The following is a 119952-nucleotide window of genomic DNA, read 5'->3' as shown; positions in this document are numbered from 1 at the left end:
TCTGGTCACTTAGGGTATTGCTTCAGGCTCCAAAAGACCCAGTCTCCCACATCACTCAGCCTTTTGCAGTAACTGGTAGTGGCTGCCAATGCTTCCCCGGCACAGTCTCCTGACTGCTGTGGGCTTGTACTGGAGTAAAGGAAAATGGGGAGACTGCAGGTTCCCTAGGACTATGGAGTCACATGCCCAGACTACAGATGGGTAACTGGGAGAAGAATGGGGCACAAAGAAAGGACAAGAGAGGTGTTGGGTTTTAGATCCATCAGGTTAGAAAGGAGAGAGGGATGGGTTGCTGGACAGGCATGGCCCCAAATAGTCCCTATTCTTTTTCCAACTTTTATCTCCCTCTGACTGAAAATAAACACTGCTCCCCAGGTGAATCATTCCTACAATATTAATCCCTTCAGTGTCTACAGCTTCTATCAAAGTAGTTTCATCCATCGTATCACGTGATGTAAATCTCAATGCTGGGGGGTGGGTGGAGCAGGTACTAACATGCCCCCCATATTGTGCACAGGACAAATTGGGGTGCAGACCTCATCCTCCATTTCCCAGGATTTCTGTAGTGTTGGTTCTTTCTTTGTAATAATACCTAAAACTCTGGGATGTTCCTGGTGGGCCAGTGGCTAAGACTCGGCACTCCCCAGTGCAAGTCGAGTGGAAGTGCAGAGGACCGAGGTTCAACCCCTGGTCAGGGAACTAGATCCCACATGCCACAACTAAAGATCTCACATACCAGCTAAAGATTTTGCATGTAGCAACAAAGGCTTAAGATCCTGCATGCTGCAGCTACGACCCAGCACAGCCAAATAAATGTTTTTTAAAAACCCAAATAAGTCTGCCCCCTTTCCTTCTCCTAATGCCAATATCTTAATTCTGGTTCTCACCAGGACACGGCTCGTGTATCTACCTTAGCCTCACCCCAGACCAAGCTACCCAACATGCTGCCCCTCAATGACGCTTCCTGAAGCTCTATGTCAGCACAGCCAGACATCACAGCAGCCTACAGTGTTTCTTATTATCAACCTTCCAAAGCCGCTCTAACTTGATGTCACCCACTTATGTCATGCCTGCTAAGTCGCTTGATGTTACCTACTTTATCTTATTACCTCTACCTCACCAAACACAGTCTGCTCCAGCCAGACCAGTGTCCTCTCTAACAATGATGTCCATTCCCTGCCTCAGTGCCTTTGCTCATGCTCTGCTCCCACTTGGCCTGCCTTCCCTCCACTCACGGAGGACTCTCCAGTGGCTAGTTATTCTTCAGGATACAGAGCAAATCAACCTCATTCATCAAATCAATCCTAATGATTCCAGAGATTGTTCCCTTTTCTGAATTCACACTTATATGCAGGGACCACGTGGTAGCTGGCCTCTACAATGGCCCCCAGTGATCCTCACTTCCTGTGTAGTCTTCTCCCTCCATGAGTAGAGCTGAACTCTGTAGCCTATAGGATGTGGCAGAAACATCAGTGTGAAGTCCAAGGCTAGGTCATAAAAGACAGTGTGACTTCTGGTTTGTACTTTCCTGTCTGTACATGCCTGCTAAGTTGCTTCAGTTGTGTCCTACTCTTTGAGACCCTCTGGACTGTAGTCCACCAGGCTCCTCTGTTCATGGGGTTCTCCAGGCAAGAATACTGGAGTGGGTTGCCATGCCCTCGTCCAGGGGATCTTCCAGACCCAGGGATCAAACCCGTGTCTCACATTTCCTGCGAAAGGTAGATTCTTTACCACTGGTGCCCCCTGGGAAATCCCTTAGATGGCCTATTCTGGAGGAATTCAGCTGCCATGTCAAGGTCAGGACGTTGCTCAAGCAGCCCTATTAAAAGGCTCGTGTGATGATGAGCTGAGGTTACCAGGCAACAACAAATACTAATGGCAGGCTTGTGAGTGAGCCATCTTAGAAGTGGATCTTCCTGTCCCAGTCAAGCCTTCAGATAACCAAGGCCTTGATAACCAAGGCCTCGGCCAATGTGTTGACTAAAACTTCATGAGAGCCAGAACCACCCGATTACACTGTTGCAAAATACCTGACCCCCTGCAACAGTGTGAGATTATACATGTTTATTATTTTAAGCTGCTAAGTTTTGGAGTAATCCATTATTCATTAGTCAATAACAAATATAAATGTCTTGTTCGTGAAGTATCTTCTCAAATCTATCAAAGCGCAGGGACTATGATTTCTTCCTTTTCCTTGCATTTGCCATGACTCCTGCCACAAGGATGGACACTTTGGAAGAAGCACAGCATGAGGATGTGCTCGCTCATTCATTCATTCAACAAATGTTTATTGAGTACCAATGTGCTAGGTACTGTGTGTGCCAAAAGTGGCAAAACAGGTCAGCTTTCTGCCTGAAGGAGCTTATGATTAGTTATTAAATAATCACAAGAAAATGAAATTTATAATTATTATGTACATACTATGAATACAAAGTAAAGGTGAAATGGACAGGGGACCACATTTGTATTGAGGGTAGGGAGTAGCCAAGGAAGGCATCTCTGTGGAAGGAATATTTAAGTAGAAGCATAAAGGATGACTAGCAATCATTCGGGCAACAGGACAGGAAGCGGGGAAAGGCATTCCAGGTGTGTGAGTGTCCTCAGGCCAACAAACTTTGGGGCAGGGGTGTCTGCAGGAAGCAAGGTTGGTGAGGAAGCCTGGGGCCAGTCATCAGGAGTTCTGTAAATCATGTTAGGATTTTATTTTAAATAAGCCCCTTAGGAAGTCACTGGATTGTACTTGGTTGTTCAGCCGTGTCCGACTCTTTGCGATCCCATGGACTGTCACCCACCAGGCTCCTCTGTCCATGGGAATTCTCCAGGCAAGAATACTGGAGCGGATTGTCTTGCTCTCCTCCAGGGGATCTTCCCAACCGAGGGATTGAACCCAGATCTCCTGCATTGGAGGCAGATTCTTTACTGTTTAAGCCACCAGGGAAGCCCTGGGAAGTCACTTGAGAGGCTATAAGCAGGGGATCCCTGTTCCTGGTGGGAGTTAGGATAATGTTTTAGAGATGGTTTAGAATGGTGCTGTCACGACAATGATCAGTGGCTCCTGCCATCACCCTGGAGGAAGATGATCATGGCTTTGGGCTAGGCTAGTGGCAGAGGGAATAAGAGAAGTGGGCAGTGCAAGAGATATTTTGAAAGTAGAATGGACAAGATTGCAGCAACATGGATGGGCCTAGAGAGTATCATACTGAGTGAAATAAGGCAGACAGAGAAGGAGAAATATCATATGACATCCCTAATATGTGGAATCTAAAAAGAAATAACACAAATGAACTTACTTACAAAACAGAGAGAGACCACAGACTTAGAAAACGAACTCACAGCTGCTGGGTGGAAAGAATAGTTAAGGACTTTGGGAAGGTCATGTACACATTGCTGTATTTAAAATGGATAACCAGTAAAAACCTATTGTATAGCACATGGAACTCTGCTCAATGTTATGTGCCAGCCTGGATGGGAGGGGGCTTTGGGGGAGAATGGATCATATATATGTACGGCTGAGTCCCTTCCCTGGTCGCCTGAAACTATCAAAACATTTTTAATTGGCTATCAGTTCAGTTCAGTTGCTCAGTCGTGTCCGAATCTTTGCGACCCCATGAATTGCAGCACGCAAGGCCTCCGTGTCCATCACCAGCTCTCGGAGTTCACTCAGACTCATGTCCATCGAGTCGGTGATGCCATCCAGCCATCTCATCCTCTGTCATCCCCTTCTCCTCCTATACCCCAGTACAAAATGTTTTTGGCGTTTAAAATTTTTTTAAAACAGAATGGATAGGAACTGGAGGTGGATGGGGTAAGGGGAAAGAAGCAGGTGTTAAGACTTACTGGTTGATTGGCTAATGATGCAGAACCCCTCAACTGACATTCCTCAGAGTTGCAGTGGCCTGAGCTCCCTCCTACCTGGAATAAAATGGGATCCCCTTCCCTGAGCCATGATCCCACCTTCACTTCCCAGCAGCTGTTTCCAGGCCCAAGTAGCCCTGTTAGATGTGCCCAGAGGCTATGCCAGATCTGTGTGCCTCACAAGGCAGGTAACAACATCCATTTTTGTTCATTGCTGTATGGCCAGGCCCTAGCCCAGCACCTGGGGCGGAGTGGGTGCTTCGTTAACATTAGATGGACGAATGTACATTGAATAAATGAGTGCATGTCGACCCCCACCCCCCGCCTTCCTTTTGACCCAGCCCTGAAGAGCTTCGGCCAGTGCCTAAGCCCTGAGCCCTGCAGGCTGGCTTGGGGCAGGTGGGAGAGTTCAGGAGCCAGAAAGGGCACAAGCCCCAGTCTGTTGGGCTTACCTGCTGCCCTTCCTGTCCTAGACATCTTCCCTGGGTCCTGGCTCTGGCCCAGTTCTCTGCCATGAACCTCACAGCGTCCTGCTTCCTATCCCGAGACCTGCTTCTCACTAGTTCAGCTCAGCTCTTCGCCAAACAGGAAGCATGCGCTCTCAAGCGCTGGTATATAGCTTACTGTGTATCAGAATCACCTGGAAGCTGATTCTAAGTACAGCTTCCTGGGCCCTGCCTAAATAACCTGATCCAGTAGGTCCTGAGGCCCAGGAAGCCGCATTTTAAACAAGAGCTCCAAATGCTGCAGGTGGTTCCTAGATGCCCTCGTGAGGAACTTGGTATAGAGTGTTGGGGCCTGGGTGATGCCTGGATCAAACTGGGACAGCTAGGCAACCTCAGAAACATGGCAGCAGGTGGGCTGGGACTCAGGCTTTGCCCAAATGTCAAGTCCTCACAGTCATTAGAGGACACACCTGGGCCAGGCCCTGGGCTAGCTGGCCTTAGGGGATCTCCCCCATCATAGCGAGCATCACAAGGCCCCCAAACTCCATGCTAAATATCTCTTTGCTCTAGAAAATTTGAAAGGACTTTTATACTTTTTAAAATAAATTATCCTTATTGTTCTTACTTTTTTGTTTGTTTTGCCATGCTGGATCTTAGTGCCCTGACTAGGGGTTGAACCCATGTCCCCTGCACTGGAAGCAGAGTCCCAACCACTGGGAACTTCCCACTACTGTTCTCTCTCGTGGCTCAATGGTAAAGAACCCGCCTGCCAAGCAGGGGACACGGGTTCTATCCCTGGGTTGGGAATATACCCTGGAGAAGAAAATGGTAACCCACTCCAGTGATCTTATCTGGAATATTCCATGGGGAGAGGAGCCTGGCAGGCTACAGTCCACGGGGTCTTACAGAGTCAGACATGACTTAGTGACTAACAACAAAGAGTTAAACTGTAGGTGACCACTGACATTTTCTGGGCATTTAATTAACATTTACTGATTTCAAATTAGAAACTTTTGTCTCTTGGAACCAATATATTTTAAACTCAGGTTTCAGATATTTTCTACAAGCCCTTAAAAAGCCAGTAGGCCCCAGGCACGGTGCCCATAAAGAGGCACTGCGCCACCTAAGGCAGGTTTTTCCAAAGCCATTTGGGGCTGGGCAGGAGGCCTGGGTTGGCACAGGCGTAGGGAGCCTCCGTGTTGCCACACAAGCCCCCGGGAGCCATCCTGGCACAGCTGGGGTGGTGAGCACAGTAGTGCTGCGCTCAGCATGGCCCATGTCCATCTGCCACCTGGGCACTAAATATAGCCCATACACAGAGCCCTCTCTGCCTGGAACCTGCAGAGTAGGCTTAATTGGCTAGAACTGTCACAGAGAGAAGCTCTGTTAAAAGGAATTGAAAACAGACTTCGCCCCACAATTCTGGGATGCGGCGGTTCATAATTAGACAAAGGATTTTTCCTGCCAACACAACACAAGATTGCTGGATCTAGTCCCTGATAAATCCTTCAGCTTGATCATTTCAGGTGTTGAGGTCAGGCCTGTGCAGGTGTCCAGGGAATAGTTGCTTTTCCTAGGGAACCGACAAAGTAGGACTTTTCCCCTGTGTTCTTATGCTTAGTGCTATGGCCCGAGTGAGTGTGTCCCCCTAAAATTTGTATGTTGAAAATCCAATTCACAGGCTTTCTTTGGAGGTAGGACCTCTAAGGAAGTGATTAAGCTTAAATGAGGACAAGGACTTCCCTGGTGGTCCAGTTGTTAAGACTATGTGCTCCCACTGCAAGGGGGCGTTTGGGTTTGAACCCTGGGTGGGAGACTAAAGAACTCAGGTGTCCTTCTGATGAGGACAGCAATCCTATTGAATCAGGACCCCACCCTGTGTCCTCACTTAACCTTTTTTTCTTTATTTTGGCCTCACCCTTGAGGTATGAGAGATCTTAGTTCCCCAGTTCAGTTCATTCAGTCGCTCAGTTGCTCAGTCGTGTCCAACTCTTTGCCACCCTACGGACTGGCTGCAGGGCTGCAGGTTCATAACTTAGCTTTGAACTCAGCTAAACTGGTGGTGTGATGGGGAAGTCTTTAAATAGCCTTTAACTGATACAGGGTTTCAATTTTTCCCAAAGGAGGGGTGGAGGTGTTTAGTCATTGACTAAAGTAAGCCTTTGACTGTGTGGGTCCAACAAACTGGAAAATTCTTAAAGAGATGGGAATACCAGACCACCTTACCTGTCTCCTGAGAAACTTGCATGCAGGTTAGAACTAGACATGAAACAATGGACTGGTTCAAAACTGGGAAAGAAGTATGTCAACGCTGTATGTTGTCACATAGTTCTTATATGACAACATAGTTCTGTATGTTGTCTTATAGTTCCTTGGTGGCTCAGCGGTAAAGAATCTTCCTGCCAATGCAGCAGGTTCAATCCCTGGGTCGGGAAGACCCCTTGGAGAAGGAAATGGTAACCCACTCCAGTATTTCTGCCTGGAGAATCCCAGGGACAGAGGAAACTGGCCAGCTTCAGTCCGTGGGGTTGCAAAGGAGTCAGACAAGACATAGAGATTAAACAGCAACAACATGCAGAATACAACACCCAGTGAAATGACAGGCTGGATGGCTCACTAACTGAAGTCAGGATAGCTGGAAGAAATATCAACAACCTCAGATATACAGACGATACCTCTCTAAAGGCAGAAATCGAAGAACAAAAGAGATTCTTGATGAGGGTGAAAGAGGAGAGTGAAAAAGTTGGCTTAAAACTAAACATTCAAAAAACTAAGATCACGGCATCTTGTTTCATCATTTATTGGTAAATAATGGGGAAACAGTGGAAATAGTGACATTTTATTTTGGAGGCTCCAAAATCACTGTGAACAGTGACTGCAGCCATGAAATGAAAAGACATTTGATGTTTGGAAGGAAAGCTATGACAAACCTAGACATATTAAAAAGCAGAGACATCACTTTGCCAACAAATGCCAAAGCTATGGGTTTTCCAGTAGTCATGTATGGATGTGAGAGCTGGACCATAAAGAAGACTGAGTGCCGAAGGACTGATACTTTTGAACTGTGGTGCTGGAGAAGACTCTTGAGAGTCCCTTGGACTGCAAGGAGATCCAACCAGTCCATCCTAAAGGAAATCAAACCTGAATATTCACTGGAAGGACTCATGCTGAAGCTGAAGCTCCAATACTTTGGTCACCTGATGAAAAGAGCTGACTCATTAGAAAAGACTCCCAATGCTGGGAAAGATTGAGGGCAGGAGAAGTGGACGACAGAGGATGAGATGGCTGAATGGCATCATCGATTCAGTGGACATGAGTTTGAACAAACTCTGGAAGATAGTGAAGGACAAGGAAGCCTGGCATGCTGAAGTTCGTGGGGTCGCAAAGAGTCAGCCATGACTTAGCAACTAAAGAACAACAACAAGAGGTGTTTAGAGTGCATATCTTGTCTTGTTGAAGAACTGATAACAGATTTAGATTTTTTGCCCTTTCACTTCCACATGTTCTGAGTGACTGTTGGCTTGGCGCATTTAATCTATGTGCAGACTCTAATTAGCTGCTAATGGCTACCTGGAATACTGTGTTGAAAAGGATTTTAAGGCCTTCTTCTGGGAACCATGAAAAATAGATTCCTGATGGATTGACAGTGTCTGCTAGGAGCATGGGATGGGAGTGACTACCTGGTATTTGTTGATATGACCCTAATGCAAAAAGCAGTTACAACTGTTACATAAAATAATCAACCAAGTGATTATATGTTTCTGCTTCTACTATTGTCATTTATTTATTTGTCATATATCATCATCATATATTTATATAAACAATATTTCCTAACTTTACTCGTAGTGAAAAAATGACCAAGAATAATTAGGGAAAAAAATGGAAAAGAAGAATAACTGGGGGAATCAGTCCTACTAGATAAGTACCATAATTCATCGGTTCTGCTTCCTGTTGACTGTTGTTTTTACAATTTAACATCTGCCACTGAGGTGGCAGTCAGGAGGTAATTGTCATCACCTGTCCATATACAAAAACACTGGCCAAGATTATCAGCAACTTGGAAGAAACTCTTGGACACAATAGTGGGGTATTCTTTTAAGAAATGCTGCATCTTCAAAGTGGGACTCTTGCAGGCACAGAGGACAAAATTGGTTGGAAAAACAAGGACATCAATGGTCAGAATCAAAATATGAATGTAAAGACACTTTAGAACTACTTTAGTCAATTCATTTTGCTCATTCAAATTTTCTTTCTTATATACCTCCAAGTGTGATATATGATGGGCTTCCCTAGTGTCCAGACAGTAAAGAATCTGCCTGCAATGCAAGAGACCCGGATTTGATCCCTGGTTCTGGAAGACCCCCTGGAGTAGGGAATAATAGCTACCCACTCCAGTATTCTTGCCTGGGTGATTCCATGGACAGAGGAATGGGGCAGGGTTGCAAAGAATTGGACACGACTGACTTAACACGTGACATATGATAAACTTCTGTGTCCACATGAGGCTATGGAGGACTTAGTATATGCCTCTTCTAGATGCAAAAGAGTGTCAGTAAAAGAAAATAATACACCTCTGCCCTCGTGGGGATTTTCATGCTAGCAAGATAGACAATAAACAGGCATAAATAAATATGCAATATTTCAGGGTTGTAAGTACACCACCCTTATGGCAGAAAGCAAAGAAGAACTAAAGAACCTCTTGATGAAAGTGAAAGAGGAGACTGAGAAAGTTGGCTTAAAACTCAACATTCAGAAAACTAAGATCATGACATCCAGTCTCATCACTTCATGGCAAATAGATGCGGAAACAATGGAACCAGTGAGAGACTTTATTTTCTTGGGCTCCAAAATCACTGCAGATGGTGACTGTAGCCATGAAATCAAAAGACGCTTGCTCCTTGGAAGAAAAGCTATGATCAACCTAGACAGCATATTAAAAAGCAGAGACATTACTTTGCTGACAAAGGTCTGTCTAGTAAAAGCTATGGCTTTTCTAGTAGTCATGTATGGATTTGAGTTGGACTATAAAGAAAGCTGAGTGCTGAAGAATTGATGCTTTTAAACTGTGGCGTTGGAGAAGACTCTTGATAGTCCCTTGGACTGCAAGAAGATCAAGCCAGTCCATCCTAAAGGAAATCAGTCCTGAATATTCACAGGAAGGACTGATACTGAAGCTGAAACTCCATACTTTGGCCCCCTAATGTGAAGAACTGACTCACTGGAAAAGACCCTGATGATGGGAAAGATTGAAGGCAGGAGAAGAAGGGGATGATAGAGGATGAGATGGTTGGATGGCATCACTGACTTGATGGACATGAGTTTGAGGAAGCTCCGGGTGTTGGTGATAGACAGGGAAGCCTGGCGTGCTGCAGTCCATAGAGTCACAAAGAGTTGGACATGACCAAGTAACTGAACTGACTGACTGAAGTACAGGGTAAGAAGACAGAAAGTTGGGGTACAAGGTAGGGTTTCTATTTTATACAAAGAAGTCTGGGAAGACCTTCCCAGGAGGTGGCATTTTAATAAATACACAGAGGTGAGAGAGAGAGTCTCAGGTATACCTGGAGGAAGAGCATTGTAAGTAGAGGAAACAGCATGTGCTAAGGTCCTGAGGCAGGAGTCCTCTTGGTATAATCAAGGAACAGAGGGGGGACTAATGCTGCTGGAGCTCAGCAAAAGAGTGGGTGCACGGAAGAAAATGAAGTTCTGAGAGTTGGCTGGGGGCGAGGTTAGGTGGGTCTTGGGAACTTCTGTGGGGCTTTGGAAGTCATTGGAAAGTTATGAGCAGAGGAGGAGAGGATCTGACTACTTTTTAAAAGGATTGATTTGGCCACTGTGGGGAGAATCAGAGATGTCACAGAAAGACTGGTTAGGAAGCTACTGCTATAACCCAGGTGAGGGGTGATAGGGCAGTGGTGGAGGTGGTGAGAGCTGATTAGATTCTGCATGTTTGCAGGCAGAACTGACAGGACTTGACAGAGAGAGGGGATGTACAGAAGGAGAGAGAAGTCAAGACTTGAAGATTTGGGGAACTTCCCTGGTGGTCCAGTGGCTAAGACTCCACACTCCCAATGCAAAGGGCCCATGTTCGACCCCTGGTAGGGGAACTAGATTCTACATGCCACAACCAAGAGTTTGCATGTCACCACTGAAGATACTGGGTGCTGCAACGAAGATCAAAGACTCCGCATGCTGCAACTAGGACCTGGCACAGTCAAACAAATATTTTCTAAAATACTTGAAGATTTTCGACTTGAGTTACGGAAAAAATGGGGCTGTTGTTTCTTGACTGGGAAACTTCGTGGGAGAATCAGGTTCTGGGAAAGATAAGGAGTTCAGATTTAGAAATGTTAAATTTGAAATGCAGATTAATCCTCCAAAGGGGAGACGGAGAGGACAGGTGGCTACATGGGCTTGGAGTTCAGGGGAGAGGTCTGGGCCAGAGAAATAATGTCATATACCATCAATGCATGGCTCATACTTTAGGCCATGAAGCTGGATGAGATCCGTTTGGCAGAGAGAAGGGAAAATGTACTAGCACAGCACAGGATGGGTGCAATGAAACAGAGGAAGGGAGAGAAAGAAGAGCCAGAGACACAGATGAGAAACTGTGCCTCAGAGAGAACACAGAGATCCAAGGGCAGAACAGAAACCTCAGAAACAGATCCCAATACTTGGAGAAATTCTATGTACAGTAAAGGCAGCATCTCAAACCAGTGCAGGAAAGGAATTATTCAATAAATGGAGTTGGGAAAAACCACGAAGTTGGATGAGGATAAATATCAATTGTGTCCAATATCTAAATGTACAAATAAATAAAACTTAAAAACATACTACAAGAAACCATAGGGAAAAGATTTGTGAATAATCCTTTGTTGGTGTAAAACAAAACCAAAAAGCTCTAAAATAGAAGATCATAAATATGCCTACATAATAATGAAAACTATACAAAAGCATCTTTAAAATTTACATTTGGGGTAATTTCCATCATGTGTAGAGGTCCTAAATAAAATCAATAACATAACTACAGAAATAAAAGAACAATAGCCAATAAAAACATGGCGAAAGGTTGTGCCCCAATCACTCAAGGAAAGAAAAATACAACTGGCTTCTGAGTCTCTCTGAAAGATGCTCAGACTCATTCACAATAAGAGAAATGCAGATTAAAAGTACATTAGAGGGACTTCCCTGGTGGTCAAGTGGCTAGGAGTCCCAAGTTCCATCCCTGGTCAGTGAACTATTACTAGATCCCACGTGCCACAACAAGAATTTGCATACTGCAACTAGGACCCGGCACAGCCAAATAGATAAATAATTTTTTTTTTAAGTACTAAAGAGAACAGATTTCATCAACTGAATTATTAAAAAAAATTTAAATTTGATAAAACACTGATTTGGGGACACCATTCGCTGTTGTGCTGTGCTGTGCTTAGTCACTCAATCATGTCTGACCTTTTGCGACCCCATGGACTGTTAGCCCACCAGGCTCCTCTGTCCATGGGGAATCTTCAGGCAAGAATCCTGGAGTGGGTTGTCATGCCCTCCTCCAGGGGATCTTCCCAACCCGGAATCGAACTCAGGTTTCCTGCATTGCAGGTGGATTCTTTACTGTCTGACTAACAGGGAAGCCCATCCCCTGTGCTGGGAGTGTCTATAATTGATAAGGCCACCATGGAGGGGGATAGGCGTGATAGTCATTACAATTAGGAATGCATAGGTCCTTTGACATAGCATTTCCCTTTCCCTATGTAAGAAATGACACATGCAGGGCTATTCATTGTATGAGAGCTTTAAAAAAAATATTTTTTTTTTGGCCATGCTGTGTGGCTTGCAGGGTCTTGGTTCCCCAATCAGGGACCGAACCTGCATTCTTGGCCCTGAAAGCACCAAGTCCTAACCACTGGGCACTCAGAGAATTCCCTATGAACACTTAAAAAATAAATCTATTTTGCAAAACCTCGAAGAAAAGTTGCAAGTATGGTTTGGAGAATTTTTTTTCCAGAATCATTTGAGAGTAAATTGCTGACTTCATGCCCCATCACTGGATATTCAGTGTGTATTTCTTTCAAATAAGGACATTCTCCTTCACAACCACAGGTTGGTTATCAACATCAGTAGATTAACACATATAGACAGAGAGAAAACGAACATTAACCCTGTAGTATTGGTTTGCAATTGCAGGCATCCATGTGAACTCTCGATTTTTCACGTTCAGAGAGACAGAAATAAATGTAGACATATGTGGGTGTGTGCTGTGGCCAGCACAACAGGTAGGGATCGAAAGTGGTCAACGCATGGTTTGGGAAAAAGAAACTAGAGACAGGATTAAAGTTTTAAAGATGGGACCGGGAGACTCAAGACCTCTTGGGTCCAGAGCCCTGTTCCTCAGAGCCACATCACTCTAATTTAGTCTTGGTAAGCAGAAAGTATCTGTTGTGCTACGATGAAGTCAGCCTCCTGTGTTCCCAGTCACATCTCCCGTTTTATTGATTAATTTAAACTGTTATTTTCTTGTACAAGGGCTATCCCTAGCTGGAGGTCATAGACCCGCATATGCCTTGGGAAAACATCTCAGTGTGTGCACAAGCAGCATTCTGAACTTGCGCCGACGTGGCATTCCAAGGTCCACACTATGTTTTTCCTTAGCTTAGCAGGGCATGACAACCCCAGCTGATCAACCCAATGTACTTTTATTTGGGTTATGCTATATTGCTGTATTTTGCTTTTATTCTTTTCCCACGATGATTTTCTCACGGCTTAGCCAGAGCAACAGGCGGCTGACTATTAACCCCTGCAGGTGTGACTCTGTGTGTATGTGTGAATGTTCTCTGCCTCTGTCTGATCCCTGAAGACCCCTGGAAGCAGCAATATCCTAATAGCAGTGAGGATATCTAGAGACCAGATCTTGGCTTCTGAGTATCTTATTCCACAAAAGGAATGAGGGCTCTTCAGAGAAATGAAGCAAGGCAAGTGGAAGATGAGCTGCTTTCCTCTTCTGGCCCTGTACCCCATTTTCAGGGAGTCCCAGCAGCCTTTTCTGCACCTGTCCTCTGGCCTTAGCTGATGTATTGACCAAGAATGTGATACTGAAACCAAGCTGGATCAAGCAGACTCTTAAGAGATGTGAGACTTGAAATTAAAGAATGAGAGACACATAGATAAGGAATCACGGAGGTTGAGACAGGTTAGTAGCTGTACTCTGGAGAAAGGCCACTGACATCTACTGTTGAATTGTTGTTATCAACCCTGCCTTATGATCCTTCCGGCAAATTCCCCTTTTGCCCTTAGGCAAGCCAGAATCCATTCCCATTGCTAGCAACCAGAAGAGTCCTTTTGTAAAAAATAATTTGTTTTATTTTTGATTGTGCTGGATTGTGGTGAGCAGGCTTTCTCTAGTTGCAGAGAGTGAGGGCTACTCTTTTTTGAGTGCACAGGCTCAGTAGCTGCAGCACACAGGCTCAGCAGTTGTGGCACACGGGTTTAGCTGCTCCGTGGCATGCAGGATCTTCCTGGAACAGGGATCGAACCCGTGTCCCCTGCATTGGCAGACAGATTCTTATCCACTGCACCACCAGGGAGTCCCCCAAAAGAGTCTTAATTAAAGTGCAAGAATCAGAAGTGGATTTGAATCTTAGTCTCCAAATTCCTGTTCTTTTCTACTATATGACACCAAGACTCCTGGAGGCCAGTTATCCACACTAAGAAATATACATATCTGTGGCTCTCTATTCTAATAAGTGTTTTAATGGGATCAACCCAGGCCCAGAGCAGTCTGACCATCCTGTTGGAAAGACTATGTTGGAGAGGGTGAGCCCATGGGATGACATAGAAAAACCCAGTCATCCCAGTGCTCCAGCTGGAATGTTCCTGCCAAGTAACCATCTTGGTTACTGTGAGTGAAACCATTTGAATGTCTCAGCCCCAGTTGCTGTCCGATTGTGGCCACTTAAGAGAGCCCCAGGGCTTTCTTGGTGGTCCAGTGGCGGTCCAGTGGTTAAGAAGTCAACCTCTCAATGCACGGATCCGGGTTCGATCCCTGGTCAGGGAACTTGATCCCAGACACTGCAACTAAGAGTTCGCATGTCACAACTAAAAATCCCGCATGCCACAGCTACGATCCTGCACAGCCACATACATAATTTAAAAGAGAGAGAGAGAGAAAGCCCCAAGCAAGAGCAGCACAGAGACTACCAGCTAAACCCAGGTAGCTTACCTAGGGTAAGGTTGTCTATGAGAAGAAGATGGTTGTTTTAAGCTACTAGGTTTGGGGATGATTTGTTACAAAGCGGTGGATAACTAAAACAGATGGTTTCTTTGGAAAGGTGGTGTGTAAGATGAGAACTAAAAGATGGAAGGGAGTCGGGGCACCCTGGAAGGCAAGCCCAGGCAGCGGGATCAGGAAATAGCCTGGTGCATCTGAGGAGCTGTAACAGGCCAGCGTGGCTCAAGTGCTCACTGATGGTGACAGAGAGAGTGGTACCAAATGAAGTGAGAGGGGGAAATGGAGCCTGATCATGCAGGGCCTTGCAGGTCTTGGAAAGAGCCTGGACTTTATTCTAACTGTCTCAGATGCCACCGAGGGGTTTTAAGCTGGGGGATGACATGATCTGATGTGGAGTTTTCAGATGTCTCTCTCGCTGTTGCATGGAGGCAGATGATGGGAAAGCAGGAAAACCAGTTGGAATACCAGTAGCAGACCCCATGAGAGGCAGTGGGAAGGCCTAACTGAGGGTGGAGGAAACAAAGGTGGGAGAAGGAGAGGTGCTCAGGGCACATTTTCTGCTAAGTCATTTCAGTAGTGTCCAACTCTGTGCGACCCCACAGATGGCAGCCCACCAGGCTCCTCCGTCCCTGGGATTCTCCAGGCAAGAACACTGGAGTGGGTTGCCATTGCCTTCTTCAATGCATGAAAGTGAAAGTGAAGTCGCTCAGTCATGTCTGACTCTTAGCGACCCCATGGACTGCAGCCTACCAGGCTCCTCCATCCATGGGATTTTCCAGGCAAGTGTACTGGAGTCGGGTGCCATTAGGGAGAATAAACAGGGCTTGCTGATGGGCTGGATGTGGAGTATGAATGAGAAGGAAGTGCCAGAAATGATTCCCAGATCCCTGACTTGACAACTAGGTGGAGGCTGGTGCCATTCACTGAGATGGGAAAACTGTGGCAGGATGAGATTTGGGTTAGGGGCACAGATCAAGGGTTCGCTTTTGCACACATTATTTTGGAAATGTCAGGGAGATATCAAGTGGAAACATGTGTCTGCAGTTGAATACATACGTTTACATTTTCAAAAAGTGATCTGGGCCAGGGATATGCTTTTGGGAGTCATCAGCCTACAGACGACATTTAGAGCCAGAAGAAGAAGTGAAATTTCCTAGCTAGGGAGGGGGAGAGAGAGGAAAGCTCCACGGGACACCAAGGTTAGATGCCTGAAGAAGAAGCATGTGTGCATGCTCATTCAGTTATGTCCAACTCTTTATGACTCCATGGACTGTAGCCTGCTGAGGCTCCTCTGTCCATGGGATTTCCCAGGCAAGAACACTGGAATAGGTTGCCATGTCCTCCTTCAAGGGATCTTTATGACCCAGGGATCGAACCTGTGTCTCCTGCGTTTCCTACGTTGGCAGGCGGATTCTTTACCACTGAGCCACTGGGGAAGCCCACTTGGAGAAGAAAAAACCCCAGCAAATAGCCTGATTGACAAAATAGGATTTCCCTCTGGAGCACAGGAAGCAAGACCAAGAGGTTTCTACCTGGTAGCTGCTTGGATATCTGAAGGCAGAGTGGTGTCCCCCGGAGGACCCTTCTCTAGATAAGATCTTCCAAGTTCCCTGTGTCTTTCCTGGGAAGGCATGCATGTAAGTCCATCACCGTCTGGGCCATTCTCCTCTCAAAGTTCCTTTAACTGAGTGTAAACGTCCAGGTAAGACTGAGCAGCCCAGAGTAGAAAGAGCCTAGCTGATCGATGTGAGGGACACTAAACAAAGAGTGAGTTGGGGACAGCTGAGGACAGATGGGCCATTCAGGCTTGTTGCTGAGAGATTTTCCACTGATTTTTCTCATCTATGGGAAAGGCCTGGGGATTCAGAGAAAGCCCCATAAACAACGGAGTGAGCTCAGGCACTCTGTTACTGCCTGACAGCCTCAGTGGCAGAGAACTAGATTGCTTCCCAGGGCAAAAAATAAATAGTGTGAAACTTCTAACAAGAGTGTCAAAGGGCTGCTTGCCTGCTTGATGTGAGACCTCAAGATGGATCGTTTGGGAAATGTCAAAACCTATAAACACAGAGCAGAAAAGTTCTCCATCTTCTGCTCATTTACTCCACAAAACTTCTTCATTGCCAAGATGGCAAGGTCTGAATAAATACACAACCTGTATGATTGTTCCAAGTCCTGGCTGGAACAGGAGGCCTGTATTCTCCACCAGTGTCATTCAGAGTCCCTGTGTGAGTTTTCTGCTGTGGTTACTACCAATTACGGATAAGGACACAGCCTCCTGGATGTAGAGTTTGGAAACGTGTGTTCAGTATAGCTTTGTTAAGAAAGGGGTCTTTGCTACTCTTCTCATCTCCTGTCTTCACAGCTACCCCACGTGGATGGAGTCTTTGCAGGGACAGAAAAATGGTCTGATAACAATACGAAGATTCCCCAGGAAAGGCCATCAGCATTACTGACAACAGGGTTGGTCTTACAGACTCTATGGTCGGAAGAAGGAGGGAGAATAGAGAGAGACCAGACCATGTGATGATCTGGGTGTTTTAAACAAAGGCTTGAACTTCCTTTGGGCTCAAGGATGGAATGAGGACAGTCTTCCTAGAGCAGTGATTCTCAAAGTGTGGTTTCCCTGCCCAGTGATGGCAGCAGCAGCGGCACCTGGAAACTCGTCCGCGGTGCATATTCTTGGGCACCCGCCCAGACCTCCTGAATCTGAGTCTCGGGCGGGGCCGGTGTTCTCCTGCTAGAGAGACGCTGTTCCAGCAGTATGCCTTTCTTTCCAGTAATGAACTGCACCTTCATGCTCTGTTAGGTGGTATGTGTATATAATTTTACATTTGGGGAGTGATGGGGAACTCTTATTTTTATAACACAAACTGTAGAACATTTTGGAGGAACAAGAAGAGGGGACATAATGACACATTAGAATCCCTGAGGTAGTTTAATGTTCGTTAACGTGGAGCAGGACTAATAAAGGTCGTGAAACCCTGATTTAGAGAAAAGAAAGAAGCTCTCTCTGAGGCAGGTCCTGAGGGCTCAGTTCCTGAGGCTCCACACAGCAGGGCCTGTGAGAGAAGGCCCGGAACTCCTCCTGGCAGAGCTGGGAACAGGGTTTTCTTACGGTCTGTTAGTCACCCAGCAGACCTAATGGGGAGTAGTATGCATGTGCACATGTGTCCTCACCCCTGTGTGTGCACACGTGTGTGTGCATGGGGGATGAGCAGGTGGAGAAACAAAAGGGTGTGGCAAACATCTGTCATCTACCACCATCAGCAACTCCCAGTATCCAGCTTTCAGCCGCAGGGGTGGTATGATCTGCAATATACCGGAGACCCCAGAATGCAAAGGCAGTCAATTTCTAGTTTCCAGGGGCTCCAAGGATGGTTCCTGAGATACTCCCTCACTAGCAGTGGTTCCCAGATTCGGCCCCCACCCACCCCCCACCATTCCCGCAGAGATCCTCATTCTATTGGCTTGGTGCAGAGCCAAGAAATCTGCATTTTAAACAAGCCCCTCCCACCAAGTCATTCCAGTACAGCCTGCATCTAGGATATTAACAGACAATTTTATCTGGGGAGATGGTGACTCTTGGGGGAAGGGAGGAGTGACACTCAGGAGCTGGAAAGAATATCCTCGGACATCAGAGCATCGGATGGGTCTTGTCATCCAGTGTCTACCAGTTACTAAATAGCAGTTAGACAGGACAGCCGAGTGAGAGCTGTCACCGCCAGAGACAGAGTGGTGTTCATTTGGGTAAATGTCAGGTTGTTATTTCATCCTTGGGGTTGCCTAGTCAGCTGGATCAGAGGCATGCTACCTATTCTTTCTGGAAGGGAGGTTTCACAAGGCTGGGGCAACCAGGTCTCTGGGTTGAGAAAGAAGCTTGTGGGTGTCAGCAGAGAGAATGAAGCCTCTGAATGTCCACCAAAAGGTCAGAGAGGCATGAATGCAACATCGATTGTATGGACAGGTCAGGGTACAGGGGATTTGATCAATTCTGTCAAACTTCTCTCCCAGTCACCTGCAGGGCTGTCCAAGAGAGCCTTCTGTGATGACAGAAGTGTTCCGTATCCATGCCGTGTGATTAGGTAGCCACCAGCTACATGTGGAGAACTTGAAATGTGGCTAGTGCAATAGGAACTGGTTTTTTGGGAGTTTTTTGCCTGTCACGTGGCATGTGGGATCTTAGTTCCCAGACCAAGCATTGGACCTGCACCCTCTGCAGTGGAAAGGCAGAGTCTTAACCACTGGACTACCAGGCAAGTCCCTAGGAACTAATTTAGAAACTTTAATTTACATAAATGTAGGTTCACATACTCTGGCATGGCTATGACCACCACATTGCATAGCGAGAATCTCTGTTATCAACCACATCCCAATACTGAGGTGGAAGCATTTCACCAAGGGCCCCTCCTCAGAGGAATGGTGGCCTTCCCCCATCCTGGGGGAGGGCCAGGTGCTTTGTAAGCCGGAGGTCATGGATGTGAAGCATCTTGTGTCCTTCCAGCTCTTCCCTCTTTGCTCCAAGAATGAGCAGAGTCTCTGCTCTAGGATGACATCTCAGAGTTATTTCAGAGCAGCCACTCCGGGGGTGTCAGAGTGTGAACCAGCTGTGCCTGGTTCAAGGTCAAGAGGCGCATTGGCAGCTGGAATATGAGCTCAGCTCTGGAGCTGTGGAAGGAAGGTGCAGGGGCAAACTGGGGGAAGGGATCTTGTGTCCCTTGCTTAGAGCAAGCCTCTCAATTGCTCCCTCACTCTGGTCTTCTATTTCCCACTTAGAAGATAGAAAGGAAGACCGGACATAAAATAAAATAAAGCTCTTCTAGATGATGACATTTTAAAAAGGCAAGTACCCAGACATTATAAACATCCAGTAGAGGAACAAAAGATGAACTTTTCAGCTCGTCTAACAAGACTGCCCAGCGTCATCAAGCAGAATCCTGGGAACGAAAGTCCTTCACACAGGCAGACAATGGCCTTCAGCCTCTCTGCCGAGGTTGGCCAAGAACTCCCAACTTTAGCTCCCACCCAAGCTGCCCCAGCAAGGCTAAAGCCTGCGGCACTGGCCCTAAGCTGCACACCCATCTGAGACCAGGCATAGAGCAGGGGAGAGGCACAGACTGAGGTGAGGCAGAGGGGCTGGGCTGGGCAGGGGTGAGGGTGTGACCCAGGAGGCTACAGAACATAGACGAGATAAAAGGGGGTTCTGGGACTTTACTGGTGATCCACTGGTTAAGACTCCATGCTCCCAGTGTAGGGAGCCCAGATTCCATCCCTGGTCAGGGAACTAGATCACACCTGCTGCAACTAAAAAAATCCTGCATCCCACAACGGAGACCCGGTGTATGGCAACTAAGACCCTGTGCAGCCAAACACATTTAAAAGGGGGTGGGGGGCACTAACTCTCACTCTCAGTACTGGGAGGAGACCATGACTCTGGCCTCTGGCTCCTTGAAAGTGGGTCCCAGAGGCAAGCACCTGTCCTCAGCTGGAGTGGTCCTGACCCACCCAGCTGCCTGGCTATGTCACCTGGTGATGGCTAGCTTTACAGGTGCTACCTTTCCCGGGGTTAGGGCTGAGATGTTCTCAGAACATTAGAAAAGACCTCCTCTCTGGGCAGACGAACTCCTGCATGGGCTAAGGGTCACACAGAGGAAGGAACGAGAGAAAATTGAGGCCTTGGGGGAGAACAGGCTGCTGTGAAGATGACATGAGTCTTTCCTTCCTCCCACCTTCACAAACCAGCCCCCAAGCAGAGAACAGTCCCAAGGAGTAGAACCATGACTGGGTGGCTCCAGCTCTTCTGGTCAGAAGTAGAGCTTCTGATGGTTTAAGGGTAAAGAGTGGCAGGAGAACTATGAACAGAGGCCACTCAGTCACGTGGCTTTGCAAAGGTTGCTGATGAGGGATGACAAAGATCTCTAGCCTGAGGCTACGGTGAGAGGCAAAGCCTGGCATTTGGAACCTCCAGCGCCTGCCTGCTCCCTCCTTCTCCCAGAGAGGCCGGGTGCTGGCAGGTCAGCATCTCGGGGTGTGACTCATGTCTCCCTGCCTGGGACGCCGGCAGCCGCCCCCACTCCCAGCCCGCCCTTGCAGGCCTGCTGGAAACAAGACTGCTCACTCCTTTTATTTATTCCCTGTTCCTCAACCACCCCTCCTCACCCCAACCCATGACTAATGTGCTCCCACCACCCCAGGGCATGCTGGGAGGGCATCACCACCACTACAATTATCTGGATCATTCAGTCCCTAAAAGTCTCTCCGCTCCCCAGCATCAGTTATATTTTGAAATTATCCACATAACCCCAGTGATTCAGATGCTTGGCCTATGCAGTGAGAATGACTCTTCAATCACTGGTTTTCCTCTGGTTGTGAAGGTCAGCTCCAGTCTGGCCAGGAATTCCTACAGTTCCCCCATTTTACTGTGGGAGTAACTCAGAACCCCAAAATTGGTATAACGATTGTTTTCAGCTGTAGACATTTGAGATTCAACAGATGCAGAAAGAAAGCTTCTCGGAGCTTCCCCCTAACTGACCAAAAGCAGAATCTTCTGAGAAATCAGGACTATCATAAATTCCCTCTAGGGAGGGGTCCACTTCCAGGAAAGAGGCCAAGAGTAAGTTTACCATAATTTGCCAACCCACCAACTCTCTCTGGGGGAGTTTTATGGCCCCGAAGAAGAGGTAAAGGCCACTCATAGCTGTATAGACAAATGTTATCACAAATTCTCTTATCTCCCACTTATTCTCCTAAAAAGTCATTTTTCTTTCTTAAAGAAACCCATTTGTTCTTCCCATAGGAGACTTTTTTCTCTCTCTTCCATTTCCTCTGCTAAATTAGGTATCAGTTCAGTTCAGATCAGTCGCTCAGTCATGTCCGACTCTTTGCGACCCCATGAATCACAGCACGCCAGGCCTCCCTGTCCATCACCAACTCCCGGAGTTCACCCAGACTCACGTCCATCAAGTCAGTGATGCCATCCAGCCATCTCATCCTCTGTCGTCCCCTTCTCCTCCTGCCCCCAATCCCTCCCAGCATTAGAGTCTTTTCCAATGAGTCAACTCTTCGCATGAGGTGGCCAAAGTACTGGAGTTTCAGCTTTAGCATCATTCCTTCCAAAGAAATCCCAGGGCTGATCTCCTTCAGAATGGACTGGTTGGATCTCCTTGCAGTCCAAGGGACTCTCAAGAGTCTTCTCCAACACCACAGTTCAAAAGCATCAATTCTTCGGCGCTCAGCTTTCTTCACAGTCCAACTCTCACATCCATACATGACCACAGGAAAAACCATAGCCTTGACTAGACGGACGTTTGTTGGCAAAGTATTGTCTCTGCTTTTGAATATGCTATCTCGGTTGGTCATAACTTTCCTTCCAAGGAGTAAGCGTCTTTTAATTTCATGGCTGTAGCACCATCTGCAGTGATTTTGGAGCCCAGAAAAATAAAGTCTGACACTGATTCCACTGTTTCCCCATCTATTTGCCATGAAGTGATGAGACCAGATGCCATGATCTTCGTTTTCTGAATGTTGAGCTTTAAGCCAACTTTTTCACTCTCCTCTTTTACTTTCATCAAGAGGCTTTTGAGTTCCTCTTCACTTTCTGCCATAAAGGTGGTGTCATGTGCATATCTGAGGTTATTGATATTTCTTCCCACAATCTTGATTCCAGCTTGTGCTTCTTCCAGTCCAGCATTTCTCATGATGTATTATGCATAGAAGTTAAATAAGCAGGGTGACAATATACAGCCTTGACGTACTCCTTTTCCTACTTGGAACCAGTCTGTTGTTCCATGTCCAGTTCTAACTGTTGCTTCCTGACCTGCATACAGATTTCTCAAGAGGCAGGTCAGGTGTTCTGGTATTCCCATCTCTTTCAGAATTTTCCACAGTTTATTGTGGTCCACACAGTCAAAGGCTTTGGCATAGTCAATAAAGCAGAAATAGATGTTTTTCTGGAACTCTCTTGCTTTTTCGATGATCTAGTGGATGTTGGCAATTTGATCTCTAGTTCCTCTGCCTTTTCTAAAACCAACTTGAACATCTGGAAGTTCATGGTTCACGTATTGCTGAAGCCTGGCTTGGAGAATTTTGAGCATTAGTTTACTAGCGTGTGAAATGAGTGCAATTGTGCGGTAGTTTGAGCATTCTCTGGCATTGCCTTTCTTTGGGATTGGAATGAAAACTGATCTTTTCCAGTCAAATTAGGTATATACAACCCCAATTCTAACCATCCTTTTGAGTTACTCAATACTGAGCATATGCACATGTTTGCATGATGCACATAAATGAACATTTTCTTCCTGTTCATACCTGTTGTCATTTTAATTCACAGACCCCAAGAACTGAACCTACGAGGGTGGAGGAAAAGTTTTTCCTTCACTACATCACCGTTCTCTCCTATCTCAGAAATATGACCGTTTTACAATTAATGGGATTTTAGAAATGAATTTGTCCAGTGATACACATAAGAAGCATCAGCATCTTTTAAAACACAGACAGGTCCAGGCCATAGACATACCCACCAGGAGGACTAGTGCTAGGTGTAAGTGCCCGTCCACAGGCCTCACTTCCTCTCCTGCACACAGAAGAGCCTAACTCCCTGGACAGACATTCAAGGCTCTCTGAGTCTGTCCAACACCCTCCAGCCTGTCACCGATGTCCTTGAGCTTTCCTTTCAGATTTTTGGTCAGACCATTACTCCAGCCTGACATGTCCTCACCATTCCTCATGTCCTCTCCTGTTGGAGGCATGTCCACTTTCCACCCAGGTTTCCAGCCCTTCCTCCACCAAATCTTCCCTGCGTGCACCCGGGGCAAGACACTCCTGACCAAGAGCTCGCACAGCACTGTGACACGGACCTTGGGATTTCACCAGCTGCAGATTTGTCTTTTTCATTTGGGAATCTCCAGGAGGGCAGGGCCTCTTGCCTCGGGTGCTGAATAAATGTGAGGCTGTGAGTTGACGCTGCACCAGCTTCGCCCCATGGACCACCCTTAGGGGACGCACACTGCACCTTTGCATGTTTGCTTTGGGAACTTCCCCACCTGGGTTCCTTTATAGATTGAACTCTGACATTTTTCATTTGTGTAAACATTCACAACAAGACAAAGGCCAGCTTGCTCTGCAAACAGACCGTAGAGGAACAGGGAATAGGTAACACTAAGGGTTGGGGGAGGGGACCATCCTACAGCCTAGGATGACCAAGAGTATGCAGGCAGCATGTAAGAGGTGGTTAAAAAAAGAAAAAGGACTAATGGTGTCAGCAGACAGAATGGGAAACATCAAAGTCTTGATTTTAAAAAAACTCAGGGAGCAATTTGGAATCCAGGTCCTTCCTTTAGCCAGTTTCATCTGCAAGGACACAGTTGGCTGGAGACTGATGGAACTGCCAAGTTTGGACACCTGGGAGGGCGGATATTGGCCTTCAGGCTCCTGCCATCTCCTGCACGATCCAAAGGGCACCGCCGGCCCAGCGAGGCTGTCCAGCTGGGAGGACGGTCCTTGCCATCTGCCCACCCCCTAAGGGCACAGGTGGCAGAGGAGGGTTCAGTCCAGAGACCAGTTCTGCTGAGGTCTCTGTCCCCAGGAGAGTAGATGAGGAGGTGGCTGGGATCTTTAGCTGCTGCTGGCAACTTGGAGGTATGGGGCAGGCAGCTCCCCTTAGGGACCTACAATCCAAATGAAAGCAGCCATGACCAGGAGTTCGGGGCAGCCCCAGGAGAAGGATGGGGAGCAGCTGCGTGTTCACAACTACCTATCTTCCATACTCCTCACTCCTCACAGTCAGCACATCTTGTTGTTCTTTCGTTGCTAAGTTGTGTCCGACTCTTTGTGACCCCATGGACTGTAGCCTACCAGGCTGCACCTAGGATTTCCCAGGCAAGAATATTGGAATGGGTTGTCATTTCTTTCTCCAGGTGATCTTCCTAACCCAGGGATTGAACCCACATTTTGGTAGGTGGATTTTTTACCAGTGAGCCACCAAAACCCTACCTTTTGCCTCAATGTCAGGCCCCTTTCCTCCCCCTTGGTTTCATCTCCCTGCCTTGTCCCACATGCTTATTTCCCCCTCACCCCTGGCACAGGGTTTCTTTCAGTTCTCTACGCAATCCTTTTTAGGGTTCAGTGACTTTGCTCTTATTATTCCCTTTATCAGCAGTACCCTTCCCCTGATATCTGGCAAACTCCTGTGCGTGCCTCAATACCCAGTTTAAATGTTACTTCTTTGGTGAAGCTCTTCCCAACTCCACTATGCACTCAGTCTTGCAGTGAGGTCCCTGAAGTGACTCAAGTGACTATTTCTTTAAATCCACTATGTACCAGAGTGTGAAGTACGTAAAGGTTGTTGATAAATACCAGTTGAATGCAGGAGTACATGCAAATTCTGCTTTCATCCTGCTATTCCCTGCTTCCTATCCTTCAGTGGTGCTGTCTTATCTGGAGACTAAATTCCTGGCAATTGAACTCATCACGCATTTCCTGTACACATCATGAAGTGATTAGTCCCATGTTTGGCATTGTAGAGAAATACAAAAATGCAAAAGAAAGTGTCTCCACCCTGAGTTCCAAAGAGTAAGACAAGAGAGCCCAGATGAAACAATGAGGAAGGCAGTGAGAACTTCGGGGACCTTCCAGATGAAGTGAGCATCGCATCCAGCAGGGATGGATCCAAGACAGTCCCCTGGGGCACCATGACACATGTGAGTCAGCCTTGAAGGAAGGGCAGGTCGATTTTAACAGTTAGACATGGGATGAGGGCATGAGGGCCTGGGAAGCGGGCATTCCTGGTCCCAAAGGCAAAACTATCCAGGGAATGTTTGGGGCTGTTTGGCTGAAGCAAAGTCCAGGAGGGAACAGGGCTTGCCCAGGGGTGACTCTCATCAGCAGGGTGGGCTCCCAAAGGACTCATTCAGCACTGGGTGCCTCCGGGGCTTCTGGGGGACAGGGTCTCACCAGCACTCTAGCTGTCAGAACCCAAGCAGGCAGAGAAGGAATGGAGCAAGGTGGGAATGTTTTAGAGTTTCCTCACTTCTCTGACATTTCCTAAATCCCATACCTAGTAGGAGATTGTCAGGGACCATCCCAATCCATCAGCCTCTTGCATGATAACCCACAGAACCTCTCCACCCTCTCTCCTTCAGAAGATGGGGACCTGTGGATCTTCAACCTAGGACACACAGCTAACATCTTAGGCACCATCTACCTGAAAGGGGCTTCCCTGGTGACTCAGATGGTAAAGAATCTGCCTGCAATGCAGGAGACACAGGTCCAATCCCTCAGTCAGGATCATCCCTTGGAGAAGGGAAAGGCAACTCACTCCAGTATTCTTGCCTGGAGAATTCCATGGACAGAGGAGCCTGATGGGCTACCATCCATGGGGTTGCAGAGAATCAGACACGACTGAGTGACTAACACTTCCACCTGAGAGGCAGCATGTGAAACACGGTGGGGATACCAAAGGATAGAGGACATGGACTTCTAGTAATTAACCACGTCCACAACCACAGAGCCAGGCCAAGCCAGGGAGTGGTATCAAGTGAAGACAGGAAGCAATAAATCTCAGCTTTTCCAGGGTACCATATACACCACTGTATGAACCAGGCAAGTGAAAGAGTGAGCTATTAATAAATATGCTACAATATAGGCACGAATAGGCCAACTCCAGGATAACCAGATAGTGGTCATCTGACCCACAAGAGTCTTAGGATTCTAGTATCTCTATCTCCAGACCTGTCCTCGGTCCTGAGCTCAAGACCCATAATTAGTTGCCTGCTGGTCATTTCCACCTGGACATCCCATAGCTACTCAACCACAATATACCCAAACTGAAGTCAGCAGCTCCCCTCCTCCTCTTCCCCTCACCATTGACTTTCCCCCTTCTGTGTTCCCATCTAAAGAAACAGCCCTGGTTTCTATGCATCTGTTCCAAACCAGACCTGGGGAGCCATCCCGTGTTATTCGCTGCCTCAACAAACCCAGGCAGTCACCTCCAGAGCTACTGCTTATCCCTCCTCCTGTCCTCTCCCACCTGTCCTTGTCTTGGACCACTGTAGCAGCCCCCTAACTGGTCTTCTATTTCATCCTTCCATTTGTACTTCTCAAGTCCGGGTCTGTCACGGCAGTGGAGTGATCTATAACATACACAAAATTTCAGTGGCTCCCCTTACACCTTTTAAATACATCTATGTATGAATATTTATGTATTGATTTATTTGGTTGCGTCAGGTCTTTCTTGTGGTATGCCGGCTCCAGAGAACATGGGCTCAGTAGCTGTGGTGCATGGGTTTAATTGCTCTGAGGCATGTGGGATCTTAGTTCCCTGACCAGGGACTGAACCCGTGTCCCTTGCGTTGGCAGGCAAATTCTTATCCACTGGACCACCAGCGAAGTCCCTCCCGTTACACTTGGACCCTTTCGGGTGGTTGTTTGGTCACTAAGGCGTGACCAACTCTTTTGCGACCCTGTGGACTGTAGCCCTCCAGGCTCCACTGTCCATGGGATTTCCCAGGCAAGAATACTGGAATGGGTTACCATTTCCTCCTCCAGGGGATCTTCCTGACCCAAGGATTGAAGCCAAATCTGTTGCATTGGCAGGTGGATTCTTTACCACTAAGACACCAGGGAAGCCTTTTGAGTGGTAGCTGAGAACTTTTGGGTCCTCCACCCCCACCCCCACCCCAGGGCTTGTGTGTTCAGCCTCACCTCCACTTGCCATCCCACTCCCTGTTGTCTAGCTCAGTAAAAGCTCTGTGCTGCCATCCTCCAAATATTTTTTCAAGCTGCTCTCTACCTGGGGTGGGTGGCATTCCGCCTCTGGTTCTCCTGTGCCACAGCTGAACTTCAGGTAGCACCCACTGCACAAGCCACCTTGCCCTTTAAGGACTGACTTTCCTGCCACTGCAGCCATTTGTTCGTTCACAGAAAACAGTGTTAGATGTTAAGGGGTTAGAAATACATATAACATATAAGGGGTTAGAAATACATATAACATATAAGATTCCTTAAAAAATACATATAACATATAAGGGGTTAGAAATACATATAACATATAAGATTCCTTAAAAAACTGGAAATAGAACTGCCTTATGATCCAGCAATCCCACTGCTGGGCATACACACTGAGGAAACCAGAAGGGAAAGAGACACGTGTAACCCAGTGTTCATTGCAGCACTGTTTATAATAGCCAGGACATGGAAGCAACCTAGATGTCCATCAGCAGATGAATGGATAAGAAAGCTGTGGTACATATACACAATGGAGTATTACTCAGCCATTGGAAGGAATACATTTGAATCAGTTCTAATGAGGTGGATGAAACTGGAGCCTATTATACAGAGTGAAGTAGGCCAGAAGGAAAAACACCAATGCAGTATACTGACGCATGTGTATGGAATTTAGAAAGATGGTAACGATAACCCTGTATACGAGACAGCAAAAGAGACACTGATGTATAGAACAGTCTTATGGACTCTGTGGGAGAGGGAGAGGGTGGGAAGATTTGGGAGAATGGCATTGAAACATGTGAAACATCATGTGTGAAACGAGATGCCAGTCCAGGTTCAATGCACGATGCTGGATGCTTGGGGCTGGTGCACTGGGATGACCCAGAGGGATGGTGTGGAGAGGGAGGAGGGAGGAGGGTTCAGGATCGGGAACACATGTATACTAATTAAATAATTTTCTATTAAAGAAAAAAAAAAAGAAATACATATAACAACACAGAGATAAAGCAAATGTGGCAAAAATGCAATCAATCAAACCATCTAGGTGAAGGACTCGGGGTGTTGATTGTATCATTCTTACAACTTTTCTTTGGGCTTTAAATTTTTCAAAATAGAAAACTAGGCTAAAAAAAAAAAAAAGAATAGAATATGGGCCTGAATAGAATTTCATTCAAACATAAGTTTACTGTGACCCGATTTGAGGGAGACCAGTATCCACTGAAATTCAGGCATGAGGTTTGCTGTTAAAGTTCCACATTTATCAGTAAATTTGTTGTGTTTAAATTTGAACATATAATATTTAAATGGGGGTGGGGGGCAGATTAGAATAAAAAACAGAGAGGTGGACAAAAGAAAATAAAATTATCCACAATGTCAGTACCCAGAAATAACAATTTTAACTATTTCAGAATATGCCTTGGTGGTAATTTTTGTGTGTAGATGTACTTTTTAAAGTAATTTTTACTGGAGTATAGCTGCTTTACATTGTTATGCTAGATTCTGCTGTATAGCAAAGTGAATCAGTTATTCATATACATATTATGTGTAGATATATTTTTAGACACAAAGTGGGTTATGCTCCACAGTTTTGTAAGTTCTTATTTTTACTCTATAGCATATTACAAATGACTTTCATATTGATAAATACACTGGCATTTTAATAACTGTACTGTTTTCCATGGAATAGGTGCCCTATAATTTATGTAACCCCATAATCTTTTTCCTACACACATGAACAGAAGCCCCATCTTTCTGATTCCTACACCTCCCATGACTTTAACCCAAAGAGGGGGCCAAAGTCAATGCTGGCCCTTTGTTTAGGGAGGTGACACGTTGCTATTTGGGCTTCAAAAGGGAGAATGAATACTGACAGGTTAGAATTAACTGGGAAAAGCTCCTCATCGCAAATGCCATGAGCATTTTAATAAGCAGAGTTCAATCTTCCTGGCAGCTCTGCTCTGGGAGGCCAATCGAACTTCAGGCCACGCCTGGCAAGGTTGAGAGGAGCTAAAAATAGCCCTAGAACTAAGCCTCGAGACTTTTCTGAATTCACAGGCATACAGGCTGCCCCAGAAGGACTTGCCACGCCAACATTTTCCATCTGCTGTTGTATGTTATGGTGCCTGAAATTCCTAAGGGTTACGGTTTTCTAAAAAGCTCCTGTCGGAAAGTAGGCAGCTGTCCTGGGAAGAGGATGGAGCGAGTCCCCATCAGGACCCAGAGGAGACAGCCAGGGCTTTGAAGTTAAACAGAATGAGGCTCGTGTTCCAGTTCCACCCATCACCAGCTGTGTGAACTTTGGTCCAGTCTTCAACCTCTCTGAGTCTCTGAGTCCTCATCCAGTAACAAGGGGATAAAAGGAGATAAAATACATCTACTTGTTGTGAAGATAAAATGGGATGATGCCTGGAACAGGGTTTAGGAAGTGAACAAATGCAGCTTATTGTTATTACTGAGGACTTGAATTTGTTTCTCCGATTGGCCAGGTGTGGTTTTGGGAGAGCTGAGTTTTCTCAGGGGGAATAGTGAGCATGAGAGGAGCACAGCAGAGTCCCCACGCGTGATACACCATACAGGAGACATGGCTGCATGTCCAGGGTCACCTGAGACTTCAGGCAGGCCAGACATGTGCTAGAATGGCGCAGAGACCTTCACTCAATGCCATACCCTCATCATTCACAAATTTACCATTCAGAATATCGAGTATCCTCCAGTTGATCCTGAAGGTTTGTGACCTGCAATAATTTCTGTTTGGCTAAAAATCCAATCACATGGACTCAGTGAGCAAGCGTGTCTAGATTTCCCAGGAGCGGCCCCTCACAAGGCTCTGTAGCAGACATGACCCCAGCTCCTGACCCCAGGCCTGACCTCTGCCTGAGGTCCCCGTGGACTCATCACACAGGACCCCTGGCCCTGATTGTGATTGCATCCCATCCAGGGTTCCAGCAGTAGAGAAATGAAGGGACAGATGGCGGAGGATGACTGCTGGGTCAGATTGGCAACATTGACAGACAGGGCACAGATAGCGAAACTGATCTTTAAATGGGTGCTCTGGACGGCACTGGCCTTCACCTCTGTCTTAGTTCCTAGGGCTGCTGTATTATAGCAGCACACACTGGGTGGCAGAGAACAACCGAGATGCATTGTTTCCCAGTTGTGGAGGCCAGAAGTCAGAGAGAGCTGGAGACTGGGCCCCACTCTTTCTGAAACCTGTTGGGGAGAATCTTCCTTCCTCTTCTAGCTTCACCAGCAGCCCTTGACTTTCCTTGGCTTAGAGACACCTCATTCCACTCTCTGCCTCCCTTGTCGCATGACTGTCATCTGCCTGAGTAACTCTGTCCTCTTCTTACCAGGACACCAGTCACATTGGATCGGGGCCCCCCACCCCAGTTTGACCTCATCTGAACTGATTGCATCGGTAACAAACCCTATTGCCAAATAAGATTAATTTCTAAACCAAAAAAAGAAAGAAGGATCACTTTCTGAGGTACTGGCGGTTAGGCCTTTAACATATCATTTTAGTGGGGTATACAGCTGAACCTATAATACCCATAAACTCATCTTGAGATGAACATTCTCTCCTCAGTGCCCAAGCTCAGCTCAGAGCAACATCAAACATCCTCTCCACAGCCAGAAGAGCCCTTAGGACAGACCCTGGGGACCCCTGGCCCATGCCCTGCAGCCTGGCAGAGGCACATCAGAGAGGAGGGAGGCAGGCACCTCGCCCCCCTTTCTCAGTGACTGTCATCACTCAAGTCCTCCTCACGCCCTGTAGAGTACCCCGGGAGCTGGGAGCCCCAGAGTCCCGGGCTCTGACTCCTGGAAACTTCCAACCCCTGTAAAACAGGGAGTGAAGAGACAGAACAGAGAGAAGCACCCACCCGCCGCCTTCTCCTGTACTCAGATCATTACAGCCCAGCCAGGTTATGTGGCCAGAGGAATGGCATGAAGGGGACTGAGCCCCTGCTTCCTGCCCCTGAGACAGCTGGCCACCCCTGGTGGCCCGCCAGTGCAAGAGGCCAACAGGGACTTCCTGATCCAATCACTCAAGTACATTAGAAAGGGGAAAGTGATGACAAAGCTCTTTGCACTTTTCTTAATACATTTTAAAATCCTTAACAAAACAAACCTCAGGGCCTGAATAAATTGGCTCCCAGACGCTGGCCAAGGAACAAACTGCTTGGAAAGAATGGGGAGTTGGAGAGGGGATGGTTCAGGAAGCAGGGTGAACGAATAGCCTGTCCCCACACCCAGAGTCAGGGAGCTTCCTAATGAGATGCCTCTGCAACCTGTCTGGAACCCGGAGCCCCAGAGCCCCCAGGCAGGCAGGGAGGGGCTCCCTTGGTTCCCTTCCCCAGCAGTACCAGGACAGTGGCTATGGGCAAATCTCCCCCACCCTCAACAACCCCTAAGACAAAGCAGGACAAGCACCTAAGCCTGGACCTCCCCCAATCTCACCTGCCCAGAGAGAGGCTGGCCCTGAAATCCCTCCCTATGAGGTGGGTCAGCTCTGAGGCCAAAGGGCAGCCACAGACACAGCCTGTTAGAGCAGAGCTGGAGGAGGCCTTTGCCAATTCTCTCCCGTTGGCAGTCTGCTCTGCAGCAACTGACATCTGAGGGGTCAGGTGGGAAATTGCCCTCCTGGTGACAATGACCTCTCAAGGCTTTTCCCCCTCCTTCATCTCCCCAAATCATGGGGATGAGTTTCCATTCTCTGAGGGCACTGTCCTCCATGACTGACCCCAGCAGTGGTCAGGCTTTGTCTGGTTTTGGGCCTCCAGCCTCAGCCCCTGGTCCACCCACTGGACACCAAGTGGGGCTTGATGGGGCTTGATGTGGACTCCGCAGCTCAGGGAGGAGGCAGGGCTGGAGACTGAAATGCCGGTGTGGTGGGGGCGGGGGAGGGTTTGCAGACCAAGAGGTTTCTGTCTAAGGCTTGGCCTTAGACAGGAGCAGGGACGGGTCCTCCACTGTGACAGGAGTGAGAGGCAGGTGGGCACTGGGGACTGGGGAGAGGTCAGTGAAGGAGTTCCCGTTAAAGGTTTGTTTTCTCCAGGAAGGATGAGATGGACAAAGAACACGGCAAGGGTGCAGGCAGACAGGGCTCCCCTAGGAAGCCGAGTGACAAAGGCCTGCTGGTGTCTGGTGTTGTGTGAAGTTTGGGGTCATGAACAGAAAGAGGCCGCACAGTCAGCCCAGATGCAAGCTCTCCTGCAGCCGCAGAGTGGGAATGAGCTTGGGTTTAACAGAAGGGGAGGGAAGGCAAGGAAGTTAAGGGTATTTGGTAAGTTGGACGGTGGACTCTAAGCCAGATAAGAGAGGGTGGGGGAAATGGCAGGATGAGCATGATGCCACTCTGTGCCCTAGGCCGACTGACCTTAGACAAATGGCTTGCTGGGCCTCAGTTTCCTCATCTGTACAATGGGGATAAGACCCATCCTGCTTAATTATTGTGAGACCAACACGAGAGAGGGTTTCCCAGGTGGCACTAGTGGTAAAGAACCCGCATGCCAATGCAGGAGACATAAGAAATGCGGTTTCTATCCCTGGGTTGGGAAGACCGCTGGAATAGGAAATGGCAACCGACTCCAGTATTCTTGCCTGGAAAATCCCATGGACAGAGGAGCCTGGTGGGCTACAGTCCATGGGGTTGCAAAGAGTTGGACACGACTGACGCGACTTAGCACACATCCAACATGAGAGAACAAACTCAGTATCTAACATTGTCTGCTTTTCAGCACTCACTTCATAACTGCTAACTCTGGGCCTTTGATATCCTCCAGGGCCCACCTGCTTTGTTCTGGTAAAGATTCCAAGGATAGGTCTGGAGCTCATTCACAGGGGAGGGTAAATTACTAAGGCACTGTGACCCTCCCCTGGGCATCTGCAGTTGAGCTGCAGCACAAGGATCAGATTACAATCTTTTTTTTTTTTTTAAAAAAAGGAGGTGGTGGGGAGGGGAGGCATCCTTCCCAGCACCTGAAATCACACTTACTCAAGGCTCTCTCCAGTGTCTGGACCCCTCGGATCCCCTCCCCCAAAGGCCTTTGACCTTGAGGAGCCTCTAGTCTCATAAAAGTGCCTCTTTTTACATGCAGCTGAGCAAACCAGCTGAGCTTCAAGTGGCTGTGCTTGGAGCTTTCAAATGAGCCTCGAGCGCCCCATTTGGATCAGAGTGCAGCTCCTCCCCAGACTTGCTTCTTTTATCTGAAAGTTGAAGATCATCCCCGAGACATGTCATGGCCCAGATCTCAGGGTTCTCCAAGGTCAGCCTGACTCCAATACAGAGAAAGTGAGGAACTGCTGGGACGCCAGGGAGATCTCATGCCCCTAAAAACCCTCTCTGAGCTGCTAGTCAGGAACTGAGCATCCCTCACCCTGGGCCAACACCTTCCACTCTGCCTCGGGAGACCAGACACCTGAAGGAGGAGAGCCACACAGCTGCCACTTGCACCAGCAATGAAGTGACCGGCAGCAGGACTTTCCTGAGCGCTTGTGCTGGTAGGTGGAAGCTCTGGGCAGCTGCAATGGGAGCGTGGTCAGATCACACCAGCCACAGATTCTAGTTCACCAATCACACTCAACACAGCGTGAGGCTGGCATTTCATCCCAACTCTTGCTTTTCCCTGAGGTCTTCATTAATTCTGCAAGTTAACTTTCTGTGTTCTGTGTCAGTGGTCAGTTACAGGAGGAATCCATTCCTGTCACCAGATCCACAGTCCGTCCCCTCCCTCCACAGCACTGCTCTGAGAGGCTGTGTGTTTGAGAGGTTCAAAGTATGCATCGAGGGAGTCAGGCCTTGCAACGTCTGTCTCCAGGGCAACCCAGGAGTCAGTAGGAATCACTCAACTCTGTTGTATCTTCCAGATCCTGCAGAGATCTTGTGCCACGTCCTGAAACAGGGGACCTGGAACCTTGTGCTAAGTCAGCGCCAGTTATGACCGTTGATATTAGGACAGAATGTTCTGGAACTCCCTGAGCTCTTTCCCACACATCTCATCTGTCCTTCCCTCTCGCCTGTGAGGAAGGGCAGGCAGGCTTAGACAGGAAGCAGGCTCAGAGAGGCTACAGGATTTGTCCCAGATTCACAGTTATTGGGGGGTGAGCTGGGGTTAATTTCCAAGTCCTCCGTCTCCAGATCCAGGGCCGTTCCCATTGCTGAAGGAACAGTACTGGTAGCAAAACCTAAAGCAGGTCTGCTCCCTACCACGCCATCCACCAAAGAGGAAGAGGAAAGAGGGAGGTCAGGGCATAACGCCATCCTGGAACCCAAGAGAAGTACATGCAGGCTAAGTTGCTTCAGTCATGTCCAACTCTTTGGGACCTCATGGACTGTAGCCCACCAGATTCCTCTGTCCATGGGATTCTCCAGGCAAGAATACTGGAGTGGGCTGCCATGCCCTCTTCCAGGGGATTTTCCTGACCCAGGCATCGAACCTACCTCTCTTGTGTCTCCTTCATTGGCAGGCAGGTTCTTTACCATTAGTGCCTCCTGGGAAGCCCCACCCAGGGAAGAGCCTGCTGTATTTCCCCAGTGTGATCGTTCTTTTCCTTCCGTGTTGTCCAGACACGTGTTTGGGGATCTTCCAATGGCTTTCTCTTGTGGTTGGGGTTAGCACCTTACTTCTCCAAGGAGACAGAGACCTGAGATTTCATGAGTTATCTTCCCAGAGAAGGCACTTTGTGTACTGAAACTTTTTCTCCATTAAAGACTCTAACATGGATCAGAATGAGTGAGTTTTGATTTAGAAAAGTAGATGGAATCTAGATGCAGGCCTGGGACCTTAGAGAGCTGCGAGCTCCTGGTCTCCAGAGACACGACTGAATGTTTACCTAAGGTCATATGAGCGCTACTGCAGTGCCAAAGGTCCCCCTGGAAGGGGGTGCAGTGTGGTGCTTGCCTGGTGAACTGCCCAGCATGAGTGGTGCTGCTGACCCCTAAGTGTTCCTACCAACATTGGTATCTTTTCAGACCCGTCGAGTCAGTTACATTGAAGAAACTGAGGCAGCTTGGTAGGTTCTTCTCTCTGTGATGTCAGAACTTGAGCCAGGCTGACTCCTTCAAAGACTGCCTTGCAAAGCGAAGGATGTCTGCTCCATCCAGGAACGGCATCTCACACTCTCTTGGCTTCCCTGGGACCTCTCACTGAATCCTCCTATTTTATTCTGAGCCTTCTTAGAGCTACACTGTGGTGGTGAGAAGGGTCTAAGTGCCTATGAAGTTTGGGCAGTAAGAAAAAAACTTACAGGTTTGATGCAGCACAAAAAATGTCCTTAGCATGGAGAAGTCTACTCTATGACACCATCCTAACATTTCCTATTAATCTATTAAGCAGTCTTCCTGGCATCAGCAGGCGAGGAGTATGTTCTGCAGCTATTTCATGCCCACCTTCCATGAACATGTTTGCTCATCCTTAAAGCAAAGATCTTTCTCATTGTTTTCTCATAGAAGCCAGTTCACCATAATCAAAACACTGCAATCTTAGCGGCCCAATTAAGATCTTTAAATATATCTTGGTAATAAAAAGATGCTCAACATTGCTAATTATTAGAGAACTTCAAATCAAAACTATGGTAAGGTACCACGCCATTCCTGTCAGAATGGCCATCATTAAAAAGCCTACAAATAATAAATCCTGGGGAGCGGATGGAGGAAAGGAAGCCCTCCTACACTGCTGGTGGGAATGTAAACTGGTGCAGCCACTATGGAGAACAGTATGGAGGTTTCTTTAAAAACTGAAAGTAGAGTTGCCATATGATCCAGCAACCCCACTCCTGGGCTTATACCCAGACAAAACGATAATGCAAAAAGATTCATGCACCCCTGTGGCTTAGCAGCACTGTTTACCATAGCCAAGACATGGCAACAACCTAAATGTCCAATGACAGATGAATGGATAAAGATTTGATATACATACACAATGGAATATGACTCAGCCATAAAAAAGATTGAAATAATGCCATTTGCAGGAATATAGATGTACCTAGAGATTATCATACCAAGTGAAGTCAGAAAAAGAAAAATACCATATATCTCTTGCATACACAATCTAAAATATAACACAAATGAACTTATTTATGAAACAGAAGCAAAGTCATTATAGAAAACAAACTTATTATTATAAAAGGAAAGGGGAAGGGATTAGGAGCTTGAGATTGGCAAATACAAACCAGCATATATAAAATAGGTGAAACCAGTCATGCTGTGTAGTACAGGGAACTAACATATTGAGTATAAGATAGTCAATATCTTATACTAAACCATAATGAAAACAAATATGGAGAAGATACGTGTGTGTGTGTGTGTATATATATATATATATAACTGAATCACTCTGCTGTACATCAGAAACTAATAACATTGCAAATCAACTATACTTCAAAGAAAAAAAAAACAAATATAAATATATTTTGGTAGCTATTCTCAAAACCTTATTCAAAGAACATGTTCAGTGGATAAAGGCTTCTTCATTTTGCACACATACAGGACCATGTGTAAAAGCAAACTAGTTAATTTCCAGCCTCTGTTAGATCAAAACAAGTCATAGATGAATAACAGTATGATTTAAGGAAGGGCCATTGGTTCATCCCTTGAGTGGTCAGAGACCAAAAGGATTTGAGAGATGGACATGTCAGGTCAGGCCAACTGTTGGTTATAAATGAGCGTCTAGCTGATCTTGGGTTCACATTTTTTGGTCACTTAATGTTTCCTGAAAGACTGAGATGCCTGTGACTGCACGAGACAAGGAACAGGAATATGATTCACCCTGACTTCTGAGTTATCAGTATTTTGTCTTATTGTCCTGGAACAGACACTGTTGATGTTCTTCCCAGAACTCCTAGACATCCCCTTGAGCGTTGCTGTGCACCCCCTCCCCAACTTCCATGCGTCCACACCTACGTTAAGAAGACAGCCCTTAGGTTACTACTATTCTCGGCTGAAAGCGCCTGGGAGCTTGTATCCGCAGGGGTTAGCCCACAGCCAAGGACAGGCTCGTGCAGAAACAGGGCAGACTGGAGTTTCCCAGAATGGCCACATCAGTGTTCTACATGTTCTTCCAGAACACTGTTGCTGCCCCACCAAGAGCTGGCGAAATCGAGTGGGCCTTTGTGACTACCTCAGCACAGAATGTGGTGAAAGTGATACTGTATGATTCATGAGGCTAGGCTAGGAAAGGCAATACTGCTTCCATCTGCCTCTCCCGCTCTAGACACGTGGTCCTGGAACTCAGCCACCATGTTGCGCGCAAGCCCAGGCCATGTGGGGACGGTATGGATGGATCTGTTGGTCTCTGCCTGCTAACTGCAGCTGGGATGAATCCCCAGACATGTGGGTGAGTAAGCCTTCAGAGGAGGCCAGGCCACAGCCTTCCAGCTGCTTTAGCTCAACGGAAAGAAAAAGAGATGAGCTATTCCCATCAAGTCCTGCCCCAAACTGAAGACGTATGAGAGAAGTGAGTGTTGTCATTGTCTTAAGCTACCACTCTTGGGGATGGTTTCCTGTGCAGCAAGAAATACTTCATACAGACTGAGGGGCCTGGAGGCAAGATGCTACCATAATAAAGCTGCCAGGGACTTCTCTGGCAGTCCAGTGGTTAAGACTTCGTCTTATAATGCAGGGGGTGCAGGTTCTATTGCTGGTCGGAGAGCTTAGATCCCTCATACCTCCCAGCCAAAAACATAAACAACGGAAGCAATATTGTAACAAATTCAATAATGACTTTTAAAATGGTCCATATGTTTTAAAAAGACCTTAAAAAAAAAAATAAAGCCTCCAAATGCGTCTTTGGGACTGGGTGCTGGCGACTAAATGGACCTTGAAGAAATGACCACTAAAAACCTAAAGGGCTTCAGAGGAACTGTCTGGACAAGATGGGTGGCTGTGGATCCACAACAATATTCCACTTGCCCTTCTAGAATCATGCCACTCCCCAGGAAGAAAAGTGAAAGTGTTAGTAGCTCAGTCGTGTCCAACTCTTTGTGACCCCATAGACTGTAGCGAACCAGGTTCTTCTGTCTATGGAATTCTCCAGGCAAGAATACTGGAGTGGGTTACCATTTCCTTCTCCAGGATTCTTCCTCACCCAGGGATGGAACCTGGATTTCTTGCCGGATTTCTTGCATTGCAGGGGATTCTTTACCATCTGAGCCATCAGGGAATCCACACCCCCACCCCACCCCCCACCCAAGAAAAAGTGGAGCTTTATTTTCTCTTCCCTTTGAAGTTGGGCAGGCTGCAATTTTGCCTAAATGAAAAGAGCAAAATTATTACTGTCACTGTGTTAAGCCACCATGGGGGATGGACAGGGAAAGATGGAGTCATGGGGCTAATCTATCAATTACTCTAGACAAACACTTTAAAAACCAAATATACATTGGTTATTCCTAAATTTAATAAGAAAAAACCCAGCAATACCATGATTTTTATTACTTTTTCATGTTCCTACCTAATTCTAAGCCTTCTCTGGGTGAAAAAACCTCCAACTCACTAAAGGAGCAATAACTTTATCATTTGAAGGGGATCAGGGTCACCATTCCAGGCAACTAGGTGTGACTTTCTTGCCAGGCTAGAGTCACCCACAGACCACATTTTTGGTTGGGGTGAGATCTGCAGCAATAGACTCATGAGATTTTTCTCATGACAGTAGGGACAATTGTAGCCCCGCTATATTGTAGCTCGGCTTAAACTTTGCAGTTTAAGACCACCCTCCAAACAGGGTGGTCTCACAGCCTGTGCCCTGCGTGACACCTTCCCTAATTATCAAGTGTGGTTTCAGTTTGCGAACCTCACTCACCCGCCACTCTTACCCCCATTCCTTCCACACTCCATTAGAACTTGTCTATTGACTGCTTAATGCTGTTCTAAATTCTTTTTGTGCTCTTCCAATCTGGCAGGGCCACGCCTCTTGAATATATTTAAATCCAATTGGATTCTGAGCATCTCTCCTGTCTTTGTCTGGCTCCTTTTGAGGCCATTTCAGTGACAGACAGAATGAACAAAGATGACCCTTGCAGCATCATTTATAACAGCCTAACAATTGGAAACAAGTGGAATGCCCAATAAAGAAGCTGTTGAGTCTTCAGTTGGGTCACATTTGGGGTAAGACAGCAAGAGGGGAAACTGCCAGCAGCCCATCCAGGCCTAGGAAAGCCTCTAGAACAGGCTGGGGCATTGGAGACCTTGGCCACACACAGCACTTGGGATCTATAAACCACATACCTCCTTAAACCCAAAGCAGTGCTGACTGCACAAAGCAAAGTTGTACAGCTGCCAGAGGGTGGAGACAGCCTGTGTCTGCTCACTGCACACATGCTTCCAGGTACACACAGGCACAGAGCACATAGGCGAGGACCTACCTCACATCCGCACCCAGAGCCCGAGATGCAGAAACCTAACGACTACAATAGGTCTGCGACCTGTGTCTCCCTTGCAGGAAAAGGCCAAATGTACTCATTCAAACCAAAATTCGGAGGTGGCTCTGGAACATCTATGTAGGAAGGGCTTAGGGAGGACAATCTGGTTGAAGAGGAAGCTGGCGGATTTGGGTGGAAGCCAGGTCAGCATATCAAGTATGGTGTTTGTAACTGGAGATTACAGCTCACCACTCTCACAGTCAGCCCTTGGCACTGTCTCTATTAGAGACAAGCAGCAGTAAAAGAGTCTGTTGGAGACTGCCTCTATTAGCGATCCTATTCCCCTCTCCGCCCCCAAACCCAAGACCCTCCAGTGTGGGACTCAGGTGCCAGAGGTAGGGACAGGAAATTGGACTTGATGAGGGAGGTCCCTGGAGAGCAGAAAATCCCTTTTAACAATACGTTATCTGGCTTAGTGAGCAGGTAGGGTGGGAAGAATGGCTGGGACTTGCTTTCCGGGTAGGAAAGCTGAAAAGTGAAGATCACGCTTGCGCAGGCAGAGCTCTCCAGAAGGCCCCAGGGTTTACCGCTTGCTCCTCCAAGTGCTGAGTCAGCAGAGGACCTTGGCAGTCATTTAATTCTGTATCCAGCCGTGTCTGTACGAGTATCAGCCCCTGACTCAGAATTAACTGGCCTTCACATCTATCTCTGATGCTTGTCTTGTGCATGTTGAAGAATCACAAAGGAGGAGGAGAAAATTCAAGCTGTTGGGGAGTGCTGCATAGGCAGGAAACACACCAGTCCAGGGCAGACAGCCCTGGAGAGGGCACCAGCCCAACCCCGCTGGGCAGGACGTGGGGGGAGGTACTCAGGCTTAGTGCTGATGGCTTGACCTGCAGAAGGCTGAGAGGAGACCACAGCTGAGTGGTGGAGGCACCCCCCAGCCCTGTCTGCTGGGCCCTTTGTGTCAGAGGAGGTCAGACACTCTGCCAGCTGCAGGTAATTCAACCAGCACGAGTGTGCCCAGGCTGCCCAGCTCTGTTTCAGATGTTGTGTGTTTGGGGTGGGAGTAGGGTCTGGAAGAAAAGCAAGAAGGGGGGCTTCCTGAATTAGAGGAAATGCAAGACTGTGGGCCAGACTCCAAGCGTGAGGGCAGGCAGAGAGGTGCCTCTTTTTGGCCACAGCCCAGGGATCAGAAAACCTGGGCTCCAGACTATGTATCACCACTCAGGGCTCATACTATTTGATACAACCATTTGACACATGATTTTAAACTATAACATAGATGATATGTCTCAAATGGCAGTATTAAATGAAAGGGCCCAGGGACAAGAAGCTAGTTATAAAAGGCCAAAAATCGTATGATTCCACTTTTATATAGTGTTCAGAAAATAGGTGGTTCAGATGGTAATGAATCTGCCTGCAGTGTGGGTTCGATCCCTGGGTTGGGAAGATGCCCCAGAGAAGGAAATGGCAACCCACTCCAGTAGTCATGCCTGGAGAATTCCATTGACAAAGGAGCCTGGCAGGAGTCGGACACAACAGTGAAACTAATACTTTCATTTTTTCACTTTCAGAATAGGCAACAGAAAGCAGATTAGTGGCTACGAGGAGCTGAGGGCAGCAGGTAAGAGAGAGAGACTTCTCAGTGAGTACAGGGTTTCCTTTGGGGTGATGAAATAAGTTGGAACTAAAGAGTAATGTTGGCTGCACAACTTTGGGAGTATACTTAATGCCACTGAATTGCCCACTGTAAAATGGTTAAAATAGTACATTTTTTGGTTATGTGTACTTTATCACAATTTTTTTTTTAATGGAAGGTCCCATTGATTTCCTGCATGACCTTGAAGGCAAAAAGCTCTTGGCCTTCAATCCCTTTCCTCTGTAACATGAGGCTGTTGGGCCCGCCTGTGTCCAGGGCTGTAGGAGTTTGTGTGGGAGTGGAAAGGACACAGGCCAGGACTCCAATCTCACCCACAAGCCTCACCTGCGGTATGACCTGGGCCAGTCACTCAGGCTCTCTGAATCTCCCCCCATGTCACCTTCTATAACCAGGACTGTTGGAAGTCCAGACTTTTGATGTGTGTTAGAAACAATTTTTTATAAGAAAACAAATATTTATAAACAAAGGAAAGAATGTAAAATTGTGTGTGACGTGTGTGTGGTGCCTGGCATAGATACAAGGGCTCCTCCTTCATTAAAAGGAAGCTCTTATTATTAGCTAATAATTATTTTAAATAAAACAAATGAAGGTGAAAGAGAGTTGTAAAGTAAAACTCCTAATTAAACCTGGAACTGTTAGTAGCATCTCATAGAAAAATGGGATTGGAATCAACTCATTTGGGATTTGAAAGGTGAGATTCGGACAGGTATGCGTGGGAAAAGGGCAGGACAGGACGCCCATGAGTAAAGGCTTAGAGGTGGAAGCATGCTGAGGCCAATGAGATTAGTTTGGCTGGAACAGACTATTTGGGGTACATGGAGAAAGACAAGATTCTGGGCTTCTTTGAACATCAGGTCAAGGAGTTTGGACCTTATTCTGAGGGCACTGGGGAGTCATGGATGGTTCTTGAGCAGCTGAGCAACATGATGGCTATGGTGACATAAGAGGATGTATCTAGCCCATTCCATGCAGAAATGATGTGGAGCTGAGAGTCTAAAGGCCAGGAGACCAGCCTGGCAACTATTGCTTTAACCTGTTATGAGGTTAAAGGATAGGGCATGAGTGTGGGAACTGACCAATCTAAGAAATACCCAGGGGAAGGACCTAGAGAAGTTTTTCTGGACTCCTGACTCACCTGACATCACTATGTCATGGCTGCTGGCGTTAATAGCACCAGTCTGGCTATTTCTCATCTGTGGGCATTTTCCTTGAAAAACTTAGAACGTGGTGTCCAGGAAAATGATTCAAGGGGCACACATAGATCTGAGATGATGAGCCCAGGTCAGAAATGATAAGCACAAAGCTGAGTGTGAGGAAGGAGCTGGCCTTCTGCAAAAGAGGCTCAATCCTGCTACTGTGGGTTTGGGTGCCTGGCCTGGATTGGGCACAAATTTCCAAGGCACTTGGGCTGGGCTCGCAGGTCTGCAGGATGGCATCCAGAAGGGCTTGTCAATCCCCAAGTGGCAGCTACAGGGCACCCTCTGGCAGGGAAAGTCGGCATTTATACCACTTATTCATAATCACCTCTATTCCCAGCAAGTGGTGCCACATCTATTGCTACAGATCTGGAGCTCACCTAGTAGATGACCATCCTACGTTAAGATATGTGGGAGCACAGTTACCCTGCAGAGACCTGAACACTGAAAACTGCAAAACACTGCTGAGAGCAATCACAGATATGAACAAATGGAGGGATATATAGTACTCTGGTCACGGCTCATAAGGCTCAGTATTGTTAAGACACCAATTCTCCCCAAATTGTTCCCTAGAGTCAATGAACCCCCAATCAAAATCCTAAAAGGCTCTTTTGTAGAATCAACAAACTGATTCTAAAATTTACATGGAATAGCCAAAAGGACTTCGAGAAAGAATAAAGCTGGAGGAAAATAAAGATAGACAAATAGATCAATGACACAGAATAGAAAGTCCAGAAAGAGATCCAAGTAAAAGGACAAGTGATTTTCAGCAAAGATGCAAAGGTAATGCAGAGGAGAAAGGAACCTTTTAAACCTACCACATTGAACCAACTGGAGGGCCAAATGCAAAAAATGAACTTCCTATGCCTCGCCGTATACAGAAACTAACTCAAAATGAATCATAGCCTTAAAGGTAAAGCCTACAACTGTAAAATTTGTGAAAGAAAACAGGAGAAAAATCTTGGCGGCCTTGGGTTAGGCCAAGTTTTCTTGTATTATCAAAAGTATGAACCGAGAAAGAAACTCATGCATCAGACTTCATCCAAATTAAGAATTTCTATTTGAAAGATACAGTTAAGAGAATGAAAAGATAAGCCATAAGTTGGGAGGAAATATTTGCAAATCATAAATCTGATAAAGGACTTGTATCTAGTATATAAATAATAAACTCTCAAAATTCAATAATAATAATATAAGCAACACATTTTTTAAAAATTGGCAAAAGATTTAACAGAGACTTCTCCAAAGAAGACACAGATGGCAAATACATGAAAAGATGCTCAACACTAGTCATTTTGAAATGCAAATCAAAATCACAATGAGATATCACTACACATTATTAGAATGGCTAAAATTAAAAGACTGATTCTGCCAAATGTTGGAAAAGACGTGGAGTAACTGGAACTCTCATATACTGCTGGTGGGAGTGTAAAGTGATACAATCAACTTAGAAAATAGTTATTTTCTTATAAGTTAAATATTCTACTCATAGATATTTACTCTGGGGAAGCCAAAGCCTATGTCCATTCAAAGATAAATACACAAATCTTCATAGCAGCTTATTCACAATAGCTCCAATCTGTAAACACCCCAAATAGATATTTGGGGAATAGAAAAACAAATTGTTTTATATTCATATAATGGACTAATACTCAGTGATATAAAGGAATGAATTATTAATACAAGCAACAATATAGGTAAACCTCAAAATAATTATGTCAAGTGAAAGAAGCACACTAAAAATAACACAAATTCTAGAAAATGTAACTAATCTGTAGTTTGATCAGTGGTTGCCTGGGAGTAAGTAGGTAGAGAGAGAGACAGGTAGGAGGGAGAAATTAAAAAGGGGCACAAGGAAACTTTGGGGAATGATGCTCACTGTCTTGTGTTGATAGTTTCATAGATAGATACACGTTAGATCTCATGAAATTATACCTTTCATGCATGTGCAGTTCAATGTTTGTAAGTTATATTTCAATAAACCTTTTTGGAGAAAAAACAAACCTTTAAGTTCTTTGCATCCCATTTAAAGCAAAAGCCAAAGCCCTTACAGCAGTAAAGCTACATAGCTGGCTGACTTCTATTCATAGTGTTATCTCCCCAGCTTCCAGAAGAGTGCTTGGAGCAGTGGAAGAGTTAAATAAGTATTTGTTGAATGACTGCCTAGGGCCCCAGTTAATCAATTAGTCGTTTGGCAATTATGGTTAAGAACAAGGTGAGGAAAAAAAAAAAAAAGAACAAGGTGGATTTCCTTGAATGATTAAACATACAGGTACCACGTGACCTCGCAATTCCATTTCTAAGTACAGTCTCAAGAGAAATGTAAATATCTGTTCTTAATAAAAAGGTAGAAACAACCCAAATGTCCAACTGATGAATTAGTAAATAATAGATAATATATCCATACAATGGAATGTTATTTGGCCATAAAAAGGAACCACATACCACAACATAGATGAGCCTTGAAAACATACTACGAAGCCAGTCACATATTATATGATTCCACTTACATGAAATGTCCAGATTGGGCAAGTCTATAGAGACAGGAAGAAGAGTTGCTGCTTGGGGTGCTGACATGGTGATGTGAGGGGAGTGATAGCTAAGGGATACAGGGTTTCTTTTGAGGGTGTTGAAAATGTTCTAAAATTGTGGTGATAGCTGTATATATCTGTGGATAAACTAAAACCATTGAATTATACACATAAATGGATGAGCTGTATGGTGTGTAGATTATATCTCAATAAAGCTGTTTAAAAATAAAGAGCATGGGGAGTTCCCTGGTGGTCCAGTGGTTAAGACTCTGAGCTTCCACTGCAGGGGGCCCAGGTTCAATCCCTGGACAGGGAACTGAGATCCTGTATACTGTGAGGTGTGGCCAAAAAATAAATAAAGTAGTTTAAAAAATAAAAATAAAGAGCATGGTGGTGGGTCAGGGGAAGGCACAGCTCTTGCTAAGATTTTGAGTGGAGAACAGTAATCCCTTGTTACAGTCCATTCACGGGGTCTCCAGCTCACATGCCCTCTCCTGGCACTGCCACCCACAGTTAATGAATCAATCAAGAGTAATTCCATTTTTGAACAATGCGTGCCTGCTGTGGGGGAGAGCACTTCACTTGTCCTGCCTGGAGAGATGCAGATGGTTTGAAAGATGGGAGCCTGAGAACACCTCCCAGGGCATGAGGAAGCCATGTGGCACAAAATCCTCAAGGGGTGCAGTCCCATCAAATGCCCACTGAGAATGGACATGGTCCAATGTGTCCAGCAGAGAAGGGGTTAAGGGCTCAGAGAGGACTCTGGGTTTGCTGAGGTCACCCTGAGGGTGACCTCTGACTGGAGGAAAGGCCCTTTCTCTCGGGACAAGCAAATGAGAGCAGGTGGCTGACAGCCCCACAGCCCACCGCTGGGGTTCTTACAGCTGCCTTGAGCTGCCTGAGCCACATGGCATCCCCCAGTTGCCTCACAATGATAATACCTTCTATTTATACCAAACACCTCTCCTCCCAGGAGAGTGCTGTGTTTTCCCAACATCGATTCAGTAAGCCAGCCAGCCAGAATTGAATTAAAATTCACAGCAACCACTCACATCAAGCCTCCCCCCTTGCTCCTGCCCGTTCCCTCCTTCAGGCACTGCAGTGACTCTCACAGCAAAAATAGAGAAGAACATTGGCCTTCTACACACCCACTCCCCTTCAGGGTCTTCCACCCCCAGCCTGTTCCAGATTTGGGGGGATGGGGGATTTGTGACATCCCAGGGCACTTCTCTCCTAGGAGAAATACAATGCAGAAGAGAGGGGTCTTCAAGTGTAACGTCCTCCCCTTTCTGTAAACATTTAAACCTTTAAAACTCAAAGATGACAACTCCTGATAACCAGAGATCAGGCACAAAAGCGAGATGTTTCTCAGGTGGCACTGGAGCCTCTTCCACATCTTAACTGTCATCACAGAGAAAGCTATCTCTAAGCTATCACAGAGAAAGTCTATCTCACCCAGGCAAAGCTGTGACACCGACTCGTTGTTGGCTTGATCAAAAGGATCTCCACTGGGCAGAGACCCCTGGCTCACTGGAGAAATGAGAAGGAAGGGGCTGATGGGTGGGGTCTGCCAGCCCTTTCCCTTTAGTACAGATCCAATTGGCCCTGCCAGTCCCTATCCCTGGCCTGAGGGACTGCAAGCAGAGAGGAAGTAGTCTGCACTGGTCCGATTGGAATGATGGATGGATGTCTCCCCAAATCCCCCGCCATCACCACCCTGTTCCCCCCTCAACAGCCTCACCCTCTCTGTGCCTCTATTGTGCTCTGCTGCATGGCAGAGGGCCAGGAGCCAGGGGAATAAGGATAAGGGGTCTCCAGCTCACATGCTGTCTCCTGGCACTGCCACACACAGCTAATGAATCAATTAAGAGTGATTCCATTTTTAAACAATGCGTGCCTGGTGTAGGGAAAAGCACTTCACCTGCCCTGCCTGGAGAGATGCAGATGGTTTGAGAGACGGAAGCCTGAGAACACCTCCCAGGGCATGAGGAAGCCATGTGGCACAAAATCCTCATGGACTACAGTCCTAGAGAGCCTGGGATCTCAGGGTGGGGAACACCTAGTGGTCATTTTGTCATCCCCCGGCCAACCCCAGCCCTCACCCATCACCTGCATCCCACTGCCAACATCAGCAGCATTGAGCAGAAGCCCAGTGCTGGTCTCCTTCACCAAGGCCTTGCCCACCTTCTCTTCCCTTCATTACCAAGGCCTCTTGGGGCTACCTGTCATGAAGAACCCTTATCCCATCTGTAACCTCAGTAACCTCTGCTCCTTGAGAGGAAGTAATCTGGGAGCTTCCTGGGTGAAATTGAAACTGACCCTCATACACAGAAGGCAAGGAGAAATCCAAGGAAAGGCAGACTACTTCAGACTGATGGGTGGCAGGCTAATAAGTAAGGGAACTTACACACGAGGCTTGTCTTGCAATAGACACACAAACAAGTAGATCTCTGCACTTGACCGCCAGCATCTTTAAAGTTTATATAAAGGATTTAACTGGGTCCAGTTAGACTCAGTGACACATTACTCTCTCAAGGCTGCATCTTTGGAAAAGTTCCCACTGTGGGGACAGTGGGCAGAATGTACATTCCAAGGACGGAGGAAGGAGTGAGGAGCCTCTGACCGCCTGGGTCCAGCTAGCTGTCGTGTCCTATGACCTCCTCTGATACCTGGGTTCAGCTCTCCCAAAGGCACCCAGGCCAGCATTCCCATTGTGATGATGGGTGGACAGCTGTTCCCTCACCCATCTCAGCCCCAAAGCCTGGGTCTATGGAGAGAAAGACCATCCTACAGCCTTGACCCAACCTGAAAGTTGGCCCAAAGCAGCCTGGCTCCTCTCAGCACTGCAGCCAGGCAGAAAGCACGGACAGATGGACTGAGGGACATTGCCTGGATGTGTTTCTCCCAGCTGCAGAAATGGAGGCTGTTCTGAGACATGGTTCCTTAGGGGCCTTCGGAGGCAACAGGGCGGGGCTCCTTAGCTGTGATCATTCCTGGGTGTTGGATCGCACCATTGCAGTCACCAGCCCAGGAACTATTCCAAACCAGTGAGAATATCCTGCTGGAGGCACTGGAGATGGTCAAGGGCACAGCCTTGGCTCCTTGAGTCATAGTGAAGTCTCTCAGTCATGTCTAACTCTTTGTGACCCCATGGACTATAGCCTGCCAGGCTCCTCTGTCCATGGGATTTTCCAGGCCAGGATACTGGAGTGGGTTGCCATTTTCTTCTCCAGGGGATCTTCCCAACCCAGGGATCAAACCCGGGTTTCCTGCACTGCAGGCAGACTCTTTACCACCTGAGCCACCAGGAAATAACCTTGAGTAATACATGACAATAAAGGAATTCACATTCAGCTGTTATGGAGAAAGAGTCTGGCTGCTCCTCAAAAATTAGACATAGAATGCCATATGACCCAGCAATTCTACTCCTAGACATATACTCCAAAGAATTAAAAACAGGTGTCAAAAAAATACTTGTCTCCGAATGTTTGTAGTGGTGCTGTTCTTCACAATATCCAAAAGGTGGAAACAACCCAGCTGTCCATCAACAGGTGAACAGACAGACAAAATGTGTCTGCCCAAACAATGGAACACTATTCAGTCTTACAAGGGAATGAAGTGCTGAAACAAGCTATAATGTGGATGAACCTCAGACACACCATGCCAAATGAAAGAAGCCTGTTACTGAAGGTCACACATAGTATGATTGCCTTTGTGAGGGTCATGCTGCACGGCTTGTGGGTTGCAGGATTTACTTCCCTGAGCAGGGATTGAACCCAAGGCCTTGGCAGTGAAAGCTCTAAGTCCTAACCACTGGACCGCCAGGGAATTCCCAGTATGATTCCATTTAGAGGAGATCTCCAGAACAGGTAAATCCACAGAAAGAGAAAGTGGATTGGTGGTTGCTAGGGTTGAGGGGAGGAGACGTGAGGAGGACAGGGTATGGGGTTTTATTTTGGGGTGCTGGAAGTGAAACTAGACCAAGGTGGAGGTTGCACAACATTGTGAATGTCCTCCATGTCACTGATTTGTTCACTTTAAAGTAGCTAAATCAAAAAGTTTTTTTTTTTTTTTTTAAAAAGCATTTTATGGGCTTGAGTAACCAGAAAATCCAGGAAGGCACTCACAGGACCTCATCTTCTCTTTTTCTTCAAAGACAGGACGTCTTTTCTCTTTGTCTCCATCTCTCAGACTGCTCCCCTTGGCAGGCTTGGCCTCCTGTTGGCATCTGGTCCCTCTGCTCAGATGGATCCACATAGCTAATGATGCCCACTGAATGAGAACTTCACTTTCCTGATGGATCCACCAAATGTCCCAGGTCTGTCTTGTTTGCCTGAGCGGACACTGTAGCAGGTGGATGGAGTGCACTGCTGGGCCTGGCTGGGTCTCAGCCCAACTCTGTGTTTGGGGTGGCAGTGGGGGTGAGCTCCACAGGACCAGCCTCCCAACCCCAAGACCAGAGAACTGAGGGGATGTTTCCCAAAGGGAATGGAGTCTGGGTGGACAGAAACCACCCATGTCTACTCCAGGACCACGAAGAGCATGATTTCTCCTGTCTCTTTCATCCCTGATCCCTCTCTCCTCTTGCTGAGAACTTTTTGGAGGACACAGCACAAGAGGAATAATTCCTGTGTAAGTGGACCTGACTATGGGTCACAGGTCCCCTGGCACAGCCCTGATTTTCAGTGATCTGTCCCTATGCTACATTTGGATCAGACCATGTGTCCTGGTTAGAAAACATGGCCAGTATCCCTCACAGCTCCACTGACACCTTAGACTCTCAGTTAATCGTCTCTGCAACTACCTGACAGTCTTAGCCACACCAGAACAAGCTAACAGGAGTGTTCTTCCTGCCCCTTCCCTCCCTGGGGGCTGCCAATTCTCTCACACAGGATCCTAGTCCTCCTTCCATAATCTCCTTCCACAACCACTTCCCTGGTGGCTCAGTGGTAAAGAATCTGCCTGCCAATGCAGGAGCCAAGAGTTTGATCCCCTGGGTTGGGAAGATCCCCTGGAGGAAAAAATGGCAATCCACTCCAGTACTCTTGCCTGGGAAATCCGAAGGACAGAGGAGCACGGTGGGCTACAGCTCATGGGGTCGCAAAAGAGTCAAACATGACTTAGCAACTAAACAACAAGATAATGCCAAGTTTCTGTAGGGATCCCAGATATATAGATAATTATGAAGAGTAAAAGAAGTCATAATGCCACTTCCACAACCACGGTGGCCCATGCCGGGCTCTTTCTTCCCAGAATTTGCTCAACACACACAGTTAGAACCACCATGGCTCTCACTGTAGAACTGGTGATGATCAACCAAGGAATATACCTTGGTCAAGAAATGCAGAAGGCATTCATTCCAGAACGCTTCTGTCCTCTGGAGCAGGGAATGATCCACCTTAGGGTCCTCACTTCCTGTCGGCCCTCAGGTCCTGTACTTGTATGAAGAAATAGTGTAGTTGCTGAGCTTTTCCGGAAGTAAGGAGGTGGGAGTAGGGTGGGGGCAGGGAGAAGGTGGGTACCAGGCCCTTTGTCTGGGCACAAGGCAGGCAAACATCCAACTTACATTCAGAATTTGCTGAGTCGCTACAGTTTTCTTTTGAAAGAACTAGTGCTGACTTGTCTACTTACTTGAAAATTTAATTAACCATCTCTGCCTAAGAAACAGGGCACTTCTCTCTAGAGGACAAGGGAGGTGACTTTTGGTCTTTCTGAAATGCCGAGGGAATCTAGTGTCTTGGAGGCAAGGACAGGAGGCACATGAAGACTGTAGTCTGGAGAGCGCCAAGGAGGATGGAGACTGGGAGCTGGGTAAGGAGGCTGACCTCACCTCCTTCACTGCCCAGACCACTTAGCTTCGCTCTGTTCCCCAAGAGCAAGGCTCCTAGGTCTTTAACCTGGCTCACCTGCCAGTTCACAAGGATGAAAACAGTCCTGGCAGATTATCCCCTCTCTGGGGAAAAAAGCAAACTGCACAACAGAAAGCTTTTATAATCACAAATTAAACCTCCAGTGAGATCCTATTAAATGCAGATTTACTCCTGTGTATTGTGTCCTCCGCTGCAAATGTTTCAGCCAAAATATTTGCCCTGATGGCCTGACCGACTAACCGCACTACCCTGTGGACTCCACTTGTTGGGTAGACTTTGGGGCTAGGTTGCCTGCGTTCAAGTTCCAGCTCTGCCATCTGCCAGTTGTGTAACTTTGGGCAAATAACCGAACTTCTCTGTGCCTCAATTTTCTCATCTATAAAATGGGGACACCAGGAACATTCATCTTTTAGGGTAATTGTGAGGATTGAATGCATTAATCCATCTAAAGCATTTAGAATAGTGTGTGGCATATAGTATGTGCCAAGGAAGTATTAGCTCATAACAAATCACTCACATAATTTGTCTGCAGTATGGTTAAATTCTCCTTTGTAATATGAGTGAGGGTTTCCTTATTAATCCATGGGAAAATATTTACACAGGTTTTCATAGATTAATTCAGTCCCTGATCCACTGCAGATGGTGACTGCAGCCATGAAATTAAAAGACGCTTACTCCTTGGAAGTAAAGTTATGACCAACCTAGATAACATATTAAAAAGCAGAGACATTACTTTGTCAACAAAGTTCTTTCTAATCAAGGCTATGGTTTTTCTAGTAGTCATGTATGGATGTGAGAGTTGGACTATAAAGAAAGCTGAGCGCCGAAGAATTGATGGTTTTGAACTGTGGTGTTGGAGAAGACTCTTGAGAGTCCCTTGGACCGCAAGGAGATCCAACCAGTCCATCCTAAAAGAGATCAGTCCTGGGTGTTCATTGGAAGGACTGATGCTAAAGCTGAAGCTCCGGTACTTTGGCCACCTGATGCGAAGAGCTGACTCATTTGAAAAGACCCTGATGCTGGGAAAGATTGGGGGCAGGAGGAGAAGGGGACGACAGAGGATAAGATGGTTGGATGGGATGGATCACCAACTCAATGGACATGAGTTTGGGTGAACTCTGGGAGTTGGTGATCGACAGGGAGGCCTGGCGTGCTGCCATTCATAAGGTCTCAAAGAGTCAGACATGACTGAGCGACTGAACTGAACTGAAACTGAAACTGATCCATTATTGTAAATCAGGTCTTAAGCGTCTCTATTGAGAATTCTCTAATCACAAGAGTGTTTGGAACATCTTGGGGAGAAGCAGGTTTGCTGTAATTTCCACTTAATGGTGTGTCTCATAGGTCTTTTGGAGCTGGAGACAGGGATTTGAGTCAGTTGTTTGAGGTGGAGTCAACACAAGCATCTTCATTAACTGGGGTTTTTTGTTGTCTTTCTCTTCTGAAGTGACCGTAGTGATGTCTTCAATCTTGTACCTTCTAGTGTTTTCTCATTTTCCTCAAAAGGCTGCATTACTCAGTAGTAACAAGTTCAATTTAAACAACAAGTACAAGAGTAACAAGTAAAACCCATATGTAGAAAAATGTTCAGCTCATTCTCTCTCCCTCAGGAGCAGAAACGATGGGTCAGAAGAGCTCAGCTCAGCCCCTCTGGTCACTCTTGAGCTAAGAAGGACACATGGTTTCGCTCTCCCTCAAAAGGACCCCCCTTCTCAGAAGGTTTTCATGATAAACCAATGAGCTCATGGGCATGAAAGGCTTTGAAAATTTATTTTGGTCACAGTCTAATGAACAATCCTAGTGATAACTTGTTTCTCTGATACTAGTCCAAGTTTGGTCTTTAGCAAAGTGGGCAGTGTACATACTGAAGATGACACAGACCTGGTAGCTTCTCCTCTTCAAAGTTTCTACATGAGCGAGAAAAAGACACATCACGAGAGAATCAAATCCCATTGATCTAACACTGCCAATTGGTATTATAAGTCAGACTTTATCTGTGATTGGATAAATTTTTCATTTCAAGTAAAATGTTGGCTAATGGGGGACTGAATAACCAATAGGGAAAAGATATGAGATAAAAGGCAATTAGAAAATAAGATAAAGTGATCCGTTACTCATTTATCTTTTTGTTTCTTTTCCAAAATTTTCTGTTGAGAGAAAATTCAGAGTACATAAAATTCACCATTTAAACCCTTTTAAACTGTACAATTCAGTGTTGTTTTTTTTTTTTTAGTATATTCACAATATTGTGCAACCATTATCTAATTCTAGAACATTTCCATTACCCCAAAAGAAACCTCATATCTCCCAATTCCCTCTTTCCCCCCATCCCCTGGCAACCAGTAATCTGTTCTCTATCTCCTATGGTTGTCTGTTCTGGACACGTCATATAAATGGAATCACATAATATATGGTCTTTCCTTTCACTATTTCTTGAGCATCCATTTTGGGCCAGCACTGCACGAGTGTTTGCCCTCAAGAGAAGTTTGCCCTTCCTAACCAGGGAGAAAAATCTGTAGCAGCAGAATTTTCCTGCCTGGGGGTCAGGGATGGGGGGTTGATGGTGTCCTGGTACAGGAGGTGATATGCCTGCTGCTATATTAACAAAGGAGGAGTTTCCAGTAAAGAAGAAGGACTGGCACTGCAGGAAGAGGGAGCAGCGTAGAGATGGTATGTGTGTGTTGAGGAAGGCTGAGAAGTCCTTCATCTGCAGTTCCTGCATCAGGTGTACAGGGAGGGCAGGCCATGCCAGGGAGGAAGGAGACAAGGTAGCGGGTAGTTCAGGTCAGAAAGAGCAGAGATGAGAGAGCTGCTCTGAAGAGACCGGGACTGCTCCTCCAGGCTCTGGGGACTACCAGAGCTGCACAAGTCAGGGAGAGGCCGAGTGTGTGTTTTCAGAAGGAAGCTGCTGTGGAGCGTGGACTGCAGAGGGAAGACTCTCAAATGGAGAATGTGGAGGATGGTAACAGTCCAGGGAAAGGAAGGCTTGGTAGTGGCAGGGGACTCAGGAAGTAAGGTCCATTTGAGAGCAATTTCTAAAGTGGGATGGATAGGAGTTGGGTGTCTGCTTAGATGTGACAGGTGAGAGAGAGGAAGCCAGGACTCCAGACCAGCCTCCCTCTGACCCATAATGAGACCCTGGGAGAATCAGAGGCAGCCTGAGAATCCAGCACCCCTGCGTGCAATGTGACAATGGCTTCCCTTTCTGGGAGCCATTCTCTTAGGGCTTCCAAAGCTTTGAGGGGTGAGCCTCTGCTGGCCCCACCCACTCCACAGCACCCTTCCTCAGTTCCTCCCAGCTGCCCAGAGGCCTTTGCACAGGCTGTTCCCTCTGTGTGCCCACTCTCTGGCACTCACACGCCCTCCTCTTGGTCAATGCCTATACATCCCTGCCCTGTTTGGTCAAAATCTCCCTGGATGCATTTTTTACAGAACCATGGCATTTCCCTCACAGTGTTGTTACATTGTTAATTTCTCATATGCATGTTTGATCTGTGATTCCCCAGGGGCTTGAAGCTGCAGTGAAGGCCAGAAAACCTCAGTTTTGGCTCTTGTAGCTGGCAATTACCAGCACACCTGACATGTGGTTGATGCCCTATAATACTTGTTGGGAAATGAAAAAGAAATGAGCAAATGAGCCTGGGATCTTTTCCATGAACCTGCGACCTGTTGAGATGCAGTTCTCTTCAGGGAAGTGGGAAAACAGGAGAGTCACTGAAATCTCAGCATTTTCATGAGGGCCCTCCCCATTGCCCCCAGCCTGGACTTTTCTCCTCATAATATCTGCTTTTGAGGAAGGCGGCGGGCAGCCATACCTCTCAGAGTGAATCCAGCCACTGGCTTCTTACCTCAGGTTACAGTATCTTATGCTTTTTGTGTGCAATATATTGAGGGCTCATGAGAACACCTCCCAGATTGTAATTAACCTCCAATGTGCTTTTACTCAGCACTTTGCTCCCGGCTCAGCAAAGTGGGGAGAGACTGGAACTTTTATGGCAAATTTTCTAGAGCTGGTCCCTCTTGTCTCCGTTTTCAATCTCCCTCACCTCTCTGCCTGACGATTCTCAGCTGTTCTACAAAAGAATGTGAGTTGTTGAAGCGGGCTTCAGGCTGACCTCCTCGGGGGCCCTGGAGATGATCTCCTCGGGAGCCCTGGAGATGATACAGATACATTTCACTACGTCTCCTGGGAAAGATTGGGTTCCTTGGCTCCAGGGAACTTTTCTAGCAAGGCAGGAGAGTCTGGGATAGAAATAGAATGTCCTCCAACTCTGAAGAGGTTTCTCCTAAGAATCACTCAAAGGAAAGGTTTTTAATGACATCACCTCTTTGTCTGTGGGCTGGGCATCCAGGATACCTGGACATAATCATGATTCTAGATCAAGGAGGGGTATGTTTGTTGGTGGGTTTGGCTCAAATAATTACTCATAGGCTGTGGTCAACTAGCTAAGGTCACCTAGCCAGTGAGTGGCAGAGCTGGACCCGGAGCAGGCTTTGTATTTCTTTTACCTTTCCTCATGACACTGGAATTACAGCCAAATATATTTCCAGGCAGGCTTCCCAGGTGGCACAAGTGGAAAGAACCTCATTGTCAAGGCAGGAGACATAAGAGACACAGGTTCGATCCCTGGGTCACAGAGATTTCCTGGAGGAGGACATGCCAACCTACTCCAGTATTCTTGCCTGGAGAATCCCAAGGACAGAGGAGCCTGGCAGGCTACAGTCCATAGGGTCACATAGAGTTGGACAAGACTGAAGCGACTTAGCACACATGCACACATATTTCCAGACTCTGACCCTCTAAGGCCCACTTCAGCTGATCCAATGGCCCAAGCCCACCTTCCACAAACTGGAGGGTCCAGGAAGCTCACTTGGGAAGTCTGTGGCCCATGAAAGTTTCCAGGCCCAATCCCTAGATATTGGGATTCTGCAGGTCTGGGCTGAGTCCTTTGAAGTGAAGTAAAAGTTTCTCAGTCAGGTCCAACTCTTTGCAACCCCATGGACATATAGTCCATGGAATTCTCCAGGCCAGAATACTGGAGTGGGTAGCCTTTCCCTTCTCCAGGGGTCTTCCCAACCCAGGAATCGAACCCAGGTCTCCTGCATTGCAGGTGGATTCTTTACCAGCTGAGCCACAAGGGAAGCAAAGCCCTGAGTACTGCATATTCAGTAAGAGCTCCAGGGAATTTGGTTGCAAGAGGCTCCAGGACTAAATAGATGTAGAATTCACTCTACTTCAAGCCCAGTAGTACAGTGGGCTTTTGGGTGGATAGATTACAAATGCACTGCAGGATATAAGTACCTCCGACTCTCTGTCTGGGCCTTAGCTTTCTCATCTATGATTCCAACCCCCCCAGTGGCACCCTGCCCTCCTTCCTACCCCATCCTAAAATCACCTGTCATGAGTCAGAATCCTTAATAACACAGTGCCTGGCCCAGAGTAGAGGTTTGGAAATATTTATTGTATAGGTGGATGGAAGGAAGGAAAGAGTGGAAGGAGAAGGGGGGGAAGGGAGGAATTAAGGCAGGCTGATCACACTTGCATATTCATTCCTAGAGAAGAGCTTCTATCCACAAGGAATATTGTTGCATCTAGAAGCCCTACTGACTTACGTAATACTGGAAAGGGTCCCCAAGATTCTTCCCATCCTATCTCTGCATCTACCTCCATCAATCCTACCCCTCCAGATACCATCCCCATGTCCATGCCCTCCTCCAGCCTCTCTACCCACCAAGATTCATCACTGGACTGTTAGCAAGGGAAACAGCTCATGTCTCTCTCATTGTTTAAGGTGAGCATGATGCTCTGTGCTGTGATCCATCTTCAGCACAAGGGTTTTAACTGATGCCTAATGAACAAACCTTGTCTTTGTACATGTTTCACAGCAACGGTTAACAATCTGAAGAATGATTTGGTTATGTGAACAATTTCTTCCCCAAAATGCCCATTCTCCAATGCTGCCTTCCATTCCTCTCTCTTCTTGGGCTCACCGCTCTTTTATAAGAGTTGCCCAATTAAATTATCTAATCTCTAAAGATCAGTTCAGTATTCTTAGACCTCTGACTCATTCAAACAATGAAATATTTGCTATGGTAACTCCAAAGCATCTTCATCCTTGTGCCCTCCTCTGCTTTGTTTTTGCTTTTGAGTCTGGTAAAGTAGTGTTTTTGAATTAGAAAAGTTGCTGATATTGCAGCTCCCCCAACTAAAAGAATGTGTATAATATTCAAGTGGAAATACACACACGTCTTTGGGCTTCCCTGGTGGCTCAGTTCTAAAGAACCCTTCTGCTAATGCAGGAGATGTGGGTTTGATCCCTGGGTTGGGAAGATACCTTGGAGAAGAAAATTGCAACCCAGTCCAGTATTTTTGCCTGGAAAATCCCACAGACAGAGCACCTGGTGGGGCTACAGTCCATGGGGTAACAAAAGAGTAGGACACGGCTTAGTGATCAAACAACAAACACACACGCACACATCCTCAGAGGAAAGTCAACCACCGTGAGAGCACAGGAAGGTGCAAGACATCTGGAAGAAGGGAAGTGGGGGATTCGAGGGAGACTGTGAAGCAGAAGAAGGAGTCAGGCCTGTTGATTGTCTCACAACATTTGAAGGTCTAAAGTCTCATCTCAGACTGATTTCAGGCAGGAACTTTTGAATACTCGGAATATTTGATTAGTGACGTGGATCAAATGCATAAAGGTTAATTCTCTCCCATATAAGAAGACTAGAGATAGGCATTTCTCTGTTATGCAAGCTCATTTCATCATCTTGCTCTTCAACAATGAGGCTTCCTTCATTAAGGTCATCTCATGATTCAAGATGGTAGCTGGAGTCCCAGCCATCACATCCACATTCTAGGATGCATGACTGAGGAAGGAGGAGTAGTTGAAGGATAAAAGGGCTTTCACTCCTATGGAATTATCTCCCTTTACTCAGCCTTCCTGAAAGTGCCATATAGTATTTTGCTAGCACTTAAAAGCACAGTCTCACCTAACTACAAAGGAGGCTTGAAAATGTAGTCTTTGAATTGGGCACATTGACACCACAAATAAAATGGATGGTCTGTTGTTGAAAAAGAGGTAGAGAATGGATTTGAGTGGGAACTAGCAGTCTCACAGAGAAGTCAAAGCCAAACATCTACTGAAATTTTGCATGCATGCTAAGCCACCTCGGTTGTGTCCAACTCTTTGCAACCCTATGGACCGTAGCCTGCCAGGTTCCTCTGTCCATGGGAATTCTCCAGGCAAGAATACTGGAGTGAGTTACCATGCCCTCTTCCAGGGGATATTCCCAACGCAGGGATGAAATTCATGTCTCTTACATCTCTTGTATTGGCAAGCAGGTTCTTTACCATTAGCGCCACCTGGGAAGCCCATTTTAATAGGGGACTAAAGGAGCCTGGCAGGCCATGGTCCGTAGGGGTCACAGAGAGTCGGACACAACTGAAGCGACTAAGCATGCACGCAAAGGACAATACAAAAAGATAGAGGAGAGCAATGAGGGGGAAACCTTAAAAATCCAGGAATACTTGCCAATGTGAAATTTAGTTAAATTTTCATTTGGAAGGACAATATGCCAACAAATGACACACTCTCTCTCTTTCTCTAGTAACTGCCCCACAGACATGTTTGAATTGAAATACTTGAAATATTTTTTGAATGACCTATAGTGTTAAAGAGTAAGTTTAAAGTGGTATGCAACATATCCCATAATTTTAATAAAATTAAGTATGTATGTGCAGATAGATAGACTAATAGAGCCAGCCAACCAGGCAGGAGAGTTATTAAAACAACTGATAATAGTAATTCTCTCTGGATAATGGAATGGAATTTGGAGTAATTTTTGTTTTTTCCTTTACTGAATCTTCCAAGTCTTCCAGTCATTCTATTTATACATTACTTTTATAGCCTTTTAAAAGCTGTATCAAAATCTATTTGGGACAAAAATCAGTACATGTATGGCCTTAGCTACAGAACAAAAAAAAAATCAGATTTTAAAATAAGAATTAAGATAGACATTTGAAAATCACTTCTTAATAAAAAGTGATTTGGCATTGCAAGAGTGGGCTCATGAAGACATTTAGACAAGAAATCCACAGTTTTCTGGACAAGAAAATTCAGCAAGGAGTGGTCTCCAGTGGCCTCATGGCAGCTCCTCACTCTAGGATGCTAGGCTTCATTTCTAAGCTCCTTGTAAACAGACAGGCATCAGTGACTTCATTTATCTTCAAGCATCGTGTTGATACAAAGATGACACAGTGCATTCTTTGCAAAGACATTTGTGGAGCCCAAGGAGATTTTAGCACTAGAGCCCTTGACTGTGTGCCCAATAGGTTCCACTTGTCCCTCTCTTCCTCTGTAGGCGCGGCTAACCCCATGTGGTTGTGTATATGGGGAAACTAAACATTTATCATTAAATTGGCTTCATTAAGCCTGAGTCGATTTATATTAGATATCTGATTCTCACTCTGGAAGGAGAGCATTGATCTTTGAGTTTCACAGGGTCAGTTATTGCATACAATAGTCATACTGAGAGGCTGAGAGGCCAGCGAATGAGGTCATGGAATATAAAAGACAGAGGCTATTCCCTCTCTTCTCACCCACATCTACTCTCTGTGCACCACAGTTCCTTGAACAAAATATGCTCTTTCCTGCTTGCACGCTTGTACCCAGGTCAATTTTCCTGGCTGGAATGTACCCTTTATTTCCATACATCTGAACCCTATCCGTTCTCAGGACTAGCCCACATAGAGCCTGCTCCTGCTAAGCTGGTAAATCGATTCAGTCCACCAGGCTTCCCTGTCCCTGGGATTCTCCAGGCAAGAACGCTGGGGTGGGTTGCCATTTCCTTCTCCAATGCATGAAAGTGAAAAGTGAAAGTGAAGTCACTCAGTCGTGTCCGACTCTTCATGACCCCATGAACTGTAGCCTACCAGGCTCCTCTGTCCATGGGATTTTCCAGGCAAGATTACTGAAGTGGGGTGCCATTGCCTTCTCCAACAGAGCCTGCTACCCAAAACTAATTAAAGAAAAATGAGAGGAGAGGGCTTCTGCATTTGTACAAATGAGAAGGCTGCTCAAGTGGCCCTTCACAGGAGATAGAGATGACCAGCTTCTCCAGATTTTATGCTATATTTTCACATTATATATAATATTATATATATCCTGTAACACAGCTAACTACCAAATGAGTAATGTAGACAAATATTAGAGGAGTTCTGAGGTCAGGAAGATCAAAGAGGTTTGGAGTACCCAGAACACTTTTAATTTGCTATTTGGAATGCTGAATTTTTCATCAAAATATTACCAATACAGATTAATTTTTAAGATAAAGTATTCCGTGACAAAAACTCCTTTATTCAAGTTCAACTTCATAATAAATTTTCCCTTTAGCACAGCCATATTGCTTCCAATTTTTCCCATTTTCATTTTATTTTTCCCCCATTTTTAATTTTAAAGAAATTATCTTTCTTGGGATAAGTTCTTTTCTATTTCCATTTTTTCAGTAAAGATTTCCTTGGTTAATTGCATTTCTATTTGTTTTTTAACAGCTTTATTGAGATATAATTCACATTACATACAATTCACACATTTAAAATGTACAATTTGAAGGTTTTTAGTATATTCACAGATCTGTGGAATCATCATGACAATCAATTTGAGAATTTTTTTTTATCATTCTCAAAGGAAATCTCATACACATTAGCAGTCATTCTCATTCCTCGTCAATTCCCCAGACCTAAGCAACCACTAAGTAATCATGTCTTTATAGATTTTCCTATTCTGGACATCTCATACAAATAAAATCATACACTATGTCATCTTTTGTGACTGGCCTCTTTCACTTAGAATAATGTTTTTAAGATTCATTCATGTTGTAGCATGAATCAGTACTTTCTTCCTTTTTATTACTGAATATTTCTTGTATAAATATACCACATTGTACAGCTTTCCTCATGGCTCAGATAGTAAAGAATCCACCTGCAATGTGGGAGACCTAGATTCGATCCCTGGGTCGAGAAGATCCCCTAGAGAGGCAAATAGATACCCACTCCATTATTCTGGCCTGGAGAATCCTATGGACAGAGGAGCCTGGAGGGCTTCAGTCCATGGGGTCACAAAGAGTTGGATGCAACTGACCCACAAGCACACACACACCACATTGTACTGATCTGTTTGTCAGTTGATGGACACAAGGGTTGTTTCCACTTCTATGAATAATGCTACTATGAACATCCACACTCAAGTTTTCACATGAACGTATGTTTTAATTTATTTTGATATATACCTAGGAGTAGAATCATTTGATTGCACTTGACCTGACCTAATTTTCTTGATTAACACTCCTTCCATTGTGCTTTCTTTTACAAAGTACAGAAAGACACAGAGAGAGACAGGGTGAGAAGACAGAGGGTGTATCTGCTCAAGTGTCTTGTCTAAAGTTCATGAGGACATTCAGAATCAAATGATCTACAGCAATCAATGTGATTGGGTCAAAATATTCTATAAAGAAAAAGTTTTCTGGAAGAACTCTAATCTGAGTTGAGCTGTATACACAAACAGCTGGAGAAGAAGAGAAAGAAGATGGCACTCCAGCAGGGGCCACAGCATAAGCCAAGCACTGGTGGTTGGGCTGAGTATGGAGTATTTGGGGGATAAGTAGCAAGTAGTAGAAGGTGAAGTTGGAATGATTTGATGGGAATCACATCATCAAGGTCTTTGAAGAGCAGCCACCAAGGGTTTAAAGACTAAATTTTTATGGTTTTGAAGGAGCCATTGGAGACTGTAGTCTAGGGACATGAGTGACATGATCAGATCAAATGGACATGATCAGGGTAATGACGGCCAGGTACAGGCAGGATAGACAGAAGCACGGACATGTTTATGATAGCAAGCCCCCATTTTTTGGAGGCTGTTGCAGCAATTTAAGGTTGAGGTTAAAGCTTTGCGGATAGCCAGTTGGAACCTGGTGACTTACATTGATTCAGTGGGCAAAGGCATCATTCATCATGGCGCTGGTTCCCCAAAGGACCCAAGTCTATGTTCAGGGAAGTGATCATTTCCCTATTATATAAATCGATTAGGTCATTTGGAGCTGAGATTGATGCCAGGGGTTTCCTACTAATCAAGCTAGAATAACAAGCTGGAGGACAAGGCAGGCCCTGTGCCAAATGGGTAAGGAGAAAGTCCAGAGGCACAGAACACTGCAGCAAAGCACTCTGTTCCGGCCCTGGGAGTCTGGGCAGAGAAAACCACCGAGAGATCCAGCAATGCCCTTCAGCTTCATCTGGAGACTCTATGGCCAGCTCCTGGAATGACACTTATAAGCCTTCTGTCAAAGCTGACCAGTCAAGCGGAATCCAGCCCTGGAAGCCAATGGCTGGGCTGTCCTCCCTACCTGCAGGAGCTTGTAGAGACAGAGTTATTACAGGGATGTAGGAACAGGCTAGGGTGATGACACCAGTAGTGAGCCCAGGGGAGGCAAAGGCTTGGAGAGAATTGTGTATTTTGTCAATAATAACAATAGTCTGCAATGGCAATGATTTGTGTTTACATAAGGCTCCCACTGTGCTTCATAAAAGGAGAGGGTTCTGTATTCTCAGTGGATGAGATGCTCTCCCCTCACTCAAAGGTTCCCTTGACCCTTTCTGAGAAGACTACTGTAAAACTAACCACATGCCATCCAGGACCAGTAAGGCTGCTTCTGACTCTGTTAGTGGTAGAGCCTCTCCCATTTGTCCCTTCCCTAACACAAAGGAGAGTACAGTTGGCTCCATCTATAAACTGGAGTAGAATTTCTAAGAAGAGCCAAGTCTCTGATGTGTCCTGGTTTGGGAAAAGCAGTATCTCAAGTCCAATGCCTTTCAGCTTCTGGACAGCTCTCTTGTACTCCAGGCCTCCACTCTTTCTGTCAGGGCATGGGTCAGAAGCGTTTCCAGGCTTTGAAATGGTGGAGGCTTGCTCAAAAACCACTGAGTTCCTTGACAATTAGGGGACTGACGATGTCACTACTTTGGGTGGAACTTAGCTTGAGTATTTTCTATTGTAGAGATCAGACAGCCTGAAATTTGGGGTGAGGGGCTGGTTTTGGATTTCTTCACAGTTCACCCATCTAGGGTATCTAAGCACAGTCCCCTTGATTATCTTCATTTTCTGTCATCTGCATCATCTCATCATTTTTCAGGGTCCCCCTCTCCTGTGGAAGGGGGACGGACAGAGAAGGGGCTGGCTGCCAGAAGAGGACAGTTTTCTGTCTGTTCCAAGGGCATTCCTCGACACAGAACTTAAGAGATCCAGGCAAAGCCGGCCTGCGTCTGGGCGAAGAAGCTCCAGCGGTAAGGCTGAGCCCCGCACGGTGTTCCCCTGTTGCGGCGGGGCGGAGAAGGGCGAAGATATCCGGCCCCCGACACACACCCTCCCCCTCAGGGCTCAAGAACACAGCCTTCCCACTGCTGGCCTGGGGGAGCTGGTTAGTGAGCTCTCCTTACATCTTCTCTACCCACCCTGCCGCCTCCGGGATCTTAACCAGGGTCCCCCACCACCCTGGGTGGAAGGATCAGAGGGTAGGGGTGACGAATGGAGATCCTGCTGCCGGGTGGGCCTGAACGCTCCCTCCTCCCGAGGCACCTTGGTCCCCTACTCGCGCTTGACTCCTCCCCCGTCTCTATTCCGCAGCGTCCCCGCCCTGTCAGCACTCTGCTTCAGCGACCGCACCTGCTTTAGGGGTCGAGGGGACACACGGGAGGCAGAAAGGGAAAGAGGGTTTGGGGAGCGTAGCGCATCAGGGTGACCGGCTGGGCCCGTGCCGCGGGTCCCCGCAGCCGGAGCGCCGCCCGCCCCGCGGCTGCGGCACCGATGCGCTGTCCGCGGTGCTGACGCCGGCTGCCCGCTCGGTCGGCAGGGGGAGGAGACGCCCTCGTTCTCCCGCCGCCCGGAGCCCAATGACCCCACCCCCGCTCCTAAGAAGGATCCTCTCCCCCGAAGGAACTTTCCGAGACCGGGCGCTGTGGATGGATCCAGGAAGAAGAAGCGAGCGAAAGGGAACTTAAACTTCGGACAGGAGCCCAAGAACCCGGTGTTGGGGAACTAGCGTCTTTCGGCCTCCAGCACCTGAGACCGCAGGGCAACGTCAAGTTGAGCAAAGTTTGGCTGCCGCTTGGACATAGGGAGGGATTCCGGGGCCGAAGCGCAGGGAAGGACTGGACGGTGTTCTCCGGCGGGGTGGTAGCTGCACCGCAGCCCGGACACCTGCTTCGGTGCCCCGCATTGGTGTCACCAGAACGACCGGGAAGGCGTCGCAGGAGCCCAGCTCCCCACCCCTTCTCTCCCGTCCTTACTCCCCACCCCCCCCCCCAACACCCCGCCCCGGGCGCCGGTGACTCCGCCTCTCCGTGGCGGGCGGCTCTCCGGCTGGAGCTGGAAAGGGAGCGCTTCCCCGGACTCTGCTCGGTTCCAAGGCTCCGAAGCCGACGCCGCCAGCTCAAGCCCGGGGGCGGGAGCTGGGCTGCCCACGGAGCCTGCGTCTGGGAGCCGCTTGGCCGGGAACGCCTCATGGGACGCCCCCGGGGTCTCTCTCCGTGCCCTGCTGCCCTGTCCCAGTCCTAGGCGCCCGGGCTCTACAGCCCGCCCCGCCCGCAGCCCGCGGCCTGTCTGGAGGGGAGTATGAGGCCCGGGGCCCCGCGGACTCCGGCCACAAGGCGGCAGGGGCCTATATTGAGACCCCCGCGCCCGAGGGCGGTGGGTAAGGAGCCGCGGGAGCCGGCCAGGCGTCGGGGCGCGGAGAGGAGCGCCCCAGCTCTGGCGCCCGAAGGGCCGCGGGACCCGTGTGCGGCCTGAGCGCCGAGGAGGAGGCGAAGGCGCCCTGCCGTCCGGGCTGCTCCGCGGCGGCCCCAGTCCCCTGGTCACCATCCTCACGTTTCTGCTCCCGCGGGGGGGATGTCGCGGCCCGGGCCCCGAGCGCCGCCCCGGCCCCGGGGCTGAGCTCCGGACCATGTCCTCCCGCAGCCCCCGGCCCCCGCCCCGCCGCTGCCGCCGCCGCCTGCCGCGCCCCTCCTGCTGTTGCTGCTGCTGCCGCCGCTCACACCTCAACGAGGACACGGGCCGCTTCGTGCTGCTGGCGGCGCTCATCGGCCTCTACCTGGTGGCGGGCGCCACCGTCTTCTCGGCACTCGAGAGTCCGGGCGAGGCGGAGGCACGGGCGCGCTGGGGCGCCACGCTGCGCAACTTCAGCGCGGCGCACGGCGTGGCCGAGCCGGAGCTGCGCGCCTTCCTCCGGCACTACGAGGCCGCGCTGGCAGCCGGCGTCCGAGCCGATGCGCTGCGCCCGCGCTGGGACTTCCCCGGCGCCTTCTACTTCGTGGGCACAGTGGTGTCGACCATAGGTGAGCTACGCGCCCGGCGCGCGACTTTCCTCTCCGCGTCTTTCACCTGCCGCCCTTTCCACTGCTCCGGGGCTCGAGCCGCGTCCTTCGGCTCCCTCTTCCCTTCTAATGCCCGAGCGCCTACTTTCATCGCGCCCTCTCCTCTCCGCCAGTCCCTCTCTTGCTGCCTCGTCTTCTTCTTTACTGGCTTTCGGCGCGGGAGGTGGCCTGAAAGGCCCATCACTGGCGCTTACCCAGCGGTGACTGACTGCCCGGCAGAGAGGCCAAATGGGGAGAACCCTCACCTGGGCACGGGGCAGACCGGGGCCCGCCTGCGCTCCAGCACTTGCCAACTCCGTGACCTAACCTCCTGTGCCTCAGTGTTCGCTTCTGAAAAGGACAGGGGAGAGTATGTATAGGGGGCCTGGGGCTTCCTTCTTATTTCTCACTGCTCCCGGTCCTCGGTTTCCTCGTCCAGGTAATCTGGAAAGCCCTTTCTCTCTCCACTCGGCGTTTTTCTCTCTTTTCCCTCTCTTCTTTCTTTTCCCACGCGTTTTCCCTGAGTCCTCTAGACCCTTTACCTTGGAAAAGGTGACCATTTTCCAGACTAATCCCCAGGTCTCCTTCCCCCTTTTTCCTACAGTCTGTACCATCCCTTCCCAAAGCAAAAAGCCCATTAGACTCGGAGAACAGGACTTCAGCTGCTCTGATTCTGGTTTTCTGCCCTTAGTACCCACCCCGCAATTTCCCTCCAACTTCTTGACCTCTTTTCTTTGTAACCTTGTTATCTTTTCCAATAAATATTGGCACCAAGGGGTAGCTTGAATGCAGGGATTAGTTTCTGTATACTTTCCATCATCCCTTCCTCTTATTTTCGGTAAAAACAGCTCATGGTTTTGTAACAGTACAAGAAATGCTGTGTAAATGTTCCGTGAAGCCCCTCCCCCCACTTCTTTCACCCTCCTCTGAGCTGCTTCTATACAGACTCGGGAGCCACCACTGCTCCCCACTCCACCCTGTCTCTGTCTCTCTTCTTCTCTTACCCACTTTCTCCATCCCCCCCCCCCCCATTTCCCTGGGTGTCATGTGAAACAGATCTCCTCCCATTACTGTATAGAGTGCAGAATAAATACAACATTGTCACTTTGGCATGACTCTGTGTCTCATCCACTCCTCCTTCGAGTCCCAGGGTGAAAAAAAACATTTGGCTGCTCTTGCTTCCAGTCACCTCAAAGCACTCTCTGCTGGTGGTAGGTTTGACAGAGGGGACTGGACTCACAGGACTGAAAGGTGAAGGATTTCATAGGCAGCCTTCTCTGGGTGAATTCTGGCCTGGAAAGTGGACTAACTGCCCAATGTAAGCCATTGCAGATGGCTGCTGGAAGGCAGAAAGACTGCATCCATGTGGAGAACATGAGCAGCTAGAGATGGCTCTCTGAGCGTATATGTATAGTCTACGAAAGGACTTCTTTTCAATGAATTTTCATGTGTCATGTTTGATCTGATGACTTAAAATAGAAAAGGCAAATATGGCCCAAGTCCAAAGCACAAACAAACTGGATTAAAATACCCTGTAAAAGCTATATCATGTTGTTATGGTGATTGAAGATATAAAATGACCCCCTTAAAAAAAATCCCCTTTTAAGAACTGCATCAAGTTGCTATAGCAACTAGTTTTTTTTAAAGTGCTTTAAAAGTGCTAAAGATGCTTAGTCCTGATGACATCATGTGTTCATAGCTCATTATTGATTTATGCTCTTCCTCTTTTAAACACACCCATTTGCTTTCACCTAGAGGCACACCTGTGCACATATTGGACAGTCACAGCAGTTCTGTCCCGGTGGTGTGCTCTGACTTTGGCTTCCTAATGGGACCCGCTGGTTAAGGGAAAAGGTGACAGCAGTGTCCCCTTCCCCTACAGGCCACAAGTCTGTCTAGATGGGGCCTCATTCCAGGGACCTGTGGTCTCTGTGCCTTTCTGATGAGCTCCCTTCTTTATTCTTCATTCACTGCCTTTATTCACTGCCCAGTCATGGCTTCTACAGCTTCTTTTCAGCCCTATGCATGAAATCAAGTCAACATGTTGGCAAATGGTTCTAAGCCCGAGCCTTTAATCTACTGGCAGGATTGGCTGTTTTTTAGTCAAGCAGAAAGAAACTATGTTCTCTTTCTTGATTTGTGTTTGGGAATGTAGGCAAGCCTTGTAGGAGGACTATGCTGAAGCTTGTGGCTATGTTACAAATGACCCAGCACATTGTTTCCAAATTCTGCTGCAGGGAGACATTCATCTTGGATAAGAGCTGGACTTAGGGACCAGATTCAGCTGGTGGACAGCTCAGCATTCAACTAGCCCCTTTGCAGAGGTGCCAAGAGGGCCACGTAGGTAGCAGGGTCTCTGCCAGTAACCCACCTGCTGTCATGGTCTCAGGAAGTTAGATAAGTTCTGCTGAATCCTGAAGTAGCATGATTTTTATTTCAGTCTTCTTTTGCAAAAATGTACTTGGATGAAATTTAAGTAAAGACCTACATACGTCAGTTTCACTTCTGTTTATATAGTTCCTTTCCCTTAAATGCCCTGAGTCTTCAGAGACAATGATTATCACTACTGGTGCTTTTATGGATTCAGCAGCTCAGGGAGCCAAAGCTGAGTCCAAAATGGGCTGTCAGGATTCGATATCTACCATCTCACCCAGTGAAGAGGAAAATTAGCATGCACTCAGTTTTATTTGCTTCCCTGGTGACTCAGAGGTTAAAGTGTCTGCCTGGAATGCAGGAGACCCGGGTTCGATCCCTGGATTGGGAAGATCCCCTGGAGAAGGAAATGGCAACCCACTCCAGTACTCTTGCCTGGAGAATCCCATGGAGGGAGGAGACTGGTAGGCTACAGTCCATGGGGGTCGCAGAGTCGGACACAACTGAGCGACTTCACTTTCACTTTCATGATCCATGCAGCAATGTGGACATTTTCTTGTATTGTGTAGACCCATCTAACAGATTTGTCTAGACCTTAGTGTAGAAAACTGTGCCGTCATTTATCCCATAAATGATATATTGTGATATAATGTGTATATCAGGCCCTGAGTGCTATATTTTGAAAGGTTAAAGCTTATTCTACAAGGCAAGGGTTGAAGCATATTCCAACAAGGGCAGCTGAATTGCAGTGTTCATGGGCGCCACATCTTGGCTAGCCTCACTAATGATGATTGGAACAAGGACGAGTCCTTTGGTCCAGTCCCATGTGGCTCAGAGTGTTAAGGGATGTGTCTCAGGTCACAGTTAATTATGTGTTCAGCTGGGTCCAGAATCCAAGTTATGCTGTGTTTATTCTACCAGTTTCATTCATATAATTGGTGGGCACATTCTTGTTTGAGGCTGAAGTATTTAACAACGTGTGTGTGTGTCTGACACTGCAGCAGGGCTGAGCAGATGGACTGGTCTGTTGGTCAGGCCAACAATGAAGTCCAGAGAGAACTTGAAGGATCAGACACATCTTAGAGGTCAGACAGGCTAGAAAGAAGCATCTGGCAAGTCTTAGACAGCTGGAAAGACAAGAGCCAGTACCAAGAAGGTCAGAGACAGAAATGCTAGCAAGCAGGAGACATTTGGGTAAATTCTGGTCCAAGAACAGTAGCCACCAGCTCTCTGCCTTCTTTTGCACCAGTTCGTGTGTGTGTGTGTGTGTGCATAGAGGAAGGAAAGAAGTGTCAGAAATGGGCCTTCAGCTAGAGGGAGAGATAGAAGAAAAATTCAGGTGTGGCTGTATATACTCAGGTCAGATGAAACGTCCTGATGAGGTGGAATACTTGTCCTGACATTTGGCTTGAACAAGGCCCATATCTGGAGCTAGGTAATTTGCAATTGTGAAACACATGTGTGTCCACGCAACATAGACCCAGTGGGAAGATTTGCCAGTGATTGTTCAGTGGTCGTTGAGGCTGAATAGAAATTCAGTCTGAATAGCTCAAGTAAAATGAAAATCCACTTTGTGGTCTAAATTATTCATATTGATTGCTTACACTGAACGGAAATCCTGGGCAATTATTTCTCCCATTTGTGCTCTGTGACATATTCCCAAGGAGATGAAATCAAGTTTGTTTTAATGTAAATGCATTCAGTTATTCATTCCTCCATTTAACAAAATCCTAAGCAAGCAGAACTCACAACCATGCATGTATCGCCTTTGGCATGTTGTTATCTGCATCTCCCATGATAACTTGAAGTCCTGAAGATAAAGACAGTAACTGGTGTTCTTTTAGTACTACACAGTATTCTTGGAGGCAGTCCCTAGGTGAATGATATTCAAACATACAAAGAGTATGAATCCGTCATTTCACATCCTAAAGGATGTTTTATTGGTTTACTTTGAAAAGATTAAAAGGAAACTCTCCACTGGGGTTTTAATTATGCAACTGCTGTCAAATTTACACATAGGGAAGAACATATTTAAAAGTCTCTCTCAAATGGCAGCTTGATATAAACAGAAATATTTTTGCTTCCTTTTATTAGGTTTTCTGGCAGCGTATTTTAGCTATAAAGCTAAAACCATGCCGCTCTAGCCGGGATGGTGTAGGTATGAGAGATGTCAGTTTTGGCACTGAATAATTTAGGTTGCTACTTTCAGAATTAGGCATACTTAATTATTCAACTGCAAGATTAGTAACAAGTTCTAACTTTTTTCTTCCTTTTTAACATGGAGTTTTTAAAATGTTTTTGTTTCAAAGGAAACTAAGACATTATAAGACCGAAATGTCACTACCCCATTTACGTTTGGTTTTCTTCTGACATGTATGTAATCCAGCTGGAGCTGGCTCTGATGCCGGGAGTGAAATACATTACCCAGAAGGAGAGGAGCACCTTTCTTTGCTTATTTTTCTCATCAGTTTGTTTTTTTTTTAATTGGAAGATGACACTGTGACAACTTTGAAGGACATTTGGGAGGAGGAATCCATCATTAGATTTGAAACTCTAGATGGACAGCGAGGAAAATGCATTCTAATTCATTGCTCCTTCTTCAGCAACCAGCACTGGACCCAGCACATTGTAAATAATCAATAATTATGATAACTCATAATACTCTGCTCTCATATAACTGTTTTCATTTTTGCAAGGTCCCTTGCACTCCTTTCTTTTGTAGGAAAATGAGAGGAGACTAATTGACAAGTGCTTAGCTGAGCTGCTTTTGGTCTAACACTTTATAGTATCATCAGTGTTGTCTCCATCTTTCCACATGTCCTGCACATCCTAGTTTTATGTATTCATTTTTTAGCTGCGGTGTGTCTTCGTTGCTGCACGTGGACTTTCTCTGGTTGCAGCAAGCGGGGGCTTCTCCTCGTTGTGGTTTGCTGGTTTCTCCTTGTGGTGGCTTCTCTCTTACTGTGGAGCACGGGCTCTAGGTGCGTGGGCTCGGCGGTTGCAGTTTGTGGGCTCTAGAGCGCAGGCTCAGTAGCTGTGGCGCAGGGGCTTAGTTGCTCTGCAATATGTGGGATCTTCCCAGACCAGAGATCGAACCGGTATCCCTTGCATTGTAAGATGGATTCTTAACCACTGGACCACCAGGGAAGCAGCACATACTAATTTTAATGAGTGCCTAATATTCTATCTAAATGATGTGCTATAAGTTACTACCCCTATTGTTGGGTATCTGGGTGTGGTTCTCAGTTTGGGGGGCTATTTTGAGTAATACCACAGTGATTATCTTTATGCAGATGGCCTTCTCTTCATGCAATATCTCCTTGGGTTGAATTCCCAGCAGTGAAATTGATAGTCAGGAGACACTGCCATCTTCATGGCTCTTGGGGCCAGTCCCTTTGGAGTGAAGGACTGTCTGATCTCTCCTGAGCTGAGCCTACAACCTCTACAGAGCCTAGAAGAGACTAGACAGTTACCCAGCAAATTGCTCCATGGAAACAGCCACAGGTCCACTTGGTTTTCTCCAAGATTGCGCTCAGTCCCTGGGACTGAGCTGTGAGCCCTGAACAAGGCAGTGGCTTCAGCATCTTCAGCTTCCCCTGCTTTACTGAGGGCCACTTTCTTTGGGAAATTTGGGTGAGTGGAGAAGGGCAGGAAGGAAAACAGGAACAGCTTCCCAGCCATCAAAGACAGAGAGGGAATACCTGGAGCCTCTTCCTTCCTATCCCCTGCGTTCCCAGGGATGTCTGCCACCACTTCTGGGCCAAGCCAGCTGACGGAGAGGGTGCGTCCCTTTGGTCCTGACTGTGGCCAAGGACCCCAGCCTGGACTGGCCCAGAACTGTGCCACATGAAGCAGATACCTATCTCTAGAATATTCCAGCTGGATAACACTGTAAGAATCCTCTAGAACTTTCCCCAAGCATTTATACCTTTTTGTCAACAAAAAACAGCAAGCCACCTATTACAGAAAGCAGACAGTAGCCGAAGTCTTACAGTGTCTGGACACAATGGCATTATTTTCCCAGTAACAGATACTGCCGACCAAGAAGGTGGGGCACACGGAGCAGTGCTTCTCAATCAAGACAGTATCCGAATTACTAGCTCTGATCATAGTACGGGTGTCGGTTTCAGGAGGTCTGGGAGGACCCTGAGACTCTGCATTCCTCACTAGCTCCCAGAGATGCCCATATTCTTGGTTCCCAGACTGCACTGGACGCAGCATGGGTATAAAGAAGCAGCAGTGAGTCAGGGACTGCAGCCTAGACCCACACTGCTGCTCACTGGCTGCACAGCTGAGAGCAGGACTGGTCACCATGCAGGCCACAGGGTCTTCATTCCTAAAAGTAGGGAGTGCTGGGGTCACCTGGGTCTCTTCCGCTCTGATGTTCTCATATCTGGGAAGGCTGCTCGCTCACATCCTCTGATGCACTCAGTGCAGGCTAAGCACACCAACTCTGCAGACTGGGTCCCGGGCCCAATTCTGCCACTTCCGAGCCATGCGCTCCTAGTGAGAGGGCATGCCTCTTCTCACCTCAGTTTCCTCCTCTGAAAAGTGAGGATAGCAATGCCCCCTGCCCATGGGTGCCCACAAGGGAAGAAGGAGCTAATCTGTGTGTGCAGTGCCTGGCGAGCCCTCAGAAAGCATCAGCCCCTCAGAACAGGGTGAGCCTCATGGGCGAGCCCTGCACTGCCACCTGTGCAAAGGGAAGCTGAGTTCAGCCCTGACCCACTGTTCTGTGTCCAGCCCTCTGGGTCTCGCCGCCCCTGCTCTGTGGCATCTACCACCCTTTCATGGGCCACTATCTCTGGGGCTCATTGCTGTCTGATGCTGTTACATAACTGACCTGGGAGGGTGCTCTTTAAAATGCATTTTCTTTGGGTCTTCAACTAGAATTTTTAATGCCTCGTGTGTGTGCTGTTTGATCTTTTTAAAGAAGATTGGTGAATAACTGAACGAGTGACCGAATGGTGGTTTAGACCGGTGTCCCCTGCTGTGTCTCTGGTCTTCATCGCTCAAGCAGAGCCCTGGGAAGCCACCCTGTATCCCCCGCCACCCACCCCCTGTGTTTGGTGGGCTGGGGCCTCTTGGCAGAGCCTGGGCTTAGGGGGAGGTCGTGGAGCTGAGACCAGCAGAGAGACCAGACATGGCTCAGGCCAGGCCTCACCATGCTTCTCTGAGGCGGGTCTGGTGTTGGCACTGTACGGAGAGGCAGTTGTAGGATGGCAGTACGGCGTCACCCCATTGTTGGGGGAGCCAGGTGCTGCTACTCCCTTCACTCTGGGGCTCCTCAGCTCCCCCGATGGGTGGAGACAGCATCCCCAGGTCTAGGGCAGGAGAGGCGAGGCTGCAGAGCCTGCCAGCATGTTCCCTCTCCAGACTCCACCCTGCCAGGACTCAGGGCCTTTGTTCTGGGGAGCCAGAGGGTACCGGAAGCATCTCTGATCCCTTTGATTATCACCCCCGCCCCCGCCATACACACGTGTTATGTTTCCCCTGTACAGTGTTTTTACCTGTGTTTACTCAGGAATCTTTCCCCAAACCCCAGAACAGCAAAGAGAATGCTGTATTCCCATTTCACAGATGATGAGACAGCTCAGAGAGGTTAAGCGACTTGCCTAGGGTTACACAGCAAAGGAATCAGGGGCAGGATAGAGGATTCAGGAGCCCTGACTGCACAACAACCTCTCTGTTGCCCCGAGCCACGCACAGCCACAGAGGGAGACGAGTCCCAGCCCAGTCTAGGGTCTGCTGAGTAGTGGGGGCAGAGGAGGTGAATGTGCGGTTGTGTCAGCAAGGGCTCAGGCACAGTTTAGGGATTTGGATTTGGTTCTGCTGTGCTCCTTGTAGCCCCAGTGGCTATGCTGAGCCGAGGGCTGCCTGCTTTCCATCCCACACCACCACGCATCCTTTCTGAGGGAGGCTGCAGACAGGCAAGAGTGTGGATGAGCAGGGTACTCTGTGCAGAGCTCACTACAACTCTAGGAGCTGTGTTGATGGGAACGTTCAGGGCCCATCGCACCCAGCTCCTGCCCAAAGAAAGGACCTCATGACCTGAGGGCCCTCAGCCTTGTACTTGGGATAGCAGCAGTGGCCAAGGAGAGGTGGGAACAGAAAAGCAAATAACCCGAAGGTCCGCACTTGAGCACACCAGCCAGGAAACTCTGGGGACATGGCCAGCTCAGGACTATCCAAGGTCATGTCTTAGCGGCAGACCTGCTCAGACATTGAGGGAATGCATGAAACCTAGGACCCACCAGTGCACCCCCAACTCTAGCCACTCTCAACTTCTGGCCAGCCCCCTCCACCTCACCCTCCCACACAGCCCACCCCTGAATTCCAGGCGCGTTTAGGCTCCAGGCCTTTGTTCATACTGTTTTCTCCACCTGGATGGTCTTCCCTTTCTTTCCATTTTCCACCAAATGAACTTGGTTTTCAAGCTGCAGCTCAGATGAGACCACAAGAGTGAGACCTTCTTGGAGCCCCTCTTACTGCCCCAAGACACGTGGTCATTATCTGTTTCGATGCCAGTTTCCCTGGCAATAATGCCAGCCTCTGTGCAGTGGGCTAAGGTGTAGCAAAGTCTGGCACAGGACCCAGAACCCAGTAGGTGTCCTTTCTCCTTCCTCCAGGTCAGGAGCCCTGTCTTAGTCGTGCTTATCACCACTAGTTAATGACAGTGATAGCCATATGGAAGCAGCCATGCATTGAATGACTACTATGAAGTGGGCACCGTGTCTGGAGATGGAGATAATTGAAAAGCAAAGAGGTAGTTTCTGCAAATCATGGAGCAGAATGCTTGGCACAAAGTCGGCGATTAATCAACGTATGTTGAATGGATGGAATGAATAAATGAGTGTGAGTAACTGAAAACCTTGGACTGCTGGAAATAATAAAAAGAGAGTTGAAAAAGCTGGGTGCGGGCTGGGCTCCAGGAACCTCCCAGCGCCTGCCTTTCTCCCCCGCCCTGCGGAGCCAGAGGGGCTGGCTGTGCACTGGCCCTTCTGCTGGGTCACTGGTTTAACGATCTCTCAGTGGCTGGCAGGTGTGCAGCAGACAGCCAGCTCACTCTGGCTGGGGATCCCCTGGCGAACAGTGCTGTCTCCGTGGCTCTCTGAGTCAGCCGGGTCCTTGTCCTACCCTGCCTGGGGCCCGGCAGAATTACTGGAGTGAAACCAAACCAGATGATTCTGAGCCTCAGCCCCAGTGCCCCAGGAGTGGTGGGAAAAGTTCAGTTCTGAACAATGAAGCCAGGCTTCTGGTCCCAGCTCTCCCTCCAACCCAGATGGCCCATCTGGCCCTGGCCATCACTGCAGCTTCTAGCCACAAGGAAGCCCTGCTGAATTCTGTCTCTCAGCTCAATAGCTCTACCTTCTCCATCACTAGCCCATGGCACACCCCTTAGAAACCAGATGTTGGCTCATAAATTGAACAGAAGTTTTATAAGTAACTAAATGCAGTTCCACAAATCCAGAAAACCACCTCATCCACACAGCTGAGCACCATCACAATGCCTCTAAAAATACGTGGGAAAGCTTTTATTGGAATGGGGGTGTCCCAGCTTTCTGGAAAGTTACAGTTGAGATAAACATAAGCCTCAAATCGCACTCCGCGTGACTTCTCCCTAATCCTTTCCAAATGGCCACGATCTCATCCCCTTGCTGCCAAGTGTTCTGAATTCTGAACGCCTCGTGGTGAGCTGCTCACACCAGGACCTGCCAGAAAAGCTGCAGGGATAGCCCGGGCCAGGGAGGGAAAAGAAAACACAAAACTGCCCATGTTGAGTGCGACTGCAGGGCCTGACCCTCCCCATACCCAGAGCCTCTTTCTCCTGTTCTCTGCTCCATCTCCCCATGCCTGGCACCGGGCTTGGCACATGGGAGGGAGGGGCTCCATGAATACTTGTGGAATGAACATAAATTTGAATAATTGGTCATTTCCAAGATTTTCAACTTTACTTAGACACCAGTTTAACAAAAAAGTAAAATACGAAAATCTCCACTTAATCAGATGATGATTCACTTTGTAAAAGAAAGCTTCAGTTTGCAGAGGGATTCACTCTGGTGCATCTGTAAGTAGCCAGGGACACCAGTGTATTTCAAGTGAGATGCAGCATGCAGCCGGTATGTCAGGAAGCCAGCAGCCACATCAAGTCCCCTTACTGCCATTGCTACACAGACCCCAGATCTCTGAGGCAGCCCAGTCCCTAAAGTCAAGGGGTTCTGGTCCAATTCATAAACATTACACTTGACCAGTGGGCAGTTCAGAGGCATAGATTTCAAGAGCTGATGTGAGTGGTGTGCCCTGTTCCGACTGGAGTTGCTCAGGTCCGCTGGAGTGGTCCAACCAACAGAGCATATGCCCAACATGTGGAAAGTGCATTATAAAGCTCATTGCTGTGCATTATTCAGCCAAGCAGGCTGGTCCTGTAGGCGCCTCCATGTTAAGAATGAATACATTTATAGTGTAGTGATTACAGGCAAGTGCTGAGGACCCTGGCCTGCCTTAGGGTTCCAGCTCTGTCATTCACTAGGGGGGTTGCCAGGGAACATCTTCTGGCCACTCACTTAAGAAGTCCGGCTCACTGCCTTCATCTCCACCCCTGTCCAATCTCCCAGGCATGACCCATCCAAGACCCCAGCCTCACATTCCTTGACCATATCATCTATAGCAGTGTTTTCCTCTATCCCCCTCCAGCAAGTCCTCTGTTCTGTCCATGACCAGTGAACTGCACTGCCTTCAGAGCTATGACTAGTGAGCTGCACTGCCTTCAAAGCCCATCTTCTGGTCACCACCTCCTACTTTTCCAGCTCACATCCTCTGTTGCCCCAATATAGTATTCCTTGGATCCCAAATCTGTAGTCTCTACTCTGATGTTTCCATTATTTTCTTTGGGCCCTCATTTCTTTCCTAACCCAGCTTAGATTCACTCTCTGCGAGGACCCTTAACCTCCTTGCCCCTCTCTCTCCCTGCATTGTGTCCCTATACCTACCCTGCTGCTGCTGCTAAGTCACTTCAGCCATGTCTGACTCTGTGTGACCCCATAGATGGCAGCCCACCAGGCTCCTCCACCCCTGGGATTCTCCAGGCAAGAACATTGGAGTGGGTTGCCATTTCCTTCGCCAATGCATGAAAGTGAAAAGTGAAAGTGAAGTCGCTCAGTCGTGTCTGACTCTTCGAGACCCCATGGACTGCAGCCTTCCAGGCTCCTCTGTCCATGAGATTTTCCAGGCAAGAGTACTGGAGGGGGTTGCCATTGCCTTCTCCAATACCTACCCTGATACCATCAAAATACCAGCTTTCCACCCGTTCCTTACCTGTGCCCAAGCTGCTCCACGTGACTAGAAAAAAATCATGCAAAGATGCTGACCAGTCCAACTTTAAATTAATGACCCTGGGGACCAGCCAGACACTCCATCCTGGCAGACCCTCCTCCTATCTTCCTACTGTGTCAGTTCACCGCTTATTCGTCTTCTTCCCAGGGAGGCTGACTTCCTAGCCTCCCACACCCCTCACTCTCTGCTCACACTTCATTGAGAAAATAAAAGTAATCAGACAGAGACTCTTTCATCTTTACAACTCCAAATCCGTTCATCATGTGGAGCTGCCTCTCCCTTAAAACAGCAGATGGACTGCCCACTTTCAAATGCCTGCCTCACTGGGTCTCATCCTGTCCAGCTTTCTCAAAGACTTTGTTTTTGCCATTACACACACCATGGTCTGTCCTCCAGTATGCAAACATGCTGTATTTTCTTCCTTCTTAATAGACCCCTCCCTTGACCCTTTTCATCATCCTCCAGCTGCCTCCCCATTTCGCTGCTTCTTTTTACAGGAAAACATCTCAAAAGAGTAGTCAACATCTCTCTTCCTCCACTGGATCCACCTCAAACCAGAGTCCAGCCCCATATTTCCACCGAGTCTGCTCTTGTAAGATCCCCCATGGCCTCCTTACTATAATTCCAGTGATGACTTCCCTATCTTCATCTTACTCAGCATCTCAGCAACATTTGACACCACTGGCCATTCCTCCTTGAAATCCTCTTTTCTCTTGGCTTTTGAGGCACCATGCACTCCTTGACCCGCACTGGCTGCCATCCAGTCTCCTTTGCTGAAACCTCTCCTCTCTGCTCTCTTACTGTTAGAGGGTCCCTTTCTCCCTGGATTCTCTTTCCAGACCTTGTCACTCGACCTGTAGGACAGGAAAACTTTTTTATTCTGTCCCCTTAGGTTCTAAACCTGGAGCACTGCAAATTAAATTGATAAAAGAGATGAACATAAGAAAAGGCTTATTATGTATGCATATGGAGGCCTTTATAGAAAAGAATTGAAGACCCAAAGAAAGAGCAATTAAGCCTGGGGCTTATATGCCATTTTAACAAAGCTGTAAATTGTGGAGAAGTTATAAGGAAGAGACAGGGGTTTGGGCTTCTAGGAGCAATAGGCTGTGAGAAGGTAAACATATGGGGAAAACTTATGGACAGAGGAGCCTGGCAGGCTACAGTTCATGGGGTCATAAAGAATAGGACATGATTGAGTGACTAACACTTTCAAAAAACCTTTTCAATGGAAGGTAAGGGTTATTTTAGTAAGCTTTGTTGTGCAGACTCCATCTCTTGCAGTCTTGGGGTGAGAAGTGTCTCTGGTGATTAAGAGTTGTTCTTCTTTCCTGCTATAGTTGAGAGGAGGGGGACACCTTCACAAAGGAAAATTTATACCTTACCTTTGGGCTTAAAGGGGAAGGGTAGAGAGCTTTTCCTGCATCTGTTGTTTCTCTATTGCCTCTAGCTCAGAGTAATCCTTATGCCAACGTTGAATATTTTGGGGTAACATTCTTTGAGCCCCTTCAACACTGTTGGCTTTAAACCCCATCTATCTTCTGATGACTTCTAGATGAATAACCCCAATCTTCCACATTATGCTTCAAAAGACTGGAGGTCCAACAGCCTAACTGGCATCTCTGCCTGGAGATCTAGTATGTATCAAAACTTAAGAAGACCAAAGTAGAACCCTTGATTTCTGCTCTATTCCAGCCTTCTTCATCTCAACCATTGGCACCATCGTGAGGAGCTGTCCTGATTCCTTTCTCTCTAATCTTCCATATTCATCATCAAATCGGGTCAGCTCAATCTGCAAAATATGCTCCAATTTTGTTGCAGGAGGGGGGACCCCTTCCAGAGCCCAAGAGTGGACTCTTGTCTAACACTTGGAAATGAATTGTCCAAGGAGATACATGTGCTGATGAAGAAAGAGACTTTATTGGAAAGGGGCACCTAGTTAGAGAGCAGCAGGGTAAGGAGCCCAGGAGAACTGCTCTGCCACGTGGCTCAGAGCCTCAGGTTTTATGGTGATGGGGTTCGCTTCCGGATTGTCTCAGGCCACTCATCTTGCCTGTGCCCATATTTGGTCTGACTCAGGGTCCTTCCTGGTGGCACATGCATCCCTCAGCCAGGATGGATTCCAGTGTGAAGGAATCTGGGAATCTGGCTATCTCCTCCTTCTTTTGGTGCCTCCCAAATTCTGGTTAGTTTTTTGGACAGCAACACCATGTTCCTTATTGGGACCTCCTGTTGTGAGACTACTCAGAAAGTGGTTGTCACTGTGCCTGGTTGATGGTTTTGGTCAACATTTCCCCACCTCCATCCCCTGTCTCCATGCCTATCACTACTGGGATACATTGATCACAATCATCATATGTTGCTGGGACAACCAAATCAGTCTCCCAACGAATCCTCCAGCTTCCTCTCTGCTTTTTGACCTCTTTTCCACACAGCAGCCAAAAAGATCTTTTTTTCTTTTTTTGCCTCATTGCAGTGCGCAGGCTTCTCCAATTGTGGTGTGCTAAGATCCGCAGCATGTTGGAGATCTTAGTTCCCCGATCAGGGATTGAATCCATGTCCCTTGTGTTGGAAGGCGGATTCTTCACCCCTGGACCACCAGGGAAGTCCACAAAGAGATCTTTAAAAGTATGAATCAGTCAAGTCCTTCCCTTATTTGAAACCTGCCAATGACTTCCTGTTGCAGGAAATCTGTCTCTTCATCGTGACCCACATGGCCCTGAGTGACCTGGCCCTGCCTCCTCTGGGCCTCACTGGTACTGCTCTCCCCTTTGCTCAGCTCACTGTGGCCAAATTAGACTTGTTAGATTTCATTGCATTTGCATTTGCTGTTTCTGCTGCTTGGAGCCCTGTTCCCTAGATGTCCCCTCGGCATAGCTGACTTCTCAACGACATTCATGCCTCGACATCTAAAATGAAAACGTCACCCCTGAGGAACCTTCTCTAACCACCTGACCACGATAGTGCCGCCCACTCTCCCCCAGCTGCAGTTCATCACACTGCTGTCTTATTAGGGTATATACCACTTTCCTAAGTCATCCACTTCCTGTATTTACTTGTTTATTGCATGGCCTCTAGCCACTCCCTGCTCTATGAGAACAGAGGTCTTGTCTCATCTACTGTTATATTCTCAGTGCACAGCACAGCACCTGGTGTTTGTTAAACGAACAAACTTCTAAAGCTTCTGTTTTAGCACCTACAAAAGGGGAATAAAACAGTGTCTATCTCACACGGTTGTTGGGAGAATTATATGAGACCATGAATATAGGTGCTTCATCTGGCCATGGCATTTAATAAACACTTTAATATGAGTTAGTGTTTTTATTAGTAATTTGGCTGATATCACACAGCGAGTGGCAAAGCTGAAGCCCAGATCCTTTGCTCATTCCCGTGTGTCTGATGCCACCTCTCGTGGTAGGCCTGGGGGAGCAGTGTGCGGGAGGTCAGGACCGGCCTGCCTTAGGCATGTTGAGGATGAGCAACTGGTAAAACTGCTTAGTAGGTTTAGGTCTTATCAGAGGTCATATTGAAAGCTGGGCAGAAATGCCTTAGATTTGGCGTGAGGAGCATTAAGGGGCCGATACACGTTCTTGAGCAGGAGTATAATGCGATGATGAGTGTTTGAGAAGAACATTCTGGCTGATTAGTCACTATATAGTTATGCTATTAAATCAGGCAATCCAGTTAGTCTAAATTGTCGGTCTGTAAACGGCCTGGAAACAACCAGATAATTGTGAAGTCCCTTGTTTTGGCTGTTCACTTTAACATTTAAATCAGCCCACTACCAGCTGTCCCATTCAGTTTATGGGGAGCTTATGTGTCTCTAAGGTGGCAAATCCTTGCGTTTGTAATATTCATCTCTGAACTGCTATGTGATTCCAAACTCATTCAAAGGGATTGCCAGTGTGTATTATTTCTTCATTAGCTCTAAGTGGCTCATGATATATGATAGCTCTGGTGTATGCACTGTGGACAAAGAGCAGAATTTGGCACATCCAACTTAGCAGCTGTGTACAAATCTTTCTCACAATGACATCTCTCTTATGCGGTTGTGGGAAGGACCCACGTAATTGGCCACATAACAGGTCAGTAAGTGTTGTTCATTTGTTAATGTGGCAGCCCCGGATGCTAAATACTTGTGTGCAGAGTGATTTGAGTGGAGGTGGATAGCGATAAGGGCCAGGCCAATTATCTGTGGCCTTTGGAAAGGAGAAGAGGAAGCATGAGAAATATGAGAGATGTTCTCAGGAGCCAAATGGCAGGGTCTAGTAACTGACATTCAACATGACTCAATATGACCCCTGCCACTCTTGGTTCTCATCCTCTGTTCCTCCTCAATTTCTTGACATCAAAGTTACACGTGAAGATCTAAGGGAAAGGGCTAACTGTGGGCCTGGGGATCTCTGTGATGCATCCGGAGATTTGTATTCATGTCTAATAATGGGAGGAAGGGAGTTGAGGATGCTGCAGCTGTACAGAAGGTAGAGAGTGAAGTCAGGCTGAGTCTGGATGAAAAAGCCCCTCCTCCAAAGCAGAATTCAACAGGGTAGCCCTCCCCACCCCCAACCACTGCTCAGAGATTGCTGGGGGCAGCTTCTGTGTCTAGCAGGTGAGAAAGGCACTGAGGGAGGCTGGCCTGAATGCAAAGGACGTTAGTGTGTAGCAGTGAGCTTAATTCATGACATCTTTGTCAGCATCACCTTCATCTTCTTCTAAATCCCTGGTTTATATCTTTTTAAATGTTTTTTCAGTAAACTGTGGAAAATTCTGAAAGAGATGGGAATACCAGACCACCTGACCTGCCTCTTGAGAAACCTGTATGCAGGTCAGGAAGCAACAGTTAGAACTGGACATGAAACAATAGACTGGTTCCAAATAGGAAAAGGAGTATGTCAAGGCTGTTTATTGTCACCCTGCTTATTTAACTTATATGCAGAGTACATCCTGAGAAATGCTGGGCTGGAAGAAGCACAAGCTGGAATCAAGATTGCCAGGAGAAATATCAATAACCTCAGATATGCAGATGACACCCCCCTTATGGCAGAAACTGAAGAGGAACTCAAAAGCCTCTTGATGAAAGTAAAAGAGGAGAGTGAAAAAGTTGGCTTAAAGCTCAACATTCAGAAAACTAAGATCATGGCATCTAGTCCCATCACTTCATGGGAAATAGATGGGGAAACAGTGGAAACAGTGTCAGACATTTTTTTGGGGGGGCTCCAAAATCACTGCAGATGGTGACTGTAGCCATGAAATTAAAAGACGCTTACTCCTTGGAAGGAAAGTTATGACCAACCTAGATAGTATATTCAAAAGCAGAGACATTACTTTGCCAACAAAGGTCTGTCTAGTCAAGGCTATAGTTTTTCCAGTGGTCATGTATGGATGTGCGAATTGGACTGTGAAGAAAGCTGAGTGCCAAAGAATTGATGCTTTTGGACTGTGGTGTTGGAGAAGACTCTTTGAGAGTCCCTTGGACTGCAAGGAGATCCAACCAGTCCATTCTAAAGGAGATCAGTCCTGGGTGTTCTTTGGAAGGACTGATGCTAAAGCTAAAACTCCAATACTTTGGCCATCTGATGGTTGACTCATTGGGAAAGCCTCTAATGCTGGGAGGGATTGGGGGCAGGAGGAGAAGGGGACGACAGAGGATGAGATAGCTGGATGGCATCACTGACTCAATGGGCATAAGTCTGAGTGAACTCTGGGAGTTGGTGATGGACAGGGAGGCCTGGTGTGCTGCAATTCATGGGGTCGCAAAGAGTCAGACACGACTGAGCAACTGAACTGAACTGAACTGAAAAAGGAAATCAGTCCTGAATATTCATTGGAAGGACTGATGCTGAAGCTGAAACTCCAATACTTTGGCCACCTGATGTGAAGAACTGACTCATTGGAAAAGACCCTGATGCTGGAAAAGATTGAAGGCAGGAGGAGAAGGGGACGACAGATGATGAGATGGTTGGATGGCATCACCAACTCGATGGACATGGGTTTGGGTGAACTCTGGGAATTGGTGATGAACAGGGAGGCCTGGCATGCTGTGGTTCATGGGGTCACAGGGAGTCAGACACGACTGAGTGATTGAACTGAACTGAACTGAAATGTTTTTCCATAAAATTTCTTCTTCTTTTATAGCTGTTTATGGCTGAAGGGCACTCTAAGTTCAACTAGGAGCTGAGTACTCTGATCAATTCTGTCCTAGCTCCTGACCCTCCCCTCTCCCCAGGGCTGAGGAAGAGGAAAGAGCTGATGCAGACTCTGCAGAGAAAGGCCCAGTTCTCAGTATAATGTGATTGAGTGAGCCAACATCTGCAAGGCCCTGGCTGTTCTCCCTTGTAATTTTCCCAGGGTTTTCAACCTCCGAGTGCTGCCACTTCAGTGACACACATGTCGTTTAGAGCTCCTCCCAGCCCCTCTGAGCTAGGCACAGGGAAGCCTGTGGTTAGAGTTGAACTTTCAACCAATGACCTGTCTTACCCAGAACTGGGACAAAAATGTTTTTATGTTTCAAGAATCCAGAACAAACTTGAGGTAGAGATGCATGCACGTGTGTTACTGATTTCACATTCTATGTACATCAGTGAGTAAGCAGACAAAGTCCCTGCTGCATGGAGCTAACATTCTAGTTGGAGGAGGCAGTCGGTCAACAAATAAGTAAAAGGCAGACAGTGATAAATGCTATTAAAAGAATAAGGTAACAGAATGAAGAGTGATGGAAGTAGGGGTGCTTTTTTGGACAGGGTAATCTAAAAGGGTCTCTGATGACATGACCCTTGAGGAAAGACATGGGGTGAAGCAAGGGAGCAAGCCGTGTGGCTGCTTGGAGGAAGATTATTCCAGCAAGTGTCAAGGTCCTTAAGCAGGAGTTCACATGGTTTGTTGGAGAAGCAGCAAAGAGGCCAGTGTACCTGGAGGAGTGTGTGAAGAAGGGTCAGGTGGGAGAATGTTAGAATGTGAACTCAGAGCAATATGTATGTGTGTTAGTCACTCAGTTGTATCTGACGCTTTGCGACCCCATGGACTATAGTCCACTAAGCTCCTCTGTCCATGGGATGCTCCAGCCAAGAATACTGAAGTAGGTTACCATGCCTTTCTCCAGGGGATCTTCCTGACCCAGGGATTGAACCTGGGTCTCCTGCACTGCAGGCAGACTCTTTACCATCTGAGCCAATAGCCAAGGACTAAATCATGCAGGGTCTATGGTCCATGGCAAGGCCTTGAGATTTTACTCTAAGTAAAATGAGAGCCTTAGGAGGGTTGTGAGAAAGAGGAATGCAGTGAGTTTATAGGCATAGGGGACCAGCATGGAAACTAGTTAGGAGGCTTTTGAAATATTCCAGTTGAGAGATGATGGTGACTTGGACAAGAGTGTGATGGGCAGTGTCAAAGAAGAGTGATTAGATCTTTCAGAAAAGATATATTCACTAAGTATAGAAATCTATACTTATTTTCTTGGGCTCCAAAATCACTGTGGACAGTAACTGCAGTCATGAAATTATAAGATGCTTGCTCCTTGGAAGAAAAGCTATGACAAACCTAGAGAGTGTATTAAAAAGCAGAGACATTACTTTGCTGACAAAGGTCCATAGAGTCAAAGCTGTGGTTTTTTCAGTAGTCATGTATGGATGTGAGAGTTGGACTATAAAGAAAGCTGAGCACTGAAGAATTGATGCTTTTGAACTGTGGTGTTGGAGAAAACTCTTGAGAGTCCCTTGGACTGCAAGGAGATCCAACCAGTCCATCCTAAAGGAAATCAGTCCTGAATAGTCATTGGAAGGACTGATGCTGAAGCTGAAACTCCAATACTTTGGCCACCTGATGTGAAGAACTGACTCATTGGAAAAGATCCTGATGCTGGGAAAGATTGAAGGCGGGAGGAGATGAGGATGACAGAGGGTGAGATAGTTGGATGGCATCACTGACTCTATGGACATGAGTTTGAGCAAACTCCAAGAGATGGTGGTGGACAGGGAAGCCTGGTGTGCTGCAGTCCATGGGGTTGCAGAGTCAGACACGACTGAGTGACTGAACAACAGCAACAACATAGAAATCTAGGTTAAAGGGCTGTTTTGTTTTTTGTTTTTTTAATTTCATCATTCAGAAGGTTGTTTCTTGCATAGTTTCTGACAAGAAGTCTGTGATTTTTATATTCATTTATGTTTAAATAAGCAATTCATGGGGTCGCAAAGAGTCGGACACCACTGAGCAACTGATCTGATCTGATTTTTAAATAATGTGCCCTTTTCCGCTCTGGCTGTTTTTAAGATTTTCTCTTCATTCTTGATTTTCAGCAATTTGACTTTTAAAAATTGTTCACTTATTTATTTGGCCACACAGCTTGTTCGATGTTAATTCCCCAGCCAGGGATTCCCCAAACCCATGGCCCCTGCAGTGAAAGTATGGAGTCCTAACCACTGGACTGCCAGAAAATTCCCTTGACAATTTGATTGTGATGTGCCTCCGCAGAGTTTTCTGTATGTGTTTACCCTACTGTGGGCTTCTTGGATCCGTGTGTTTATAAGTTTTATTAACTTTGAAAATTTTTGGACCAAAATTTGTCAAATAGTCTTTTTTTACTTCCATTATCTCTTTTTTGGACTCCAATTACACATATATTAGACTACCTGATACGGTTTCACAGGTAACTGAGGCTCTTGCTTTCTTGTTTTTTCAGTCTTTTTTTCCCCCTCACTGCTTCATTTTGGATAGTTTTTATTAATATGTCCAAGTTTTTTTTTTTTTTTCTGCAGTGTCTAACGTAGTATTAATCCTATCCAATGGAAATTTTCTTTCAAATATTATATTCTTTATCTCTAGAAGTTCTGCTTAGTTCTTTTCAATTTTTTCCCATTTCTCTCATTAAGTTCATCTTTTCCTTCAAATCCTTGAGCATATTCAATATATTAATAATAGCTGTTTAAATGTCTTTGCTCATTCCCTAATCTCTGCCATAGTTGGGTCTGTTTATGTTGACAGATTTTCCTCTTTGTGGATTACATGTTCCTTCTTCTTTGTATGTCTGATCCTTTTTTATTAGAGACCAGAATATTGTGAGCTTTACGTTTTTGATGGTTGATTATGCTGTCCTCCTTTAAACAGGGGTAGACTCTGTTATGGCAGACAGTTAAGCTGCTTATGGGTAAGTTTGATCTTTTCTAGGCTTGTTTTTAAGCTTTTTAAAGTGAGGTCTAAAAGAGCCTTTTCTCTGGGACTAATTTAGCCACAGTGTTAGGGCATACCCTTTCTAGGGCTTAGTGGAATTCCTCGTGTGTTTATTGAAGCCTCTTCACCCAGGAACTCAGGTGATTCCTGGCTCTATGAGAGCTCTGGGAATTATTTGGCTTACAGCTCTCTGGCAACTGTCCTTTCCTGGAAGTCGTTCACCGCCACCCCCATCTTGGTCTTGAGGAGCTTCACCCTATACCTGCACTGACTGTTATTCAGCCGAAGACTCAGGGAACCCCTGCACAGATTTCTGGAGCTCTTTCTCTTGGTAGTTCCTTCCTCTCTAGTCTGCTACCCTGCAAGTCTGCCTTTTTTTTGGAAGCTGCTTTGTCCTTCAGTGAGACCGCTAGGTTCTGGATCCCTGTTCCCTCTATTGCTATCTGCAAACTGCATCCAAGCAGAATACCAGGGCAATCAAAAGTTTCACCCTGTTTGTTTCCCTCTCTCAGGGACCATAATCTTGTACTACCTGTCTTCCAGGGCCTGAAAATAATTACTTCATAAATTTTGTCCAGTTTCCTAGTGGTTTATGTTGGGAAAGAAATCTGGATCCAGTTATTCCCTCATGGCCTGAAGAAAAAGCCAGTGGTTAGATTCTGGATCTATTTTGAAGGTAGATTTGCTCATGGATCAGATACAGAGTATGAGATAAAGGAAAGAATCAAAAAGGACTCTAAGATTTTTGAACTGAACAACTGGAAGGATGGACTTGTCATTTACTGAGATAAGGAAAGATTTAATAGAACGAAGAAGAGGGTGGTTGGGAGGGAAAATAAAGAGCTCAGTTTTCAAAATATTTATTTTGAGATGTCTCTTGACTTCAAATTGGATGTCAGTCAGGCAGTTGGAACCGAGATGCAGATTTAGAATTTGTGAGTCTCTGGACCACTGGTTCTTAACCCTGTCTGCAGCAATATTAACATCACTTAAGGGGCTTCCCTGGTGGTCCAGTGGCTAAGAATCCAGGCTCCCAATTACAGGGGGCCTCAGGTTCCATCCCTAGTCAGGGAACTAGATCCTACATGCTGCAACAAAGAGTTTGCATTTTGCAACTAAAGATCCTGCACGCCACAAAGAAAGATTAAAGATCCCACATGCCGCAATTAAGACCTGGCATGGTCAAATAAATATTTTTTTAAATCACTTAAGAAACTTCAAAAAAAGAAATCAGTATTCAGACCTGACCTTAGGCCAATTCAATCAGAATCACTGGGGATCAGGCCTGGGAACTGATACTTTTAAAAGTTCACCAGATGATTCCAATGTACAGGCAGGGATGAGAACCACTCTTCTATAGTATTATTTAAAGCCCTACCAAATATCAACAAGGACAGTGTTCTCAACCCTGGCTGCATATTAGAATTATCTGGGGAGGACCTCCCTGGTGGTACGATGGATAAGAATCCATCTGGGACATGGGTTCAATCCCTGGTCTGAGAAGATTCCACACGCCATGGAGCAACTAAGCCCATGGGCCACAACTGCTGAGCTCATGTGCTTCTAGAGCCCATACTCCGCAGCAAGGGAAGCCACCACAATAAGAAGCCTGCATACTGCAACCACAAGGAACCCCTACTCGCAGGGGGTCGTAACCCCTACCCCTAACAACTAGAGAAAGTCCGAGTGCAGCAACAAAGACCCGGTGCAGACAAAAATAAACACATTTTTAAAAAATTACCTGGGGAATTTTTGAAAGTCTTGATACCCCTCCCCCCACCCCACCCTCCACCACCAATCCAACTGCATCATACTCCCCAGGGGTGGGACTTAGAAATTCATATTTTGTTAAATTCCTCAGGTAATTTCAATATACAGCCAAGATCCTACAGTGTGCTCGCTGATACCCAGAAGAGAAGTGATCTGAAGACAAAGCCTTAGTGGTCTCGAAGATAAAGGTGGGACTGAGCTAGAGGGAGAGGTCCCAGGCTTATCTCAGATGTCTGAACTGTGGCTGCCCACTCACATTTAGGAATTAGAATCAACTCTGACTGGTAGCTCAGTGGGCACAGGTGGGGCTTGTGGACTCAGGCTTCTCTTTAGGTCAGTGGGCAAGCAGGCAGTGTGATCTGTGTGGTGTTGCTCAGACCCATGTCTCCCCAGGGCTCTATGGGACAGTTCATCTTCCTCCCCTCCTTGGCTGTCGTCCTCTCTGAGCAGCACCCACCTTTGCCAGTCACCCTTCACTCCTGCTGGCCACCTTCCTAAAGTCTGTTGAAATTCCTCATCCACAGGAAATCTCTCTGCCCCTTTCAGTGTTTGAGCCTTAATATCCCTTTACTATCATTTTAAAAGATTCTTAGGAGGGAAAATAGATAAGATCAGGTGATGAGATGATCATTTTAAATCAGAAGTCTGCCATGTTTTTTTAAGTGTGAGGACCACTTTAAAAGCTAGAGATATTTTTACAGAACCCGTCTGACAGAAGTCACATATACTTCCAATATCTATTCATTAATAGGGAAATGGGCTTCCCTGGTGGTTCAGATGGTAAAGAATCTGCCTGCAAGGTGGGAGACCCAGGTTCGATCCCTGGGTTGGGAAGATCCCCTGGAGAAGGAAATGGCAGCCCACTCCAGTATTCTTGCCTGCAGGATTCCATGGACACTTGGCGGGCTACAGTCCATGTGGTAGCAAAGAGTCGGACACGATTGAGCGACTACACTTTCGATAGGGAAAATACATTCTGACACACAAAGCCCTCTGAACTAATTCAATACCACTTTTAAACGCATCTTTTCACCATCATAAAATCATTTGATATGTTTAGAAACCAATAGTACAAATATAGGAGAAACTCATGACAGCTGAGCTGCCTTTGCAGTAACTGCAGTCATAGGCGTCCAAGCCAGGTGACTGGGCCCCGTGGCTCTAGGCCCTCTGAAGGCATTGGAGGTTTTTGAATGAGGGGAGGGGCTGTTCCTGGAACCCTCAAGTGCTGCTAGCTTTACAGCTTTTCCCTGTCTGGTCTGGTCCAGAGTTCTCTCTTTCTCTTTCTGTCAGGTGGATTCCTCCCCACAATAGAGCACATAGAATAGGTGAGCTGGCCTCCTGAGCAAATTATTTCCCCGAGAAAACAAAAAGGAGCTTAGAGAAATCGAAATTTCTGTTTGTCTTTTACTCATTCTCCCACCTTTTTCTTCTCCATCCTTCCTTATGCCCTATCTTTAGAAACTCTGTTCCTTGTTCTCTAATAGTACAACTGGTCAACATTTCAAAGCCCCATGCTAAGTGCTTTGCACACTTTATCTTACACAGTCCTCATCACCTGCTGTGGAAGTGGGTACCATTCATACCCTCACTTTTCAGATGAGGAAACCGAGGCAAAGAGAAGTTCAATGGCCTTCTCAGATGAAAGAGCCAGAGAGTGACAGAACTGAGATCCTAAGCCAGGTGGCCCTGCGGCTTCTGCCATTTCACCCACCTCCCACCCTACCCCCTGGACGGCAGAGTTGGTGCCCCTTGAATGATGAGGAATTTAGAGATATAAAGGATACTTAATAAATGACTGAATTGGGGAAAGACATCGACATGTCTCCAAGCCTCCCAAAGGGCCTATCCTCTGCTGGCAGGCTCCCTGCTTTCCTCCAGGGAACCTCCTTTAGTGTCAGGGCTCTACAGACTGGGCCCAGTCCCTCCAACCCCGAGAAGGATTAAGGTTCTCCTTGCTGCACCCTCAGCTCTGGCCAAACTAGACCAGATACTATGTACCTCATTACGTTACCTCATTATATTACCTCTGCCCAGAATACCTTCCCCCATCCATCCCCCTGTACTTCCCCCTAATCCATGCCATGCAACAGCCACTTCCTCTGCAGAGCCCATCCTGATTTCTTAGCTTCTGCTTATGGTCATCTGACCACCCACCTCTGACCTATCATGGCCTTATCTGCTCACAGATGTGTGACTTCCTACCCTACCATGCTGTCAGACCCTGACTTTAAAAAAATAATGACAAAATGAATCGTCTATAATTCATTAAAATAATATATGCCAATTAGAACTCCTGAAAAAATCCCCACATTTTCACCATAAAATAGAACCACTACAAGTCTTTTTTTTTTTTCTGGACAAAGATTTGGGATCCTAAAAAAAATTGGGGGTCCTGCTTTTTATATACTTATATATATATAATGACTTCCCCAGTGGCTCAGCTGGTAAAGAACCAGCTTGCAAATTCAGGAGAGGTGGGTTTGATCCTTGGGTCAGGAAGATCCCCTGAAGAAGGAAATGGCAACCCACTCCAGTATTCTTGCCTGGGAAATCCGATGGACAGAGGAGTCTGGCAGGCTACAGTCCATGGGGTCTTTAAAAGTCAGACACAACTGAATGCATGCGTGCATATGATGTAGGAATAAACTTTTCAAGCATTCCTGTTGCTGGACACATAGTTTTTCTTGGAGAGGATGTGCTATAGTTTTTCAGAAGCACAGTTACATTCCCTCCTCCACAGCCTAGCCAGGGACCCTCAGGATGGCATTGCTGAAGACTGTGTGAGTAATTGGGTTTTCTGGTGGGTGGAAAGAAGGTGGGTTATGTTTGGTGCATGGTACATGTTAGCTGCAGGGGGGGCATTAAGAGGCTGGAAAATTACAGAGAACTCATGCCGAGCCCACGTCTGCCAGCAAAGGGCATTTAAAACAGATCCCAGGAAATTATAGTTTTTGCAATCTATGAGTTACTCAGACAGGAAAGTACACGGGAGTGATGTGTTTTAGTAAGAGCACAGAGAACAATGGGGCTAGCCATCTCTAAGGCCTGGGGAGGAAGGGTGTGAAAAAGAAAGGCTTTCCTAGGTGCTGCTATCAGTAAGCAAGCCCTGCCTTTAAGAGCTTGTATAGAGATGCGGGGCTTCCCTGAGCTGTGTGGCCTTGAGGGACAGGCTGAGACCAGCTGAGAACTGATAATGATGAGAATTCCTTTGGCCTATTTTATCCCCGGGATGCCATGTATATGTCGAGAGAGAGAGGTGGGGGGCTGAGGCAGCAAAGATGGGGTTCAGGCATATCTGTGTGTCCGACATCAGGGTCAAGGTCTGTCTCCTCTGAGATAGAGGAGTCAGTCTGAAAAAAAGAGGTAAAATTGGTGGTGTCACGAATGTTTCATGGCCTTTTGCTGCCACCTAAGAGCAGGCCCTGGGGACTCCACACCACATCTGGGGGAGCCTGCTCCCAGGAGACCCCTTTATGAAAAGGATCTGTGCCCTGCTCCCATCAGTGGCGCAAGAGCTATGAGAACTGAAGCTGGTGGATGGTGCTGCACTCCGTGGCAGAGGGATGGGAAATAGACTTTGAAAGAGGAAAACAAATATCATATATTAAGGCATATATATGGAATCTAGAAAAATAGTACTGATGAACCTATTTACGGGATAAGAATAGAGACACAGACATAGAATGTGGATTTGTGGACACATCAAGGGGAAAGCAGAGAAGGCAATGGCACCCACTCCAGTACTCTTGCCTGGAAAATCCCATGGACGGAGGAGCCTGGAAGGCTGCAAGTCCATGGGGTTGCTGAGGGTTGCACACGACTGAGTGACTTCCCTTTCACTTTTCACTTTCATGCATTGGAGAAGGACATGGCAACCCACTCCAGTGTTCTTGCCTGGAGAATCCCAGGGACAGGGGAGCCTGGTGTCGCACAGGATCGGACACGACTGAAGCGACTTAGCAGCAGCAGCAGCAAGGGAAAAGAGAGGGAGGGACACATTGAGAGGGTAGCATTAACAAATATACATTACCATGTATAAAATAGATAACTATTTTATATAGTCTCTGAGACTGGCTCTCAGAGAGAAACGTTAAAGTTCAGTTATGATGTCTGGGTGGGAAGTTGCTGGGGAAGTTCTGGGTGATCCTCCACCCTGCAGAAAAAAAATAAATAAATAAAATAAAATAGATAACTAGCAGGAAGTTGCTATACAACACAGGGAACCCCGGCCTGCTGCTCTGTGACAACCTAGAGAGGTAGGGTGGGGGGTGGCTGAGAGAGAGGCTCAAGAGGGAGGGGCTATATATACACTTATGGCTGATTTGTGTTGTTGTACAGCAGGAATCAACACAACGCCGTAAAGCAGTTATCCTCCAGTTAGGAAAAGAAGTGTTGAACATTCTTCTCCAGATCCCCAGAACCACAGCAGCAGGGCAAGAGGAAAGACGAGCCATTCTGCACCTGAGCCCAGCTTCCAGAAGACCAGTCCAGGGGCAGTGTCCAGAATCTCCTGACCGTCCTTTCTCCCAAAGAGCCAGCAGGGCACACACCAGGGGGAATACACCCCATTGCCTTGTGGGACATCTGTCCAGCCAGGGGGCAGCTGTATCCAGTGGGCCAGCTGAGCTTCCCACAGGTTTCTGCTCTGAAAGCCCCAGATGGTCACAAACCTGCAAGGGGAGCCACCCACCATGGGGTCCCTGAGCCGAATTCTGACACCACCTCAACCACTTACTTGCCTTGGACCGTGCCTTTCTGAGCCTCAGACTGTGCATCTAAAAACTGGATAGTAGTCCCCCAATCATGGATGCTTGGGAAAAAGGAAGATAAATTCTGTGAAAATGACCTCTAAAACCATAAACCCACAGAAGCCTCATAAGGAAAATGACACAGTGCAGTGATAGGAGCTTAAAAAAAAAAAAGAGGTTGTCATCTGTGCTCTGATGGAGGGGTTGTGACTATTCGTGGTGGTGATGAGGCCCTGGCAGATCTTCTTTTCATAATTCCAGGGACACCCTTGCTCAAGTAAAGTTCCCATCTCAAATAATTCCTTTAAAGAGCAAACATTCACATGTCATGTAGACTTATCCACCAGAAAAAGTGTTTCTATAGCCAGCACTGAAAACCCATCAGCTCCTCCCTGTCTTTTCTTACGTGTCCCTGTGGTGCCCTGGTTTCCTGTAAGCTTGGATCTTCTGCAGCAGCAGCAGCAGCATCCCTCTGACTTTGGTGCTCTCACCTTACACTCTCCCTGAGGAACTCAAGAATCCCAGTGCAGCAGCGGGTCTCAGTGGTCCCTGTTCTTGCAAATAAAACTGGAACCTGTGCAGTATGGCCAGGGGCCCAACTGAAACCTCCTGTAGGCTCCTGGCTGGCTGCAGGACCCCAGAAGAGCCCAGGGTTGCTGAGACCCTCTCCCAAGAGACCATCCCCTCAGGGCTGTCAGGAGAACGGGTGGTAAAGGCACTACAGTTTATGAAGAGAAAAAAATAAACGAACCCTTCTTATTCTGTTCATTGAGTACCTATTAAGTACCTGGTATTGTGTTGAATCTAAGTGAGGCTGGTGCAATGGATAACCCACCTGACTGCAGATCAAAAGATTCTAAGTGAGATTAGCATCACGACTTGCTTGCAAAGGCACCAGTCTTTGGTCTGGGCATGTTCTGGAGAGGTTGTGAGAAGCAGTCTGCATCCTCACAATTCACATGGATGCCAGGTAGAATAGCTCTGGCCTGGGAGCCCAAGCCTGGTGTAGGGGTTAGGAGAGCCAGGCATCAGAGAGAGCCTGCAGGGAGGAGGCAGCTCAGAAGCGTGGGGCCTGAGTGTGTGGGCCCTGCTGGAGGGACCCAATGGGCCTGACAGAGGCAGCTGTTTCCTTGGCTGCCCTCAGCTCCCCCAGGAGGTTATTGCTGTGGGTAGAAACAGTCCCTTGCCGTTAGCAGGATAAATATAAACACAGCCTCCCGATCAGGGCTCAGAAACTAAGCTTTGCATCTGAGCTCTCTGCAGCCTCAGCTACTGCAGAAAACAGAACAAGCTAGGGTGCAGCAATGCAGGGCTTCTGCAGCCCAGCAAATGGGCTGTTAGCTGGCTCGGGCTGCCCAAACAAAGTGTCACAGGCTGGGTGGCTTAAACAGCAAAATTACAATTCTTAGGCCAGAGCTCTAAGATCAAGGTCATCGGCAGAATTGGTTTGAGACCTCTCTCCTTGGCGTAGAGATAGCAGCCTTTCCACCGTGTCCTCACATGGGCTTCCTTTGGTGCATGTCTGTGTCCTGATCTCCTCGTATAAGGACACCAGTCATACTGGATTGTTGTTGTTCAGTCCCTAAGTCGTGTCGGACTCCGTGACCCCTTGAACTGCAGCATGCCTGGCCTCTCTGTCCTCCACTATCTCCCGGTGTTTGCTCAAGTTCATGTCCATTGAGTCAGTGATGCTATCTAACCATCTCATCCTCTGCATATTGGATTAGGGTCTATTTATATGACCTCATTTTACCTTATTTACCTCTCTAAAGGCCCTATCAACAAATACAGTCACATTCTGAGATACTGGAGCCTTCAACATATGAAATCTGGGGGAGATAAGAGGTCCTTGTGGCCATCACCCTGCCTGTAGACTAAAACATCTTAGGATCCTGCTGTGTGACAGACAGTTGGCCTGTATTTTAAACACCAGCTTAGAGAAAGAGATCCCATGTATTTGGTGGGGTTACCCTAGTGATTCAGCTGGTAAAGAATCCACCTGCAATGCGGGAGACCTGAGTTCAATCCTTGGGTTGGGAAGATCCCCTGGAGAAGGGAAAGGCTACACACTCCAGTATTCTGGCCTGGAGAATTCCAAGGACCCTTTAGTCTATGGGGTCGCAAATAGTCCGACACGACTGAGCGATTTTCACTTTCACTTTTCACTGTGACTCAGACACTTCTGGAAATTGCTGTTGCTTATTATATATGCCTAAAAGCCAGCTTAAAATTCCACAAAGGACTTGAACAAATTTGAGTGATAAAACTAGAATAAGCTGAACTGCACTCTTTAAGAGGGCAGCACTGTGTCCTAGCATGGTGCTTGCTCACAGGTGCTCAGCAGATCTTGTGGACAGGAAGAAGGGGACAGGTGGGTGGGCAGGAAGGGAACTAAAAATAATTAAGAACTGATGAGAGATGTACCACATGCTAGAGACCTGCAGCAACTGAGCACTGTGCTGGCTCTATCAAGAGGCAAATGGAGCTCAGGGTTCACTAAAAGGAGGCAAGTGGACAAGTGCCCCTAGGAAGCCAAACTTTAGATCCTGAATTCAAGGAGAAATGAATCTCACAAGTCTTTAAATAAGGGACATGGGCAACGATATTTTTTTCTGTGGTTTTGCAAAAGATACAGACATGGTCTTCAAAAAGATATTTCCACCATCCCTTCCTAAAGGCATGAGGCAAAACATTAAATAACAGTGAATGCATTTCTGTGGGGAGTGGGATACTGTGGTCCATGGTGGCTATTTTCTGATGACCTGACTTAATATAGAAATGGCATTTGGAGTTCCCACAAGGAGCATAAAGTTCCCATCACTTTACATTCCTGCCATCAATGCACAGAGTTCCACAAGAGGGGACTTACTGTGTTAGGTCTCTGGACTATCATTCAAGCCCCTATTGGGGTAATTGTACCCTCCCACATCCCAGGCCAGACACTGAGCCCTTTGGCACAGCAAGCACCTCATGGTTGGCACAGGGTACGCACTTCATGATTTTATAAAAGTGAGTGACCAGGTGAGTGCACGCGTGAGGGACTGCTGAGTGTTTGTGGTCTGAGTGTCTGTGCCCACCCACCCCCGAATTTGTATGTTAAAACCTAACCCCCAGGGTGTTGTTATTAGGAGGTGGGGACTTTGGGAACTGATCAGCTCTTGAGGGCAGGGCCCTTATGACCGGGATTAGTACTCTTATAAAAGAAGCCCAAGAGAGCTCCCTGGCCCCTTCTACCATGCAAGGACACAGCGAAACTCTGCTGTCAGTGAACTAGGAAGAGGGCTCTTACCAGACCTGAACCTGCCAGTGACCTGATCTTGGACTTCCAGCCTCCAGAACTGTCAGATATTAGTATCTGTGTTTATAAGCCATCTGCTCTGTGGAGTTGTGTTATAGAAGCCCAAGTGGACCAAGATAGGGAGCAAATGCCTTAGAAGCAAAATCCAACTGACATGCAGTTGTGAAAATTTAGGTCCATCATTCATGCGTTCTCCTAGACAGAGGCCTGCCCAGCTCAGCCTTCTCCCTTCTTGGCCCTCTGCAGGGGGTGTAACCTTAATAATGAGCATACTTACTGAGTGTTTACTCTGTGCCAAGCACTCTGCTGCCCGTGGGAGCCACCCCATGCAATCCCTGTGGCTGTCCTGTGAGGTAATACTGTCTCCATTCCATAGATGAGGACATGGACACATGGCCAGGAGCTCTGAGTGGGCACTGGGCACTAAGTACAGCCCAGATCTCTGACTCCAAGGCCAGGGAGTATCCACTCCAAGGCCACTGTGCTTGGATACCCTAGCAATTGACTCAGCCTCCCTGTCTTAGTCCGTTCAGGCTGCTATAACAAATATGCCACCGACAAAGCAGTTTAAAAAGTATTTCTTTCTCACAGTTCTGGAGACTGGCAAGTCTAAAGTCAAGGTGCTGGCAGATTCGATGTCTGGTGAGGGGCCAATTCCTAGCTTCCAGATGGCCGCCTTCTCTCTGTGTCTTCACATGGCAGAAAGAGAGATAAAGAGAGATCTTGGGACCCCTCTTACAAGGGCACTTATCCCATGCATGAGGGCTCCACCCTCATCTGATCACCTTTCAAAGGCCCCGCCTCCTAGTGAAAGTAAAGTCGTTCAGTCGTGTCCGACTCTTTGCAGTCCTACAGACTGTAGCCTACCAGGCTCCTCCGTCCATGGAATTTTCCAGGCAAGAGTACTGGAGTGGGTTGCCATTTCCTTCTCCAGGGGATCTTCCTGACCCAGGGATCAAACCCGGGTCTCCTGTATTGCAGGCAGATGCTTTACCCTCTAAGCCACCAGGGAAGTCCACCTGCTAGTACTGTCACATTAGAGGTTAAGATTTCAATCTATGAAATTTGGTGGGTGGAAACAAACATTCAGTCCATAGCACTCCCTGAGGTAAGTAAGTGAAGTGCTTGTTTTGACCTTGACCTTGGCCTTGGTCTTCCCAGGTGTGGGTGTCCCAGCTTTTCTCATATGCTGCTTCAAAGGCCTTCATTCATTCTTCCCTCTTCAGCACCTCGGCAGCCCCTTGCAGTTTGGCATTCATGAGGTTGTCTCCCTCCCCTCACATGTACAGCCAGCTTCCTCCCAGTTGCCAAAGCCCAGGGGAGCTGTTGGGAAGTTTCTGAGCACCCCCTCGTTCCTGCTTCCTCCTCTAGTTTCCATGCCTTCTGCCAAGTCTGTGGCCTCTCTTTGGCCTCTGTTCTTTGCTCCCTTTGGGCTACTGTCGTGCTCTGGGCAACCCCACCTCTTTGATACCTCTGAACTGGACTCTCTGACCTGCTGCTTCAGACGGCCTCATCACAGCAACCAGAGAGACTGGCCTTTTCTTTTATAACTGTCACGTAAAATTTTTAGTAGGTAAACATTGATAGAGCATATATTAACACTGTACTCAAAATATAAACTGACATGCCCTCAAATATTTCCCTTGTTATAACTGAAAGATTATAGGCTTGAGAGATGGGGTTGAGAGACCGGAGACAGGCTCAGACTCGAGGGAGTCACATGCCATTTATGTCACATTATCTCTCATGGATTCAATTTCCTCATCTATAAAATGAGACAATGATGACATTCTTTCCTGGGTTATCATGATGACCAAATGAGATAAGACATAAAAATTTGCTCTATACACTGTCCAGAGATATTAAAAAATGTTGATGGTTATTCTTACCATCTTAATACCTTCTAAAATGGCAGGAGGTTTTGCTCATAGAGAAAAAAAATTATATTCAGCATCTCAGATGTCCCTTGGAATCTAGTTGAATATTTATTGCATTTCTTCCTCTTTTTATAAAACCACTTGTTTACCTCTTTGTCCCTCATGTTAAAGTCAGATGAGGAACTTCCCTGGTGGCCCAGTGGCTAAGACTCCATGCTCCCCACGCAGGGGGCCCAGATTTGATCCCTGGTCAGGGAACTAGATCCCACATGCCACAACTAAGCATTTTGCATGCTGCGATTAAGACCCAGTATAGCCAACTAAATGAATATTAAAAAAATAATAATAAAAATAAAATGAGAGTGATAGGTTTTTTTTTTTTTTCATATTCTGGGGCATTTATGTAATTGAAACTTTGTCCAGAGAGTGTCCATAAGAGATTTGATGACCAATCTCTTTGTCCTGTGTTTCCTTTATTTTTCCCTCTTCCTTTCTCCCCTACCCCCACCTCCTTGCCTCTGGCTGTTGATTGGCCTGGAACACCCTTACCGTAGATGTCACCTCCTTCCAGTTTTTCATTAGCTGTTACTTCCTCAATAAGGCCTGTGCTGAACTACCCTACTTAATACCACAAACCACCTCCTCCCTCCCCCAGGCTTCTCCACCCACTCAGCCAACTCTTTTCTTCTTCTTCTTTCCATAACACTGCCACTTTCTAGTATACCATGCAGTTTACTTACACAATATGCTCACGGTTTATTATCCATATTCCATGCTGAAATGTAAACCTTGTGAGGACAGGGTGCTTTGTCTGTCTGGATCACTTATAAAGCCCAAGGGCCTGATAGATAATGGGCCCTCGGTCACTATTTGTTGGCTGAATGAAAGCCTCCTTCACGGGCTCCTCTTCAGCCCCTTTTCCAGGGGCCCCCATTCTCATACTGTACATGCTTCCTGGGAAGTCTTATCCACATGACCCTTGAACAGATGTTCCAACCCAGACCTCCAAGACTGTCTCCCATTGCCTCCACCTGCTTGGGTAACGCATCTTTGTTGCTTCTCTAGGAAGCCCACTCAGATCTTTTCTTTTGTTTCCTGGCATCCCATGATGTCTCCCATGTTGTTATTTTTATAAGGTATCATGGTTATTCTCTTGAAAACGTGGGTCTTATTCATTTTTTTAAATAATTAAAAAAAACCAATGCTTATTGGGAAAAAAGTTATGGTTTCAAAAGTAGCCATACTTTTGAACCACTTTTGTATCACAAGGAAATGTGAAATATTTATAACAGCAATGCAGGAGACGGGTTGAGAAGATTCCCTGGAGAAGGAAATGGCAACCCATTCCAGTATGCTTGCCTGGGAAATCCCATGGACAGAGGGGCCTTGTGGGCTATAGTCCACAGGGTCACAAGAGTCAGACACAACTTAGGGACTAAACCACCATTACAGAAGAAAATAGAAATAAAAATCACCCATATTTTCACAATCTAGATGTATGTTTCACCTATGGAATTAAATACACGTGCGGGCATACATGCATACACATACATAGCCAATATATTGGGAAACTTGGAAGGAATTAATTAAAGAAATAGCGTCTATGGAACACTTAGAGCAGAACTATTTTGAGAAAGACAAAGGCAACCTCTGAGAGTCAGGAGCCAACCTGGAACTCACAGTTCAGCAACACGGTGTGGGGATGGGGTTTGGACCTTGACCAAGCACTTTCCCAGGACATCTACAGCAGCCAAGGCCACCTTGTGGCCAAGGTGGAGAGAGATTAAAAATGAGACCACTCACCAACATGTCTGAACACAGACCAAATAGCAACATCATCCAAACCACAGAAATGACCAAACACCCCCATCAGGTTAACATGAGCAACTGCTACTTCTTTATCAATCACAGCTTTGGCTTTCCTCCATTATTCCCCCCCTTCTAGGTAACAATTATCAAGATACTCAAGCCTAGACTTATCCTCTGTTTCCTGCTTTGGTGGCTTCTAGTTCAGAGCAAAGCCCTGCTTTCTCGAGTCCTCCCCTAGTCACCTGACTCAAGGCCAAATCCTAAATGAGTACCCCAGATCCCCATGACAGACAGTCTCTTTTGTTACTATGAGTCAATAGATTCCATTTTGTTGAGCTGCAGGTGTGTTCCTGGTGACCTTTGGCAGCAGGGTATGGGCAATATTGTACATCTGAGTATTCTTCCCCACCCCCATACCTGGCACATGGCAGGTCTCAAAAACATGTTAGGTAGATTAACTAAAATGAAGATTGAAACCACATTTCTGGTACAGAACCTACTGGTGGTCACCAGACAAACTGCAGTTTCTGCCCCTGCATTATGAAGGATGAGACGAAACCTAAGACATGGGCCACGTCCTCATTGGCAAGGCAACACAGAAACACACAAGATGAAATTATATTCCAGGACCATAGTCAATAGTACAGAGGCCATTAGCACATAATTAAATGCCTGATGAGAGCTAAGTGCTGCCAGGTGATGAATGGGATTCAGGTAGGTGAACAGAAAAGGAAAGTAGTCATTGTAGACTTTCAGAGATGGGAACCAGTGGGCGCACAGGCACGAAGAAGGGAGTGTTCATGGTATGCTTGCTAGACACTAGCTTCTTTCAAGCTGGGATTCTGCCCTCCTTGCTCACCTCATATCCCCATGATGTGGTGTCCATTAAGAAGCAGGATTTTAGTAATTACCTGGTAAATGAAAATGTGTGTGCATGGATCAGTGAGGGGACCTATGCCCCTGAAGAAGAAGGTTCAAAGAGAGATGATGCTAGAAAAGTTAATCGGGGCCTTGAATCTAAGTCTAAGAAATTCTGGATCTTCCTATCACTTGGGAGTTCATTGCAATGTAAGCAGAAGAGAGATCTGGGCAGAGCTGTGCTTCAGTGCATTGGGTCTGGGACAAAGTTCAGAATGGACAGGAACAGAATATTTCCAAAAAACCAGAAGTCTGGTCCTAAGTCATCAGGGCCTCTCTGTGCAAATGGGGCGAGGGGGTTAACACAAGGTGATGGGGAAGGAAAGTGGGATTTGGAGTTGGTGGGCCTGAGATGGAATTTCTGTGACCTTCAGCAAGGTCCTCAACACCTCTGTGCCCCAGCCCCTGTCTCTCATTGCTTGGGATCTGGTACGGATTCATGCCATAGGCCCAGGGCAGGCATTTTGGCCACAGCCAGTCCTCCTGCATGGTATGATTGTTTGCATGTTTCAAAGCAAACTCACAGCCACAATCTCCGAACCAAAGGCTGAGTCAGGCCTCAAGAGGCAGAATGGAAAGAGTTGTGAATGTGGGGCTTGAGGCCTGAGTGCTGGGGGTGTTCTTTCAGGCACTATTTTACTTCTCTGAGCCCTGGTTTCCACACTTGAATAATGACCAGAAGTCACACACTCCCCCGCCACACCCAGGAGCTGCTCTGGGGATGTATCTGTGATAGCACCAGCAGAGTTCGGGGCATAGAGTAGGCTCCAGACATCCATCGCTCCACCCTGCCTTCCCGTGAGCCAGGGATCAACCTCCCTTCCCTGCAGGGCAGCCGAGAGCTGAATGTGCAGCGGGGATGGCTCCCCCCGCATCTGGAGAAGGATGCGCCCCTCCCTACTGAGCCTCAGTGCAGGGGCCACAGGTTTGGGCCCTCCTGACCCAGCCAGGCCCTAACAGACGTTCACATTGGTCTACCAGCCTGAGGCAAGGGGCCATGTCAGCGGGCCAGCGCGGCATACCCACGGTTGCCCGGGGACCTGCTCCACTGTACACGGCAGCTGGACCTGGCTGCAGCTTCAGGTGCAGTTTGCTTTTCTTGTGGTTTCTTGGCTTGTTTTCTCCTCTGGGGCAGCCACGCAGGCCGCCTCCTGTGAGGAGAGGTGTTGGGAGGTGGCCAGGTTTGGGGACCAGAGTTAGCGAGATGGACTCAGAGCCCTGAGAAGCAGCCCCTTCCCCATGTCTCCCCTGGGTGCAGAGACCCCCCTCAAATGTGGCTCTGGGCTGCATGGGTGGGGAGGAGGACATGCTTCTCCAGATGAATAAAAACTGAATTAACTGAGAGGAACTGGAACTGTGCGCGTGAGAGGACAGTTTGACAGAACTACCACAGGTTCCCTTTAAAAAAGAATCTGCACCTCTCTCATCTAGGATTGGCGGTGAAGTGTGATTCAGTTGACGGTGTATGGACACTTCTGGGTGGAGGGACCTGCCTTCTCCCCACAGCGGGTCTACCCGCCCTTCTGGGGGGTGACCTGTGCCTCACCACAGCCCTGAGTGGGGACCCTGAGGTTCGGGGGGGTAAGGCCGGGGCTGCGTGGGCTTCAGGGCTTTCCTCACCTCACTGCCCCACCTCCGGCTGTTGTTAGCCAGACTTTTGTTGCATCAGGGGCTGTTCCTGCATTCCCTGGCCTTGGAGTCAGTCTTCTCCTGCAGTTCTGGGCTAAGGCTAAATTCTGGGCTCTGCTCTTTTTGTGGTGGGCAGGAGGGGCAGTGAGCTCATCCCTGGAAAGGATTAGTCATCAGAGAGACAGGGACAGATCTAGGGGGGCAGGACAGAGGACGGGCTCTATGTAAATGAGTCATCTTCCCTGCAGCTCCGAGGCCCCAGCTTGACAGCTGCTCCCCAGGAGAGGTTGTTAAGCGGGAGCGTCCCGGAGGCAGGCGTAGTTAACCGGCTTTTAATAACTCATTTTGCTGAATGATTTTTGGTGAGGAGAGAAAAACCTTAATCCCACAGATGAAGCGCATGGTGGGGGCAGGTTCAATTAGCCCCACGGGCAAGAGAAACAGCACTGAGTTTCAAAGCCGACTCTTGGGGTCACGTGTCCATCACTCCCAGATTACCGAAACTTTTCTAATGTTAAAAATCCATGGCCTGCAGCCTGTGGGGTTCAGCCTACTTTTTTTAAGCCCCAGACCCTCTCAGGCATCCCCACACACCCCCTGCTTTCAGCAAAGGTCATCCCAAAGGCCCCCGAAGGACAAGCAAAAGCGAACAGGAGAGTGAGAGAGGGCCCACTTTCTCCACAGGACTTGTGTTCTGTGTCGCCTCTGTGTCCTGAGTCAGGGAGCTTCTTAGGTGGTGCTAGTGGTAAAGAACCTGCCTGCCAATGCAGGAGATGTAAGACATGGGGGTTCAATCCCTGGATCAGGAAGATCCTCTGGAGAAGGGCATGGCAACCCACTCCAGTATTCTTGCCTGGGGAAATCCGAGGGACAGAGGAGTCTGGCGTGGTCCATGGGGTAGCAGAGTCAGATACAACTGAGCAGCTCAGCACATGCACACAGGGAGCTTCTAGCACGAGGCCAGCCCCACGCTCCGCTGCGGCGCCAAGCCCTCACCAGCACTGAGCCCTCAGGGGCTTCTAAACCAGCTTCCATCTGGTTTACAATTTAGACAAATCCTCAAGTACCAGTGGGCTTCCCCGGTGGCTCAACTGGTGAAGAACCCATCTGCCAGTACAGAAGACACAAGAGACACAGGATCGATCCCTGGGTTGGGAAAATCCCCTGGAGGATGAAATGGTAACTCACTTCAGTATTCTTGCCTGGGAAATACCACGGGCAGAGGAACCTGGCGGACGACAGTCCATGAGGTGGCAAAGAGTCAGACATGGCTGAGCACGCACGCACATGCACACAAGTGCCAGCAAATGTCGCTCCCAGAGTGTCTGCTTTTCCACCACAGGCCCACTTTCCAGGATCAAGCCCTTCCCCCCACTAACACACTTGATTTCAGGATTGGAAAAGGTGGTGCCTCCCCGCCAGCATGGGGACCAGAGCGTGAAGCCAGCCCAGAGGGGATGTTGCCACTCACCCGGGATGGCTGAGGACACGGAGGCCTGGTGAAGTGAAGGGACAGCAAGTTAGTGGTGGAGTCGTCTTGGGTGTGTGTACGGGGGCTTTTCCTTGCCACTGAAATGCCTAGTCGTACTTCACCCGGGCCCTGCTCCACCTGCAGCTCTTCAGCTGTGATGTGAGGGCCAGCCTCGCCTGTGTGTTTCCCAGTTAAGCTCGCAGCTTCTTGAGCGCCTGCCACGTTCTAGGCGCCGTGGGAGGCACGAGGGAACCACCTCCTCATCCACTCTTCACAGCAACCTCACGAGGTAGGCAGTCATCAGGCGATTTTTAGAGGGAGAATAACGTGTCCCCGTCGGCCCATTAGCAAGTGGAGGTGCCAGAGCTTGACGCCACAGCCCCTGCCCTCAGCTCTCCAAGAAAGCCGATGTTGGCCCTTCCTAAGCCTGCAGGAAGGGAGGCTCACTGAACTTGATGTTTCCAGAGTTTGTGGGTTTCTACTGTACACACACCCAAGACGACTCCACCACTAACTTTCTGTCCCTTCACCTCACGGGGCCACCGTGTCCTCAGCTGTCCCAAGTGAGTGTCAACATCCGCTCTGGGCTGGCTTCAGGCTCTGGTTCCTGCGCTGGGGGGAGGTACCACCTTCTCCAAAGCTGAAATCGAGTGTGTCAGAGTTTGTGAGTTTCTGTTGTACAAGGCCAGACATGTTGCTGGATGCCATGCCCAGATGACGGAGAAGCTTCTAGAGGTGTCAGGTGACACTGTCACTGCCACAGAGCTCCCGCAGGTTCAGCCTGAGTACAAAGTGGACAGGAGGGTCCCCAGCCTTGCCCTCCCCCTTCTGCCTCAGGTTCACCCACTCCATCAGCAAGAGTTCCTGAATGCTGTCCGTGGGCCGGACAGCAAGCTGCACATGGGAGCCAGCCAGGCTGGACCCAGCCGCTTACTCTGGCCCCATGCACACCGCTCTCCCAGCAGGGCACACCAGGTCTCTAACTTCCTCCTTCTCGAAGTCCCATCCACACTTCAAGACTAAACATGAATACCTCTTCCTCCATAAGACTCTCTCAGTCGCTGCAGAATACCAGCCCTGCTTCTGACCTAAGCTGCTCTGGAGACTATTTTAAATTTCCCAGGCGATTCCACTTTGAAGCCAGAGTTAAGAACTGCTGCTCTAACCAAAAGCAGCCTATGTCTCTTTTGTCTGAACTCTCCTGCGTTTGACTCTTAGTGCATCACAAACTCCTTCCTCTGGTTTCACACTGGGCTCTGTCACTTGCTTGCTCTGTGATCTGTGCAAGTTATTTAACCTAAGTGCCTTTATTAAGTGTGACTCAGTTTACTAATCTCACAAATGGGAATGAAAATAATTCCCACTGTAGTTCATCAAATCTAAGACACCAGCAATTATAGATGCACCAATAATGTATACTATTAAGAATTTTGAATGCTGCCAAATAAACTAAGTCATCAATTGTAAGGTGCATCCTGATTTCAGAGGTGTTGAAACTTGAGGAAAATAGCTATGCCTTAGGATGAATGACACCCAGTGCCTCACTGAATTGTGAGAATGGATGCATTGATTTACATGAAGCTTTGGCACAGTGCTTAGAAAGAGTAAGGGCTCAATACATATCAGCTATTATGTGATAATATAATTATCATATATCCCATGTTTCCACTCCTCACTAAATGCTTTAATAACTTCTTCCAGCCTTCCTTTCATTCTCAACCCTCCCAGAAGGTTTGGCCAGGCTGCTCGGCTATCCTCCTCAGGAGAGGGACTTGGAGAAGGATGACATGGGCAGCCTCGAGGTTCCAGACCTGGGGCTTGCTGCTGCTACTGCTGCTAAGTCGCTTCAGTCATGTCCGACTCTGTGCAACCCCATAGACAGCAGCCCACCAGGCTCCCCAATCTCTGGGATTCTCCAGGCAAGAATACTGGAGTGGGTTGCCATTTCCTTCTCCAATGCATGAAAGTGAAAAGTGAAAGTCAAGTCGCTCAGTCGTGTCCGACTCTTTGCGACCCCATGGACTACAGCCTACCAGGCTCCTCCATCCATGGGATTTTCCAGGCAAGGGTACTGGAGTGGGGTACCATTGCCTTCTCCGAGACCTGGGGCTTATGTGAATCTTAAGTCTCACCTCTCAAGTGTCCAGCCCGCCTCCACAGAGTGTGGCCATGTGCTTCCTACCTTCTCCCCAAGTCAGTGTCAGCTCCAACCACAGAGCAGCCTGAAGGCTGCCCCAGCCTCTGCCCCACAGCCCATCCCACATCTCCCACTGTTTCCTGTTTGGAGAGTGAGAGGTGCTGGAAGACCCGGCTGCTGGCCTGGCCTTGGGCAAGGCCCAGCTCTGTGTGAGCTTTAGGCCCCTTGAGTGTTAAAGTGAGCCTGTTACCCCTCCTCCAGCATTCAGGAAGGATCCCAGGAGAGGGGGATGTTGGAAGATGCTTCCCAGAGGAGTGTGCCCAGCAGACAAGTAGGCCATGGGTAGGGCTGCCAGATTTAGCAGATAAAAATACAGAACTCCCAGTTAAATACGAATTTCAGAAACACAACGAATCTTTTTTTTTTTTTTTTTAGTGTAAATATGGCCCATGCAATGTTTGGGATGTTCTTACACTAAAAAGTTCATTTGTTTATCTGAAATTCATGTTTATCTGGGAGTCCTAATGGGTCTTTTCCCCTCCTCTGCCCATTGATCCCCTGACCTCAGCTTTCTCACTCTCCCTGATATTTAACTCTCATCCTGGAGAGGTTCTTGAAATTTTTATTTTCAGTTATTCAATAACAAGTAACTATCAGTGCCTAATTTATACATGATTCCCTTGTCCACTGTGGAGAATAGAAAGAAGACTTCATAAGCGCTTATTAATGTGCTAGGCAAGGGCTTCCTCAGTGGCTCAGCAGTAAAGAATCTGCCTACAATGCAGGAGACACTGGTTCGATCTCTCAGTCGGGAGGATCCCTTGGAAGAGGGCATGGCAACTGACTCCGGTATTCTTGCCTGGAGAATCCCATGGACAGAGGACCCTGGCGGGTTTCAGTCCACAAGGTTGTGAAGAGTCAGACACAACTGAAACGGCTGAGCACAGCACAGCACAGTGTGCTAGCTGGGCACTATCCTAAGTGTTTTAGATGTACTGACTCAGTTTAGTACAAAAATGCAAGTATTATCATCTCCACTTTACAGATGAGAAAATGGAGGCACAGAAACGTTAATTTGCTCAAGGACAAATCCTAGTGGAGCTAGGATTCAAACCTGAGCAGCCTATATAATCTATAATTCCGAATTGCCGATATAAGGGTCCCTACTCCCAAGGGGTTCCCAAACTCATGGGCCCGTTTGACTGGACAGTTCATTAGGGCTTTCAGGATACCGTGACTCAGGCTCCTGCAGTGTCAGCTTCATCTAAGCTGGCTCCTCATGGCCACAGATGGCCACCAGCCACTTCTGGGGCCACCTCCTCCTCCTTCCATACCCAGGGCAGCACTCTTAAAGGTGAGAAGCATTTGACCCAGAAACTGTCAGAGAAACTCTCCTCTCATCTGATTGGTCACATCCCTGAGCCAAACCCTGTAGCCATGAAAATGCCCCACACTGACTGGCTTAGGCCCATCCATCCTCCAACCAGTTATAGTAAGGGATTGGATTTTCCAGATTGGACTAGACTAATGGAGCCCACGGGAGAAGGCAATGGCACCCCACTCCAGTATCTTGCCTGGAAAATCCCATGGACAGAGGAGCCTGGTAGGCTGCAGTCCATGGGGTCTCTAAGAGTTGGACACGACTGAGTGACTTCACTTTCACTTTTCACTTTCATGCATTGGAGGAGGAAATGGCAACCCACTCCAGTGTTCTTGCCTGGAGAATCCCAGGGACGGCGGGGCCTGGTGGGCTGCCGTCTCAGGGGTTGCACAGAGTCGGACATGACTGAAGCGACTTAGCAGCAGCAGCAGCAATGGAACCCACCTCTAGCTGTTGGGTCAGTTCTTTGGCTGCTATACTTAGGGTTGTGGGGTGGGGTGATGGTTAAAGGAGATAGCTGCAGTGTCCACAACAAGGGTTTTATGTTACTTGAAATTTAAACCAACAAATCATTATGATGTATATTTTAAATATCTTACAGGTTTATATGTCAACTACAACTCAATAAAGCTGAAAAAAAAAGGTTTAGGGAATTTAAATCAAAATATTTGAAATTGGGCCAATTCCAACCAGTAGGGTCATCAACGATAGAGTATTATATTGTTTCTTAAAGGAAGCGTTTTAGCCCATTCACATTAGAATCATCAGGGGACATTTGTTAAAATGCAGAGTCCTGGGCCATTCTAAATAAGTCTCTGGAGTGGGACCCACCTTGGAATCTGCATTTTAATCATGCATCCCAGTTGCTTGGATTCGCTGTGGCTTACACCTGTTGTCCTGGGGTAATTATTTGCTGTCAAGTATCTCAGATTAGATTATAAATTATATTTCCCCTCCACCAGATGACACTGCAGAGCTAGTGGGAAAAGTTGCCCCAGATGATGAACCCAAATGTCCCATTTGGTGCAGTGAAAAAGGTCAGCACAGTCAGTTCAGCCGCTCACAAACAGTAACTTGCTGAGTATATTACTCAGCCCATGCCCTTGCCTGCACTGTTGCGGTTGATGATGCGTCCCTCTCAGGATGGTTGAGGGGACCGGGTGAGAGGACATGTCCAGTGCCCAGCACAGAGGCTGCACCCAGGGCCTGAGACAGATCAGTGCTGGCCTCCCCATCTCACTTCCAGGCTCTCAGAGCTGAACTCCAGAGGCCCTGTCACTGGGGCCCCATTTGCGAAGGCGGCACCAGACAGACTGTGGGAATGAGCTTCACAGCTTTTGTCAAAGTGGCATAATAAAGCCCCCAAGTGTCTGCTCTCTGCAAACTGGGATGGCAGATCAATTGTGGCATAAACAAAACAGCAGGCTTGGTGCGAACCCGGGGACAGATTCCGCCTCTGCAGAGTGTGAGTGGGGGAAGGGGGAATTCTCTGGGTGGTTGGGTTTGCCTTTTCTCTGGCTGAAGCTTCAAGGTCCTTCTCCAGAGCCAGCCTGGCTCCCCACAGATTGCCAAGAGTTTGGGGGGACTGTTCTTCCATCGTGGGAACATCTGGCTAGGCAGCAGCACCAGGCATGACCCTACCGCCCTCAGCACCCCCAGAACTCTGAGCCTCTAGGTGCTGATGGGGAAGGAGGGTGGACCGTGCCCCCTCCACCCTGCCTCTGGAGCTGAGCTGACGGTGGGTCTGCAGGAAAGCAAAGGGAGGTGAAGTGGGCATGGGGGCCAGACCTCAGGAAAAGGCCAGTGAGAGGGACCCTGGCGTTGGGTGTCCTCTGTGATGTCAGGGAACCTCCTACCTGCCTGTCCTCTTCATTTTCGGCAGAAAGTGCCATAGCCAGCCATGCATTTGGCGTCATTTGGGGCCTGGAGTCATAGCCACGAGGAGACCTCAGGCCCAGGTCTGGCCCAGCCCCTGAGTGGAGGCAGCAGGGAAAAGCTCTGCCCCTATCCAGGGGTGAGCCGCTGACAGCAGAGGGTCAAGTGGGGAGCTGTGTAAAACCTCTAAGAAGGCAGCCTAGGTCATCTGTGAGGGTGTCTGTCTGGTTTTCCACCAAAGCCCTGAGCCTAGCACAAGGCCTGCCAACCAGGTCCTCAGTGTTTGCTGGAAAAGGAATGAGCCAGTAGGGGTTGGCCTTACGGCTGCACCACAACACCCACTGTTAGGACAGGCATACCTTTTCATGGAGCCCATATGGGTCTTTGGTGATCCCCCCAAACACAGGCACCACCACCCTGCACCTTTCCTTGAGTGGGTGGTGCTTCCTATGACTACACTGCATGCTCACCTGTCCTCTGCCCCTCAGGCCCCCATGATCCAGCAGGCAGCCCTCCTGGGCAGTCTCTTCAGATTTGGCTGCAGAGTTCACTTGACCCCTGTCACTCTCCCCCGTCCCTGGCACAGGATGCCCTAGGAGACTGCCAGGGCAGCAGACTGCTCCCACTAGTGCCCCCTTCCTGCCCCTGCCTGTGTGAGCTACACCAGTCAACCTTCGGCCCAGGGAACTGTCCGGCACAGGGTTAGATTCCAGGAGACACCTCTGACTCTCCCAGAACCCTCACCATGCTCTGCTCCAGTGCTCCAGGGTGAGTGGACAAGTGTCTGCAGTTCAGCCAGCATCCACCAGGAAACAAGCTGCCAGGCTGCCCCTGCTGCAGCCTGATATTCTCCTGACCAATCCTCCCCCCACCATCTCTTGACTTGGGGATGCCACAGCACCCTGCTATTTCAAGGCCATCTCCCATTATCCCTGGGTACTTTCTAGTCTTTCTGTATAGCCTGGAAGTGGGTGGTGAGGGTTACTGGTCACCCTATTTTGCTGACTTAATAGATAAAAGGTAGATGTATTTAAAACTTCTCTTTATGGGTTTCCCTGGTGGTTCAGTGGCTAAGACTCCAAGCTCCTGATGCAGGGGGCCCGGGTTTGATCCCTGGTCTGGGAACTAGATCCTGCATGTCACAACTTGGACTCAGCACAGCCAAATAAATAAATATTTAAAACTTCTCTTTAGAATGAGGGCTAATGTATTACATGCCACGCTAAACTTTTAGCTGAAAATTCAAAACAACAGGAAAATCCCATTCAGTATTCTCTTAGGCATAGTATTAATATTCCAGGCTCAGCATTTTTCATTTCTTTAGGAATTTAGCCAAGTGATTCCCCCAACCAGAGGGGTTGTTTTCCCTTCCTGAGTAGCAGCAGTGTTGTGTATGATGGTCTCAGCACCAAGCGAGAAGCCAGGACACAAGTATGGCATCTGTCCCCCATGAGCTGTAGGTCATGTTCCCTCAACCCCTGCTCCCTCATCTATACAGTGACAGGTAGAGCAGAATTAAGGTCCCTCATAGTTCCTAATTGTCTAGGCATTTTGAAGTTTTTCTTATCGTGAGAGTAAAAAAGCTCCAAAAACACATAGTTTGAAAAGTTATTATACAATGAACACTCATGCAACCACCACTCAGATCGACAGATCATTTCCAGCACTCCAGAGTATCCCTGGGTCCCCTTCCATTCACCCTGCCCTGCCACCCCCAGAGCAAACTCCAATTCTGACTTTTATCTCAATTTCCCTTGTAATTTTACCAATCAAATATGCATCCCTAAAAAGGTACTGTAGTTTGGTTTTGCCTGGCTTTGAATTTTATGCCAGTGGAATACTTTTTTTGTGTCCAGTTTCTTTTAACATTCTTTTTGTGAGGTTCATTCATGTTGCAGGTAGCAGTGGACTTTGCTTTTTCTTTGCTGTATAGTATTTTCTTGTATGAATTGACCATGAATTAGTTAGGCTGGTGGACACCTGGGTTATCAATCTATTAATAGGATTTTTTAATAAATTCACACAGAGACAAATACAAACACTCCCACTCCACATATAGTCATACTGATTCAGAGTTGAGTTCTTTATGAATTCAGAAACTTGAGTTTGACTTTAAAGTGTAGCAAAATCCCTCGTTTTGAACTCCTGGTTACACTGCTAGTTTGGTTTTTTTCACACTTATAGCCAAATTCTGAACCTAGGGATATAATCCAACTTCCTCAACAAAGGTATCACTAGAAGATTTTCTCCTAAGTTGAGTCATTAAGCATAAGATGAAGACAATGTCAGGCAATGGGGCATTTCCTCCAAGGATTCTAGAAAATGATTAGCATACACATTTAAGGGATCATTCTAAAAAAAAGAAAAAAGAAAAAACTAACTTCAAGGTTTTTCAGGGAAATAGTTAAGCCACCCCTTTCCCAGAGTTGGCCTTACCCCACTAACAAGGCATAAGTAGACCTTTTGACCTTGGGCATGCATTAAACAGGGATGCCCCTGAACTTCAGCTGCAGAGGTCTTGATAGGTGCTACCGTGCTGCTCTGATGATGTGTTTTCAGCTCAGACTCTAAGCAGCAGTGGATCTTCATGCTAAGGGATAACATACCCTCCCATAACCAGAGTCAGGTAGCCATGGGTCCCACAAAGACATCACAGCTGGCAGCTGGCTGAGAGCTCATGGTGGAGGAGCAGAGCTGCCGCTCTGCGGGACCCTGGCCAGCATGGGCCAAGCACCCTGGTGGGAAGCCAAGCCTTCTGCAGCAATCAGTCGATAAAGAAACTCCCTTCAAGACTGTGCTTTGAACAAGCGGGTAAATCAAGACTTAATTATAAGAGTTCAAAGCACTAAGCCGCTGCCCAGGCGTAGAGCAGACCTCTCAGAATAAAAGCCACTCCAGACACACAGCAGCACAGGACCCAGCTGGGCAGAAACCTTTCCCTTAGCTACCATCAAATATAGCTAGCTGGACTAAATATAATATACCTGGTCCCCAGCAATTCTATCAAATGAAGCCTTTACGGAATTCTGTCCTAGCAAGGCCCAAGTGTGCCACTGGTACATTAAAAAAACCATTGAGTGGCGAGACAACAGGTGACACTCGTGTGAGTTGTGGGTATCTCAGTATCTTCCCCTGTGCAGCTCTTCTGTGTGTTGTGATGGGCCTTTCCTAGTGACTCTCTCACCACTGGCATGATTTATAGATCCCCCAGAAGAGGAGCCATGTATCCTCCATCAGTTTAGGGGTTGTCCAGACTTACTTAGGAACCATATCTGGTGCCACCAAGGGAGAGAAACGTCTTGGCACTGTTTCTCCTCCAGTTGAGTGATGCCACTCAGGTAAGAGCCATGTCAACACCTAGATACAACTGCGCTGCGCCGGGTGGGGACCACCTGTCCAGCCAGGATCGCGCTGACCCCTGCTCTGTCCCCACAGGTTTCGGCATGACCACCCCCGCCACGGTGGGCGGGAAGGCCTTCCTCATCGCCTATGGGCTGTTCGGCTGCGCCGGGACCATCCTGTTCTTCAACCTCTTCCTGGAGCGCATCATCTCGCTGCTGGCCTTCATCATGCGCGCCTGTCGGGAGCGCCAGCTGCGCCGAAGCGGCTTGCTGCCCGCCACCTTCCGCCGCGGCTCCGCGCTCTCGGAGGCCGACTGCCTGGCAGGCTGGAAGCCCTCGGTGTACCACGTGCTGCTGATCCTGGGCCTGTTCGCCGTGCTGCTATCTTGCTGCGCCTCGGCCATGTACACCAGCGTGGAGGGCTGGGACTACGTGGACTCGCTCTACTTCTGCTTCGTCACCTTCAGCACTATTGGCTTCGGGGACCTGGTGAGCAGCCAGCACGCCGCCTACCGGAACCAGGGGCTCTACCGCCTGGGCAACTTCCTCTTCATCCTGCTCGGCGTGTGCTGCATCTACTCGCTCTTCAACGTCATCTCCATCCTCATCAAGCAGGTGCTCAACTGGATGCTGCGCAAGCTGAGCTGCCGCTGCTGCGCGCGCTGCTGCCCCGCGCCCGGCGCGCCCCTGGCCCGGCGCAACGCCATCACCCCGGGCTCCCGGCTGCGCCGCCGCCTGGCCGCACTCGGCGCCGACCCCGCGGCCCGCGACAGCGACGCCGAGGGCCGCCGCCTGTCGGGAGAGCTCATCTCCATGCGCGACCTCACGGCCTCCAACAAGGTGTCGCTGGCGCTGCTGCAGAAGCAGCTGTCGGAGACGGCCAACGGCTACCCGCGCAGCGTGTGCGTCAACACGCGCCAGAACGGCTTCTCGGGCGGCGTGGGCGCGCTGGGCATCATGAACAACCGCCTGGCCGAGACCAGCGCCTCCAGGTAGACGAGCAACCTGTCGCGCCACGGACCCTCAAGCAGGCTGGCGTGCAGCCGGGCGGCGTTTGCTCTCCTCTCAGACGCTGGCGCTTTCTTAACCTTTATCCAATAAAATGAAACAAAAAAAAATTTTTTTTTTAAAGAAATACTATTTGGCCAGGTCTGATGTTATCAAGGGCAGGTTTTGGGGGAGCCTGTTATTCTTGTGGGTCCCCTTCTTGGAGAACCGTGGTCCCCAGCAGATTCTCCTCTGGGGAGAGAAAAAGTGGCACCCCAGACCCTCGCCTGGTACACACAGCAGCCAGGGGAGTGCCGCCCCTGAGTTTTGCAGACTGGCACTAAACCCCGCCTCCATGCACATAAGCAGCTGGCAACCCCAAAGCATATGGTGCAACTTTCCATGGCTCCGAATTACCTCCGCAGCATTTAGAATCCTGGCCCAGCCTAGCAGCTTCCTTCTGGTCTTCAGAAATGATATAGTCACAGTTATGACAGGTGGGGGTGGGGAGAGCCATATGTTGCCTCCTGATGTATATATATAGAACAGCCGCTACACACAGAGAATGGTGTAGTATTATGCAATGAGATGAAACACAGCACCAACTTGCGGACTGTGGCATTTCCCAGAGACCTGGGAACTGCCATGGTAAGGGGCTTAGGAGGCCTTTCTCAGCCTGGAGTTAGTCCACTTAGAACTTGGAGCTGGCCAACTCTTTAAGGAGGGAAAGCCTGGAGTGGTCTGCAGGGCTCATTCGGGCTACAAGGAGCCCAGCTCTGCCTCAGCCGGCTGATCTCTGTGGCTCAGGGCGCATCTCTGAATCCCCTCAACTCTCCTTCCTTTCACCAGCATCATCCACGGGAATGCTTTTTGTTGTTAGCCAGGAACATCTGAGTCTTCTCAAACAAGATTTTTCTTTGTTGGTGGGGATTTTTTTTTCTCAACGTTTTTTTCCCTTGTAGAGAGCCTGAGGGGTGCAGAGCACCCCCTCCAGCTGCCCCTCCCCTGCAGCAGGGCTCTGCTAGCTGCATTGGTGGGCACCAGGGCCTGCAGCCCTGGGAACCAAAGCAGCCATCCTGCAAGTGACAGAGAACATGACTCCAGAGCCCATGATGTGTTTGGGATACATCCCATTCTGAGCCCTGTTGGTCTCTGATTCTCAGGTGAATGTGTTTTTTTTCCACACACACAGTCTGTATTGGAAGTGGAAGCAAGCCAGAGGGAGAGAGCTGGTGGATGGAAGAAGCAGTTTTGGGATTCAAGTTTTGGTCTGGATGATCCTCAAGCTGAAGGACAGTTTCTCCTAGACTCACCCTCTGCCTCACAGGGAGTCATCCACCTGAAGGAAAGCCCAATGCCCAGTCTTCATAGAAGAGATGAAGGTCTCGGACTATAAAGGAACAATCCTCTATCCTCTATGGGCCCATTTTCTCATCTAAAAAGATGATGATCCAAGGATAAATACCAGAGTCTAGTCAGACACAGTGTGACCCACCAATACATATACAGCTTCTGACAGGAAGTCTTAGAAAAGCACTAGGACACCTCACACCCTCTGCCTGAGAGGCATCAAAAGCCGTGAAATCTCCCTTCTTGGAAATGAAGGAAGCATATGTGCCTGGAACTCTCAAACAACACACACAGCATTAAGAGTCATGCTTGAATGTCAGCCTCCCCTCGCCCCTTCCAGTTCATGGCAAGAAGGAAAAGACAAATTCAGATCTGAGCAACTCTCTAGCTACTTTGGGATCATTTCTTTTTTGAGTGGTGAGGGGTCATTTCTAATTTGGATCTGAATTGGCTTTTACACACAGACCCTAATCTGGGGGTGAAGCCAGTGAGGAGCGGTCCTGGACAGAAGTCAATCTAGCCAATTCCTGAAGGGTAGGCTTCCAGACAGCCAACACTTCCAGGATGAACTGTGACATCAGTTAGGCTGGCTCCATGAGCCACCCTTCCCAACCCCCACCACCCCTTCCTCCATCTGAGCGACAGCTGCAGTCACACTGAAGGGACCACATGTTCAGAGAGGCACACATGTTTTCAGGGCAGAAGTCCTCTAATGGGACCTAGAAATGAAGTTTCAGGTCTGTCCCTTTAAAAGAAGGAAAGATTAAAAGGCATCCAATTAGAGATGTCACCTAGGCAACGGGAAATAACTTGGGGATCTGAGCCATCCAGAGGGAAAGCAGACAGCCCCGTGACAGAGATACCTAGACCACGAGGACTTAACAACAGGCAAAACAGCAGCCTACCCAGAAAGGTGAGCCCCAGGAACAGCACAGAGAACTTAAGACACAGTCATCAAGGCTGCTTGAGCCAGGCAGGCTAGAAGGGGCATCCAGCAATCCTCTGACCTCGAACAGGACTGCACAGAATCCCATCCCAAGAGGGAACAGGATCTGCCTCCAGAGAAGAAAAGCTCGCCACCTTCCTTGGCAGTCTTCTCTGTCACCGCTGCTCCCTAACGTCTCTTCTGGGTTGCTCATGCTGCAGCCTTAGCTGTTTTCACTTCTTTTCCTGTGCTTTGGCTTTGGAAGGAGGCAGTTGCAGACAGCTTGAGCACGCTTCTGAGGGAATTGAAAGCATCGTTCAAGGGAGCCAGGAAAGGGACCTTTCCTCCTCAGTAACCTCCCAGAGAAACACCGGTCCTCTAGTGTACAGCAGCAGATCAGGGCTCAGTGGTATGCACGTACTTTTGTTCATGTTCCCTTAGTCTACTCCCCCCTTCTCAATAAACATTGTCTTTCACCTGAGGCCAAAGGGCTCAGTGCCCCAGATGTCAGGGGCTGCTTCCCTTGGAAAAGCCAAACTCGCAAGGTGAGTGGGATTGTCGGAGCCTAGACCCAGAGCTAAAGGGCTTGTTTGACATCCTGTTTGAGGGCGAGCATCGAGAACTAGACCCGGCTGACAAGCTGGGATGGGGTCCTTCTGTCATTTCAGGGTTATAGATATTATTAGGGACCCCTTGTTTGGTGCAGGTTTCTGAACCCCCAGCTAAGAAAGTGCTCCATTCTCTTAGATGCTGTGGCCGCTCCCACCACATGGGGGGTCTCCGGTCTCACGCACAGCTGGCAGCTCACAGTGCCCTCAGGCTCCAAGAGTTGCTTCCTAACCTTAGGCCCACACTCACTCCTCTTGTGCTGCGGCTGTGAGGCTCCCGTAAAGACAGCATGGGCTCTAAGAAGCCCTTGTCACCCATCTGTGGCCACGCAGGGGCCAGAATCCTAGACAGGAGCCCAGCCTTCTCAGAGCTGAGCAGGCAAGGGCACGCCTTGGTGCCGTGTTCAGTAAGAAGACCAAGTAGTCTGGCCAGCCCTTGTGTTCTCTGTCTGAAGCTAGTGCTTCTGTCTGGGTCTGGCAGAGGAGGCAGAAGGCTCAGGCAGCCTTAGGCCCTCAGACTGTGGAAAAAGCCAGGCAATCCTGGGCTTTTGCCAGAAGTGTCACATATTGCAGCCTCATGCACGCACGCACGCACGCACACACACACACATACATACACATGTGTCAGCTTTATAAAGAGCTACTAGCCCCTTTCCCTAAAGCAAAAAAAAAAAAAAAAAAAATCCCAGTCTGGGCTACTTTAAGAAGAAGGATTTTTGCATTTTTAGCTCCTTGGAAATCTGCAAGGGCCTGGAAAATTCCTCCCTGTCTTGGGGGAGTTTCATGAACACTTTGCACAAATCTGTGTTTTACACAGAAGCCAGCGACCAAACCCAAGCCAAACCCTGGAAAACAGCTGCTGAATGTACTCAGGCTCCTCCATCCCTCAGACAGGCCTCCCAACAGAGCCCTGCTTCTTGCGCACCCCCTCCCAGGTGGGTGAGGAGCAACCTGGCACAGTAGGAGCCATGGGCCAGACGGCTCCATCTTACTGTAACTTTTTACATTTTTCACAAACAAAAAGCACAATTGCACGTGCTCACTGTCTGGAAAGCACATTCAGACAGACTGCTGAGGCACTTCTGAGTCCAGAAGAGGCACTGGCTGGGGCTCATTTCTTTGTTGGAACAGTTGTTAGAAAATGTGCTGCTTGGTGCTGCCAAAGGCTCCCTACTCTGTGGGGTGGGGGAGAGGAGGAGAGGGCTGACAGCACTCCTGACCCCGAGGACAGGGCCATCAGCATGGACTCTGGCCCCTGGAGCAGCTCTGACACCTCCAGGTGCCCACCCAGCCAGGCTCCACACTGAAGTGGTGAGATTTCTGCATCAACCTGACCCAAGACCCTCCCCTTCCCCTTGCTGTCAGCCTCCTCCCCTTCCACCCCCAACCCCGTCCCCCCTTCCACCCTCTCTTCCCTAGGGAAGCTCCCCCCTTGCTTTACAGATCATTTTCTATGCTCCCTGTTCTCTTAGGAGGGACTTAGAGCATGCGGGGCCAGTCTGCAGGATTTCTTAAACAATACATTTATTTTTTCGAGCAGCACTCCAAGAGAGGGTTTGAAGGGTGTTGAAATTAACAATGAATAAAATGCAGCCTGCCACCCCTTTGAGCTGTTTGCTTTCTGTCTGTCAGAGCCGCCTGCCTCTCCACCTCCCTGATCACACCTCCTCTCAGGGGGCCCCAAGAGACATCGGCTCTGAGGACTGGGCCTGGGTGGCAGCGTCCTGGGGGAGTCACTCTGGAAAACAACAGTGACATTCATGTGAGCTAAGGGCACCAACAGACATCTTAGGCAGCTTGGCCAAATGGGCCAAGGTAGAACCTGATAGCCAGGCCCGGAAAGAAGGTAGGGGTGAGGAGGACCCAGCACTGGGGACACAGTCCCAACTGCGCCCAAGGTTTCCAGTTCTGGCTGTGCACTAGGCTTTCCAAAGGGAGCTTTGAAAGATAGTGATAGCCCAGCCCCATGCCCCGATTCTGATTTCAATGGTTGCAGGAGGGAAGCAGGCAGGCCTTTGAATTTTTTGGCAGCTGCCTGGGTGATTCTGAAGGGCAACCGTCTTAAACCTTAAACCTTGTCTAAACACAGTGCTCGCATTGTGGTGTGGTGGAAAGGCCACCCATTCAGAAGCTAGGAAGACTGGATTCTCATTCTGCATCTGGCAGCTTTCTCAGATCCTCAGTCTCCCCACCTGCAAAATGAGATAATGATCTCACCCCTCCCCACACCTCCTAGGAGGCTTGGAACATTGAAGTGTAAATGCTCCACATATACAATATCACTGTTATAGAAGCATTTCATGATAAGAGACCAGGGAGCTCCTACGGCTTCTGCAGCAGGCCCTCTGTGGTGCCAGCTAGGAAAGAAAGTGCATTAGTCGCTCAGTCACGTCCAACTTTTTGCAACCCCGTGGAGTGCAGCCCGCCAGGTTCCTCCATCCTTGGGATTCTCCAGGCAAGAATACTGGAGTTAAGGCTGCAACCAAATGATTTCTTCTGCCCATGATGCCTTTGCAAACCTCTCCTTTTTTACCCTTCTTTAATCACCATCTCCAATTCCACTGAGGCTTCCTCTCTCCTCCTCAGCCTCCTCCCCAGGTTATCTTTATCCTTCAGTTTGCTCTAGAGATGAGAAGTAATTGATAGGTCACTCAAGTACAGGCCCTGCCCGCCTCAATCTACAAAATCACTCCCTGGCTCCCCCAAACCCCAAAGTTACTTATAACTGCAATGATACACAGTGTACTATTTTCCATTCCGGTTTGTTTTGTTTTAATGCTATTAAATTGATTTCCTGATCTGCCTAGGAATCATACCCAACTTTGCAAAACTGTAGCCTGTGGTGTTTCTGGAAAGAGGCCTTCCCATTCCCCTGCTTCCAGTGGAGACCTACCAGCTAGCTGTTGCAGTGGAGGAGCCTGCCCCATGGTCACCCATCAGCCTTCCTCTGTCTTTGGGCCTCTTTCCCCAGCTGTATAATCAGCTCAGGTGGGTGTTTCAGCTGCATGAAGTGGTCCTTACCTTCCTTTCAAGCTCTAAGGCCTAAGGTCCCTATGACGTTTGATCAGTAGATCTCCACCCAGCCATCCCGGATGGATTGCCAACACTTCCCTTCTATGGTCAGTTACCTTTCTGTTTTCCTGATGAAAAGTGAGAGGTGCTCAGTCATGTCAGACTCTTTGCGACCCCACGGACTATACAGTCCATGGAATTCTCCAGGCCAGAATACTGGAGTGGGTAGCTGTTCCCCTCTCTAGGGGATCTTCCCAACCCAGGGATCAAACCCAGATCTCCCACATTGCAAGCAGATTCTTTATCAGCTGAGCTACAAGGTAAGCCTGATGAGAAGATAAGAAAATAACATATTTGCCAAGCCAGCTCTTGGACAAGGGATTTGTGTGTTTATCTCAATCTCCTACTAACCCTGGGAGTTTGGTACTTTTCCCGTTTAGGTCCCAGATCGGAGGGGATAGGTCATTTGTTTAGTTTGGGGCCAGCAACCTCTTGCCATGCTAGGGTCTGGAGACACAGGCTGAGAAAGACACCACAGCCCTTACTCCAGGCTTGTGGGAGGCCGATAGCAGAGAGGGCCTGGCAGCTCTGCAGGATGAGCATTCCACATCCGTGGGCCGTCTGGGCTGCCGGGAGCGCCCATGGAGAGGCAGCCAGCCCACCAGGCAGTTGGGGGAGCATCCCAGAGGC

The 119952-nt window shown here is 47.8% G+C and overlaps 1 protein-coding gene and 1 non-coding gene across 2 annotated transcripts; both read left to right on the top strand.

The window, feature by feature from the left end:
* Window positions 1-45227: 45227 nt before the first annotated feature.
* TRNAG-UCC lies at window positions 45228-45300 on the top strand. Its single transcript has one exon. It is a non-coding gene; the product is annotated as a tRNA-Gly (tRNA).
* Window positions 45301-64733: 19433 nt separating this feature from the next.
* Window positions 64734-117857, top strand: KCNK12 (potassium two pore domain channel subfamily K member 12). The gene is made up of 2 exons (XM_027555198.1): window positions 64734-65237; window positions 112475-117857. The coding sequence occupies exons 1-2, from the start codon at window positions 64847-64849 to the stop codon at window positions 113374-113376; spliced, it is 1293 nt and encodes a 430-aa protein (XP_027410999.1). The 5' UTR covers window positions 64734-64846; the 3' UTR covers window positions 113377-117857.
* The last annotated feature ends 2095 nt before the right edge of the window (window positions 117858-119952 follow it).

Source organism: Bos indicus x Bos taurus, chromosome 11 (genome assembly GCF_003369695.1).
Source record: "Bos indicus x Bos taurus breed Angus x Brahman F1 hybrid chromosome 11, Bos_hybrid_MaternalHap_v2.0, whole genome shotgun sequence".
Classification (NCBI taxonomy): domain Eukaryota; kingdom Metazoa; phylum Chordata; class Mammalia; order Artiodactyla; family Bovidae; genus Bos; species Bos indicus x Bos taurus.
The sequence above is the reverse complement of the archived record's forward strand: the minus strand, read 5'-3'. Positions and strand labels throughout refer to the sequence as shown.

Coding starts and splice junctions, on each gene's coding strand:
- KCNK12 (XM_027555198.1), top strand. CDS start 64,847: ATGTCCTCCCGCAGCCCCCGGCCCCCGCCCCGCCGCTGCCGCCGCCGC. Junction 65,238..112,474: donor CACAGTGGTGTCGACCATAG/GTGAGCTACGCG, acceptor CTGTCCCCACAG/GTTTCGGCATGACCACCCCC.